General features: G+C 39.7%; 1 protein-coding gene across 1 annotated transcript; it reads right to left on the reverse strand.

Moving 5' to 3' along the window:
• Positions 1 to 4,279: 4,279 nt before the first annotated feature.
• On the reverse strand, positions 4,280 to 110,224 carry SPAG17 (sperm associated antigen 17). The gene is made up of 47 exons (XM_063352750.1): positions 110,128 to 110,224; positions 101,564 to 101,704; positions 101,110 to 101,169; positions 86,126 to 86,257; positions 82,225 to 82,423; positions 77,757 to 77,951; positions 71,641 to 71,822; positions 68,529 to 68,684; positions 67,728 to 67,809; positions 67,245 to 67,363; positions 66,188 to 66,325; positions 65,992 to 66,105; positions 64,386 to 64,536; positions 62,454 to 62,684; positions 60,036 to 60,124; positions 58,679 to 58,795; positions 57,050 to 57,204; positions 52,274 to 52,458; positions 50,526 to 50,620; positions 48,962 to 49,192; positions 47,605 to 47,716; positions 46,958 to 47,086; positions 44,878 to 44,991; positions 40,662 to 40,870; positions 36,959 to 37,079; positions 33,790 to 34,169; positions 32,051 to 32,180; positions 30,215 to 30,429; positions 29,751 to 29,895; positions 28,446 to 28,600; positions 27,323 to 27,499; positions 26,622 to 26,749; positions 25,516 to 25,646; positions 23,686 to 23,813; positions 23,104 to 23,286; positions 20,964 to 21,077; positions 18,740 to 18,785; positions 17,888 to 17,981; positions 17,384 to 17,437; positions 16,519 to 16,621; positions 15,643 to 15,739; positions 14,254 to 14,352; positions 12,137 to 12,288; positions 11,481 to 11,650; positions 8,194 to 8,254; positions 5,652 to 5,796; positions 4,280 to 4,449 (listed from the first exon to the last, which is right to left on the reverse strand). Exons 1-47 carry the CDS (start codon positions 110,221 to 110,223, stop codon positions 4,313 to 4,315), a joined length of 6,597 nt encoding a protein of 2,198 aa, XP_063208820.1. The 5' UTR covers position 110,224; the 3' UTR covers positions 4,280 to 4,312.
• Positions 110,225 to 144,179: the final 33,955 nt, after the last annotated feature.

A 144,179-nucleotide genomic window follows, 5' to 3' on the forward strand; every position in this document is an offset into this window, starting at 1 on the left:
GTGTGTTTTATTCCTTTACTCCTCCCAAAGGAGACCCTCATAAGAGGGACTACTGCAGTGGGAGGGAGAGGGGGCACTGTAGGATGATGAATGTAGGGAGATAAATGTTATGGAACCTACCTAATGAGCTGCTCTTTGATGCTCTGGGAGACCTGGGAGAAGAAAGAAACGTGGCTACAGGTGCACATGAACTCAGGGACTGATGACAAGGAGGTGGTATAGATGGTGGTATAGAAGAGTGACTTGTGATGCAGAGTTATCTATCTCATGATGATGACACGCATCTCCTTTGATCTAAGTTGGAGGAGTTTGAATTCCTTCACTTTTGTCTTTGCTGTCACTGGGATTTGGGAGGAATCCTTGGAAGAAAAGGTCTTTGAGGTGGTGGAAAATGGTTGTCCTCTCTGCTGACACAGGCTTCCCCATTGAACTTTCCCTCTGCTTCTCTGATTTGTAGCACTTGTGACCAGTCTGTACCAGCAACAGTGGCTGGCCTCCGTGCCCGGAATGCAATCCCAAGGGGACCGATGTAGGACTGTTGTCTGTGTCTGCAGAAAACTGAAAAAAACTGAAAAGTATCAGGGCAGAAATCAGCAGAGTCAGTAGCAAAATCACTGCTGTTGCAGAATCCTGGATCAAGTTTGACACTGCTTCTTGCGGTGTTTTCTCCTCTGTGGGTAGGCTTAAACAATGCCCCCGGGTGGGTGTCTGTTCTGGCACCCTCCTGAGCTGGCTTTCGGCTTTGGTTAATAGGTCAAATCTGACTCAGAGAGCTGACAGACAAATAGTCATGTCTGGTGGGGCAGTGGAAAACACCAATGGAGTACTCGGATGGCTACTGAGGGAGCTCAGCATATGTTTTAAATGGAAGAGGTCTGTCCTGTGCCAACAATCCACTGATATACTAGAATCGTGGTATCTTTGGGTACCTCAACTTGCCCTTTCTAAGGTGAAATCCCCGGGATTTACAAACCTGAGTGGGAAAGCACTTGCAAATAAAGGGATAACTTAAAATGTGTATTGTTACAATATGTGTCTCACTTAACAGTGAGAGGAGAGTCCAAAACTCGCATTCATATTTCATGCCGGTAAAAGCTCTTATTTAATCCCCAATCATGGGATTCTCAGTCATTGTAAAGTTCTGAGAGAACAAGTCATGTGCATGCATCAAGGAAAATTCCCCATCTCTCGGGATGTCACATGCTGGAAAAAGGATGAAACACAGGAAACAAGTCTTTGGAAATGAATTAATAAAAAGAAAGCTGAACTGCGCTTGGATATACAAATACGGCGTCTCACAAAGAGACTGAGATGTTTCTTTTAGTCACGACTGTGTAAATAGGAATAGAGAGGGGAAAAAGGCCATCTCCAAGTCGCTCAGTCTTCTACTATGAAGGGAGATGTGCAGACGAGCATTTGAAGATGATCGTGTCTGATAGTGAACGAGAGAGGATATAAGAGAATCCCTCTCTGTCCATTCTTCTCAGTCGAGTGTACCTTTGTGTACTCATAATCCCCGTCTGGTGTCTGCAGCTAATTAAAGGTAGGTGAACACGCAGAAAGTTAAGCCTATGATTGTGAAAGCAAACAGAAACTTAAGAACTTGAAGACCAGAGCAGATCAGCAGCTCTTTCTTGAAGAACCAGTTGACTTTAGTGAAACCTGCTGCATGCTCAGTACAAGATTTCAGGTGCCTCAGAACAGGTTATAGAAACCTAACCCCTTTTAAAAACAAAATAAACCTATTGGGAACCGTTTCTCACTCTTCTGAAGTACAGAGTATCAAAAGTTGGGGTTGAAATACAGTAATCTTTCCACTGTTTGCATTTCAGACGGCTGCGTCAGAAGGCTGTGCAACTTTTGGACCACCTTTCCCATTAATAGGGGACAGACAAAATATTTATTCATGTTAATCTGGTTAAATAAATGAAAAAGTCTAGGTTGGGATGTTTCCATAACGTTGGACTAAAATTCAGATATTTCAGTATTGTTGATCTTCTTGTTATTCTTCTAGGGCTCTGACCTGTAGTGAAAGAGGAGAGAAAATTAACATGAAAGGAAAGGGAAAAAAACCCAAACCCCAACTCTACCTTTGTACAGTGGCTGAAGCAAACCCAGTAATTATGTCCAGATTCTTTGCAAGTGTTGGGTGAGCGCTGGGATTGCTAGGGGCTGGCTTCAGTAGAACTCTTGCTGTTGGAAGGGAACAACATGAGAAAGGGTTCTCACATGGGCTTCAACTAGATCGTTTGCTTTTATTTATTTCACAAATCGAGTGGCTTAAAAATTATGACCAGGAGTTCAGGATGGGCAGTCTACTTAGGAATACTGAAGGCTTTCATGGGCAGCTTCCTATGCAGTATTTAAGTGTATTAAGAAAATCTTTGTGAAATGTTTTAAATATAAATGAGAAATAACTAAGAAAATACAAATGAGATATGACTAAGTTTCATCAGGTGATGCTTCATCAGTGATTTTCTGCTTTTTGGTCTCTACTAGGAAGTGTAGCAAATTTGTGATTAAGTCAGGGGATTATTTTTTCTGTGATTTGTGATTAAGTCAGGGGATTTTTTTTTTGTGATTTGTGATTGCAGGGAAGGTTTCTAGGTTTCAGTGAGAGAATCATTGGCTCTGGTGATAACCACCTGGAAAGGTGATACAAACTTAAAAAAGTTGTGACAGTGCCTCTGCAAAGACTTAACTATTTCTATTCTGGATAGTTGAACACGACTATTTAACCAAATACAGGAGTTAACGTAGGAGCGTCAGCGTTTCATGTTTTGTGAGACTAAACCAACCAGTCCAGAGTTCATTGGTGTGTTTGTGATGGATATGGTTTTGAGTCCAGGAGATTTTGTGGGGAGGAATGTTTGAAGAGGCATTTGGTACAGTTGCTTGGGTAGCATGGTGTAGCCATAGCCAGCTTCAGTAAGTGTTAGCAATTCACAAAAAGACTTTGTCAGAACAAAAGGCAGATCTGGCTATGGGGACAGCAACTATGATTAGCTGGATTAGCCACGTGGGAGGAGAATACCATGTAGTTAATTTCTCTCCCTTTGGAGCTTTTAATGGGAGATGGCACTGATCAGAATTTCTCTTGGGACTGTCGGAACAAGAGGGTGTCTCACTGAAATTTGAACTGACTGGGTGATTGCTTCTCTTCCATTTCAACATGAAGTGAGAGAAGTTTGTCTGAATTGCCCTCACTGGTGAGCTTCGCTTCCTAAGCTGGAAGGCATTAAATTTGCTGTTCTTCTAGACTATAATTGCACGTTACTCTCGGGGTAAAATTCCCCACTAGAAAAGGTAAGAAGATATTTAAACAGGGAAACCCCCGCTATGTTTGATGTACTCTGGGCAGTCCTAGAGCAGATGCAGCAGTCAGAGGTGCATGTGTCTCTAAGAAGTTTCTTTTGAGAACTGACTGATGTGGTCACTTTTCATTTTCTCCAGAGGAGAGGAAATGAGATACAGATGGGATTTCTTTATTGACTTATAAGATAACATGGCAGACTTACAGATGTTAAAGTTGAAAGAAAAAGATGATGTCAGTGTTACTTATATGAGGCAAATGGGGACTCTTGAGCTGAGGAGAGAAGAAACATCCATAGGGTTCCTGTTTATAAACTGTCACCATCGATTGTGTTGTTGAGTGCCTGAGCTGATACGGGTGAGATGAAACACCAGCCTAATGTTCAATATGTTGCCTGGTGGCTTGGGGAGAAGTTCCCAATAAGGCTTTCTTGTTGGCAGGGAAGACTCACCCATTCTCCATATAGTCTGATTCTCTAAGGCTACAGAAGTGTGCTGTATGGAACGATGTGTGCAGAGGGCTGTGTGTGCCTGAACTTGTTATGTTAAGGTTGCCCTGTCTGTCTGTAAGACTCCTGCCCCTTATTAGACTTGCCGTCAGTGTCAAAGGGTCAGCAGCAAGACACGGTTTTAAAAAGTGAAGAGTGTTAAAGAGAGGCTGATTTATTAGGGCTTAACTGCAATAAATCCAGCCTCCTGCTGCCAGGAGGCTCAATGATGTGTTTAATGTGGAGACAGTTCAGTGAAGGATTTGGGACAGGACTGGGGAGGCTCTGCTGTGCGCAGTTGTAATCTGTACATCTCTTGCAGTGAGTCCTTTGGTTAATGCCATCCGCAGCTTCCCTTTTCTTGTCTGAATTAGTCATGTCTGTGTGGTGTGTGCATGACAGCTTTGCTGTCAGTTGCATGAGGTTTGTTGATGATGTGGACCAGAAGCCAAGAGGAGGTAAAACAAACATATTTTAATTTACGGCTGGTATCACTGCATCCAGTACTTACATTAACTGGAAAGCTTTCGGGGTAGCGTAATCCGGAACCGCGGCTTGGAGCTTGTAGGAACTGCCCGGACTGTTGCTGCCATCCCACCCTGGGGGTATCCTTGTGGGCGGCACTCATAAGCGTCATTGGTTAACACAGGTGGAATATAATGTTAAGGATTGAACCATTCCTCCACATTTATGTAACTAAAATAATATGTGTGGAGGCTGGAATAAATTCTCGAAATAAATCTGTGAAATAACTTGCATCTGGACTACTGCCCTCAGCTCAAAGATTAAAGACCAGGTAAAATATTGGGGAAGGGCACGTATTTAGGAGGCTGGCCTGCAACTGCGTGCCTGAGGACTGCGTGAGTGGAAACAGAGCAGGGTCTGTTTCTGCTGCTGTGCCACCAGTCCTGTCTCACTCAGCTCCGCAGTAATGGTCATGAAAGACTTGTTTGGGTCACTATGAAGTAAATTTGGGGAGTTCCAATGACACTTCCAGAGCATCTTAGGCCTTGATGGAGTTGCTGTTAGGTAGCACTCTGGTGAGTCTCAGAGGACCTTGAAGTTCTCCTTTCTTTGGTAAAGGCGGCTATTACCAAGAGTGGAGTTTCTGGTGTGTTTGGATGCATCTTGCCTTGCTACTTCTTTTGTAGGTTTCCAGAAGACCTCTTCTCCCAGGCTTTTAAGTGCAAATTTGGTTAAAAGTCAAACAGAACTTCACACTTTCTTCTGAACTTGCCCTTAAAAATGAGCCTGTAATTTTATCTAAAAAATAATTATAGTTTCTGGAGCAAAAAGGAAAGAGAAATAGTAGGTTTTGACTTTGCTGTTTTCTTTTACTCCACCTCTATGCTCAATTAAAAGCCCACTGAACTGGGCTGATTTCTGATAGCATTCATGCACTTCTGTGCTTGCGCCTCCGCTGACACAGGGATTGTCTCATTTGTCTGTATAGTATCCAAGCTGATACATGGTTTTGTTGCCCGTGAGGCTGTACCACCAGATAGGTTCAAAAAATGTTATAGAGGATTTCCATTAGGGGTGGTGGGAAAAGAGTTACTATTATTTTCATTTATTTTTTTAAAAGCCACATCTTTCTGAGCTTACCATTCTTCCTTTCCCCACTTTTCAAAAACCTGTTACTCTGATGTAAATTGCTTTTAGTGTCATAATCTTAAATTGTTTGTTTGTTGTGCTTTTGAAAACACCCATTTATGCATTTCTGAAAAGGAGAGAAAAGCTTGCTACTTCAGCAGCCTGCACCGGCAATGATGCTTAAGGCTCCGGACAAGTGGACGGTCCCCAGGGTTGATGCTAGAAGGTGTGTGTGGGAAGTAAGGCAACAAAGGATATTTGCTCTCACAGGCAGGAGAAGAGTCTCAGTTTCTGTTAATATTTCAATATCATGGGAAATTTCTTCAAGGCCACCAGTATCTTTCCCTCCAATTACCATGGCAAAAATCTCTATCTCCAGTTCAACCTGCAAGCCTGCTGCCACCTAGGAGAGACAGAGGATTACTCGGAGGTAAGGTGCGTGTTTCGTACATAGTCCCCTCCAGCAGTCCGTGGAGCTGCTTCTTGACCTGAGTTGTCTGATGAAATTAAAGACTTAGTGCCCAGCACACATGATTGTGCTTGCCAGTTACCCCCTATCTGTTTCAGTAGAAAGGTCTGTATAAAACAATGTTTCTTTACGTTGCAGTTTGAAAGAAAACTGCCATGTGTTTGCATTTTTTCTCCTTAAATTTCCTTTTAGGTTCCAGAGGGAAAAGGGGAACTGGGACAGCTGGGAGAGAATCAAATGATGCCCCAAGCCTGTCGGTGGTTAAGAGGTGTTTGGACAATGCCCTTAATACCATGCTTTAACTTTTAGTCAGCCTTCAAGTTGTCAAGCAGTTGGACTAGATGATCATTATAGGTCCCTTCCAACTTGAATACAATATTTTATTTTATTCTATTCTAAAAAGAATATAGAGGTAGGGAGAAAAAGGAGATAGAAAAGGGATGGATGTGTGGAGAGGAAAAGAGAATGGAATTATTCCTGCCATCTGCCTGGACTTCTGTAAGGCCTTTGACACGGTTCCCCACAACATCTTTCTAAATTGGAGAGATATGGATTTGATGGGTGGACTGTTCAGTGGATGAGGAATTGGTAGTGGTCAATGGCTCAATGTCCAGATGTTGATGGGTGACAAGTGGTGTCCCTTCAGGGGTCTTTACTGGGACCAGTACTGTTCAATATCTTCATCAATGATATAGACAGTGGGATGAAGTGCACCCTCAGCAAGTCTGGTGATGATGCCAAGCTGAGTAGTATGGTGGACACACCTGAGGGACACGATGGCACCCAGCAGGACCTGGACAAGCTCAAGAAGTGGGCCAATGTAAACCTCCTGAGGTTCGATAAAGCCAAGTGCAGCGTCCTGCACCTGTGTTGGGGCAACCCCCAGTATCAATATGGCCAGGAATGAAGGGATTGACAGCATCCCTGCAGAGAAGGACTTGGGGGTTCTGGTGGACGAAAAGCTGGACATGAGCCAGCAACGTGTGCCAACGGTATCCTGGGCTGCATCAAAAGCAGCATGGCCAGCAGGTCAAGGCAGATGGTTCTGCCCCTCTACTCTGCTCTGGTGAGACCCCACCTGGAGTGCTGCATCCAGCTCTGGAGCCCTCAGTACAGGAAAGACACGGACCTGTTGGAGCGGGTCCAGATGAGGGCCACAAAAATATCAGAGGGCTGGAGCACCTCTCCTGTGAAGACAGGCTGAGGGAGTTGGGGTTGTTCAGGCTGGAGAAGAGAAGGCTCTGGGGAGACCTTATTGTAGCATTTCAGTACTTAAAGGGGGCTTATAAGAAAGATGGGGACAAACTTTTTAGCACGGCCTGTTGCGATAGGACATGGGGTAATGGTTTTAAACTAGAAGGTAGATTTAGACTAGATATAAGGAAGACTTTTTTTGTCAGAGTGGTGAAACACTGGAACAGGTTGCTCAGAGAGGTGGCAGATGCCCCATCCCTGGAAACATTCAAGGTCAGGTTGGACGGGGCTCTGAGCAACCTGATCTAGTTGAATATGTCCCTGCTCATTGCAGGGACTAGATGACCTTTAAGGGTCCCTTCCAACCCAAACTATTCTGTGATTCTATGATTTTAAGCACTGAGTTGTAGCTAGGGCTTTGGATAAGGAGATTTAACTTGCATTCTGGCACTGCCTCCTTGCACAAGTCATTCCTTCTTGATTCCATGCCTGGAAAAGCATTGGCTAGGATGTTGCCTGATATTATCTGGATGCTGCAGGGATAATGACCAGCACAATATTTATTCAGATACAACACACCGGTGAAGAGAGAGACTGAACAAAAGAAGAACGCATGAAAGCTTCCTACTTAATGGGAAAATTTCATATGCTGTGGTGCTTTGCTAGATAAAAGACTTAAAGTGGAGAACAGTTGCAAGCAGGGAAGAAACGGTTGAGGCAAGAGTTTACTAGGTTCAGCTCTTGAAGGTTATCAGGACAGAAGATAAAGTCTAGGCCTAAGATAGGACAGATATAACAAATACCCTAAACATAAGAAAACTCAGAGGTAGTGTTAGAGTGTCCTGTTTGCTTCAAAAAAGCTCCCTTTAACCTCAGTGCTTGATCTGCTGCTTTCCACTAAATTTAACATGTTTCTCCCTCTGCATTCTGGTGCAGGCTCTGAGACTTGGAGCACACAGGCAGCTTGCTTGAAGGCAGCAGAGGGACAGCGGAAGGCAGCATCACTTCCAGTGACTTTAAACAAATCATGTACCCTGCCATCTCTATTCTCAGACAGCTGTTATGAGAGGACACCCTCGATGGCCTAGCAGCCAGCTGAGTCTAGCAAAAACCCAAAAGATCTTATGTGTAACCTACAGGTCCTGGTGTGTACGTCACTCTCAGTCCTGTGTGCGGTGGTGGTTGCTTCACCCGAAACCTGTCGGAAACAGAAGAGAATCAGTTTGCCAGAAACTGTTTCAGGCAGGCAGAAGGCACTGCTGGGAAGCAGGCCATCTGCTCTTCCTCTGCTCGTGCAAACAGCAACAGACCTTGTCAGCTCATCCTTCCCATCACAATATACAACTTGGGCTACAATGATATTCCTGGTCTTCTTGCCAAGACTCAGGTTTCCAACAAAAAAAAACCCCAAAGGAACAGATTAATGGCCCAAAGTAAGTCTCCAAAGAGCTTGTTACACTGCTTGGTCCTTACAATAGAATGTGAAATATCAGCATTCTAAGCCTGCATACACAAAGGAAGCTAAAGTACAAATTAACATCTTCTTGTCAAACACCTGTGTGTTGTATACACAGAAGTCCTTAATGATCTTTATTTAACGTCCTTTGGTATGATTCTGTTGCAGAGGGCATGATACCGTTATAAATTTTGTGTGAATCTTCTTTAATTTCACAGTACCCGCTAAGGCAGTAGTTCCACTTCTTCATTTCTCACTGATTGTTTCACCTCTGTGCAGGCCTTCCGTGCACACGACTTCCACTGTTAGGATCTCTAAAGATCATTAGAGCAGATATGACCTCTACTTTTGCATGGCTCTAGACTTTATCCTGTAGATTTTTGTTTCCACCTGAAGAACATTTACCAGCATGCATTTGCACCAGAAGCTGTTAAAGGGAAGGCAGTAGAAGAGGCATTCCTAGGATATGGCTCCATCTTATGGAAAGCTCTGTCAGATTTATAAACTGGCTGTCAGAATTCCTGCACTTTCTCTGGAGTGCTGGCTATTATGAGAAACACAGGATGTCCCAACAAGTTCAGGCTACGGTATGGACAGTTTGGAAGTCACATAGTTAACTACCGACCCTGTAACTGAAAAGTTTTGGCTTCAGCACGAGGCAGATGTAGCTCTGAATTGCCCACCATTGGCCATACCCCTGCCCTCAGCATGTTCTGCTGTCATTCAGCAGCTAGTTAGTCACTTAGCTCTCTTCTCAAAGCATCAAGTAAAAGGCTTAAAAGATAAGATGGATTTCCTTGACTGCTTATATATAGTACCCTGTCACTTAAAAAAAAAAAAAAGAAAAAGTAACGTGCACAACTTGAGCTCTAGGATGTTAGTATGTGATGTGCTGATTTATCATGGCATGCACCATGATGCTTTAATGTGCATTAAAGGAAAAAATAGCTCTAACTAGGCTCATTTAAAAAAACCAAAACATCTCTGACATCCATCCTGATGGAAGAAGGTGTACAGTAGTCTCTCAGCTGGTCTTGAACAGATTTCTAAAGTGGCTAGTTGGCTGAGTAGTCACAAGAGATCATGATGATCCCAGCAGGATAAGTCTCCTGTGAGCTCCTCTTTTGATGATAATTAGCTACCCAAGGAGAAGGAACAACAAATGTCAGACATAAATGTTTATGTTTATTTCATTCCAGCACTGCAGTACCATAGTAAAGGGGTGCTGTGACTGATGAGATAGTGTCACTGTGACACCTCCCTCAATTCTCTTTTTCAAGAGCACATCAAACTGTAGGTCACCTACATCCAGAAAAGGGAAGTCTGGCAGGTGATTGCTCACGTGAAGAGTGCTCCAAAGAAAACGGCATCCGGAAGCTGCAGCACATCAGGGCCATGAGACTTGCACGCTCAAGCTCAACAACGTTTATTCACCTCATTAACTGTTTTCCTTATCCAGTGCTAATGTTGCAGGAAAGCCCAAGGACTATTTATCACCAGTGCTAAGAGGAAGCAGCTTTTGAATGACCTAGACCAACATGCCAGTACGACATATATTTCCACACTTTCAGTTAGTCTCCCTCTCCTTTTCTGCTAGATCTGGGGGTCTAGCAGAAAAAAGGCCCAGGAGTGGTCCAAGCCTGGCTTACTCTAAGTTTCTGAAAGGACAGTCTATAACTGTCCATTAGGACAAATGGATGAAGTTGGCCTAAATAGCAGCTTTCAGTTAACTGCTAAATAAACTAAGAACCTCTCCAGCTGCAGCAGGTAATTGAGGATAGGTGGGAGCGAGAGGAAAACTTTGGTGGGAATAGCTATCTTAGAACAAAGGCATTTAAAAAGCTTGGTTTTGGCTTTGGGGCTTTTGAGCCATCTGAAATTAAAGCTTCCCACTAAGTACTGCAATTCTTGAAACCATGGGGTGGGATTGTAGCCATTCAAATGAAGCTATTTTGAAGTGACAAACCATAGATAGAGCTCAGAAGCTGTAAGGATTTAGAGACCGTTATTGCAGGCTCTCCTTTAAGCTAAAAAGCAAAGTACATATAGCACAGCTGAGGCAAGTGCTGTTGAGCAAACGGAGTGGGAGAAATATGCTTTGCCCTCTTTTCTGTCACATGTATGGCCCCTGGGAGCACAGGGGTCACAATCATGCCTGTCTGAATACTGCTACAGTAAAACCACAGGAACTGTGCTGGTGCAGGAGTGACCGAATGAACATATGTGCAGACACTCAAGAGGGGAATTCTAGTACAGAAGGGCAATCACATGCATTTTCTTACTGTATTTATATATTCTTTAAATGGCAGCTGGGTAAATACAATAATTTCCTGTGATTTGTCATGCAGGGCGAGAGACAAGCTGCAGGACCGCTAACCTAGAAATGGACTTCACTTATGCTCACCTCACTGGAACACGGTGCGGTGCTATTTTGTCCCATACACTGACAGGGGTGACACTCAGTCAGGGAAATGTGTGCACAAATAAATGCTTTACTTCATCCTTGTCCTCTGCTTGTTCCCAGTGTCATCGCTGGAGCTGTTTCTCAATGTGGCTAAAGACACGTGTCTGCCTGAATATGCCTGTGCCCATTTAGATTGTCTGACTTGCAGCATCTAGCAACGTTTCCCAAAACCAAATGTAATATTGCTTACCATGAAAGACTTTGGTCCCTGAACCTGCGAACTTCACCAAGAACCAGTAAATCATCTGCGATGGGCCAGGACTATGCATACAGCACCTGCTGTTCCTTACTGCTTTCCGTCTTCATAATAACACTAATATGCAAATAATGCTGAAGTATTTCTAATATTATCGCCTCTCCTCTATCCGGTCAGTCATTATCAAATGATTACAAATATAAAAATACCATTTGTTATCTCATGTTAATCAGATCAAAAGGTTGACAATTAACAAGTAGTGCATATTTGGACAGTTAAAAACCAAGGTACTAAAAATTCAAAGTAACCTTGAGAAGTTCACACCAACATTCTTCAGGATCACAGTGGTTACATAGGTACAGCCTTCCTTTAGCACTCCAAACGTCACTCTGGGTGGAATGAGATGGAAGCCACTAAGATGCTGTCTTGTTGTTGCAAGAGAAGATGTGTTGACCTTTCCTGCGACAGGATCCTCTATCTTTGCGAACAGAATTAAAATATTAGACAATAGAGAAAGTTGGTGGCCATCAAGTTAGGTTCAGAGTTACCTAACCTGCATTTGACCTCTGTCCACTCATCCTGAAGAATTACAAAAAGACATCCTAATTAAAATAAAAACTGAAGAAGCACTTTGAGTATTGTCTGCAAATTTATACTGCTTCGAGTTTTCAGTCTAAGCCATTAAGATGTCTCAGGAGGAACGGGGGAAGCTCTGCTCTTTTGGAAATCAGAGCTGTCATGTGGGTGCCTGGTGCAGAACTGTGCTTTTGGCGTACGAGTTTGTCTTAATAGTTGAAAGGAAAGGTACTTTCAGAATTGCCAGTGAACTTACACATAAATTGCAACCACTATGTTTCAGTAAACAGATTCAAAATACCTTCCAGTATTGCTCCAGAGTGAAGACTTTATGCAAAAGAGATGACTGAGAGGATATTATTATTAACAAAAAAAGACGTTATTTTACCTTTTTATTTGGTATGGAATTTGGTTTTCTCCCCTGAAGGGATGATGGTAATTTCACTTTCTCTTTTCTTGGCTGTCCTGCAGCATTCACCAGTAGGCTCTGAACTTTATGTTGAAAGGGTGTCTCTTGTGATCTTGCAGCCTTGTTTAGGTCTGGAAAGGAAAGATTTCCAAAAGCACAAAAAACCTAAGCATCATATTCAGCCTAATCCTGAAGTTCTTGTTCAGATAAGATTTTTATTTTCTATGAAAGCATTTGATTAACACAAGGACAGAAGAACTGGTCTCACTTTTTAGTTAAGAAATCCTTAAGAAATCCCCTAATAGTAGCAAGAATTAAAATGTAACTAATAAGTTAATTTGTACAGTACTTATTAGAAAAAATTAGTCGGAAGCATCTCAGTGGCATCTCGCAATGAAGATAGAAACAGTTGTGAACATGATTAAAAACAGAAGAGGAGGTACAAACCCCCAAGCACTAAAATCAAAATTGAGAACATTACTATTCCCACGGCATGCCTGCACAGCACAATGATCAGTTGTGCAGAAACACCCAGGCTGGTCAAGTCAAATCTGTACGTCCATACAACAACAAATTCCAATCCGGGCCCCAAAGCAGTACAGCTCTGCCAGCACAACCAACTAGGAAGCGCTGTCTCTGGGCAGGATTTACTGTCTTGAATGCAACAGTTCATTCATACGGATGACCTGTATGATTCTGACTCTGGGGTTAAGGTGATCTTAGCTATCTTTTCATCCTTGAACTGTGCTCTACTGCCGAATGGAGATAGGCTGAGCATAGGGACGGCCAGAGCAACTTAGATCTAAATACAACCTCTTTTGCTTGACAGCCTAAGACTCATGTAGTTAATTGTAAAGTCTGATAACCTCTGAAGTGAAAACACAAGACAATTATGGTAGCTGTCTTCTCAACAGAGGTCAACCTCTAGATCAGTATTTTGTATGGAAGAGAATTGTTTTTCTCAGTTTGGACTGCAGGCATCACCTAGCTGGAATGATAAATCTGGTCAGTCATTGTGAGGAGGCAGAAATGTTATTTGAGAGTGGTGCTATTTGAGAGATTCCTCTCTTATTTCCAGACAACAGAACTGCAGGTGGTGTAGAGAGGGGCTTCCCATCTACACAGCAAATGGCCTAGAGCTCATAAAAAACAGCTAAGCATAGACATTAGGGAAAAAAACACTAGCATTGCTTGTTTTGCTTAAAAGTAAGCAACGTTTATGCTTTGACATTAGAAGTTAGTGTAGTTTTGGCATCTCTCTCTCCACACACACCCTCCCCTCCACCTCCCTCAAGCTGCTGTTCCTTTCATTACATACCCTGTGGCTCTGGAAGTACAGATTAGTACATCTACCCCAAGGTGTATGGCTTATGCATAAATAACAGAGGAAATTTAGGAAGTTTGAAGGCAACGGCTCTTTCAGAGCATTGAAGTTGAAGTTGAAGGCAATGGCGTCTTTCAGAGGTACTAAGAAAGGGTACCAGTATGCGTGGAAGGGAACGGAAGGGGAGAAGGGAAGCTAACTATGGGATGCAAGGATAGATTTTGCAAGTACGCACTGCCAAAGCTCAGCTGGTGTGGCATTATGTGAGAGCCAAAGGTTGGGGCTAATTAAAGCAGACTGATGGCTCTTCAGTGGTGATCATCCAAGGCTGATGATCGCCACAAGCAGATGCATAAGCAGAGCGAATAGCAGTAGACGTAGCAAGGAAAGCAAAACTGAACAGGGATGTTTAAATGGCAAAGACCATTTAACCACAGCAAACTCCGTTCAAGAGTCTTCTGTTACAGGCCTTAATGAACAGCAAAAATTGTCTTGTGCAACTTTTTTTAGTAGAGGAATTACTTCTTGGCTTTGTCTGCAATTCTACCATCCCCATTATCCCCATGTTGTTATAGCAGCCTCCTAGGATGGAGGAGAAAATCTCTTCCATTAGTTTTATACCTCCTTCGTTTTCTGACAGCCTTGCATTTAGATGTGTTCAGAATGCTGAACAGAGATAGGCATATTTAAATTTCTGTTGTAAATATTTTGTCAAAAGTTAAGACAATAGATATTAACCTGCTCCAGACTACATTCTGGAAGGCAGCTTTACCTGTTGTGCTGCTGGAACTTTCATTTTGTTTAGAATGAGCCTGCAGTGGAAGGCCAGGTGAAAGTGAGGAATCCCTCATGGTATTGAGACATTCAGATGCTAAAGGGAAAATAATGGAATACTGTGACAAGTGTTTTTCATTATCATCATAATTTTCATAAACACATGAAAAAAAAATCAGAAAGTCTTTGGCGCTTTAATTTAAACAACCTTTGAAAGCTCTATCTACATAACCGTGAAAGGCTAGGTAAATTCTGCATGTGACATTATGCACCACTGGGCAGCAGGGATCAAAAAGGCGTATCTTGCGATTGGTCATTTCTTGTTCTCTGGCTAACTGAGCCATAAAGGGCTAACGGACAATCCAGTACAGGTCTTCCGGTGACTGCAATATGGTGATTGCAAAATGAGGAAATATGGGAATTAGTGGGGGTCTGATAAAGCCCCATGGAGTACTGCTTTCCTGATAATGATTTGCTGCTGTGTATGACTTCTAATTTCACTGAGTGATTTCAGTAACTTGTCAGGGCTGCTTTTCAAACAACTGAAGTGTTCCTCTCAATGCTGTAAAGCTCAGACCTAAGATGACGGTTCAATCTTTCACTGCTTCCCGTCATCCAGTCACTGCTTTCTTGCTATATCCTCCAAACTATCCTTAGCCTGCATGTTTCCTATTCCATATCGCTTCTGCCCCAGTCCCCAAGCTGCCCCTCTTGCCACTGAGTTTCAGAATTCAATCTCCCATTTTTTTTTTTCCTACAGTCATACTAGTCTTTTTCTAAACTTGGCCTCCTCGGTTCTTGCTCATCCCCCCAGCTATTGTCTGTTCCATTAAGTTTTTCTTGAGCATTTTTCATCCATCCACCCCTCATTCATAGCACAATTCTTCAGCTTTGCATCCAAAGCCTATGGTGCTTCCACATTCAATGATGTCTGCCAAGGCTCTTTAACACACTAAATATAGAAGTCTCATAGACCACATTTATATTAGTGGATTAAACAGGAACATTCCCAGATACTGGAATATGTTAATCTACACTGTTAACTTGTTAGAACACTGGTATGATACCGACTGTGCCACTTAGCAGTCACGCCAGAAACACTCTTGTGTACACAAGCTTTGGCCAGGGAAAAGGCCATCTTCTTCTGGGACACTGAATTTGCACAGCCTACTCCATGCTGGTGGATCTCAATATCAGGGAGTGCTGCTGGGTATGTTTCATGTATCAGAATAGAGATAGCCATTGTGGTGCAAGTAGTTCATGTGTCAAAACGACTGGGAATACATGGGTTCAGATAATGCAATCTTAAATTTAATTGCAATGTGAAATGAGACAACTGGATAAAACAATGAAGAAGACACTAAAATGTTGCCAGACAGTAGATTACCTTTACTGGGTTTTTTGTTTTTCTCTAGAGGGAAATTACCACTTTGGGTTTTTTGAACTGGAGGAAGTTCCATAGACAGTGCTTCCACATCAGGAAACTAGAGAAAAGAAAGAAAGGGGGCTTAGGAATCCCAACTAAACACTTAGAAAAAAACCCTGCAGACACCCTTCATTCCCCCCTGCCACAAAAAAAAAAAAAAAAAAAAAAAAAAAAAAAAAAAAAAAAAGAAAAGGAGGAGCGGGGAAGGGAGTTACAAAGGAGTCAAATAAGCAGAACCAAGGCCAGGCTGGATGGGGCTTTCAGCAGCCTGGGCTAGTGGGAGGTGTCCCTGCCCATGGCAGCGGGGCTGGAACTAGATGATCTTTAAGGTCCCTTCCAACCTAAACCATTCTGTGATCCTATGGTAAGTATAAAAAAAGATATGCATAAGTATACCTCAGATTCCAAAGTACATTTTTGAGTATACTTTATGCACTTACAGCATTTATCTGGTGAGATTACATAAGGAACGTTCCCATGGCCACCCTTTAACCCAGGAGGGTTAGTCTTACTAATGTGCTTTCTAGTTAGCAGAGAGAGGTTTTTGAGACGTAAGTGAGAAGACTTGAGGTTCAGCTTCTGCTCTAAATCAGACTCTCTCCAAAGTCTATGTAAGGAATCTACAGAGTTTTTACTCAATAAACATATACTGTCTCCAAGATACGTTTCCTTTGACAAGGGCATATAATTTCCAGTACTGATTCTGTCACAACTGCCCTCTGTAATGGTTTCTTGAGATACATTGAGGCTGAGATGTAAACCCACAAGTGTCTTTGTAGGATTATGGCAAAAACTACCTGACCTAACACAAACTCATCCAGTTTTCAGCTACGTTACCTTTTTCAGGAAAAACTCCTTGCCGAATTCTGATTCAAAATATGGAGGAATTATTTTGTTTTTTATTGCCATTAAGAACTTCTTTTCTTCATCAAGTTCTTTCCTAAGTAAGTTTTAACATTGTTGGTAAGGAAAAGAAAGAAAAAAAGCATTATAACTGAGTTCACCCTCTTTTTCAGTGTTATATTTAAAACATTGAGGAATGGAATTGATAAAAGCACAGGTAAAGGCTGAGTGTTGTCAGCAGGTCCAGAGAGGCAGGGTAATGAACCTTCCCCTCTACTCAGCACTGGTGAAACCACATCTGGAGTACCGTGTCTGGTTCTCGGCTCCCTGATACATGAAAGACAGGGGCTTACAGAAGTAAGTCCAAAGAAGGGCCACAAAGATTATTAAGAGCTTAGAGCATCTTTCACATGAGGATAGGCTGAGAAAGCTGGGACTGTTTTGCCTTGAGAAGCTTTGAAGCTTCTCAAGCTTCAGAGACACATGTCTGGGTTTCTATTTGAAAAATCAGCTAGGATTTGTAGAATACCTGAATCTTAACCTAAAGCATCAGCATTTCAAAATAGTAACATAAATTATTTTCCACGCTGGTGGCAGAGTCAGAAAAAAGAACGCAAGATTTCAAACTTCGGCCTTGTTTTAAATAGTGCAAGTTACCAGCAATACTGCTAGGTTTTGAAAAAATGAGAGAGTGTTAAACCATCCATTCAGCATTTCTCTTGCAGAAAACACCCCATTATTTGCTAGCAAACCATTGGACCATTACCCAAGACCTGGTGAAATCGCTATCAATCTTTCCAAAACCAGGCTTAAGTTGGCTCTTAAAATCATTAACTTTCTGTCCTACTAATACCATTACCTGTGCTCTTCTAGTCTGCTCTGCCACTTGGACACTGGTGCTACTCCTTCTGGGCTGAATGATCAGGGAAGAAAAAAGTAGTTAAAATGAGAAAACTAGCATAATGTTTTATAAGCACAAAAATATTTACAAGATCACCCTGGAAAGAAAATTCTCTTTATGAGAGTATGTTATATTAATATCTCAGATGACTCCTGACTTGGATTTGTATGGTTTGCAGCAAAATTGTTCATTCATATCTGCATTTTTATCATATTATTCAATCACAGAAACCCTCAAAATAATTTTCCAACAATTTTTAAAGAATCTTTGAGATAAGGAATGAGAGGCACAGAGGGGAAAAATAATCATAGGAAAAGCCAGTAAAACACTGCTATATGTATCTAGAGATCTGGGTCCTGGTCCTTAATAACGGTCAGTAAAGTACGCTGCCTTGCCTGTGTGCTTGGTTCCATCCTTCGTGTTATTTAATAATTTCCATCAGTTCTCACTGGTCTGTCCTACCTGAACCTCTGCTCTTGGTCCTCTCTTTGGGTAGTGATTGTCTTCTCTGTGTGATGAGAAGCCACTGCCTGTTCGTACAACTCAGTTACACGAGCTGTAAGATAAAGAGTATTATCGAATGTGCATGTTCTGCTAAGCACTGCTAAATGTAATGAATAATAAACATAGAAGGAGGTATTTTTAATGGATCTTTCCGTCACTTGATGAAAAGCTACAGATTCTTTGTTAGTGTGAGAGAAGAGGAAGAGAGAACTTCATTCCAAAACCAAGTTCAGAACATGAACAGATAGGAAATTAATTCAATTTAAGGTAGAAAGAACCAGAAGAAGATAACATTTATACCCCTACCCTGTATTTCCTGAAATATATTTGTGTGCTTTCAAGATACAAATCAAATATCTGTGAATAGGAAAAGTTGCTGATATTCAGCCACTTTCGGACTGGGGAGCAACATTCCATGGCTCTGTCTCCAGCTGAAGAAAATAATGTGGGCTTTCAGGGACCTTTATTACTTTTAGCTTACTTGGGTTGTGCTTAATTGTGGCTGTGAAGGAGTCACAATCAACATTCTCATGGAAGGAACTACTAGTTCAATATGTATAATGGAAAAAAGCCAGTCTTTCCATATTTAAGATTGTCACCAGCGTTGGGGCTTTACTAAAGACTTGCACTGTCCTGACGATTTCTATAAAATGTGTTGTTTCCTTCATGCCTCGTACATAAACTGTGAGTCCAAAGAAATATCCTTGGTTGAAAAGAAATTTCTGTGGCAAAACTTAGGAGATTTGAGTATTTGAGAGTTACGATATTGACAATACAATATTTGAGAGACAGATATTCAATTTTTATTACCTCTATCACTGAGATCTTCAAATGAGTTGTCCCAGTTAGGGAAGGACTGCAATGAAGAAGAAATAACTGTGACCATGTGAGAAAGAGACCTCACAACAACAGCATCCTGCTCAAAGGATTCCTATCCTAAACAAGTGTTACCTTGTTACCTCAGAATGCGACTACAAGAATGGAGGTACTTCAGTGTGTCAGAAAACACAAGGTGGTGAAAAAGGAAATGAAGTACAATTTCCCTGGTCTAAACAGGTATTTGTTTCCTTCTTGATGACCTACTTCACAGATGGCTTTGTATTTTATACAGTTGCTGTTTATTAAAACAACTAATCCGGTTCATATTCAAACTCGAATCCTTCTGCAAAGGATTTGAACTAGATCTAAAACTCACAGTCACAACAAGAAGTCAAACAGTAAATGCATTGAGGAATTTGTAGGCTTCGTTACCAAGAAGCCCTCTTGTGGTTTGTTTACAGTAAAGTGTTTGAGGCGTAAGACACTATAAACTAAGCTCTTTCCTTTATTCTCATGCTGTCCCTGAAGCAGTTAAATGGAAACCAGAGCTCCTGTGACCAGGCAGTCTAGCCTGTAATAAAGCTGGGGAACAGCGGAGACTTGAGATGAGCGTGACACTGATTTCTGAGTCACAGCCGGTCCACAGTGAGACTCTACTGCTCAGAAAAGAGTTGTCCAACGTGAATCGTGTTAGCTGGGACAATCAACAATAATTAGTTACTAGGTAACTTCATTGGAACAGAGCGGCATGTGAGATTCAGTACCTGGATCTCATCACAGCAATTAAGTGTGTGCCTAAGGGATAGAGGCAGATGGAGTTACTGATAGCTCACTTCTCCGTGTTCCTCTTTCCAGAAGAGTTGTGAGCTCCTTCCTGTTTTCTTGCTAGATACCTCTTTTCTTTACTCTCATTAAGACTTGTATGTCACTTGAAAGTACCGAGCAAAAGATATATATATACAAAAGAATTAATATAAAAAAATAGGCTTTAGTTTCAGCAAATGAAAATGCTAACTTGGGTAAAAAGTTCAGAGACAAATTCTAGAATCACATGGGGTTTTTTTAAGCTTGTACGGGGTGGAGGGGAAGAAGTAAAGTTATAGATCTATCCAGAAAGCTAGGAAAACGAAATTAACAGCATTTAAAAATGGAAAGATCTCAATCCTAATGTTTTTGCATGTTGAGACAAGGTTTAAAAGGTAGACTCTAAGGCTAAGAAGATGTTTCTTTACTAGAATACACTCACTTTTGAAAGTTTGATAGAACATCTGGAAGTGAAAATTTACACTAACATGGATAGATCTTATTTTTCAAATGCCAGATTTTTTAATTCAGTATGTTTGAATTCATTATATATGTGTTATTTGATTAAATGGAAATAAAAGTATTTCCTAAATGAGGCTAAAAAAGAAAACAGTGTTTAATAACTACTAAAAATCTAGTGCATGAATTCACATCATGCAAGGTACCAGATTTAAAGGAAGCTGTGGGAAACAAATTATTTAAAGAACTGAAATAAAGCAAACTGATCACTCTTTATATAAGATGTAAGCAGTGTTTCTCTCATTCATCCTAATTCATTCAAGCCACTTCTGCTGCTTGAACTTTTCCAATTTTTTTTTACCATTCATCTCCCACTGACCTCACTGTTTCCTGACTAATACCCCAAGTCCCTCTTCCTCTTCCCCTGTTTACCCACCTTGCCCATTACCTATTCCCTCCCTTTTCATTTCATGCTCTAATTAACTGTTTAAATTAGCAGAGTACAAGTACATTTTTCCAGGAATAACAATATCCCTCCAGATTGTTTTTGGATTATCCCAAAAGCAGGGTTTAAACTCTCACTGTGGATGTGGCTGTGGTTGAAATACAAGTGTCCCGGCTGCAATGACAACAGACTGGAAACATTCTCGTCCTAATGTTGGTGGATATATGCATTTCAGTAATTTTGGCCTGTGCGTTTGGGAATATATCATTCTGTAGAGCGAAACTCTTGAACTGTTTTGAGCACTGCTTCCCCAAAATGGCAGTAGCACCACTCAGCTGAAGGCTGAGTGTGGCTCTGCTTTACCATTAAACTACAGCAGAGCTGGCACTGTGCTATCCTAACAATTGCTATTTTATTCACAGACAATGATGTGTTTAAAGGCTGACACTTTTAATGCAATGCAATGGCTTTGTTGGAAAAAGTAGTTAAAAACTGTATCTTTCTCACCATAACCAGTTCAGGAAGACTTGCAGCATTCTCCTGTTCCTCTTCTGTTCTTAGTTCTTTTACATTCATCTCTTCCAGCTCATTTTCCTGCTTTAAAATGTTGTCTATATATTCCTGGTAGAACAATGAAAAAGAACAAGAAAGATGCAGACGTTTTCTTTGCAGAGGTAGACTTAAGGGTCACATGTATAGAGAAAAGAGTCTGTACAAGTAATGGACTCAATATCATAAAGGCTCCTTCTGTGAATTTGTGTGAATGGGTTATATAGATATCTAAAGGTTCTGCATGGAGAAATAGTTTTTAAGAAACCCAACAGGTCAAAGAGAGGAGTACATGCTGAGAAGGTAGCAGGTGAAAGCTTAGCAAGGACTAATCAACTCTGAAGACTAGCAATACTGCCCAGTCTGCAAGAATTAACAGTCTAAGGACATCGACAGTCTGCTGAATCTCTACCAAGCCACTAGCACACATGAGCATCCACGATGAACTGTGTGACCTGGACCACATCCAACAGCTACCTAGATGTGCCGGTGCATCAGCGTGACTGCCTGCTTCCCAGTAGGCAGGTAGGTTTGGCCTCCCAACTGTTGCACCAGACAAGCAAGTACGAGTGAGTGTGCAAGTGTTTGAGTAAACTACATGACAGAATAAACGAATATGTTGAGTAAATAGCTGCTATTAATAATAATCAATTATATTATTAAGGTCAGCTTAATGAAGAAAAGGTGTTCTGACATGCATTGTTTGTGATCTGTATCTCCCTCCTATTTGATCTCCTATTAGGGAAAAGGAAATTTACAACATCATAATTGAAAAATTAGGTTCAGAAAAAAATCTGAAGCTCTGTTTTTAGACAGATGTTTAGTTTGCCAGAATCACACTAAGTGCTACAGAAAAGAACACTTCTCTATTCCCACACTTCTTTATTCTTTAGAAGATCAGCTGGATGTAAAAGAAGGGTCCTTAACAGAAGGTTGTCCTAACACACCACTGTGGTAGAAAGCTACATGCAGTACCAACCTTTATGAATAGACAGGGTTTGCAGAAGCAATCTCTTTGCAATACCAGTTCTTTTTCATTCCTTTATACCTCTTAAATCTTAAAGGAGATGGAGAAAGGAAGAATACCTTTTTGTTTAGATCTTGATTTAGTTCTGACAAAGTGAATATTTGTCTAAAGATTTAAGATACTTCTTTTCTGGAAAGATCCATTAATTAAATACTGATATATGAACAATGAGGACACTTACATTGCAAATTAATGCAATTATTACAAATGTTTTCTCAGCGCCAGTAATTGCAATTCTTCCTTCCTAATGTAACAAACAGCATTCTTTCTCTAAAAGCCAACAACAGATCTGGTCAATGGAGATACTTACACCTTGAGATTTTGGTGTAGAACTTTTATTTATGGCATTACCTTGAGAGACTGGTATGCAAATTAAAGAATCATTTATAGACTGTAAAAGGGTAAAATTTAATTCTGATAGACTGGCATGTCCCCAGCATGCCAGGGCTGAACAGCTGTCAGTGTATTGCAAGCATGCATTCTTTGAAATGTAATGATGTGAAAAAGAAAATAATCTAACTGGCTACAATATGCTACTACCTTCACAAATTTCACATGCTGTTAACTTTCAAATTCAGTCTGCAATACCCAGACTTGAACCTGGAAATGTTCTGTACTGATTTATGAACACAAATACATAACCAAAACAGAGTGTGTCTCAGTGACCTGGTCACCAAGTTAACTGCAGAATTATAGTGGGTTAGAAATTCATGTATAACTTTATAGATTTAAGTTTTTAAGGCTTTGTGAAGGAAAACAAACTCTCAACAAAGAAAAAGCAGAGTAATAGATAACCAATATTGACAGAAAGGAAACTATTTGTTAGTGTACTATCTGTGATGTTTACTGGACGTATTTGCCCAGAAAAGTAAGTTTCACAAGAGATGAGTGAAAACGGTTAAGCTGTTTCAGAAACACACTCTTCTTAGAGCACCTGTCTACATATGAAATGCTGATTGTTCTTCAAAACTAGCATAATTTTTGTCTCCGGCAAATATGGCAAATTCATGTCACGCAACTTTTCCATTCTCTATTGCTCACTGGAAGAATGAATAAATGTGACTGTACTACCTTAAGGGAAAGCTGCAGCTTTTCTCTTAGTTCATCACTGAGTGGCTCATACTGGAACAGCTGACGAACTTGCAGTTTTTTGGGACATTTTCGCACGGGTACTGGCAAGCACGTCTGCTCTTTGGATCCAATGCAGAGACCCCTCCAACTATGTGTTCTGACTGAGGGATCTGTGATCTTCCTCTGAACATGGATGAGAAAAAGAAAAAAGAGCAAGAGGCTACTTATATTACTGACTAAACGCAGATATCAGCAATGTGTGTCTCACATGAAAAGCACATGCTCTCCTTGTAGAGCCACAGATCAAGGCAATAAAGCCGGTATATTCTTTGGGCACAATTTATCTATTCTAAAACTTATTCTAAAACTCCCCTTAAAATTGGTATATCACCTTACTGAGAGTAGAAGAAGCCCAAGGTGACTACATTTTCGCTGACACAGCCTGCCCCTTGCTTTGCCTGCTTAATATACTGGACTATACTGGACTTAACAATGCCATATTGTTTAGAGCTCCATTTCCCACCCTACTGTGACAAACATCTATTGCTTAAGCAGCAAAGGACAATTTTGAAACAATTATACCTCGACAGGAGAAAACGTGTCCCAGGTACTTGACTGAAGATTTGGAGGAACAATACTCTCTGGTTCTTTCTTCATTACCCAAGGCGAGGCTTCCGCCAAAGGGCAGAGGACAGTAATACTTAAAACACCTGGTTCAAAGACACATTTTGCTAAGAATCAGTTCAACTCCAAAAATGACAGACAAGTGTCTCAAACCTCCAGAAAAATATACTTACCTAAGTATAAAAAAAATCTTACTGTCAAGTGGTAAAACTCCACGTGAAAATACAATACTCGTGGCTACAGATAATATCGGATCACTGAACTGATTATAGAATAGTTGGATGAGTTTGGATCACTGAAGTAATTATACAATAGTGTACAAATTCAGATTACTCACGTTACACGTTTAACTGACTGTCTATGCTACTTGCTTTGAGTCTTGGGTAACAGCTCGGTTGTATAGTGTATGGAGCATCCCAAACAAAGAAGAGCAGACCATTGACCCATATTTACCGAATACTAATCTCAGAAGTACATCATATTCAGAATCTGCATGATTCTGTATTTTTTACTTCACAATCTGATCACTGGATGGTTTCCATCAGAGATGATTCTTTATCTCTTTTTATTGTTCTGATTAATTCTAATGTTCTTAAAAATGTTTTTTCCAACCCAACCCGAAAATCTACTTAATCTACTATTATCTACCCGATAGGTGGCCTTCAAAACGGATACGATCACTGAGGCAGTTTGTCACAATGATACAAAATTGTAGAGCCTTGGTGTGAAGGCTAATTGAGCCAGTATTGAGCAAGGTAGAGTATGAAGTCTGGAAAAGCAGACGTGCTACTATTATGAATGACTGCTGGTTGTGAGCAGGTTTTCTTGAGTGGGATTTTCACTGGCTATGTATCTTCTCCATCTTCCTGATCTTTCCACCTTCCCTATCTTTCCATCTCCCTCAGTGCCCTTTCTCTTTTCCTTTTCCCATAGCAAAATCATTTCATTCAGTTCGTACAACAGGGAGCCGGTCATTACTGTGAACAGAAGCAGCATTTAAAAATGTGCAAAACCTGATAAACATACTAGGTAGGAAAGTTGTTTCCCATGCTTATGATATAAATCTTTGAGAAGAATGTCTTAGCACTTTACGACTTGAAGCAAACTACTGTTATTATCCCCCCCATATCCAGGCGAACCTGACGGAAAAAGATGTTCCTGTCTTTTTAAAGATATATTTATTTTCTTAGGATCCACTTGTTACACCACAGTGTATTTTATAGAAACACAGTATCTCCAACTAATGTTCCAATGATAACCAATCATTTCAGGATGTTACTTTTTTTATTGTTGCTATGAGGTGGTTGGTGCCATGCACTACTGGCATCCCCTATATTGGTCATATTTTTCCAGCTTCTTAATACCATCTCTTCATCCTTTCCAACAGCCAGACTAAGGGTCAATATCAGAGTATCATTGTCTTCATTGATAAATAGAGCTATATGATTAATGAAGACTGTGATACATGCAATGTTTTTTGACAGTAAATACACAGAGAATCTATGCATTTGGTAATTGCTTTTGTTTGCATGTCTGAGAGCGGATAAAGATATGCCAGTTGTTTGTTCACTCATCCCTTCACAGTGTCATTCAGTTAATTCTCTCTTCCCAAAGCTTTCCACAAGCTTCTTCTTCCCCATGCTTCACTGCCAGAAGTGTGGGCGCCTCTCTACATGGAGAAAAATATTTTCAAATTTCCTGTCCAAATAAGAGTTTTGAAACTCCTGACCCCACCTCTGTAATTATTTCTGTTATTAGTTTGTTGGAAAAGAAATAAAATTTTCCTACCTGGACGCTCTTGTACAGGATCCTGCAAGACAGCAGCAGTGGGATCACAACGGACTTCAGCAAGATACTCGTGTACATCCCTGCTCCGCAGGAGCTCGGTTCCAGAACCATCCGCGTAGATGATGAAGAACCTATGCAGCCAGCCGCACACATTGGATTGTATTGGCCATAGGAGGCATGGTGTTGGCAGTGGGGGTCTGCAGGGCGGTCTCCATGAGGAGAGGCCAGGGGCTGCCCTGTGCTGGACACAGACAGTCCCAGCCAGCTCCAAGAGACCCCCTGCAGGGCACAGCTGAGCCCCTCAGCCAAGGTGGTGGCACCTCAGGGAAAGCGCGTGTAAGAAAGGGCAAAATGCCATACAGGCAGTGGAGGGAGGGAAAAAGTATAAGGAACAGCCCTGCAGATGCTAAGGTCAGAGAAGGAGGAGGGGGAGGAGGCGTTCCTGGTGCAGGAGCTGAGATTCCCTTGCAGCCTGTGGAGGAGACCACGGTGGATGTTTCCTGAAGGAACTGCAGCTCATGGAGAGCCCATGCTGGAGCAGGTTTAACCAAAAGGACTGCAGCCAACAGAAAAGACCCACAGTAGAGCAGGGGAAAAGTGTGAGGAGGAAGGAGCAGCAGAGAGCCGCTGTTACAGACTGATCACAACCTCCCATCCTTGCAACCACCCCTGCACTGCTGGGATGAGGAGGAAGTAGAGGGGTCAGGAATGAGGCAGTGGTGTTGAGTCTGAGAAAAAGAGAGCACAGGGGAAGGTGTTTTAGTTTACATCTTTGTTTCTCACCATCCAACTCTGTTTTAATCGGCAATAAATTAAATTGATTTCCCCCAAGTTAAGTCTGTTTTGGCTGGGATGGCAATTGGAAAGTGATCTCCTCCTCTTCATCTTGACCCACGACCTTTTGCATCTTATATTTCCCCTTGTTCTGATGGGGAGGGAAAGTGAGAGAGTGGCTGGGAGGGCATTTGGCAGCTAGTCTAGGTCAACCCACCATAACGTGCAAAACCAGAGTACTGAACAAAGGAAGCTCAAATCTACAAATCCTGTACCCAAATACAGCATAGCGAAGAAAGAAAGTGTAAACCTATGAATCCTGTGCAGTTTACCTGGGGACATGCTCATCATAAGTGATAGGTTTGTTAACTTCGGGGAGTGCTGATGCTGAACTTCCGTCTTCCTTGTCATCAGAGCCAATGCTAGGAACACACACAGATGTGCTGCCATCAGCCATGACCTATAGTAGAAATTACATAAAATGATTTGAATTACATGATACATTTAAAACAGTAACTTGCTGCTGAACTGTAATATGACCTAGCCCAGTGAAACAGACAGATGATGTTTCCTGAACTCAAACTAAGTACTAATCTAGCTCAGAAATACCTCTTTGGTGTGAAAGGATCACAGCACAAACAGCATGACTTTAAAGACTGAATCATTCCTTTTCCAACAAATTTCCCTTATGTGTGTTTCTACAGACATTCTGAAAAGCCAATATCCTCTCTCATTTTTAATCCTCATTTGCAGAGATGATTTTTTGCTATAAGACAAGTCATGCTAATTAAGGTAACTTCAGAGGTGAGAAACTGTAGACCATGTGTTTTATTTCAGTCTGTCCAGAAAGGGGAAATACCAAAAAAAGAGACCCATCACATCCTCAAGAACATTTCAAAGATCTGATTCAGGAGCTGTTCCTTCTGGCTAGCTAGGCTACTTTAAGAATAAGTACTACAAGGCTTGTTTGAGAGATATTGATAAGAAAAAATTACTTAAAATGCAGAAACTCATTTCCTTCCATGTATTTTACCCTGAAAAGATTTCCTTTAGGATCCGTCATCTCACAAATAGTGCTGGAAGTGTGTTTCATAATGTATCTCCCTGCTTGTTTCTCTTCTTTCTTGTTGATGAAATCGTAAACTTCATGGGTATAAATTGCTGAGCAATCTTCATCAATGAAAAGAGAGCCTGTCTTGATGGGTAAAACCTGTCACAGTAAGAAGGGAAGAGGTTCGGTTCTGAAAGGCAAAATCTTCAGTTTAGAGGTACCATGAAAATGAAGAACAGATGCATATCAAGAGAAGAGTTCTCAGACCTTTACTACTGAATCACCCAGTTGTGAGGAACTACAGGGAGAGAAAAAAGGAAGATGAGATCCAGGAGTTAGGCTGATGTTAACCTCTCTACCCTCGAGGGAGTCCACAGCTCCTCTTAGTTTAGTATCATCATCAAACTTACTTAATGTGATTCCTGTGTTCAGATAATTTAAAAAAAACATTAAAGTATTAAAGAGCACTGGCCCTAAAATTGAGCCCTGCGCAATCCCACTGGTCATGGACTGCCAGCCTGATATAACCCCATTTACTATAACTCTTTGAGCCCGACACATCAGCCAATTGCTTACCCAGTGTATTATGGACTTGTCTAGCTGTGTGCTGGACATATTGTCCAGAAGGATACTGTGAGAGAGGGTACCAAAAGCTTTGCTAAAATAAAAAAACCCCACATCTACTGGCTTCCATTGGTCAACTAGATGGGTTACAATCTTATAAAAGAAAATTAGGTTAGTTAAGCAGGACTTTCCCCTCATGAACCCATGCTGCCTATGACCAATGACTGTGTTGTCACTCAAGTGTTTTCCAGTATCTCCCAGAATAATCATAATTTTACCACGCACTGAAGTGAGACTGACAGGCCTATAATTACTAGGGTCTTCCTTCTTACTCTTCTTGAAAAGTGGGAGATTTGCCAGCTTACAGTTGACTGGGACCTCTAATATCTAAATATTGGCAGAGTATAAAATAGATGGAATCATAGGATTTGTGAAGGCCATAGAGAAGGGAGCTAAAACAGTCAAGGTAAGAGACACTGATGGCAGGGAACTAGGAACATAAAGGTACATTTCACCGTCACAAACTAAAAATAATTCCCACCTGATATGTTCCCTGTGGCTTTGCTATAATAGATGTCCCATCTCCAAAGATAGCACAACAGGTACCGTCCTCACAATTTGTTATAACAGTAGCAAATTCCGGATTCTCTACTTGCACACATTTCACCTTCCTTGTGATGGCTTCTGAGGGTTTATCTAAGAATCAATACAGAACAACTAGACAGGAGCACATGAACCATGGAAAAGTCTTAAGACACAATTTGCATTTTCTCTTATAAGGCTGGACCTTTATCTCCTCAGTAAAAGACCCTCAGACTTCATAAGATCTTTTATCACATAATTTTATGTTAGGTAAACAATAAGCAATCTTCAAATGTTTGGACTGTGCACTGAATATAGGAAAACCCAACTGCAAAAAATGTCTGTCACCATCTGCGGACAATGCGGTTAGGAGAGTACTCCCTAATTTATCAAGTAGAGTACCAACTGTAATGATCTGGATATTTGTAACATACAAGTTGGACCACGGAAATTTTTTATGCCTGTGATACAAGCTCTAAGATGTGAAGAAATTCCTTTTCAGCATGAGAGAAAACAAATTAAACTGGTACATTAACCTGGCTATTGCATTCCCATTTAATAGACAGACTAGTTCAAGGTCATTGTTTTGATTTTTAAAATACCACAAGGAGGTGTTCCACAACCAGAACTTTCTACTGTGTTTGAACGGAACAGTCCTGACACTCACACAGTAAATATAAACTTCACGTTAATTACAGAATTATCCAGCAACTGAACTAAGTATATAGAACATACTGCCAGCCAGAAGAAACACAGATGACTATTAGCACCATTTATTTCAGGCGAATGGAGTTTCACTTCTACTAGGTGTGGCATTTTCCACTGCCATATTCAATCAAATTTTGAATCCCTCTGAGGCTGGTGAGTCCATGTGGGTGCGGAACACGAGGATACCCTCGTCCTTATACGCCTATTCAGTTAAGAATCAAATCAGCTTGCTTGTTGCATCAGGGTAGGTGCAGAGCAGGCAATGAACTCAGGCACTGTGCTCTCATGGTGAAGGTGGGTCATGCAAGTATATACATGGAAAGAAGAAAATTTGCTTGTTTGCTACAATGTAATTTTTGCACTGAATACTGACGAAAAAAAGACCAAGCAGACAAACCAAGCCTAGCCTGCACTTGTCGATTTGTTATCTAGGCTATTGGTCTGAGCCTTCTTTAATAATTTTGACAATTATCTGGTATGAACCTTCTGTGGTAATTTTGACAATTATCTGCTTCACAAGATATAGCAGAGATAAGTGCTGCTCTTTTGATTTTACCTGTTTCCTCACTACCCTCTGGTACAAAAACTTCTTCACAGTTTTGATAAAAAGTTGTGATCCTAGTACCATCAGCATGATCTACTACTCTGCTGCCATCCAGCTTCTCAACAATTATCACTTCATCATCTCGTACAGTCATAACCTGAAAGAATGAAGGAATACTCATTTATATTAGCTCTGTGATACTTGTAACAGCAACAACAGTAAAATAACGCATTATGTACTGAAACCCTGATGAAGCTAGACTACTGCAAGTCTGTCTACTTCAGAGACCGAGGACTCACATTTTCTTTAAAATGTAAAGCTTTTGTATTCGTAACGGTGTTATGTTACGTTATCCTACAGGTTATTACACAACCTGTAGGATATATGTTCAAAGAACAAATCCTACAACTTATATGATGGCAGCCCTGTCCCTTAGTTGAGTAGAAATTGCTTTAATAACACAAAAATGGTAATACCGTTCCCTCAGCTGGGTCAGTTGCCTGATACATTAAGAGCGGCTTCAGATCCATTCTCTTTGCTCCCTCTGTGCCCACTCGAATCCCTGATGGAGCTGTTGTTATCCAGGTTCCTGCCTGGTTCTCCTTCGGTTGCTCAGAATTAACCAGACCCTGCACAGTACTTTCAAAGAACTCATCCTTGTTTGGGTTTAACATGCCGTCACTGCCTCTTCCTTTTTTTGTTTCTGCATCAGGCTTGGTATTCTCTAAGGCAAAAGACAAAATCAATAAAGTGAAGAGCTTCTGCGAGTATTGGTTTTGACAGAATTGAAAGAACTATTTATCAGGCTGGAGGAAAATTACAAGCACTGTTATTCAAGTGTCTACCCTTGAACTAATCGTATTTAATGTTCATTAATGACACAGAAACAGTGAACAGCATGTTAATGACATCTGATTATGACATGACTTTGGAAGACACTATCAATGCAGAAGAAAATCTGAATGGATTACAGAAAAAAAAGCATCCATAACTGTCCCATGAGCTTGAATATTAAAGTAATAGGAATTCGATACAGCCTATTAGAATTAAATTTAATGCAAAAAGGAATAAAATAACTTACACTTCAGACAAGTTTTCAACAGTAGAAGAAAAGAAAGACCTGGAGGTATCATGCATACAGAATGACTACAAGTTATCAGTGTGAAAATACAGTGACAAAAAAGGCAAATACAATCCCATGGTGCACCAGAAGAAAAGGGAGGGAGATCACATTGTGAAAGCTAATGGAGACACCTTATTAAGAATGTGATAGAGAACTCTGGTCTCCCATATTCAAGAAAAGGAACTTGGACTAAGCATATGCAAATGCAAAAGACAATAGCATAGTCCAGAGGGGAGACTAAAAGGCTTACACCACATACATCCTAGCAAAAAAAAAAACCCAAACAAAAAAAAAACAAAGCCAAAAAGAAATTAAACTTCTCACTACAAATTTGTCAAGACTAAGCAGTGGAGAGGAAAGGTGGAGGGGAAAAAGTGTTCATAAATAAAGGATACGGAATAAAGGATATACACTAGCCACAAATACTGAGACTGAAAAATAGGTGGTTTGTCAGGTAAGTTCTCCAACATCCTTCCAGTTATCCTAAGGAATATCCTATGAACAAGGACTGGACTCGATGACTTGAAAGTCTCTTTTTGACAAACTTTTCTCTTTGGCAGCAATTTTTATTCCCATACTTCCAATAAATTATATGTTAATATGATGACAGTTCATAATTATTCTTTGCACTAAGGAGCACTGACTGATCTCAGACTACACTCTGAGGTATGAAGTAAATTTTTATTTGGTTCTTTCTCAGCCAAACAAAATAATGTAAGAATGGTTATATTGGGACCGACCGCAAGTCCATACAACCCATTAATAACGGCCAGTAGTAGGTGCCTTGGAATACATAAAATGATAAAGAAATATATAGTGAATCCTCTGTGACAGAAGTATTTCTCAATACTAAGACTAAAAACTGTGTAACCCATAACTAAGTATTTGACACCACTATAGTTGCAAGGATTTATTTTTTAATACTTTGTGTTGAATCACTCTGCTACCGATGTAATTCTTACATACCCTTTTACTTATTAGAGCCCTAGCATGTTAGAAGAAAAAGAAATCCGGAGTAAGAGAGAAATGATTTGATATGAAGGTAACAAATTAGCAGTGTGCAGCACCTGAGTACAGATAAAATTGCATTTTCACACTGGCAGAATTTTCAGACTAAAGAAATATGCCCTTTATTAAGTATCATCAGACCTGCTAACTTTAAATCTGTCCAAAACACTGCAAATGTTACCTTTCTTAGTGCTGGTCTCAGGTGAAGGCTCCAATTCTGGTATTAGTTGCATGTTATCTGAAATTGTAGGTGGTGGTAGGACAGGGCCAGAATCAGGGCTCCTACTCACTGTGCCATCAGCAAACAGAATCTACAGCAATCAAGGACACACCAGAGGTTATAATCACTTAAAACACCAATAGAAAGTCTCAAAAGAACAGTCACTAGAATATTGTGAGTGATGGAGGGAAAAAAAGTAAAAGACTCTCAGAATGAATACAAGAAATAAAGAAGCCATCTTGAAAGGACTCCTAATTGCTGCAGTTCACAAAAATAATTAATGGAGATTCTACTTAGTAATGAACAGGCATTATAAAAGTAAACAGTAAAGATTATTCTTTGACTTTTTAAGTGGTGAAAGGTTGTTGACTTTTTTCTTTTTTTGTAGCAATGGTAATGCATCTGTATCACCCTACTGATCTGTACTCAGGTATTCCACTTGTCTAGGATTGCTGCTAATTTTTTAGCCACCAAGACAGCTAACAAAAAGAAGTCATGGTTATTCATGTTATAGCTGGTTTCTGAGATCTATTGTGTATTACGCTCAACTCTTGATATGCATGTTCCCTATGTGATAGGGAACAATCATCCCTGAATTCATTTACAAATACAGTACAGATGTTCTAGGGAGAAGATGGTACAATATGCAAAACAAATGGAAAACATATAGAAACATCTCAAGAGCTAGAGTTACTGTAAGGTAATTAAATATTTCTTCTTTTTTGAATGCTTATCTATATGCAATATATTCTTGATGAGTCACAAACACTAAGTTAATATAAAGAAGGACACACTCATAATTTGCTTATACAAAGACTATGGTACGATCATGCTAGGCACATAAGATGTATGTTCTTCTACCAGGAGACAGTACGTTGAGAATATATAGACATACAGCAGCTAGTTCCATATTTCTGAGATGGGTATGTTTCTCAGAAATCCAAGCTAAACGGTTTAAGATCTAATGCAATGAATGGATATAAAGAACTTGTACTAGGAGTTGTGGTCTACTTAGACAGAAAAAAGCCTTGAGGAAATAAGGAATCTTTTTTACAGTTTCTGAGTCAAAACAGATGACTACTCTTTTTGTCTGTTTGCTAACTACACCTAGAACATTAGACTTTAGAAAGACAGTTATTTGTAGATTGATTACAGTATCAGCAAAGATGGTATCTAGCCTACAGCACCTAAAAGGAACCAGAATTCTGGGCAACCTTAATACATGTAAACAAAGAAGGCACTTAGTAATATAAAGTCTTTTTGATGAAAATTTAGGACACCCAAAAGTGTCTGCAGGACTGAAGAACAGTTCAGGTCTTTTCTGGAGCCCATATGACTGTTTAGATGACTGAAAAAATATATGGATACTTTTGTGTTGCAAAAAATACCCAAAGCCCAACTAATCCACACTTTAGATGTTTAACTCCAGAAATGTATTTTGTAAAACTATATTCAACTATTTCTTAATCCCAAAGTTGCCTAAAATCTTCACATGCCTAAAATTTTCATCATTAAAGCTCCCTATGTGCCTTAAGTTCTGATTCTGAACAAAGGCAAGAGCATTTTAGTCGTCACATGGCTGTGTAACTCAGTGGTAACTTAACTCCATCTACAAACTGGACATTTGTCTTGGTTGACAAGCACAAGTTCAAGGGTAATCACACACGCAGGCTGCTTTCAATGAATTCTGCTAAACGTACCTGGGTAGATCCATCAATCATGTACTTTATGACAGTTCCTTGACTGGTGATGACTCTTGACACCTCTTGTTCTGTTTGCCTTGCCACAGATGTATATAGATGAGAGTTCTTTACCTTTTGGGGATAACTCTGCCTTACAAGAATTTCCAGAGCAGGTTGCTTGGCCTGTTCTCTTTTGGTGTCTTCGTGCTTTATTTCACCTTCTGTAACTTCATGTTCCTTCTCTCCACTTTCCATAACCTCTTCGTTCTTTGCTTCATTTGCTTTGGCCTCACCTTTCTCAACCTCCTCTTCCTTGGCTTCATCTGCTTTGGCCTCACTTTTCTCTTTTTCAGCCACCTCTTTCTCAGCTTCAGCTGTCGTGGCTTCACCTTTCAAACCTACAAAGAAATTCTGAATTACTTAACACCATGTAGCACGCATTCAGCACACAAACAGTGCTAAACACCGAGTATCATGGTGTCTACACAAGGTATGCAACTTAAGATGAGTAAGACTAACCCTCCTTGGCTTCCTCTGTAATCCACAATGTAAGGGACAGACTATGTTTTTCAGAGAACAATTCAAAGCAGTGATCTATTTAGAAATTTTGCATCCCCCTATGGACCTGTCTGTCTTTCCGAATTAAAATAAGGGAAATTTGAAGATGGATTTATTATGGATGCTGAACTTTTGAACTTTTAGAAGACTGACATTAGCTGAGAGGAATTTCCTAACTGCCCCATAAAGGTGAAAAAAGTTACTGAGTTTCACCAAGTTTGAGTTTGTATAGAAACTGAAGTTAGATATTTTGTCTACTTGAACAAATAAAGTTTTTAGATTAAATTATGGAAATGTGTTGAGTGTGCTGATAAGTATAGGTATGGTAGTTGTGTTAGGAGACTATGTGCATGTGTCTGTTCACCTCAACTATTCAGCACTTCAACTTAAGCTCTTTGACAAACTACGTATTTGAAAACCCTCTGCACCCTCTTTACTTCACATCAGAGCACATTTACCCTAAACGGGCAAACTCTGCCAAGCTGGCTGCATCCACCAGGACATTATTAACAGAGACAGAGATGTGATCATCCCACTCTACTCAGCGCTTGTCAGGTTGCACTTGGAGTACTGTGTCCAGTTCTGGCCCCCACAATTCAAGAAAGACGCAGATTGACTGGAGAGGGTCCAAAGGAGGGCCACAGAGATGATCAAAGAGCTGGAGAACCTGTCCTATGAGGAAAGGCTGAAGGACTTAGGTCTCTTCTCCCTTGAGAAGGCTCAGGGGGCACCTCATCACAGTATTCCAGTACTTAAAGGGTGCCCACAAAGAGGACAGAGGCTCTCTCTCCACAAAGAGCCACAGGGAGAAGACAAGGGACAATGGGTTCAAGTTACAATAGAAGAGGTTTCATCTCAATATAAAAGAATTTTTTTACAGTGAGAACAATCATTCACTGGAACAACCTCCCCAGGGGCATGGTAGAGACCCCGTTGGTGGAGGTTTTCAATATGTGATTGGGCAGAGTGCTAGATAGCTCCCTTTCCCACAAAAGGCTGGACCAGACGATCTTTTGAGGTCCCTTCCAACCTGGGCTGTACAATGATTCTATGATTTTTATATAAAAAGGAAAGAGATGTCTGAGAAGAAAAATGAGGGAAGCTTTTGCTAGCAATTCAGGTCTATGTAGCCAAAAAAAATAAAAATTAATCGAGGCATTCCTCTCTCAAATTATTATAAGTTTGTGCTGGATCCTTGTGTACCATACTACACTTATTAATACTATTTAATAAAAAAATCCTTATTTTTTATTAATTTACACACACTTGGCTGGTTTCTAAGAGGTATGTTGTTCCATCAGTTGCCAGGAACAGAAATGATTCTCTTGGGTTTTATGCAGCAGCTCCCACATAGGATGTGCTGGAATTACTGCTAGCATGTATTTGGTGTGTGTGATAAATCTGGTTTATTCCTGGATACGGGCACCTCTGCAGTTGTGCTGATCTATTTTCACATACTCAATATCTCCAATATAGTCTGGGCTGGACAGATTGGTTGTACATAGGTATTAAATCACATGCCATAGATGGCTGTTTTTAAAATTGACCAGATGACAGCAAAAAAATTCACATTTGTTTGCTTCAAAACCTAACAGCGTGACTACAAACCCCTGATATTTATTACAGTTCACAGTATGCATAGATGAACCTCAAGCTGATTCTTAAAAACACTGGGAAACGGAATCATTGCAGAGGGATGTGTCAGGCACAGTCTTCCAAAGGAAATTCAACAATAAGGGTAAAAAGGCTTATTATGACAATCTTCTCTATATGTACTGGATGGCTTAAATCAAAGGACTTCTGTGAAATAATTTCTGTTTAAAACTGATCATATCTTCTAGAAAAGCAACAAAACCTGACTGTAAAATATCCAGTAGCAGAGAGTCCATTACAGCATGGCTTAGTTTTGTTAATCACTCTTACCATTAAAAAATGAGCACAACTTAAATCTAGCACAAAGTACTACTTTTCAGTTTCAAGCCCCTGAAATTTGTAATACCTCTGTATACTCTGTTTACAAGCTATCACCAAAAATTCTGTTTCCTTGTCCTTCCAGACTGGCACCAGTCACTCCTTTGACCTTTTCTTTGTTAATTAGAGTTCTCTGGTGACATGAGCTCACTGTAAGATACACCTTCCAATGCTTTAATCGTTTTTGTCACTCTTCGCTGAATCTTTCAAAATATGAACATTTTGTCTTGTGGACTTAAGAACAGTACATATGACTCCAAAGGAGGTGAAGATATAGGTAACATAACAATCTTCCTGTTAGCACTCAAGATTCCTCATTTATGAATTGAATTTATTAATTTTTCTTTAGTATTCCGATACACATGCACATTCAACTGATTATTCAACATGACTCCATGTGCTTTTTTGGGTTGCTGCTTCCCCGCCCCCAATCTGTTATGTCCAACAACTTGCAATTCTAGATTTTTTTACATTTGTTTGAATTAAACCACATTATTTATGTTGCAAATACTATTAAACAGACATTATGTCAAACTTAGAAATCTGAGACATTAAAAAATTAATAGCTATATCTAAATCAATCAAGGCAGAAATATTTTTCTTCTGTAATTTTAACTTCTTTTAAATTCCTTACTTTGCAGTGGCTCAGAAAACTAACCTCCAAAACTTTCACCAAGGAAAGTTAATACCAGTCCATTGGGACAGGAGACATTCAAACTTCGGAAAGCAAGAGCATTTGATGTCACTTGTGTTTGGGAAGCTGGTTCTTCCATTTCCATCTACAGAATGAAAAATGATTTAGTTTTATTCCACATTTTAAAACACTACAGAAAAAAACAGAGTACAGATTTCAGTTGTAACAAAACATTTAAAAAAACCAAAGTGCTTTCTACCACTCATTTTTAACATTTTGAGAGTTCATGGATTCTGAAGTGGAAACATTAGCTTATTTTCTTTGATTATGCTAGCTTCTTTCATTCCTCTTTATTAACCCTTGAAGAACAACCCTTCCCAACTTTATTAATTTTGCTGAGTCGTTATGGTATCTTGTGCACAGTGTCAATATGAAATGACAATAAATAGATAATGTGAAGCAGAAGAGCATGAAATAGTTCTTGAAGTTGCACATCAGTTACTTTGCCTATAATCGTTAAAAGGGCACAAAAGAGAAGCAGAGCAGTACTTCCAGTCTGCTGCAAATACAGCACTGACTTGAGACGGGGAAAGGAAGGAATATTTGGCAGTTAAAATGGGTAATCCTCTTTGCACTGCTCTGTAGTGGAAATTGTTCTGATGACTAGAAAAGATGAGGTTGACCTAAGGAATGTCTGAAGACCCTGGAACATTTGGAAAAAATACAATAATGGACCCTTTAATGTCATCCCCCCAAAAACCTATGTGATGATGAACTACACTATGTCAGTAGTCGTAAAATGAAAACAACTTTGGGTTGCAGACAAAGGTAACAGAGAGAACTTTTCCTGGTATTACCCTATAGTCTTGATTTTTAGGAATAGAAAATTGGCAGATATTTTGCTATCTGTTTTTCAGCATAAAGGATGGTGTACATTTTATGGTTACTTTACATAATATTACTGGGCAGTTAAGGCTACTCCCAATACCCTAAGACTGCAGTCACAGGATCACTGGGCACAAGTCACAGAACAGGGCAGAAGTAACCCTCAGGTGTAAGTAACAGAAGCAACCCTACTTCTCTTAGTCTAATGGTAAAAAAAAATAATAATCAAGTCTACCTATATCGCTAGAGAAAAATGTTAATGTAACCTATTCTAAAAATTTCCAGGGCTGGAGGTTTCCTGGCAATCTATTCCAGTGCTTTACCTTGCTTAACCTTATTGACATTTTCCTATCAGTTAGCCTGAATATCTCTTGCAAAAAATTAGTTTATTTCTGATTATTTCTTCTGATTATATGGGCTAGCATAAGAGATGATGGTGTCCCTTTAGCTCTTTACAGAAGGCTATTTTGTCTCTCAACTCTAGATCAAACAAACCCAAGCCAAGCCTTTTAATCTCTCCCCACTGGTGAAGTTTTCTAGATCTCTGATCTTTCTTGGTACTTTCCTTAAAACTCTCCAGTGTGACCCATATTTTTCTTGCAGTGCAGTATCCATAACTGGACCCAATACTTCAACTGAGGCTCTGCCAGCCCTGAATGGAAAATAACTTCACATATTTAGTAGACTGTACTCCTGTTTATTCACCTCAATGTGGTCTTTGCCCTTCTCACAGCAAGATGGCATTGTTGACTTATGTATAGCTTGTGATCCATTGCAACTCTCAGACCTTTTTTCTGTAGAATTGTAATTGATAGAACCGTTACACATTCTGTAAATACATATTGATTACGTATATGTAATTGTAGAACCTAGCACTTATTCTTACTGAATTACATCCTATTTTACAGACCACATCCATGTGAATTTGTCAAGTTTGCTCCAGATTCTAATCCTGTCCTCCAAAATACTTGCAGACTCACACAGCTGGGTGCTATATGCACTAACATGGATACTGCCTGTCCGAAGACATTCTAAACCAACTAGTAAAAAGTCTTTTGGAAAAGGAAGAACTTAGATGTCCTCCTGGCAGAATGTTAATGGTAGGGGTATTTGTTTGTACAGAGTTCGTTTGTATGTTGTGCTGTGTGTTATGCGGAGCACTGTTTGGCAACTCCCTATACCACTTTCCATGCTCATGCTCTTTAAATACCTAGCTAAACTTGTTGAAATTAGGTCAGCAGGACTTTTTGTGGATATGGACAGAATCCATGTTGAAACAAGAGCCACAGCATTACTTCATCCACTAGGCACCACGGAGGCAGCATAGGTACGTTGCGTTTAGAGAGTCTTCCAAAGCTATTCTTACAACTCTCAGTATGTGCTTATTGCTGTCTTTCTTAGTACTCTCTCCTCTCATTTGCTTCGTAATGGAAACTATCTCCTGTTTCTAATAAACCTGAACTGCATTTAACCCTTCATTTCCATATTGCCCATTCTACTTTGAACACTTCAGCCCAGGTCTGACAACAGAATTATGATCTCCATTCAACCTCCTTTGCAAAGGGAACTGAGAAGAGAACTTATAAGCCTCTGGTAAAGCCATAGCAAGAGAGAAGCGGCCAAAAGTAACCAGAGCAGACAAAAGACCAGTTTTGCAAGACAGAGTTCTGAAAAAGAAATTTTCAGATCTTTAGACCAGAAGGTGGTGAACCTTTTCAGGGCAGCGCCCTAGAAAACAGTAGCAAGAACTGAAGTAGAGTTTCATGAAATGCCTCTGGAATTGGAAGCCACCACAGTTGTATGAACTAGTGTTAATTTTCCATGGAGAAATTCTGAGGAACAGGACAAAAGAGAAAACAGAGCGGGAAAAGATGTCAGACCTGGTGCCTTTCATGTTTTTTACATATCATCCACCAGCCTATGGAAGAAGCAGAACACGAGAGGGAGAAATTACCGGGTCAATGGAAAATAATTGGTCATGAAAAATATTACATGCAGCAGATTGGACAGAAATTTGTCTCTGGGTGAGAATCGGGACATTTTATTAGCAGTTCTTTCTGCTTCATTTCAGCCATACTTGATTAAAGTTGGAACCAAGTAGAGGTAAAATGAAAACTCACTGCTATATGCTTTAAATATTTTTGCAGCTAGTCTGGAAAGATATTAAGAACCACATTTAACAAGCACATTATCTAGAAATGCTACTCTTTTGTAATGTGATCAGGTTAAAGGGGATAGCTTTTTATCATAACTATCATTAAAGGACTATCCCAGACAGTGTATTTTAGAACATTAGCGTTACATGAAACTGTTCATGGATCTCATTGCTTTGTGTTCTGATTATGCCTGTTTTCAGAAGACTGTCCTTTCCCTAGCTTATGATCAGCTGGAAAGACCAAATTGCAGAGCAAGCTTTTGCAAAACTGTCTCCACTAATTTACTATTTGGTTAGACTTTCCAATACAGGTTTTGGAAGGCACAGAACAGCTCTCCTACTTGGTTAAACTAAAAATTGATTTCTAGAGCAATTCTAGTCACCGAGATAATAAGGTAACAGGTGTAACTGTAAAGACAAAATTGACAAAAGTACGTGGACTGTGGAAGACAGACTGCCCTACACCGTGGAGTTGTAAAGGCTAGCTTCATTAACAGCTGCCAATACCTACATCTGAGAACAACTGGAAGACTAAACATATCCTTTGAAGCACCATCAGTTGTTAGGAATTTGTTAAAGCACAGCTCAAAGCCCTGCGAGAAGAACATATGATCCTGTTGTGTAACTTTAGGTATTTGAATGTTTTGTTTCTTTTCTGTGTTCATTGCATAATGCCTATTCTCCCACCTTTTCTTGTTCTTGCTTTACTGGGTCATCAGGTGGTGAAGGGCCTATTTTGCTGCGGCTTGTTTTTGCAGATGGCAGAGATTTTCCTGATTTTTGTTTGATGGACTTATCCTTTTTTTCTGAAGCTGATGTAACAGGAGAAATCATTGTTGGAATATGAACAGAAGGGATGTTCAAAATTCTTGCCAAGACAGGATCTATTTTATCATCTAAGGAAAGGAAAAGCAATATATTTAATGCAATTAAGTTTCATACGTGCAGATGGTGACATTTTATTTTTTAAACAAGAATTTGTACACTGAATCTTACCTTTGAAATAACAGCCTCGGTGAGGGAGTTTATTATTTCAGATAGAGGGACTGAATATATGAAATTATTTAGAAAATCTTTCCATAGACTGACTACTTGTCAGCCTAAAATACATCCTGAACCTATTGTTTCCTACAAGTCATCATCTGCCTTTCAAAAATAGAAAATACAATTTTAAAAACTCTCTTCTACCTCCAGAATACCTAGATAGGTAGAAACATTTTGAGTCTAGTATCTAGGAAACTATCACAGTTGCTATGCTTTATCATGGGCAGATCCAGCATGGACCAACTCTAGCAGTTTTGCACTACATAGCTCTATTTTGCTCTAATGATTCAGAAGGATACAGATGATCTAGACTTGCTAAGACTCTCCCAATTCTTAAAGGACAAGCATTAGGGCAGCCTGCTAAGCACGTTGACAGGATGAAGTCATGTTGCCTTCTTGAAAATACAATTAATACAAACTTAGATGTTCTGTAAAACATTTTTGTTTCAATGAACTGACACCTCTGCCTAATCAGAAAAACCCAGCCAGCTCTAACCATAACGCTTTTTGGAAAGATTTTTATAAAATCACCTACTCATGCTTGAAGGCACCTAAGTCCAAAACATACAACTCATGAAATACCACCTTGTTTCCCATGCAGACAATTTAAGTAATTGAATTCTTGTTTGTTTTGGAGAACTTGCTACCCAGATGGAGCAACTTCTTATCCACACCTTAACCACATCCATACAGATAAGAAATGAAAACACCAGTGATGATCTCAGAAACCATCTTTTGAAAACCTTTTTTAAATAAATAAAGCAAGTTTGATTTGCTTAGTAGTCTACAAAGTATGAAGTTTAACAAGTCAGCCATTTCAAGAATGTCTTTAGGAAGACTTACAAAAATCCTTTTTTATTTTTTTTGTTTTGGTAAAATTACATTGTAATTCTGCTTCTTCTAATGAACAACATCATTATCTAATGTGAAAACCGATAACATCAGGCAAAGAACAGTTAACTAACTCATTGACAAATTGCAAGCCAGATCACATTCAGACAAAGAAGGAAAGAAATGCATCCGGAAGCATGCTAATAGAACCATTCTGGTGTGAGATCGTAGCATTTTCTGTAACACAGATGAAGCGTTAGTATATTTTTGGCTGAAAAAGATAAAAGGTAGGCCTAAGTGCTACTATGTCCACTGTTTCCAGAAAGGTTTTGACACAGATGGTTTAATCTCTGCAGATAAGAAAATGTGGAGACCACCTTAAAAATAAAGTTCTAAACTACTAGAAAGGCTCCCTGCATGTTCATTTGCCTTATGGATGATTCTCGATTTATGGAAACTGCAAAGGTGACCCAAAATTTAAGAATCTAAGGCTAGAAGAAACTATTAGATCATCTGGTGATGGAATCCATGGATAACAAGCTTTCCGCCTCAGTTTTTAAGCCTTCAATCTCTGTTTTTGTCTTGGTGCCAGCATTAGTAAAATGCAGAGATATCTGAATATATCCGCGTCCTGAAAGGAAAATTTAGATCGCCACAAAGATTTTTGAAATCCCCATTTTCATTAGTTGATGCATGCCTGATGCATGAGAATCTGATGCTTTGTTATGTGGCTCTGCTTTCATGTACTGTAATTTACGCTGTGTGGCTTTTACAGCTTATTGGAAGGCTGAGGAAATGTGAACAGAACTGTGTTATCTGGAATATACTAGAGATAAATTCTCAGCTAATTATATAAAACAGAAAAGTATAAAATTCCCCATACCGTCCATTCTGATACACATTTAATAGACAGCACAGCCATGGAATAAACAAGTATTACTCATCTCCAGGTGGATGGTGAAAAGAAAACGCTGACTAAAACTTTGACAGAGCTACGCTCCACAGAGAAGTAGGATAGATGAAATGAAGGATTTTGAGGCAACTGTCCAATAAAATAATTGGTGAATGTAATCCGTCTTGTCAGGCAAGTATAAATATCCATGTGAACACTGCAAACTGCATATAAGCAAGTTCTTACATATAGTGAGGGGAGCTATCCTTCCCAGCTACTCATGCTGTGAAGTGGAGCATGCTCAGTTTCAGACAACACTACTTTCTGCTGATTTTAGAAATAGAAGTTCTTATAGGCTCTTGACCCCTTAAGAGATTTCACCTACTACTTCAATCTGGTTGATCTAAAAAATGAGAACACAGTGCCTGAGGGCAACAATGAAAAAGAGTGGATTGTTGAGACTGAGGGAAAGTGTCTTTAGAAATCTTGAGAGAGATGTGACATTCCAGAGGACTGTCAGATTAAGGAAGGTTTCCATCCTCCTGCACACACATACAGATCTCTAGCACTTGGAATTGGACTCTCATAATTTCATCAAGGCACAAAGAGCAAGTGCAAAGGACCTATAATACCCAGAGGCGAAAGCCTCGCAGGTGCTCAAGCAGTGCCAGATTCACAAAGTGAGGAGAAGCTTAATTCTAGGTGCTCTGAAATTAGATGCTCTGAAATTAGATTTTGGTCGTGCTGCAGAAAAAGAAAAACAATTCAAAACTTGAACAAATACTAACATTTAACCAAGAAATAAAAAAGACGCATAAAGCCAGCAAACAGCCTGAGGCCTTTTGTCACCTTAGCTTCCCTAAAAGGAATAGGGAAGAGACAAAATGAGAAAAACAGTAAGAAAAATGAGTATTAGAGAGGTTCCAGAAATTTTTTTCAGTAATGCAGAGAAAATGAATAGTTCACACCCAATCTAAACAATCTGTGCAGAGAAACTGTGGATTACATGGCATACCATTCTACACCAGGAATGGACGGCATATGAGAATAGTCTAAACCAGAATATTTCTGGTCAGAATTTTTCTGAGCTCTTACGATACAAACACCCACAAGGGAAATTAGCCACAAGCAAGTCATTGTAGAAAAACTGCAAACAATCAAAGAATGCCAGTCAGCAGTGCTGCACTAAAACTCAACATAGAATTATGCTAATGTAGAACAGGATGCTTATGGTACACGTGAAAATGTCACAGCTGACATATAGGTGTTTAATTAGACATGTCTCTCTTTTATGCCAAAATACATTTTTCACAGTCCACTACACCGTGGATGCTCTCTTGGCCCAAGTTTAAAAAGCCCTTTTTTAGTAATTAATTTTTATAATGTATTTGAATAACAAAAACTGAGTGTATAGTTGAATGGTTTACCACAGTCCACACAAAGATGCATTCAATTAAATGTTTTCATATTTTAGGAGCTGAAAAATGCTGGGATTATTTCCTGATCAGAGGAGGGTTTCACTTTTATCCGTATGATGGTTTCAGTGGCCTTTCAAATGTAACGGAAACAAAAAGCTCTTGGTAAAAGCAGACGCTATTTTCACTGTGGTTTTGTGAAGCAATTGCTTCCAGTTGGTGAATGTGTTTGTTGAAAGGCTGAGAGAAATCCCTCATTATGTCTGCACAACTGTAACCTAAAGTCCAACTCCTAACATAGAATGAAATAGTCCATAATCACCTATATAAATTTACAAAAATATTATTTCTTGGAAAGCCAAGAAGACTTCTCAGCAAATCACATTTTCTTTGGCTCAAATTAATTGGCTGATTTTGCTGGGCTACTTAATAACAATACTTGCAAGTTTCTCCTTGCACTGCTATGTTTTCACAGTAAGTAAAAAAACCATGGAGACCTCTCTCCATTTTGAAATTTAAATCATAGAATATTCTTGACAGCGTAATATCATCTTGAGCCTTGCTGAAAATTCCCCACCATGTAGTAACAGCTGCTGAGAAAGGCAGAATTGCATGCAACACATTATTGGGTTAAGGAGTTTATGAAGAAAAAAAAAAAAAAGAAAAAAAAACAAATTCCCCCTATGGTTCTCAAATATCCTCTTCTATTTGCTTACTTTACCTGCTGTCTTCCCTGTAGGTCCATAATAGCTCAGGGACAGCTGGATTCCATTTTCTAAGGTGGCTGAAAACGATCCAAACTTGCTCACAGCTTTCTTTTGATTTTTCAATTTTCCTTTAAAAAAATTAGAATGAATTTTAAAGATAGCAACACATACCAGAACCACCTGACCTGCAAACCAATGACTGGTGTGAACAGTGGCACATCAATGTGGATAACTAACCTGTAAAATAGATTAATATGGGACGGGGAAAACTTTATCATTCCATTCACAGGGTTGTATATCACATTCAGTTTTGTGTAACATAGCTGCGATTTTTCATCTAGAAATTGCATTCTAATTAGCTAGTTTTGTAAAAACAGGTTTAATAGCAACAACTAGTGAAAAGTCTTTGTGAATTTAAACAGCAAGAGAACCTAGTTCTGGAGTCAAGAATCCCTACTTCTGTTCCCTACTTGGCTTACTGCTCATTTCTATCACACGTAGCCTATGCACTAATAAAAGACACTGTCTGTCAGATATTGTCACAGGGACCGTACCTGAAGGAGAAAGTAAAAGAAAGGAGAAAAAGTTGAGAAATTAGATCCAAGGATGTGTCTGGCGTTTGTGAAAGTGGATCAAGAGACAAGCTCACTTAGAGGTGCAGGAGAAGATGTCACGTGATGAGCATGTCATCCTTGGAAACCACAAGAACTATGCAAGGTAACACCTTCGAGAAAGTGACACTGGAACCTACCTTGAGTCTAGTTCAACTCCTGCTGCCTTAAAGAAACGTTCTGCTGGTAAAAGGAAATCCTTGGGATTTCCAAAATGGGGAACAGCTTCTTAAAACTGTGAGGAGCAGCAGAGAAGACTACAAAAGAAGGCTAAGGCAGGCACCCAACTCCTAGCCATCTCCCAGTTCTTTCATCAACAAGGCACATTACTGAGACCTCGTCTGGTCCTATTTACTCTGTTATTGCAATGTTCATTGGTGACTACCACCTGCAGGATGCTCTTTTGACATTCTGACTGCAGTAAAAGCTTACCACTGTTACCATTCAGCCACTGCCAAGCATCAGAGTGGATTGATTCTTGTCTTCCCTACTGCCTTTCTATAAGGTATTCCTCTTTATACAGGAGGAAAGCCTCTCACTCATGCCAAGTGAATACAACTTGCCTCAGATGCTAGCATACTGGTGATTGAAAGTACCATTTGGCAGACCCCAGAATGATACAAGACTGCTTTCAGAAGGGCGGACAAGAAACATCTCATCTGCGGAAGGGATGAAATTTTCTATTCAGGCAACCTACAATTACATCACTGGTGGCACCTGAAGCCAAGGAGAGGAGCAAGAGCAGGATGCTTTCTAAGACCGGTGAAGACTAAAAGAGCTAACACACCTACCAGAAGTTATACTTTTCCAACACTCTTCAGTTCAGTGACAGCAATTCCACAGTGCTTTTGGCAAATATATACAGAAATTGTTACAGACTGGCTTTCATCTTGGGAACACTCTCACCTCAGTTCAGAAAGGATTTGGATTTAATGCTTTCTGAGTGTTAGCAACATGTCAACCAGCAGCAGAAGTTGCTGAACTGCAGAAATATCTGTTTCCACAGCAAAGGTCTTGAAGAGGCACTAATGCTATGGTCATCCAACCCACAAAAGGAGGCCCACTTGAAAGGGGAAAATATTCCCTTCTTGAGGGCAGGCATTTATCCTGGTCACAATGGATACGATTCAGTTTGCATCTTCTTAGGCTTTCCCAGGCCACATTAAGGTCTGAAGGAGTCGTCCACTGAGGAAGAAAATTATGTTCTTAAGGAATAGTGACTCTTTTAATTTATTTCCTTGCTTTGGAAAAGAGACTGGTTTACACCTGTTGTCCTGTACTGTGCTTCTACATCTTAGTAAGATCTCTCTACATGGTGCTTAAGTTGGATAACTGGATTTTTACTTCTATTTACAGAACACTGATCTTATTTACCGTCTGCCATTAGTAGGGAATTATTTTCTGATAGTTTATAAGGTTTGCATTAAATTACTAAATATGTCAAACTATTAATTCTTTATATCAGTGATGTCAATCCACTAACCTGATCTAATCTTCTGTTCTTCATTAATTTCTTGAACTTCGATTTCTTTTAAGTTTTCCTTGGGGTCTGTGATATGAATGAAGAAATTGTGGTTGTCTTTTATGACTTTCACCTTTACCAAAGTTAGACCTGCAAAGCAACAGAATACTATTATTGCTCCCACCAGGCTTCAGAACTGCCCCACATGCAAAAAAAACCCTGCACTTGCAACTATAAAGCACATAAAAAAGAAAATTCCTCTGAAGTAGACTGACTTGCTTAGTAGCAGACCAGGAAGGCAAAATTAAGGTTTGCTGAGTTTAGACTAAATATTCAAAAACTTCCTGAAAATTGTCCTGACTGGACAAATTACTGGAACACGCATTCTTGTAATATCATGCATTGGTTGCCATTGAACAGGTAAATATGAACTGATTTTTCTTCATTTCTAGTTTTCTGGTACTTCGTTTATTTATCAATTGTCAACATACTACAGTAAAATGTAAATATTAGTAGTGATAGAGGCTAATACAGAATTACATGGTACTCTCACAATGTCTTCAACTGCATTTCTACTATTAAGACATGAAAAAGCATTTATGGATTAAGAAACTATGCCATCAGTTAGTAACCGAGTCAAAGCAAAGTATAAAGAATTAAAGAATCACCTTTTACAAACTGTATCTTCTCTACATGAATCTGTCCTCCATCAGATGGGAAAAGATACTGATTGGTTCCTGATACTTGAATGAGATCCTCCCCTGTACTGTAGCCAAGAAACTGGAAAAACAAGTTTTAGATTATGTGTAAATGAGAAAGGCAGAAGCTATGAAAAAGGCAAATGAAGGACAGATTCTCAGGATCCCACTGTTCTGGTCAACATTTTTTGCTTAGATATTTAACTAATGTAATAAAAAGTTTAGCAAATACATAACATGTTATTCTCTTATCCAAATAATTTCTCAGTTACTAAGTGAAGTACACACAAGAGCAGAATCTGGTCATTCAGTGCTATGGACCCTCATGGAAACAGAAGAGTAGCAAGTAGACTGGTGGCTTAACACATAATGGCAAGGAAAGACAAATTCTGGACAAGCACAAAGAGACAAAGTACATTGTCATGTGATCAGATAAAGGGCAGATAAAGATTCAGTTTTCCACCCTCTAGATTTTGGAATTCAGACACTAAATCCGATTCTTACATTGCTGTGCCTTCCAAAGCACCAAAAACTGGCAAAAATTAGGTGAGCGAACTCAAGTTCATACTGGTGTTACTTTATCTCTGAGTTTGAAGTCTATATTCAAGCAAGGTTAGACTAGAATATATCGACCTACAAGTTTTGGATGCAAGGCTTAGACTCTGCAAATATAAACCAGTGCGAAATGCCTAAAAACTGTTTGGAGAAAACTAATAAGTTTTCTAATTGTTTTTCTTTTCTAAGTTTTCTTTTTGTTACTAATAAGTAACAAAAACTAATGAAGAATCCCCTCTGTAAGAAATCTCCCTCTGTTAATTTAACAGGCAGAATACCTTGTATTAGGGTACTCCATGAATTTTGAATCAGGAAATGGAAGAAACAGTGAACTCCTTTTACTTGATTTCCAATGTGGACAGGCAGAACTTCAACTAGGTCTAGCAGGCCCCAGATATAGGCTTTGGAACAGGTCTTTATGTTCCCCTTTCCTATTCTCTCCCATGAAAATCACGTTTTCAGGCAAAATTAATCCCATAATTATATTTTCCACGGGCACAAAACCATGATCAACTTACCTTTGTGTTCATGGCATATACACTAAAAACCATCCAAGTTAATTAAATACTTTTAGGTAGGATAATCTTAAACATCAGAAACTGCTTTCCAAAACTTTTAAGAAAGGATCTGCTGCTAAAATGATGGAGTTGAACAAGACTGACTTAGGCTTCATTTGCCCTGAACTCGAATTTCACAATGGATAATAGCTTTGCCTGTGTCTTGACCCTATATATAAATAGTTCGCACTTCCGTGCAATATATGATTCCTTACCTTGTAAACTTTCTCAGAATGTGGTTCTGGGATGCTGGGATCCTCAAGTTCAGCGGCTTTTGCTGGCTCATCTTTAAACTCCTCTTTGGAAGATTTCTTGTTGGAACCTTTACTTTCTTCATGTATTATCTCCTGTCCTTTCTTTTTACCTCCCAAATTTTCTTTTTTTCCTTTTTTTTCTTCCTTAAGTTGTTCTTCCTCTAGTAGTTGGTCCTGCTCCTCCTTCCAAGCCTACATTAAATGTTAGGAATTCAACTGACTGTGGTTCTCTCTTTGTATTATAAGGTATTTCGTATGTGCACACTGAAAAGAGTGCAACTAAACAAACTCAAAGGAACCAATGTTCTAAGTCACTCTAAGTCACCCCCATGTTTTCCAAACATGCCTACGGTTTTACAATATTACACACTACACTTTGCATAAAAATACTGACTCATCCAATCCACAGGATAAGTCATTCTTGGCCACAGAAGATGTATCAGATGATTATTTGTATCTTACACATTCAATCATAAAAGAATTATTTTGTTGTGCACTTTTCCACAACACTTATCACCAAATCAGAAAGCATCACTGGTATTAGCTTATTCCAAAAATGCAACCGTGAGATAAAATGATTTTATGCTTTTACAGAAAGAGGAATGAGGTATCGATGCCAGAATTAACACCTTGTATCAGACAACACGAGAGATGTGAGATTTTCCAGAGTATTTAGAGTTTTGTAGCATTTTATATTCTAAGCATACCAAAGCACCAGCATTTCTGTGAAAGAAATGGTAAAAATTCACAGTTACAAGTTGGGCATTAGCCTAACTTGAGCCACGCCAGCTCAAGTTAAGTGTCCAGGAATTGGTTAACACCATTTCATATCTACATTCCAATATCAGTACTTTAAGTGCAGAGTATTACACACTATAAGAAAGATGAGACATTCTGTAGTTGTGAGGAGTCCAAAAAAGCAGGGGAGTACAATATCAATTAAGCCAGATTTATGCAGAGTAACAGATACTGACAATGCTAGGACTCACATCTTATGTGTGCTTAACTCCTACCTCAGCCAGAAACTTACTGTGTCACGCTAGGCAAGTAATTTCATCTGTTGTGCATGACCATGGTCTACATCTATAAAATGGGAATCTCTGTCATAAGGAAACTCTGAGGTGCCATATTTATATTCCTTAATTTTAAAGAGATGTAGATAGTAAAAGTAGGAGTGGGGTACATAAGTACTTCCATGAATCTGGATCTTACGTTCTCATAGCTTTATAACCAGAAAACTTCAACAAGAAGTAGGATATTATCCATAACACTCATTTCCTACTACTGCAATTATGAATTGCTTTTGGAATGTCTAGTTTAACTCCAAATAGTCTTACCTTAAGAAAATAACATAACTGAAACAATATGGAGTAAATTAAAGAAAACATAAAATAAAGAATACAAAAAATAGCCAAGAGCTATAGCAAAGAGGATTGAGTCAAGTCTATGTAAGAATGAAGGCTTACCTTCCTGGGAAAGCAGTGTTATTTAGTTCATTTCAGAAACATACATATTTTTGCCTCACCTTTAGCGAACCTTCTCTGATAAAGGGACTTTTTTCATTGTTAGGTTGAGATTCTGGAATAGTCTCTGTTAGGCTCTCAGGTCCTGACATGCTACCTTTGAGAAATGAATTGGGAATAAATGAGGTTATAAATATATGAAAATGGAATAATTTTAAAAAATGGAAAAATGAATATCAAAGAAATGCAAGTAAATAAAAAAATTCATATTGTAAATAGTAAAAATACAAAAGTAGAATAATGAAAGTGTTAAATATTTTTGGAGATAAAATAGAAAGACTGTTCAAGTTAGAAGAACAACTAGTATTACTTGATTGTCATAACTGGGGACCAAATATGCTAAACAATGTACCAACGTATTTAAAGAATGACTCTCTGCTTCTTGTTATTGAAGGCTTTGCTCCTGCAACAAGTCTTTTTTATGCAGATGAGCAATGCTGAATAAACATCAAGCAGTATTTATTGTTTTTGCTACTACCGCTCTTCCAAAATTCAGATCCAGTGCTTTAACCAGCTCACCAAAAGCCAGAACAAGCTCAATACCAGAATCATAGATATTACAACCATTCAAGTCAAAAAAGTGAGTAAACGCCGCCTGACCCTTCAAGCCTTCACAAAAGAAACACCTACCATATCCCCTATTTATTATTAGGGCTTTATAGCACCTATGACTCATGAAAAGGATATCCCTCTAGGTGCGTGGGTTTATATCATGCTTGGATACCCAATATTTACCTGCTAGAAAAGATTACAGTACACTGTCAGAAACTTCTGGTTAAATTACTTTGTATTAAAAAGTAAAAATTGCAGTGTGGGTTACAGCAGTGCTAGTGAAACTAAAATCACCTAAAAAGACACTCTCGCCCATCTGCACGTCCCAGCTAGAGGTGATTATCTTCTTCCAGCCAGTGAACTTCTCTATGAATATCTGTCATGAGGCACTAGACGGGCAAGACTCAAATCTAAGCTCCCGTGACAGCTAGATAGGTACAGATTATGATTTAGAAGTTATAAGTGTCCTTTCGGTTTCCAAACTATAATCAGACGTGTTAATTGGGCTGAGGAATAACTTTCCTATTTTTGTAAATGCTAATTGCTACTATTAGTAGGTTTCAAAGTACATTCTCAAAGAAGGTGGGAAAAGCAAAAGCTAAATATCAACAAATCATTGTTAATGCCATCTAAATACACAAACAGACAAATTGGACAAAAGTTCTCTTTTGTCAAAGTGGATTTTCAGATTTTTCTGCCCGCTCAAGTGTTACTGTATTAACTGCTTACAATTTTCACTATCCAAAATGTTGCTTGTAATTAAAGTTTGCTCTGCAGTCTAGTCAATTCCAGTTTTAGCTTCTAGCCCATAGCTGCTGACTTCCAGCTTTTATCCTGCCCTTTTAAAAAGGAATTTTCCTGAACTGCGTCGCCAACTTTAACTACTGCTCACTCTTCATATGTTCAGTCATCTAAAGAGAGATTCATATTTGTATGTAATCCTTAAAGTAATTCCATTAAATAAACACAGCTATTGTAAACATAAATTGACATTAAAGGTCTCAGTTTTCAGAACAGAGGACAATGCAGAATATTTAAATGTGTATTTAATTAATTTCAAAACGTATTTATGTCTATACAGATGACAAAACAAGGTTACTGCATGAAAAAATAGATGCAATTCTCCTCTGAACAGCTTTGGGTCTCAGTACTCACCATGAAAAATGAATTTTCTAGGAAAAAACAAAAAGATACCCACTTTTGTCTTTCTTAGGGAGGCCAGGATTTTTGTCAGCACATGAAGACAGTGCAAAAGGTCCTTCTGTGATGGCTTTTTCCAGTTTAAGAGACTCTATTTCCTTAGCCATCTTCTCTTCTTGGTATTTGGCTTCTTCCTCTTTCACCCAGTCTTCAATTGAGTTGGCCACCAGCTCGAGATAGTTTCTGAAAAGCATGACAGTCCTCTATTTACCATAATAAAGTTTTCACTTATATGATTTCAGGTCAAACACGATCCCTTGGTTTCTCAGTTTCTTATACAAATATTATTTTATAACCTTTGAGAAAAGGCTTGTGTTTGACAGGGTTTCGCTCAGTTTTCAGAGGAGCTGGTATTTTTGTGTGGCTGGTATTTGCTTAATATATCTTACGTTTGGGATTTTGGTCTTCCTATCTGCAGAGATATTAGAAACTTGTCTTCCAAAAAATGCCTGCCCTCAAAGAAAATCCAGAAAGTCAGAAAACAGAGACGTTTATTTTAAGAAAGGTTGAGACTAATTCTCCTCCTCACTGTTTTACCACCAGGATAGCTTATTTTCTTGGTTGCTCTTGATTTATATTGTCTTTTAGAATACACTTCACTTGTTTGTTCAGCAACTGAGGAGGTGTTGCTCTATTTAATTCCTAGCTCTTCTTCATCCACATGACAAGAAAGGTGCTTGGAAATTGTCACTGAAATGCAGATTAGAGAATCAGTGCACCGTAGCCTGGCGTAACTTAAGAATATTCACAATGAGCAGTTGAAGTGAGCACTGAATGACAAACTGATCCAGAGTTTGCATCTGGTATTGGTAGTTGCATTGTCTCATCTTCCGAGGGTGTCTGAAATGACTGCTAAATGACTGCTACTTGATTGTGAACAACTGCTTCCAAAGTCGTCGGATGAACCCTTTAAGTCTTATAAGCAGTTGCCACTCAACTCCTTGTTTGGAGTGCTACGATAATTCTTTAAAGTATATTTTTTCATGTGTGCAAAACCAAAAGGGCCTTTTAAAGAATGCATGAGATTCAGTTGTTGTGTCTTCATAATGTTTTGCATTTATAAGTTCAAGATGATTCAATGGTATTCAAAACCTCTGTATGCATCACAGTTTTTGGTTGCGAACCTGTAGGTGGCACAACCAATTCTTGACCCCATGACAGTTTTAAAGTTCTTACTGTAGCATTACGTTGTATGTCCAAAAGAATTAATATGTAGGCTATTTACACAGACTGGAGATGTACAAAGTTCATGTACAGCTTAATGATATACAAGTCTCTCCCAGCTCCTGAAACGTTGGTAGAGCCTGCTTTGGGAAACTTGCATGGAGAAACTGTTGATCGTACACTCAGTAGGGACAAGGTGACTCTGCTTGTATCTGAAGAAAAGCGTAGAAGCTAAAAAAACAAAGGTGTTGAAAACAAAAGGCAAAACTAGGCTGGAACCTAGAGTTGCCAGTACTGGAATAACTTGAAGATGAATATACGTTATAAATAAAAAAGAGATTATTCGCGTGGAAAATATTTTAGGGCAATGAAACAGTCATTCAAAGTCAAAAATACACATTCTATTAATATGTATTCTGATGTCACTACTGCCAATGTCTGACTCAGAATCATTTCTCAGAAAGGATTATTCTTTTCCAGTAACTTGTGTAATGTGTTTACTATGAAACAGTAAACAAATGTCATTAAGATTAACTTTGAGCAAAAGAATAGATTTGATAAGATTTGAATTCACTTGGCTTCCTGACAGAGTGGCCACTTATCCTAACCAGAGTTGAAATGTTTTACACACACGTATCATTGCAGGTACGTGTGCCCATGCCTTTGGATCCCTTTAGTCAGTAGCATTCATTGGATTTCACATGCAGCCTCCTGCTGCCTACTCTTTGAACAGCACAATTCCTGAATTTTTGGATGTTCTACATGAACTATGGGACCTGATATCCATAGAGAAGAAGGAAGGGTAACTGGGATCTGCAGGAGCAAAAATGGCTGCAATGTAAGAAATTTAATTTCCCCCTTGCATGAGAATTTGCTGTACAATGACCCACTGTAACCAACCGATTAGCAGGTGACAGAAGCATATTCCAGACATGAAGTATGGATCAGCCCTACAAAGTGGGTCTGTGGTCTATAAGATATCACAATAAAGAAGTAACAAGTAAACACAGGTAGAGAACTCCCAACAGAGAAACAGTCAAGCACAACATCTGTTGTGTATTTGTAAGTCTCCTGTGGTGAAATTGTGGCTCTTAAATATATTCCCAAAATCAGAATGATAGTTAATTTTAATAAAAGGAAAATCAATATATTGTTACTAAACTCATCAGGAGCCAGTTATTTCATATAAAGGTAAAAACTAGTAATACTACTGCTTAATTAAGAAGTAGGGTTTGTGCCTGTTTCTGGCAACTAAGCAGGATCTGGAAGCTAATGCAGGCAACAGCTTCAAGCACTCCAGGTATTTAAAGGCTGTCTTCCACAGAAGTGTTATGTTGCTTGGAAACATACACTAGCAAATATTTATGATACTTTGTCTGGAAATTTAAATTATCTTTAGCAAAAAGGTTGAATAAGGTCAGAAAATGCGCTGATTATTTTGCAGAGAAAAGGCAGGCATTGATGCCACGTAACAGAAGCAAGTGAGAGCCTGTAGCTCTTCACAGATACTAAGCAGCATACATAGCAGTGACGTATTTCTATGAAAAAAGAGCAAAGCCAAACCTTATCGTTAGCTTTCATGCCAGTTTCTTTAGAGACTCCTTGCTGCTTTGAAACAGAAGCCTATGAAGTGTCACTGAACAAAGATGGCAAGCCCCAAGCAGAAGCTATCTTTAATGTCCAAGACTTGTTTCCAGTGTATGTGGAAGAGTAAGAAGGAGGAAGCATATAGCTATTCCATCCTAAACTGAACTATAATGGATCTACCAGAGAATCTGCTTCATTCATTTTTGGATGCAAAATTAGCAACTTTTGTTTTCCAGGTATCAAGGGCTCTTCCCATTTTTCAATTGGCCTTGAATTGACTATTTCAATGCCTTTCAAGGTGACCAGCCAAATTGGTTTAGGATTCCATAGATGAAGAGTTCTTCTTTCAAGAAGAAATGCTTCCCGAGAAGGTCTGGTTCCCCACTATCTGCTCCTACAGACAACAGAACAACAATATGCCACTGGCATGAGGTGCCAGTGTATGTAAACACCAAGTGACATGTTAGATGTACTAGGGTATGTGACCTGGTCTCCAGTATCTGTTCCCAAAGAGTATGGGTCTCCTATGGGTCTCATGTCACATGTGTCAGCCCTGTGCAGACATCTCAGATAACACCAGGCACCTAGACTGGCACCAGATGTTTAAGCAACTTGTACCAGGCCCTTAATGTCCAGTGCCCCAAAGAAGGGTAAGAATATCTGGGAAAGAAAATTGCTCTGGGCTCCAACAGACTTTTGTGTAACAGACTTTGAGACCACTGACCCCCTGCCTTGGTCTATCTGAATGCAAGACACAGGTTTACCTGAACACGCTATCTTTCACTATCTTTTGAGGAAGATTTCATCTGTTATATACATGCAAAAAAGTCGATTGACTAGACATTTAGTGGATTTGCCCAACAACCATATAACAGCCAGCATTTTCTCCAAGGAACTTTGTATTTCTGCTGATAAATCTCTTCTGGCTCTGGTCCCAGTCATTGCTAATCACACTGGCCTCTTTTCATGGCAAATAATTTAAGTCCAAGCACCTGGAAAGCTGAGATGGACTCACACAGAATTCCTTGACTGAGAGCAAAGATATGAAATACAATACAAAATAACGTCTTCAGGAAGGCACACTTTGCCTATATAGCATTCAAACCCTGTTCAAATATATAGATACCAAAAAAATTTGCTATTAACAGATTCCCGTGTTCTGATAAATGAGGCACTGTAATTAGAAAGCAATGCCTGCAGACAAATTGAGGGGTGTGGGGTGTTTGTCCATTGGATAATTTACTTGAAATTTTATTTGGTAAATCGAATCTTATTAATCTGGAAACCACCAAAATGACATGGTTAAAGATAGCTCAGCTGTATCTCCATGGCATTGTAGCTTCTTTACGTAACAATACATGGACACATATTCTATTTTCATACAATTATTTGGAATAGCACCTTGACAAACATCATTCATATTGCTGTTTCAGTGCAAAATTGTATTCCAAAATGAATAGGTACACTGGCAAAAGACGTAATAGTGGATAAATCCCCACTTGCATACCTCTAACTGGTAAGCACATAGTGACAAGAAATTAAGAAGAATATAGTATTCTGTGAAAAAATTATTCCAGTATTAATAAAGGGCTTCTAGCTTTTTCTAGAAAAACTTTCCCAGTGACACTTGCCCAATTTGTGTATACATAGTTGAAAAACCTGATAATTAAATTCTTAGACACAGTTTTCCTTTTTAACCTCCTTCACCTGAAGCGTCCTCAACATAATTTTCTTGACGTGGATATCCCTAATGTGACTTCGAGTCTATGTGTGCATTATATGTATTTTTATAGTTTGTGATAAGGAGTCACATACAGTTACTGCATGGTTCTCCTAATTCGGAAAAGCTTTGTCTCAATAGAATTCTTTTGATATAGCACTGTTTTCCACTGGTGCGACTTGCTTTCTCATAAATATGCTACATCATGGTATCTTTCAATTTCAAAGCTTTGCCTCAAGCATAGCCATGTGGGCTTTAATTGAAAATGACTGTGAATGAGACATGAAAGATAAAATCAGTTACCTGAATCCCACATTAGAGTGCAATGTAACATCCCAAGTCTCTTGGCACAAATGATACTGATTCATAGGATTGTGAAGAACCATTAGCAAAGAATTATCTTGGGTATGATAAAAGGAATCAATACATCTATATTCTTGGGATGCAGCATGAAGAACCTGAAAAGGAAAGAAAAAAGGTACATGTTCCCTGCAGACAGAAGCTTATGAACAGGTGCTACACAGTACAGCTTTTAGCAAAAGGTGCTTGGGAGCTTCACCCTCCTGCAAAGCATTTGGATTCCTGCAATCTGAAGTATTCAGGCAGCTGGAAATTGAAACTCCACCGCTATTCATATTGAGAAGAGGCAGTTACTATGCTCCCTCTTCTGAGACCAACCATGAATGAAAAAGTTTGGCTAAATAATAAACAAGTACATTTAAATACTAAACAAATACTTAAAGAAATTCAAATAGTAAAGTATTTAAATAAATAAATAGCAAATAAGAGCAGAACTATCATATACCAGGTAAAAAGAAAACAAATTTACTTTTAGCTCGTTAAGTTTACTTAGTATTCAATTTGCCATACTATAACCTGCACATCCCTGAGATTTAGTGTGTTCTACATTATTCCACCCTGTTCTGTACTGCCCCATCATTTTCAATGATTACATTGTCTGCAGGCTGAAATTTATTTTATAGTTATAGCTAGAAGAAAGCCTTCTTCTAAACTATTATTTTTACAGAACTATGCAACTGAAATAAAACTGAAATAATTCCTATCAACAAATATTCCCTTGAAACATGAAAACCTTAATATCAGCTGGTGTAAAAATTACGTTCAGATGTGATATGAAATATAAGGAAATATTTTTAGAAAATGTTATTTTCTGCTGCAGTTATTTTCTATCAGCATTCTTTGACCAGGTTCACTAATTATTGACAGTTTAGTTAGTATTAGCTATTTATGTTTCCAAAGAAGGAATTCCCGATGTACTGAAATGTATGACCATACTGAAGTGGTGCTGAAAAAGCCCAACCAGCCTTTCCTTCATCCACGTATAGCATGTGTCAGGAGGAAATAAGAATTGCAGCTCAAGGCAGCACAGGAACTAATAATCCACTCCTCCCAGGAGAAGGCCTACCAACTTAAGCCATCTACACTTGAACTTATCTTTCACATTTGTGGTTCTGTCTTTCTGCAAGATGAAAAGTTTTAGTCTTTAGCTTGCAAGACTTCTATAAATTAAGCTTGACAACAAAATTTTCTATTTGTCCATAAAACATCTACTGCATAGGTATTTCCAAAGTATGCTTTCACATACACCGCACTCATGAGTCACAAAACTGCCAGGGAAGATCACCCCTAAGGGTAAGATCATTTTGTCTCCATCACAGATTCAGCTAAAAGACTCACTACCAAAAAGGACAGCCGCATTTTGGCCAAACTAGGAAATAAAAACCCATTACAAACTATATTTCACACAAGAAACTGAAAAGCAGCGAAAGAACAATCAATTTCAGTAAAAATGTAAAAGGGATAAAACTGAATCAATCATCTAGCAAGGAAATACCCTGTACTCCCCTACTAATTCTTCGTACAGCATTCTGAGAGGTGACTGTATGTATAAGATTGTCAGTTCACAGATACCTGAAGAAGAACATGGGGTTGAAAATGCTCAGCAAAACTCCAGTCTGTCAAACAACGCCTCTGTGTCTTTTTAATTTCTTCTAAGTTTGGTCCTAGGCCATCATTTTCCAGACTCACCTCAAAATACACCAAAACAAAATAATGAATATCAACATTTCAGTGTCAGTTGTATTAAAGTAACTGTAATATTTTTGACTTAATAGACAGCATCCCATGTTGCATCACTGTTAATTGCATAATGCTGCACATGTGTAGATCCGTATGGCTCTATTTAACAAAAAACACAGTTACTCCCAAAGGTTTTTGGTCTTGGCTTTTTTATGGCAAACATAATCTAAATATTTTTATTATTCGGTTGTAAGTTTTTGAGTTCTGTAAGCAATTATGAATATTTAAACATGTCCTGTGAAGTAATTTTAAAATGGTTGTATTTATCCAGGGCTGTATAGCAGGCAGGTTTTTCTGACAATGCCAAACTACATAGTTTATAAGTGTGACACAGTTTGGCACTTTCTCTCAAACTCTCATGCTAGTATTTGACCCCTGGTATTCAGTGAAACCAGCAAAGAATTGTCATTAGTAGCTTCACCAAGACCCATCACCTTAGAATTCAAAGAAAGTGATTTCATAGCACTTAAAAGTTATGTCACTATTTGCCAAACCTCACAAAATTAACATTTGCATGCAACATTGCAAAGGAATCCCCAGTAACATGTCCTGGTATTGAACAGTATCTTCTGCTATCTCATGCATCCTGGGCTGTATCAAAAGCAGCAGGGACTGCAGGTCAAGGGAGGTGATTGTACTCCTGTACTCCACTCTGGTGAGACCCCACCTGGAGTAGCATGTCCAGCTTTGGAGTCCTCAACACAAGAAGGACGAGGACACAGGAGGGGCTCCAAAGGAGGGCCATGAAGATAAGCAGATGAAGACAGGCTGAGAGACTTGGAATTGTTCAGCCTGGATGAAAGAAGGCTCCAGGGAGATCTTATAGCAGCCTTCCAGTACTTAAAGGGGGCCTACAGAAAAGGTGGAGAGTGACTCCTTATTAGGCAGTGTAGCGATAGGACGAGGGGTAATAGTTTAAACTGAAAGAGCGTAGATTTAGATTAGATATTAGGAAGAAATTCTTTACTGTGAGGGTGGTGAGGCACTGGAACAGGCTGCCCAGAGAAGTTGTGGGTGCCTCATCACCGGAAGCGTTCAAGGCCAGGTTGGATGGAACCTGGCCTACTGGAAAGTGTCCCTGCCCATGGCAGGGGGGCTGAAATGAGATGATCTTTAAGGTCCCTTCCAACTCAAATCATTCTATGATTCTATGCTAGAGAGCACAGTTTATTCTGTTCCTTGCACTTGCCATATCAGAAATAAGAAGATCTGATTCTTTGTTCAAAACAGGATCAGTCAGACCATCTCTTCCATCTTTGCCATTTGTTTCTGTATATCCTGGAAATCGAAAGCAGAATTTTAAGAAGTGTACCAGAAATTTCGGCCCTAAACACCAAGGTTGGAGTGATGCAATTTCCTTAGCCTCCCTGATGAGATTGCCATCAAGTTGAAGTTTTCTTTTATGACACCAGTTCTGTAAATACATGATCAGCTCTGCTACGCTTCTTTCCTAAGAGAGCACTTCAAAATCCAGGGACAAGTGCCGCACAGTTAAATAAAAAAAAGGAAAACAACCCCAAACCAAAAACCACTTTATAAGACCCACTCAAATCACCCTTTTTATCTATGCTGGTCTTGCATGGTCAAAACCATTAAAAATACTCTAAGAAGTGTCCTCCAGATTCATACATGAAGAAACATTTTTCTGCGTACTATCTGGGAAACAATAATGAGCATTCCTTGGTACAGATGACATAAAAAAAGAAGGCACATCAATTGTTTTTATATTTTCACATATTTTTTTAAAAATGCAAATTTTAAACTTTAAATTCATTAGATTTATAGAGTTCTATAAGCTACAGACAGAATATTACTTCTGCTGAGGATCTGACCAGCCATTCCATTGTTACAATGGGCACCTGATATTAACAGGAACACATGTAGACTTTAACTTCTATATTCTCATAATTTTTTGAAATAATTTCCTTTTCACAGAATTCTTTACTCTCTGAGGTAGGGCAGATATCACTAATATTTGATCAAAATTCACACGTACAGGAAAAATGCTCTTCCTGGGAGAAAATACTCCAGAAAGTATTTGTTCATAAGTGGCTTATAACCAGCTCAGCTTCCAGAAACATATCTTTAGGCTTTGCTTCTCTAGGAAATTAGACCTGCTTACTGAGTGCCTTTAGAAGATTTAAGAAATCTGAAAGCAAACATTTTTTGTTCCTGGTATTTGCTTTTGTGCTGCAGAAGTGTTAAAATGTTGGCAGCTGTGTTTTGTAACTGCAATATTTAGTACTGTGACTAGTATAAAAGTAAAACAAAACAATGCTCAAAAAAGGTTCCCAAAATTCAGTAGAGAGGCAGATAAGCAGGATTCATTTTTGTCTGCTCCAGCCTTCTAAGGAAAGGATCCCATCTAAACTGGTTGCCTAGACATCTATAATCGGAAAGCATGGGAAACACTGCTTCACTACGTTGCTTACACTGACATCATTTCTACTTTTGTTGCGTCCCAGAAAAATAATCACTTGATTTTAATGTTACTTTTTGGCCAACGCTGCTCCTTTAATCAGCCCAACAACTTTTCCTTATGTTAGAATCTGCAGGAAAAAATGTAGAACTTACAGAAAATTCACTCTGCATTGTCTACAAGAGGTCCTCTCCATCTCTGTTCTTGTTCTCTAAAACTTTCCCATTCTAATATGAATGAGATAGTTATAATGGCTCAAATGCCACACAGTAACCTGCTAAAGATATACTAATTGCACAGACTGGAAATGAAGTAAGAGAAGCTGATGAAGTTGAAACATAGCTCAGACATTCTTTATGATTTTAACTTGAGAGTTTTCACATATTTCTGGCCAAATACAGAGAGAGTCGAATGTGACTATGAAAATTAGATGTTTAAACTTCTACCTTATGATATCAGTTCTACTATGTTAGCCTTATTCTGATTTCTTTTCATTGGTCTCAATTTCTTCAGCATCTAATAAATATGTTCCTCTTTCCCTGTTACTTCTGAATTTGCCCCAGAATTTTGAATGTCAAAACTCTACACTGGATTAAGCTGCATGTGAAAGAAGACGGAGGAGTGGAAGAAAAAATTTAAAAGGAAAAGGAATGCATGCATGTGTCATTACAACATACAGCACACCTTTTTTTAATTTTCAACGTTTTGTATCACCTTCTAGAGTCCTCATGTGTAAGTTGCATATTCTTTTCATTTCCTAATACTTAATCACTAGTAAACATCTAATTAACCTCATGCATCACTTTTGATTTCACCTTGTGGTTGCTCCTGACTTTGTAAAGACTTGGCTGCCATCATAACTCACAAGAGCCTGTATTCAGAAAGGTATTTAAGCATGCCTTCAATATTTTATGTCTATAAAACATATTTGATGTTATAAGCAATAATACAGTTTTCTAGTACATACTTTTCTACAGATATCATTTTAAAGAGTTGCTTAAATAAACTGTTACTGTCGTCATACAAAATAGCTAGGTTTTGTCTTTATCTAGTATTCCTACATAGATACTTGATGTACAGACTATACAATACTTGAAAATTTGGTGATTTGCACAATAACAAATCATATAGTGAAATAAACAGTGGATTCAAATTCTTCAGAAGTAATGTAAACAGAGAATTTTTTACCAGACCCTCTTGGAGATTTCCCGTTAAGCTTCTTTTTCATAAGGAAGACTTGTCTCAGCTGTCTTGCAAATCTGGCTGGATTATCCCAAGGGATATAAAACACTTCAGAATCACCTCCAACCACAGATCCAGAGCTCTCCAGGAGACCAGAGTCACTAAGCCCAGTCAGCCTCAGGCTTTCAAAAGTAAACACTCTAAAGGCTCTTTCTACTTCAGCCCGACTCAGAAGTTCTAGAAAAGAATTATAATCATGAACTGAAAATGTCCTTACAGCTCAGAAGAAGATAAATAGAGGACTATGTAAGTGTATTGTTCTTGGCAAAAGCCAACTGTGCAAAGCAACAATTGCAACTGTGCAAAAGCCAACAACAATTTCCTTAATGGTATTGGATCAAATTATGTGAGCTATGTTTTACACTGCATTCAAAGTTGGATGCTTCCAAATTGCAAAATGATATGCCTGACTATTAATCCATCTTAAATGAAGTGCTTCCTACATCTGAATACCTCCTGGCTCATTAACTTTATATAAATTATGTTGATTTTAAAATACTGAGTAGACTTTATCAAACCAGTTAACAACTAGTATTTTTCTGTTCATGAAAAGGCTTCCATTATCATAAACTTTTTTATTATCTTTAGCTTCTCAAACCAATTATCAAATTTGTTTTTTCTCTTCAGACTAAATTTTACACATAATTTACACACAAGTATGCAAGGTGCAAAGGCAATAATAAATCCTATTTATGGTTGTATGCATTGGTGTCCATATAATAATGTAATCACGAGAAGGACTGAATTTTAAGACAGGTAGTTCAGAGCCCAAATCATACAAACAGTATTTTTAGTTTGAAGTGTTTTCTCTTTACAGTAGCTAAACACCCAAGCACATCAGACAGCTTGAAAATATTGTATATCTCATTTCCTGTTCAAATCAATCACCTTCTTGACAAAAGGGAAGACATTGCTAGCTAAGTTAACAGTTGGGAGAGTTTGACAGTATAGTATGGTCCAGGGAAGGCCATCAAATTTGATACCCATCAGCTGGAACGCTACAGCAATACAGGATACCTTAATAGCTTAGTGTCCAAAATGAACATACCAATGACTAGAAACAATGCAGCGAGCGTAAATAAATCCAACACAAGGGATTACAAGACTGAATAGCTGGGAAAGTACCTTCAAATCCTGTGCTTTATATGATGGCATAAATGTAACCAAAGGGATTTGGATGTTTATATTTCTTAGTAGTCTAGCATAAACTTTCGAAACAACCTAAGGGTCTTTCTGTAGTCATTGGGACTGTTTCACAGTGTACGTCATGGTGGCACGCACACTCCAAGAAAAGGTAACTGCAGAAGTGATTATGGTTGAAGAACTGAATGTATTCTTGGTTTGACAAAGGGACTATTGTAGAAGCCATTTCATTATTAACACCAACAGCTTGCACAGAATACATTCTGAAAAACATTTATTGCCCAGTAAAAATCTTCTACCTAAGATACACATGCTCCTTCACCAAAAGCGTTTTGGTAGGTAAATAAACATACAGTTTACGTCAGTGTCTCCCAAAATGCATTCTATGTCCTAGGATCAAAATAGCAGTTTGTACAACTACTCTTTTTACGTCAGATTTAGTAAGTGCTTGTATGTTTCTGAATATAAATAAATGAGTTTTAACATACTTCCAGCTCTTAGTCACGCAGTATTTAATACTCATATAGCCTTTTCCATTAACCATGAAACCGAGGTCTAAAGTTAACCCTAACTTGTATAGTAGGCTAAGGTATAAGCCAGAATATGAAAATGGGAAATTCTGCAAAGGTTTTGGGCAGCTGAAAAAACTTGTTCCAAAATTCCTGCTATTTAATAGGATCATCAAGCAGAAGAAAAACATGGATGTTATATGAATGAAAAAGAAAATCACTTTACCACTGGTACAATAATGCATGAGCTCGTGAACTCTGGCCAAGCGTTTAGTGTTGTCTGCAGTTGAAGGAAGGGTGAAACGCGTCAGTTCTGTAAGAGGCAGTTTATCCATCATTTCACGTTCAACCTTTTCTGGATTTAAGTTCTCTTGGACCTGGAACAAAAACCAAAGTACCAGAGTTAAAGTAAACTTTCACACTAGTGGATTTCTAAAAATTATGTTTGAATAAAGAAGTCTTTTTATAGCAAAAGACATAAGCATGTGCTTAAGTCAGTTGGACATAAACTTAAATTTGAGCATGTGATCACAATGTGTTTTTGAGTCATGCTGTCAGATATTTTAGGCAGAAAAAATGACCCTCATGACCATGACCACGACCATCAGCACCACATCTACCTGTCTTTTTAATCCCTCCAGGGATGGTGACTCCACCACCTCCCTGGGCAGCCTGTTCCAATGTTTGACAACCCTTTCAGTGTAGAAAGTTTTCCTAATATCCAATCTAAACCTCCCCTTGTGATCATACAGCATATGGGCAGTAGGTACTTCCACGTATCTTTCAGCTGGTCTGTGCTGCTTCTCATAGTAATGAAGTCTGTAAACTCATTGATTAGTCTGTGACAGCAGCACCTCTATATATTTAAGGATTTATCTTTTGAGACTTACTGGTATCTTTCATCTTCGCTCTTTCTAGTATTATGCACTTACAGTACTTTTTTCTTTGACTGTATCTTCCAAATTTTTTTCCTCTATCCACTCCTTAAACATTGTGCTATATCCTGAATTCCATCTTCATCAAATACATCAAAGCACATGCCTGCTAAGAGCATCTCTCGGTGATTGCTCAGTCCTGCCATCTGCTTGAATACCTCCAATGTGTCAGGCTCGATTTGTTTCTGAATGGTGCTTTAATCAATGGTCGCCAAAGAACTGTATTATCACTTGTATTACCTTCAGAGTATTTACCATGTTCAACAGTAAAACTACATGTTGGCTTTGGAAAAATTTGAGAAATTCACAGTGTTTTTTTGGTTCAGAAACTCTAGGAACTGTTACTTTGCAATAATCCCAAACCTTGCATTTGCTGAACCTTTCTGCCTTAGAATTCATCAATGTCTTGGTTATATACTATGCTCCAAGTTCTTAGCCAACCTGAATACGCTTCTTATGTTCACTAACAACCTCTATATATTTTCTTATATATAGAACTCTTCTCTACATCTAAGTATTTAATCTAGTCTACAAGGTATATCACTGTTACCAAGTTAGTAACTCATTTTCCACAGTTTCATCAGTATTTGACTACAGTAAAACAACAGAGTTCTGTAATATCTCTCATCTATGCCAAAGGCTAAACGCTCTTATTAATAATGCAGAGATCACTGAAATAAAAATAATGCCCTATGTTTGTTATGTGTCCTCTGTTAGTAGCAGTAACTCACTGCTTCTTAAGCAGACTAAACAGGTGTTAGTGTGTCTCTCTCACTAGGAAAAGTCTAGGCTATACTGTTCTGCTTTGTAAAAACACCACTCCATCTTTTCTAGTGCAGTGAGTATTCTCTGCCTGTGGACTTTAGAACTGTTTATACGTGATAGGTAGCGCTATACCTTCAGCAGGTGCAACCGTTGAGCCATGGTATCATGGTAGTTAAATAAGAGAGGGTACTTGGGCGTGACAGTCTTTTTTTCACTGTATTTAGGAGAAAGGTATTCATATAGATTCTGTTAAAAAAGAAAGATGTATTAAACCCCAATAATCAGATCTATTTGTCATTTTAGGAAATGAACAAAAGACAACACAAACCTTTTTTTCACTCTCAGAAAGTGAAAGAGAAGGAAGGAGAGAGGCTATATGATCTGCAATGGTATGATGTAGCCCATCTGCCCGAGGCTCTGGTACCACCAGACTAGGTGGTGTAAGGTCTTCTTCACTTGCAATAACCTGGCAAACATGATATATATTAGCTTTCATTACAATATGACTGCTGCTTAACTTCATTAAAACTACCAAACAGATTCTGCTATAAGCTAAACACACCTTCATAAATTTTGTCAGAAAAGAAAACTGTCAATTTTTTTTCTACTAAGCAGCAAAAATGCAATTCTCCATGTTAGTTCCTGCCCAAAATGATTATTATGGAAAACAGAATTAAATGTTTTCTTCTATTATTCACTTTTGGAAGGATGAGAAGAAAAATATTTACAACTTGAAACATTAAGAACTGTTAATGAACAAAGATAATTAAAAACCAATTGTGTATCAGGTGTTGGACCTTATTTTGAATATTTTCGCCTGAGTCTATTTTCAGACTAAATTGCAAAGAAGTAAAAAAAAAAAGGAAAGGATTGTGCTGAAATTTTATTTCTAAAATAAGGATTTCCAAATCATACTGTGGGTCTCTGATAACTCATATATTATGCCTGAACTCAACAGGATTCAGATCTGCCTAGCACTAGCATCGATACATGCCACTTTTATGTTAGGCTTGCACTAAAACCTTCGTACTGAGTAAAACAGTGAAAGTTCAGTATCAGTAACATTGTTGCAGAACATGAAAACTGGTTATTGACTTAGCTAAGAAATTACACCTTTTTCCTCATTTGATCGCACTGAATCTGTAGTCTTGAAAACATTATTTTGGAATGACACTGTATATACAGGGTAAATGCACAATACAAAAGAAAACCAAAGATGTCACTTTTGAGTTGTGACTCCTTTGTATTGAACCTCGTTGGTCAGTGTCTCCAAGCACAGTCTCTTCTTTTAGGCTGAAACAGATGGATTTATTGATTTTTGACCAACTCAATATACCAAGTCTAAGTTGAACTAGCCACAGGAATTATAAAAAGAATATTCCTACCTGTTCCAACATGCAGTTCAGCAATAAGGGTACAGAAAGGCATTCCTCAGGAATCTGACTCAGCAAGTCATTGTAATACCTCATGTCCACAGAAGTATTAAAAAAAGAAGCTTCTTCCTCTGCTGTTATAAGAGATAAAACATTAAGATCAATTTCTTTAGAAATTACAATTTCTATTACCAAGCAGTTCAACCTTCTGACAATTTTTCTTAAAAAAGACTAATGAAGCCCATTACTGTAGAACTCTCAAATCCGACTGTGACTAGGAATAGACAGAAAAAGTGATTTTCTAAAGAGCTTAGTTATCACCACTGCAGTTTGCAGAGACTTTCACAATGTATTCACCAAGAAACTACTCTCACAACCCTGAACCACATCTTCAGCTTACTGTGCAAATAATTTCAAGGATTTGTGCTGTCAGATGAATGAACGGTATGACAGAATGAACAGCTACAGATGAGTGCTTTAATCGTTTAAACATACCCTGTGACAAATTTACCGTAGGCAGAATTTCTTCTGCTTGCCCTTTTTTCTTTGAAGGTGTAATCTGTGATGCTGATTGTACCTGAAGGAACAAAAATAAAGGTAAAAAACCTCAGAACCATTAGAACAAATTAGGATTGCACAAATAGGTGGGAGAAATTAATTGCATTTAGCTTTCGTTACTTATCCTAGACTAGATACTAAACTTTTAAATGGTTAGTATTAGGGGAGGGAAATCACACCTAACTCTGAATGGAACAAAATAGCAAGAATGTAGTTTTATGAATGCTTTAAATGAGCTACTGCAGCAGTACTGCTACAGATGGAGTAAACCCATTTGTTCCCTGCCACTAGTACATGTCCTAATAAGCTACTTTCTTCTGCCTACTTAAGTTTTGTCTACCATGAACAACATAAACTGATCTTGCATAGAACTAATAATCTTTTTTTGATAGTTCACAGATCTGCAACAAGACACAATAGCTCTGTGTAGCTCTGTGCAGGCATATTGATGTTTCATATGCAAGAAAGTGTCATCAGAAGCTATTTAAGGAATTTTAACACCTGTGATACCTTATGCCTGTATGATCCTTCAAATTTTCCTTTTCCTGTTTCCCCAGTGCTGGGTCATTTTTTTTTCTATTTTTGAGTTTTTAAATGATGAAGAGAAAAATTCCCATCTCATTCACAGAAAATTACCCATGGAATGATGGTCCAAGGTGAATTTTTGAGTGCAGAACTAAAGACAGGCAATTCTAGCCTATAACTAGTTATTCTCCTCAAGAAAAGAAGGATCCTTGCCTCAGTTACAGGTGGCTGTGTTGATTTTCTCTCTGATAATGCAGGCACATTGATAAACTTTGTGTTTTCCAAGTAGTTAGAATGCTGTCTTCTCCAGTCCAGGCAGTCATACATTAAACAAGCAATGCTTTCAAACAGCACGGTTCCAAATGCAAGCTATGACAGAAAAACATATACAAAAGATGAAGTCTGCATACAGAAGTGTCATGTAACTTAGCCACATAAGTCATTAGCTCTCTGACCAGCAGATCGACAAGGGACTTTTTTTCTCCACTAATACAAGATGTTTTATAGAGTTGCCCTAAGAAAACAAGGCCACCTTGTTTTTATTTGCCTAAACAGTGCCACAGTATGGACTGAGCATCGCCTAACTGCTTCAGTTATAAAGTCTAACTTGTCTTAACAGTAACCTTTCAAGGTCTGCTCTCTTGCAACTGGAATTTAGGTTAGTTTTTTGGATGAGAAGGAATGAGAGAAGTAACTTAACATAATTGTTTTACATCATATGTGTAGGTTTCTACTGGTGATGAACCTATAGCATATCTGCAAGGTCAACCATTCTCCTGCCCTAGAAGGATAAAAAATAAAAACGCAACCAAGTAATCAATGTCATCTCATATTATTTTCTATCTATTGCCCTTTTAAAACAAAGAAAGCCTCAAGAACTGAATTCTGAATTCCATAGCTGTGCAAGCAAAGGAACGTCAGCATACCGCCTAAATGTCCAAAGGGAGAGTGCTGTATCTGCAAAAGCCTGACAAGGAAAGAGTCAAGTTTCTTGAGGTGATGTACTGTGGTTTTCACCAAAGCTTGGGAGGAATAAAAGAAATAATAGCAACTGCTACTTTAAATGTGAAATGTTTTTGTACAAATACCAAAACCCTGTCTGAGACTGCATGCCACTCTCAAGGGTCAGTGGCTTTAATGGACATATTCTTACCCTGTACATCCTATACATTGTGGAAAAGATGAAATTATTATAATTTTTACACAATTTCTGTCAACAGTCCTTTTTTGAGTGATTCTGTCACTTTTGTGAAAGTAGGGGAAGCCTCTTGTATTAAGAAGTTTGCCTCTAAGAGGTGGCTATCAACATTGGATGTCTCAATTTTAAGTTTCCTAAAATAAAACATGAAGCACAACTATCATTAAGCACTAAATACATTAACTGACCCTAAAGGAGTATTAAGCATCTGCTTTCTTCAACTTGGACCCTCTTTATGGCACTTCAAAACAAGTACGCCAAATCACTGATCAGTTGTGGAATACTCATCTCAGTTTTCATAATATTTAAAGACTAGAGGAGATATTTGGGAGAGAATTTCTACTAGTGAAAACAGAATTTTCAGAGTTAATATTCTTGCACCTTTGTTTTTCCAGTTCAATACTCTTCTGAAGAATGGGTTAGTATAAAAACCTTCTTTTCATATATTACTTAAGAGAGAGCACAGGAAAATTTTAATTAAAATACTGGAGTGTTTTGAAACCTCAATCTTTTAAACAAAAGAAGATATTTCACAAAGTCACAACTAACAGAATCTGTCATTACTAAATGTGACACATGCAAAGTTTAGTATAATTACAATTTTGTGATTCAATTTCCTTGCTTCTCAGGACAGACACAAATGCTTGTCAAAAGTTTACAGCGTCTGACCATTAGTGACTCTTGAACAATGAAAAAGAATTTTGAAAGTATTTTCCTTTCTAAAGATCTGAAATCTGGAGACTACTTGCCGTATGTAATACTCTTATCATTTTTATATTGATGTCTAAAAATTTGTCACAATAGTTTTCCTTCTGCATATGTTGGACTTCAGAGTTGCAGCAAGCTAGGACTCGGAGACTCTCTAGCAAGTCCACCAGAACAGACTTACTCTATCCACCCATGATTTCACAAGTTATATTCTTCCCATCTGTTTCTTTAAAAACTTACAAACGTTCCTATTTCTTTAGGGCTCTGCTGAATTCTGAGATACACAAGAATATGCAATTACAACTAAAACCTGCTTAAACGCTTTCAGTGACATATAATTTTTCTTTTATTTCAGCTATAATATAGCTGCTCACAGGATATTCACAAGCAGCAACAGTCCCCTATAAAATGTGATTATGGAGAAGACACACAAGATAAAAAGCTTCTTTCCCAAAATAGGTTTTGTATTTTAAGATTCTATCAAGAGTACAATGATAAGTAATGTCATAAGTAGCAAGCCTACACATTTCCACTATTAAGGCATTTTTAGTGAATGCCTTGGAAACCACTGTGGATTTAGCCAAACTCAGTTCTGATCCCTTCAGGATCAAAGCTACTTCCTAGCTCACCAGATTGTCTACATACAGGATTTATTGTACTATAGATAAGTTTAGGAGGATGTAGTCTGTCCTTTAACCCCAATAATATAAGACCACAAATACAGTAGGTTAAATTATGCCATTTTGCTTTATTTTGCTTTAGTAGTTTGTATTTTTTACTGCTGCTATTGTGGATTGAAATATACTGGACCCTTCTACCTCACTATACATGAGTCTGGAAAAATTAATGGTTCACTTTCTCTTGTAGTGCCCGGTAATAGTCCTGACTCATCAGGCCACGACGAGTAATAAGCCAGAGCCATGTTTCAGGTTGGACGATAAGAAGCAATACTGTGTATGCTAAAACAACTATCAAAAAGCACTCTTGCATGCATTTTAATTTGTTCTCATGCGACCATTCTGAGATGCAGTAAGCAGACTTGCTGTTATGAGGACAAAAATATAACTTTTGTATTATTTCATACAGACATCTGATTCTCTAATGAAGTCCAAATTGGGTCTATGGAAAGATGCTGCATAAATTTAATACCTCAGATTGTTTTAAAACTCTGCTGTTGTGGCCTACAATATTAAGAAACTTCAAGTCAAGTATTTTTATTCAAAGGACTCCTTGTGAATACATGCTGAATAAACTTGTTGGATACATAGGAAATAATTTTTGTTCAAGATTACAAATATACTAACTACTCTGGTTCTGTTTCATAGAAGACAAAGCTAAAATCCCTGTCATTTCAAAATTGGTCTTAAATGTTACAAACCCCAAAGCATGCCATGCATTGTGAAAGCAGAATCTACTGACCAGCATTTCTCTGTCAGACCAATCAGGGGGAAAGGCACTCTCCTTAACTAGGTGATGAAGTCTGGCAATATCAAAGAGATTTGATCCATGCTTTCCACTGTTCAGAACTGGCTCCAGGTATTTCCAAAATGTTTCCAGGTCTTTGATAGCTTCATCTTTCTTTCTTTTCTCTGCTTCTACAACTAAAATGTGTAAACATTAGATAAATCATGGTACAATGTCTCCCTTTACACAAAACACAAATCATGTATTAGTCTTCCGTAAGTATTGTTGAAATATTCCCATCCTCAAAGTCCCAGCAAAAATCTGATGCCCAACTTTGGGATTAAAAAACTCCAGGAAGATAAAGTCTCAGTAAAACATGGTAGTTCTTTCAGAAAAAAAAGGGCTCTGCCCTTGACTGCTGCCTCCCCTCTTCATTCTTTTGCCTACAATCCTAAGACTTTTCTTTACTCAAGTCTATTTTCATCATGTAAATCCTCTCAGAATGAATTAAAGTTTTCATGAGTAACCCCCAAAGAAGGTGCAGGAGCTGGGAGAAACTGTCAATGCAGAAGATCTGGCACAACTCCACAGAGGAACTGAATTACTTTGAAGTTTTCAGTAACAGAAATGAGACAGTACCCAGCAGTACACTATGTGATTTTGAAAAAAAAAAAAAAAAAAAAACAAAACCAAAACCCACAAAAAAATCTGTTATTGTCATATAACAGCAGAAGAGAAGCATCTAGTATATACTAATACAATGTGTATCAATTTTGAACCATCACTGTCAAAACGGAAATCCTAGAATCACTAGGATGTGTCAGGTCACACGTTTCCAGCAGAAATGGAGAAAAATGAATTCCATTTTTTCAGGCTGAGAGATTGGTCTGAGTTCTCTTGTTAGCTCTCAGAAAAGCTGAATTAATAGTAGCATAGCTACTAGAGTGATTAGAGGAACACAAAACCAACCCTTTGAAAGGGTACTAACAGTGCTTGACTTGGTACTTCACAAAATGAAAGCCATGCAAACACCTCGGAAGGAAAAGAACATGAAAGCTGTGGTCTCTAATCCACAATTCATGTGCATTCATACTAAGAACAACAGAAACACTATAAAATAATTGCATTTGCAGGTTAATGTCTTCCCATCTTAAGGTTTCTCTGTACGTTATTGAAATGATCAACTACAACCTATTTCATAAGTCATTCAACTACAAAATACTTGAGTTAATGCCTGCTCCAAGGCACAATTAACTACACCTGCACCACTGCTGACAGAGGTTTGTCTTAATATAACCTTAAAAGACTCAAAGACTCAATAATATTCCTACATCAGTACTTCGCTAACCTCACCTTGTGGAAAGTTTCTTCCTGTTACACTGTATTTTCTCTACTGCAATTTAAACTCTTCATTTTCTGTCCTACTCTTTTACAAACTTGAAAACGTTTATAATTTCTCCACTACGTCACTCAGTCTTTTCTTCTTAAATTTAAGGATAACAATTCCAATTTCTTCCTCATAGGTAAAATTTTAGAGATCCCTAATAATTTTCTTTTCCATCATTTGGCATTTTTCTGATGGGCACACGTTTCTTACAGGGTCTTACCTCACTGTTGATTTGCATGATAAGATTACTTCGGGTATCTTTTTAGGACATATTCTAATTTATAATCTGGAGATGGTACTTGGTTTTTAGCGGCATAGTGATATTGCTGACTTATGTCCATTTGTGAAGCCAGCATAACAGCTTATCTTTCAAACCTGTCATGTAGCCATCTGTTTCCTAGCCTTTATTTGTACCTTTAATTATTCTTGTATAAGCATACTACATTGTCCATATTAAATGGAATAACTTTTTTCCAGATTATTATTCTCTATTCTGTCAAGAATATTTTGCATTTGAATCACAACCCTTATTCCAACCCCCTCAACAATATCAAATAATACGAGACCTAGCACAAATTCCCTTGAGTCCGTTCCATGCATTCTTCTATTTGATAGTAAACATTTAACAGTTACTCTACAGAGGCCAAGATTTTTGAATGAGACTGCACCCGCTATATATTTATTTTAATCTAGACCTACCTTGCTCACTGCGGATCATGTGAAATAGCCTTATTAAAATCCAAATATACAACACAAACTACTCTTCTGCTCAGAAGGCCAGTACTTCATTTTGTAAGGAAATTAAACTTGTCTGATATGATTTGTTCTTGAACGGCATACACTAGCTGTTACTCATCTCCCCATTTTTCTTTTAAGTGGTTATATATTATTTGTTCCAGTACTTTTCCAGAAACAGAAATTAAGCAGATTACAGTGCCTTGGCTATTTGTGTTCCTTTCCCTCTTCCTCACAGCGCTTTTTCCACTATCTCACTTGCTCTTTATGAGTTCTCAAATATAAATGAGAATGGCAGGCAATCTTTAAATAGAATACAGTTTAAGTTAATCGGAATATGACACCAAGTTGGGCAGCAGTGTTGATTGCTTGAGGGCAGGATGGCTCTCCAGAGGGATCTGGACAGGCTGGGTTGATGGGCCAAGACCAATGGTATGAGGTTCAACAAGGCCAAGTGCCAGGTCCTGCACTTGGGTCATGACAACCCCATGCAGTGCTATAGGCTTGAGGAAGAGTGGCTAGAGAGCTGCCCGGTGGAAAAGGACCTGGGGGTGTTGGTCAACAGACAGCTAAGTATGAGTAAAACAGGGTGCCCAAGTGGCCAAGGCGGCCAACAGCATCCTGGCTTGTATCAGAAACAGTGTGGTCAGCAGGACTAGAGAAGTGATCATTCCTCTGTACTCAGCACTGGTGAGGCTGCACCTCGAGTACTATATTCAGTTTTGGGCCCCTCACTACAAGAAAGACATCGAGGTGCTGGAGCGTGCCCAGAGAAGGGCAATGAAGCTGGCGAAGAGTCTAGAGCACAAGTCTTATGAGGAGCAGCTGAGGGAACTGGGATTGTTCAGCCTGGAGAAAAGGAGGCTGAGGGGAGACCTTATTGCTCGCTACAACTACCTGAAAGGAGGCTGTAGCAAGATGGGGGTCAGTTTCTTTTCCTAAGTAACAGGTGATAGGACAAGAGGAAATGGCCTCAAGTTGCACCAGGGGAGATTTACATTGGATGTTAGGAAAAATTTCTTCACTGAAAGGGTTGTCAAGCACTGGAAAAGGCTGCCCAGGGAAGTGGTTGAGTCAACATCCCTGGAAGTATTTAAGAGACATGTAGATGTAGTACTGAGCGACATGATTTAGTGGTAACTTGGCAGTGCTAGGTTGGACTTGATGATCTTAAAGGTGTCTTACAACCAAAATGATTCTATGATTCTATGAATCAGCTGATCTGAAAAGTTCTTTGCCTTACCTAAGTAGTACTCAGTTATTTTACCTGTTCCTCCGCAATTTGAAGCTGAATCTTGTGGTTAGTTATAACTATCTCCTGTCTGCAATGGTATTTGTAATGAAAACAGATTAACCCCCCCACAACACACATGCCAACAAAAAGTACAAAAAGCACCCCCAAACATTAACCACTGCCCGCCTTCTCAGGATTACCTCCTGTCAGTTCTTCCTCTCTGTTGAGCAGCAGATAAACATTTTCCTTGGTCCTTCTGCACTCCACCTTGTATCTTGGCATTTCTGATTTTATGTCAGTAGGCTCATAATAAACATATATTCTCCTTCCTAGTGACCTGGCCTATTTCTAATTCTATGTAAATAAAATTATATTAAACAAACCCATGCTTTCTGCTCTCTGCACTTCAACTATTTTCTAGTAAGACATTATCTTTAAAATTTACAAGTTATAACAAACCTATAAGAAGCTGGAAATTATGCTTGCCTTTCATTCTTTTCCCAGAGATAAGATAGCTCAACATACAAATTCAAACATGACATTACTTCTTTGAGACCACCAGTTGGTGCTGTGATTGCCTAAGTCTTAAAGGCTAAGTCATCCTCCTGTGTTTCAGTTTTTGCCATTGCCTCTTGTCCTATCACTGAACATCACTGAAAAGAGCTGGGCTTCCTCTTCTTTGCACCCTCCCATCAGGCATTTATACACATCGATGAGATCCTTCGGGGCTTTCTCTTCTCTAGGGTAAACATTCCCAGCTCTCAGCCTCTCCTCATATGAGAGATGTTCCAGTCCCTTAAACATCTTTGTGGTTATCTGATGGACTCTCTCCAGTAGTTCCATATCTCTCTTGTACTGGGGAGCCCAGAACAGGACACAGAACTCCAGGTGCAGCCTCATCAGTGCTGAGTAGAAAGGAAGGATCAACTCCCTTGACCTGACATGGCCTAGGATACCACTAGCCTTGTTTGCTACAAAGGCACGTTGCTGACTCACGTTCAACTTAGTGCCAGACTTCTAGGTCCTTTTCTGTCAAGCTGCTTTCCAGCCGGTCAGCCCCCAGCATATATTGGTGCGTGGGGTTATTCCTCCCCAGGTGCAGGACTTTGCCCTTGCCCTTGTTGAATTTTATGAGGTTCCTGTCAGCCCATTTCTCCAGCCTGCGAAGGTCGCTCTGAAGAGCAGCACAACTCGCTAATGTTTCAGCCACTCCTCCCAGTTTTGTATCATCAGATCACTTGCTGAGGGTATATTCTGCCCTACTATCTTGATCATTAATTGTTCCCATTGAGCAGAATTCATACCATTGATCACTACCCTCTGGGCTAGGCCAGTTTTCAATCCACCTCAGTGTTTGCTTATCCAGCCCATACTTCATCAGCTTCTTTATGAGGATTCAGTGACAAAGGCCTTACTGAAGTTGAAGCAGACAATATTCACTGCTCTCCCTCCATCTACCAAGCCAGTCATTTTATCATAGAAGGTTATCACATTGGTTAAGAAAGACTTCCTCTTGGTGAATCCATGCTGATTGATTGACCAACTTCTTGTCCTTTACGTGCTTGGAAATTGCTTCCAGGATTAGCTGTTTCATAATCTTCCTAGGGATCAAGGTGAGTCTGAGCAGCCTTTAGTTTCCTAAGTTCTTCTCACCACTTCTGAGGACAGGAGTGACACTTGATTTTCTCCAGTCCTCAGGCACCTTCTCCAACTGCCATGATAATTCAAAAGTTATTGACAGTGGCTTCACAGTAACATCACAGTCAGCTCCCTCAGTATTTGTGAGTGCATCCCGTCAGGTCCCATGGACTTACATATGTCCAGTTTCTTACGTATTCCCTGACCTGATCCTCTTCCACCAAGGGTATGTCTTCCTTGCTCCAGACTTTCCCCTCATCTCTGGGGCCTGGGATTTCTAAAGGCCGCTCGTGATCACAACCACTTTTTCTTCTTCCATATATCTCAATGACGAGTCTTGCTCTGTGTTCTTGGTAACTTTCTCAGAGATGTCAGAAGGATGCTACTAGGTGCCCTGTAAGCCTTCTCTTCTCCAGATCAAGCAAGCCAAGGTCCTTCAGCCACTCTTCATAGAGTGGCTGTCTGCTGGACTCAATCAAGTTTATTCGTATCTTTCTTGTACCGTAGAGCCCAGAACTCTGTTCTCATGAAAGCCAAGTAACAGGGAACAAGCACTTCCCTTGATCTACTGGCTATGTTTCTACAGCTCAGTATGGTCAGCTTTCATTGATGACTCATAATGTAGCTTATTGTTCACCAGGACCTCAGTTCAAGAGAGGTGTTACAGCCTCGGGACAGCTGAGTACAATTGTAGGGTGTTATTCTGTGGTATATTCTTCTCTGGCTGGGGCCACAGTCCCAAAGTGGCCAGCTGTGCACTGAAATTACCTTGAAATTACCAAATGAGCTAAGTTTGCTTAGCAACACACCTTTCTGGGTAATGATTCATAGAAGTACGCATTTGATAAAATGTTGTTCTTTGGCGGCTGCTGCAGAAAACTATGCCTGCAACCACTGCCTGCTTAGTCAGTCCCTCTTTCTACTGTCCAGCTCAGGCAAGTTTTTGCACTGGCAAATCATTTGGTTTGGCGACCAAACAATGGCAATACCATTTTTGCACTGGCAAACACAGCTGCTCACAGGTAGCATGCACAAACACAAGGCACAGAGACAGTGAAAAACACAGCAAGAGGAGTCTTTGCTTGGATATAAAACAGTCTCTTTCCTATACAAATTTTGTTCTTATGACCAGATTACCTGTGGGTGAAAGTAAAGATTCTCCTTGAAGTTTAGTTGCTTCAAAGTATGTCTGCAACGGCTTATAATTCTCAGAAGAAATTCTAATTACACTTGAAATGTTAATCCCAAGATCAGACATCACAGGCAACAGCTGAGGGTTGTGGAAATCCAAAATTATAAAGTAATGATGGGCACCATCATCTGGTTCATCATCTGTTCAAAACACAACAAAAACAGACTAGAGCAAGGACATTCAACAGCTAAACAAAATTCAGTTTTTTCTTGACTATATAGGGGTACTGCAAATTAAGGTCCTTTTATAACCTCATTGGGACAACTACATACGAGTTTCAAAATATTATGTGCATTAGACTGAAGTCTTCTGTAGCAAACCACCTAGAAGTCAGCAGGAAGAATACAAGTTAGAAGTAATAATTGTTTGGAGAAAAACTGATTATAACCAGAATGCTACCTGTAGCAGCATTTCTGTAATTGCTTCTCTTTAAGGAGTTTAGTGTCAGGACATATTCACATGCTCTAATGGTAGTTTAAGCTATCCTATTTCATCCTGCATAAAGCTGGCCAGGGAGCACACACAGAGTGAATTACTGTGTCTTAGATGAGAGATTACATTAGCTGTAATAATTCTGAAGGATTAGCTGCAGGTATGAGCTGACTCACTGCTGACTGCTCCCTGCCCAACAGGTTCATGTTTGCTTAGATGGACTCCCTGTCAAAATCCTCATCAGCCAGTAAGACCAGCTCACACTAGTCCTTTTAGTTGGCAAGGGGCATACCCAAATTCATCCTGAAGTGCAGATAAGAAGTTTCATTGAGCGCCTGCCCTGTTCGGGTTTATTAGTTCTGTAGAAATACACATAGCAACATTTCAGTACCAAAGCAAAATGTTAAGCATCCTGTAAATAAAAATGAGCCCTCTAGAAGCTTGACTCTAGCCTAAATTAATTGCATAGGTTCCCTTTACAGCCCATGGAGAAAGAAAGGTACCACAGACAGGTACCACATTATTTAATTCATCCAGCATGGTTATTTATCATGAGACAACTGAAACTGCCTGCTGAAGCTCCTGTATCTTTCATCAACTATGAAACACATATAATTAGTGCAGACTATCTTGCACTAACAACAAAACAAAGTTTTATTTTCAATTTAGAATTAAGATTCTTTCCTATGCCTACTAACGCAACACACTTAAAAGTCCTTTAGCCACTCCTCAGCACATGGGACTCATTCATCCAGCGGAGAAAGAAAGGTAGCCTGGCACTTTTTCCTGTATTTGGGCACATAGCCAGGGCTGTGCAGGTGCTGCTACCGCCTGGAGCAGCAGGCTGGCAACATGCTTGTCTCTCCTGTTCTTGTACCATTAGGTAAACATAAAAGAACTTAGGAATTTGGAGAAAGACTGACTAAGGAAGCAGCCACCATGGTCCAGTACACAAAATGCATAAAACAAAATCAAAACCAGAAGAAAACTAGTCCATTGTATCACTGCTAGTACTGAAAGCGAACCACATATTTTGATGCCTCAGTTACTGCAGGAAGAAAAAGCGCAAGTGCATACAATTACTGAGCATTAATGATTTCTAACAAAGACGACAGACATCTGCGCGGTGACTTACAGAGATCCAAAAATTACAATGCATACATGCTGGAGAAGACTGCCTGCCAGTCAACAGTTATGATTATGCTAATAATTGTGACAAGTTGATAACAATCAGTCAGTTCTAATAATCAGTGACTAGTTCATACTCCAATGGTGAAAGACATCAATGCAAGTAATCTCAAGATTACTCAAAAGCAGAAATATTCCATTTCAAAAAGGTGATAATGTACTAGGGATGAATGATAACACGGCTGTTAGCTACCAGAAACAGATACAGATTGACTATGAGTTCAAGACATATAAAATCAATAGCTCAGACTACTCTCGAGTAAAAATTGTGACATTTTTCTCTTTTGTTAGTTTGTTGGGTTTTTTTTTGGTTTGTTTGTTTGTTTTGTGGGTTTTTTTCCTTGATACAGCTATATTAAAACAAATATAAACAGTTCAGGTTCAGATTGGGTATTAGGAAAAACTTCTTCACTGAAAGGGTTGTCAAGCATTGGAACAGGCTGCCCAGGAAAGTGGTAGAGTCACCATCCCCTGGAAGTATTTAAGACATGTAGATGTGGTGCTTAGGGACATCATTTAGTGGTGGACTTGGCAGTTGATGATCTTAAAGGTCTTTTCCAACCTAAATGATTCTATTAGAGTGGCCAAGAGTGCTGAAAACTTTTTTCACTCTATCAACTTTAAGGATCATCCAAGGTTCTTTGTGTCTTCTGCTCAGACTACAAAATACTGAATACGCATGAAGATTTTTAAAGCAGTACACTCTGAGTAGAAAAGTTTCATAGATCTACGTGTTCTTGACAGTGAGAAACAGAGCTGGCACCATTTTGTCCCAAGGCACAAACAAAAGCTTCAGTGTGAAGTCCTTGAGAACCTTAATTGCCATATTCTTGAGGAAAGATAGAAAATCCTGACACAGTTGTTTCACCACACTTAATGTTCATTTAGAATGGTCTCCAGAAATGTTGTCAATACGTGACTTAATTTTCTCTTGGCATGGACTTCTAGGTGGAACTGTCAGGAAGAAGGAAGAAACAATTACCTCTCCGTAAAACAACAGTTATGTTTTTCCTGTAGCCTGTAGTGAAGGGTTTGAGGGGTGCTGTCCTTCTCAGGGCTAGAGGTTCCTCCTCACTGTCTTCCTCAGCATGACTAAAGGAAGTTGCAAGGTCAGATTACCTTTCCCATTGTTAGTTAGCTCCTTATTGCCTTCAGACTGGAAATCGATCCACTGAATACAATTTTTTTTGTATGAGCCAGAATCAATTTGTTTATTATTAAGCCCAACTGTGTGGATGCACAATGAATGTGGTGAGTTGTTCAGAATGGCTTCAGCTCAGTACAGTCATGACTGCAAAATTAAATACAGCACAAGTGACCAAGCAGAAAACACTTCAACAACTTCTCCTTTGAGGTAATCTGCAACTATTGCTATTTTGTAAATATCCTTGCGACTAATGAGACAAATCCTAGTCAATAAAAATAATAGTTTAACAGCAGCGTTAATAGTTCATAATATAGAACTACGAAGCATACTAAACAAGGATACCTTTCCTGGCTGTCAGTTTTTGAAGGCAATTTGTGTTTTCCTTACTTTGTCTTCTCATTAACTGTGTTTAACAAGGCAGCAGAGTATGGATATCTTACACAGGTACCTAATGTTTTCTGCCCATCCCTGAAGGCAGTAGGGAGCAAAAATGTTGGAGTTGGTAAAATTGTTTCTACGGGGCCTAGTGGAAGCACTTTACTACCCACTCAAAGCCACTCTGTACCAATTTTAGTAAGATGACATGAGTTCTCTACATCACTTCAGCTTGGATTCCTGAAGGCATGAATGTTCCTTTGAACACTTTTTTCAGGTCCTGAAAAACCTTAAAATCATCAAAAGAATTATGTTATAGCCAAGCTTTATCTGAAAAAATGCAGAGTTATGCACAGATAACTACTGTTCTGTTCTTGTGTACTTTTGTAAGCGTCACTAAGACTCAGACTTGCTCTAAACACCTGAACTGATGCTTTTTAAATGCTGCAAGAGTGCCATTGATCTTGAATGAGACGCAGACAGAGGTCTGATGAAAGAATGAGGAAAGCCTGCAGCAGTTCAACTAGGGAATAGCAGGTAGACATGATGCATCCAAAAAATCAGCAAGTGCTTCTCCATCAGGAAAGATCCTGTTTATGTTGATGTAGCTCAAACATATTATGGTCCAAATTAAATATAGCTGTGATCTAATGAGGAGAGCTATGCATATTCTCCAGTATTTTTTGTTCCAGTAAAATTTGTAACCATGGATGCCATGTATTAAGAATAAAGATTTTCTCAGCACTAGTTAGCATATTATTCTTTACCTCGTATATCTCATTCCTGGAGTAGATTTCTTCAGGTCTCAGTTCTATCAACATGTTTTGACAGCAAATGAAATCACATTGCCCTTTGTACAGAACCTGGCTTCATCCACAGACAATGGTAGAGAACTCTGCTATACTTCATAATACAAGGAGAAAGCCACCTTTGGATAGTGACACAAATGCATTTAGTTATTCTGAAATCTTTAGGTAAGAAAGGTTTTCTGTAGGCTTTGTTTAGCCACTTTCTTTAGTCTTAAAGATGCCAAAACATTTTGATGTTGACATGCTACATATACCTCATCCGTATTCTACTTCTTGAACTTCACGACCTATCCCAATTGGAGGAGAACACAGTGCCCTCTTCAAATGCAAAGTGGCAATGCTTTAATATTGCCAAATAGATCTTGATCTTTCAACATGGAACAAAACAAAGTACGCAGTTAGAAGCTACATTGCAAGATCTCTAGCAAGTTTATCAGGAGTATATTTGCATTTTTTACATACCAATGTATTTGTCTTCTTCTTCCACTTTTCCCCGTCTCTTCAATTGGGTGTCCTTTTCAACAGTGACTGGTGCTACTTCTGCCTTTTTTCCTTTCTTTTCTTTCTCAGCTGTCTTGGCACTGGGAACGTTCTCCTTCTTGCCAGGAGGTTTAGCTTTCTCTTTCCCTCCATCTTTTTCCTTTTGTTTCTCTTCTTCTGCCTGACAAGATGAATAAACTAAATTTTCATCGTAGCCTTTGTGCAGAACAAAGGGCAGACTGCTGTAAAATTTTAGTGTCTCAGTTTCTTTATTTGAATACTTTTCCCTCTCAGCCACTATAATGTGGTGAAGCTGTCTTGAACATTCTGCTTTATCCTTCTCAACATACCATTCAGTTTATTATATTCTTACTAAATCATAGTGTTAAGACTTCACATTAAAAAGGAACTGTGAGAGGTAGGTAGACATTATACCTACAAAATTAATCAAATGCATACTGGTAGAGAGATGAGTAAAGAATCACTGTGGTTATGTTACTGCCACTACAGCACTTGCATCAGCCACTAACCTTCCATGGACTGAAGGGAAGCAAGACAAAATTAAATTTCTGTTAAGTCTTTAGCATCTCTGTTAACACTCTTGAGTATGGTGTAAAATGGTACCAGCACTATTTTTCTTTGATGTAAATATCTGTCTACCATAAACTAGAACCAAGAGTCTTGTGCTCATTTCACACAGGATATTACTCAGCCATTCTCATTATTTTCAAACAAAACCACCTACACTAAGCTCTGCTCAGTAATTTAAGAGGAAAGAATGAAAAAAGATTTTTTAAGTATCCCAAAGCCTCACACTATAAATCCAGAAAGCTCAGAGTCAGTCTAAAATTAAAATAATCCATAATATATTAAGTTAAAGCAAGGTGCTGTAAGAGTAAGAAAGCCTCCATCTTATTTCTACCCAGCAGCAGTACTACGTACCTACTATGCAAGAATGACAAAATGATTGTAAAGCTAAATTAAATACAATAAACCGATATTAACTTAACTTACTGTTACCATTCTGCTGGTGATAATTTAAAGGCTATTAAAGCAATGAGAGAAGCTCTCCATGCAAATGAGATAGGGCAGTTGACTCTATACAGTTGCTTTCCCTAGATCCAGCTGGAAAAGCAGACTTTCCAGCTGTAGTAGTAGTTGTAGTAGTTCAAATTCAAAACCAAAGCAGAATTTTTTTTCCTGCTTTTCCCTTCTTCATGCATTCCGTTTCTGTAAAATTTAGAAATGTCTTCAAGAGATTCTTAAAACTATTAGTGCTGTGAAATGGAGGATTTGGATGCCTTCATTATTTTCTTTCAAATTTATTCCACTTTGGACATTTCAAACCAAAGAGTTTGATAGTACTGTTTTGAATTCTAAGCTGATGAACACATCAAAAGAGATAACACAATCATCACGCTGCACAGTTCGCAATTGGCTTTATCTATTGCACCTGCATCATTTTATGTAATTAAGTCTCAAAAAAGCAGAACTTGCCAAGATTTCAACAAAAAACAGTAGTTGACCTTAATACCTCAGGAAGTAACAGGTCTCCTTTCTAGGGCTCTTTCCTTTTCCTCTCAACGTCGTATTTCTCCTTCCCTACAGGGTGCAGCTTTTTGTGGAGCTTCTAATCTTCCATTAGCTTTACACCCTGTGATTTTGTTATTTTAAGCTTCATGTTACAGAATATTACTACCTCAAACAGTTTTCTAATTCAGAGATACTTCTCTTCTGCATATTAATTTAAATGCATACACCTGTCAATTTATGACAAGCTTCTGATCTTAATGCAATAATGGTTTATTTTTGTTTATATTAGTGTCTATTCTAAAAAACAATGGACATTTATGTTGGCTTTCTGAGAACTGATCTGCTACTAAAATCCTCTTTTCAACCCCTGAGTTGTTGGCAATGGAACTTGTACTGTACAAGCTAGTTGGAAAGGGTTAAAAATTTTAAGGCAGACAATTTAGAGTTAGAATTCTAAATTAAAAGCCAGCTTCTGCTCATTCTGTACTGCAGAGCATCGTCACGGCCAAGAGCCTTCCCAATTCTTGACGCTGTCTTTGTCCTTCAGCTGCTGCTCTCATGTTTGCCTGTCACGCTTTGTTACAGATATAACCTGGAAGAGGTGACAACTTTCCCAGATTGCTTGGCTAAAAGAGGGAAGAAATGGTACGTTCCAGAGATTCTTCAACTTTCAATATCACCTATCCTCCAATTCTCTAGGGAAATAAAATTATAGTTACAAAAATAATCTTGAAAAATCAAATCCAAGGGCACCATCTTAATATTGAAGTGCCTAATCTTTAAACTTCAAATTTTTGTTTTACAGTTTAGCTATCAGTCAATGCTGATAAGAAAGGGAAAAGCCAATTTTTCTCCCTTCACTATAAAAAAATCTGCTCTATAGGTTCAGCCTCTCAACTTCTCTTCAGATTGAAAACACATTTCTTTTTCTCAGATTCTTCATATATTTCTGTGGCTTACATTATAATTTGCTAATCAGTTTTGCAACTGACTTCTATGGGAACAGGACACAACTTTAATTTATTACCTACCATTTAATGTTCTTGTACTTGTGTGCTATACTTCAACCACCAATTATTCCCACAAATAGAATTATTGATAAAGAAATTTAGAGACTTTTCAGCTACACAAAAACCATGAAACCATTTTCTTTGTGCATCTCTTACATGCATAGACTGCTTAGGTCTCCATGCCATCAGATTCTACATTATTGATCAATTAACAGGGTAAACTATTACAGTAATTATATGAATTTCTGATAATGGTCTTCAGATGCATAAATGTTTCCTAGAAAAGGACTATAGCAAAGACCATCTGTTCAGTAAGTTGTGGGGTTTTTTTAATTACAGATGTTAGAAAGCAAGTAGAGATCTGGTCTGATTGTGACCCTGTGGAAGCTTGGTGAAATTCCTCCTCAAACACATAAGCAATCTGACTGAGGCAATCTTGGAGCTAGCAGTGACAACCTCGGAGAATATGCAGAAGCAAGTTTTGGGAACACTGGAAAATGTGGTACCCAGTTCTGAGAAGCAGACTTCAAGATATGAACTATCTGGAGAAAGTTCAGAGGAGAGGAATAAGCACAATCAAAAACTAGAAATCATGACATATATTTGGATCTCTTTAGCTAAATATGTAATAGATCTCTGCAGAATCGAGGGCAAGGACTGTTGTCCCCATATACAGTGAGAAGCGAAGCAGTAAATGGATTTAAATTAGAGGAGGGCTGATAAGGTTAGAAACCTTTTCCAAATGGCTACGTTGCAGAGATTGTTGAGTAGTAATACTGATTGACATAGAAAAATGAAAGCACAGCAGTGGAAGGTTTTAAGAAGAGGTTCGACAAACATCTGCCAGGAATAGTTTATGTAAATTTTATCCTGCCTTAGTGCTGGAGGATGGAATAGATAACTTCTCCGAATTTCCTCCAGAGAGGCGATTCACGGTAATAACTTCTTCATAGTGCTGCTCTGCATCTATCCTTGTTAACTCTCATGTAATAACCTCTCCTACCTTTACTTCAGCAAAGATATATTTAGTGGAGGACGGTTTCTAGCTCTATTTTCTATTGGTCTTAAGACTCAGCTAAGACGTAGTTTTTACTCTAGCAAAGAGTTCTCGCACAATATTCCCCCCCAACCCCACTGCCCCCCGCCGTCTTATCTGCATTTGAGTAATTAAGAGCTTTTTCCCCAAATTCCAATTAACTTAAAAGATAAATTTCTATTCCCACTTCTCTTCACTTACAGATTTAGGAGGTTAAGCATGAGGAGAAAACTGAATTTATGGAAACTGCAAAAGAATATAAGTATCTTCCTACAGTTAATTGAGCATCCTCCCTAAGGCATACCTTCTTTTCAGCTTCTCTTCTCTGAAGGTCCTTCTGTTTGAGACAAAGCAGTTGAAATTTCAACAGCTTTCCAATTAGTGTTATAGGAATTTCTTCACCCCTATCCAGAATAGCTTTGGCTACTTCTATCACCTGCAGAGAAAAAAAACCACAACAAAATAACTTTACCTATATAGTTTTAATATTGCATTTGATACATATTTTGCATGCTGAAATGAGGAAGTGCTGTCTCACATTGTACAATGCATGGGTCAAAATGGTCACGCATTCAGAAAAACAACATCTCAGTAGACTCATAGCTATTCTTCGGTTCCTAAGACCTCAGATGAAGTTATATCTGCTAGAGTATGAGATAAAACTAGAATGGAGAAAAACTTCTATGATTTATGTAAAGGTCAACAGACACACAGTTCTCACAGCAAAATGTCATTTTTTTAGGTTTTGAACAAAGAAGCAACATTAAGAAACTACTTACTATAAAGTAATAAATTAAAAAGCATTTAACAGATAGCAAATCAAGGGGAACAGTTTGGAGTACTGTTTACAAAGTGACTAGTGTCTGAGGCACTAGCCCTGAATGAAAGATAAAAACTTCTTGAAGGGAATTTGAGAGGGTCTGTCTTGGTGAAAATACACCCCCTCGCTGTGTAATTCTGATTCTGTTGGTATGCAGACTAATTGGGGTGAAATAAGGCTATTGAGTTTTCTTAGGGCGATGACAGCAGCGGGAACATACAGCTGCATTGTCCAGATGTGTGGCATTGACAGGCTGTTTTATGACTATGTTTTTTACAGCTTGTTTCCACTAAATTTCATACAACTCACTAACATCTGGGCCGTTTTCCTTGGAGCCTCATAACCACTTTATTTACTGCGAAAAAAATAAAATAACATAAAAATACCATAAAAAGTTGTTATATGTTTCTTTTCACTCGTGTTGTCTCTGTAATAAAGTCCACCTATGTAGGAAGCGCTGTTGAGGAATAATATAACCATAATATTTTCCTACTTTTGTTTTTAAGCAACCATCAGCTTTATTTATAACCATGAGCTGAATTAGGTGTTACTCAAATGTTCTGACATGTTTCTCTTTTCCCCTCTTGGAGCAATTACAGTTGGGCACATATGGTGTCAATTTTGCTTGCTAGCATTCAGACAATGAAGGTGCACACTGCATCTCACTGAACTGTGTCTTGTCTAATGCAAACACCACCATTAGCTTTGAGCTTTCATAGCTTCTTACCCAGCTTAAAAATTTCCACTTCTCGAGTAAAACCTAGGTAAGCAAACGTAGCCACTAAAAATGCTTCTCTGAATAAAACAAAGCCAAAATGGAATGCAGGCTATTATATACCGAATTATTGTTTCATACAAATGAAAGCAAGGTACAGAAAAAGAAATCTCTTCACATTCAGACTTTTTCCGAATTGCATACAGAGAGACAAAAAACCCAAGATCTTTGCATTTATAAACCCTCCCAAAGCAATCCTGCCCCTCCAACACAAATAAATCTGATGATCTCCTTAACATAAACAAAGGAAAAGACATCATAGTTCAGATCAGTTCTGCTTTACATCTTTCATATTCAGAGTAAGACTACTTACTGGTCACTATCTCAACAAGTCAACCATAGAACGCTTCTGGAAAGACTCCCTTTGACTTCAGAGTCACAGCAGAAAACCAAGGATATTTTAAGAACTGACTTAAAAACACACACAGACTGTAGGCACAGTAGAAACTACTAGCTATTCCAAGAAAAAACAGTCACCCAGAGCTAGCTGCACAAATCTGTGCTCTGAAAGAAAGAGACTTTGGTAGAAATATCATCATATTATCCCTTAGAGAGAAAAATTCTCATATAGCTTTTTTTGCAGAAGTCGTGTTAACAGCCTTTGGAAAGGGATGCTTCCCAATTGCCTAATCTAGATGAGTTGCACATTTCTTGAAAAACACAATAGAGGGGAAACAGAGGGATTCTGGAAGGATTCCTGAAAAGTGTATATATAGTAACCTGGCTCAATGGCAGTTCCTGATTTATTGTTCATGGAAGAAGGAAGGAACGCTTCGACTCTTTTACAGCCCATTCTTCCTGAGAAGTTCAAAGCATTTTACCAGTCAAAAGCAATGCATCATGACTATTCCTATTTCGTAGATAGAGAATGCAGAAATGAAGAGACTTCTCCAAGGTGTGTAGTGAGCTGGACAACTCTGAGTGGGTGGGAAGAACAAATTTTCTTATGTGAAGCATTAGAGAAGTATAAACCAAACTATTTAAGAGGAGTACAGTACATGACTGTGGAGAGAAGTCAGACAAATAAGACAAAGATAAAATGAGCACACTACATTTGGCAATACAAAGGAAGCAAAGAGTTTTTCATACAGCAATGTAAAATCTGCTGTATGCATAAGTAAATAAAAACCATTCCTTCATCACTGCTAGTTTAAAGACAGAACATAGATCAATCTGTGCACAGTAAATAAATTAAATTAAATCTATTACACTTAAGCATGTTTACTTCATCTGTTGTCCTGTGAATTATGCAGGCACCTGGCATAAACAGTTAAGAATCCACAGAGCCACAATTTAAAAAAACCAAAACAAACACTGAAGACAAAGACTTGGTAGGAGTACAGAAGAAATTTTTTGGGATACTATGAAGTGGATTCATTTCAGATTGGCTATACTTCAGCCAGCCAGTGATGACCTTTTTCTTATGTGAGAAACCATGGAAACTTGGATGGACAAACTTGGTTAGGTAGGGCCTCTTTTCGTTTAAAAGAAGAGGAAACTTAGCATTCCTCACACAGCAGGGGTCTCATTTGCGAAGTGCAGAAAGGCTTCAGTGATGCAGTATTTGATCTCATATGGTGGCAGTATGAACCATGCAGAGATTTAGCTGCCTGGTGCAAAGGGCATGTATTTCAAGCTATTCAAACACTGCACGAGTGCTTGTAAGTGACACTATACTATTGCCAGTGCCATTGAGAGAGGAGACACGCCTTAAACATTTAAAGCCAGAGTCTTTATGGTATCTTTCTTTGAAAGGCCTCCTTTTCAATATACAGAACCATTGTGGCTGCTAAATCATAATCAGAAAAGCTTTTGAAGTGATTAATTGCATTATCAGCTTTCACAGCTTTATCACTGCTTGGAAGCAGTAGCATCACTTGCTATGAACAGTGGACAGCCCATTTCATAGTGTAGTTCTCCCATATCCAGGGTGAGCTTTCTAAAGCCTGTTTTCCCTCTTGTTCTTGAAACTGTAAGAAATCCAAGCCACCACATATACCTCAGACTCACATAACACTTCCTAAGAGAAACATAATAGTTTGCAGGAGAACTCCTCAGTTAATTCAAATCCCTTAGTAGCTGACACAGTTCAAGCCAATTTGAAGCAGGAGAGTCATCAGTCAAGAGGCTATATGGATGACATGTACCAACCAAGTTATTATTTACTGTTCAAATGTATCTTCCTGAGCAAGCTAATAACCCCCCCCCCAAAAAAAGTGATCTTCACTTATTACAATCTGCCATTCAGTATCACAATCCCCTCACAAGCAGCTTTCAAGACAGACTAGAGAAGGAAAACTGTATGTGTCATACTGATAAATTTCTTGTGTCCAAAGACGACTTCTTTACACATACTATTTCTGAATCTGCTGATGTCATTTCATTGACTATAGCATACTACAATCAATCATTTCGAAAGAATGCTAGGAAGGCACTGAGGTAACTGAAACAACTTCTTTCAGATCACACCTGCAGCGTGCTGAAAGGCAATTTAGTCTCTACTATCAGACCATTCACCTAATTTCATTTTTCCTCTCAGAACCTCTTCCCAACTATGATGTCAAAAGATCAGTTGCTTAATCATTATCCTTCATTGGTGAATTAATGACTCACAATTCAAACTGAGCTTAAGGACTCATGTAAATCAGTAAAATCAACTGCATATCTGAACAGAGCTCCATATAGAAGTTGTTATCCACAAGGTAGACCGTAAAACTTAAGCTAAGCCAATTAATCATCTTTGTTAATCAATGAAGACTGTACCAACACATATTGCAGACAATTATTAAAGTGGATTTGATGACTCCTTCTGCCCCTCAGATTCCTTTTCAAACCAACCTACTAAAATAAAAATAGGACACTTTCATTAGTGAGCAATACTGAACAAATACAAATGCTGTTCATGTACTAAATATCTGCCTTTCTATTGTGAGAACATTTCTCAAAGCAGCAGCAATGGCTCCTTATGCCCTAGAAAAATATGTTGTCACTCATATGAGTGAGCCCGGTTTTTGCCACATCAGCTTGATCTGGTTAGCAGAAATCTAGTTAGAAATATCCATCGCAAGAAGGTCTGTTCTTTAAACCTCTTTCTACAGAAAATGTGCAATCTGAGGGCATACCTTAACTGGTTTAATCTCATCAATGCAGAATGAGAACTTTCTAAGACATGTGTACAGTGTATGTGTCTTAGTGTTACAAGTACTCAAATAGTAGAAATAGAAACAGGTGAATAATCTAACTTAAGTAAAAACAAGAAAACACATAAAAATTAGGATGACTTTTCACCTTGGCTAACCTTATCGCTCTCTACAAAAGGAGAAAGGAGGCTGTAGAGAGATGGGGATTGGACTCTACTCCCAAGTAACAGGTGACAGGACAAGAGGAAATGGCCTCAAGTTGCGCCAGGGGAGGTTTAGACTGGATATTAGGAAAAATTTTTACACTGAAAGGGAAGTGGTTGAGGCACCATCCCTGGAGGTATTTAAAAGACGTGTAGACATAGCGCTTAGAAATATGGTTTAGATTAGTGATGGGTTTTGTCAGAGTTAGGTTGATGGTTGGACTAGATGATCTGAAAGGTCCCTTCCAACCTGGGCAATTCTATGATTCTATGATTCTATTAAAGAGGTCATACAAAAGCTCTCACCATCTATGACATGTACTTCCTATGGCTCCCTGACCACCTAACTGCTACAAACCAAACTGCTTTAAAGGAAGAAAAAAATACAATATAAATATCCAGTGATTCCAAAGATCAGTTAGTAGCATTGCTATCTCAGGAAGAAGGAGTTTTATGGATAGGGAAGGTTTTCTTACGTGACCCTTCAGATACCAGTTTCCTTTTAACACTCTGACTTGGGGGAGATAGTTAAAATAGCATTTAAGTGATTTCTAAAGAACTCCTACAAAACCTAGGCCTTTTTAAAAAGAGAGGACAGGCCAGCCTGCTGTGATCTGTGCTCAGAAGAGATATATTGCTATGATCAAATATTGAAGTGTTTACATTTCAGTGGTATGAATCTGCCCAGCAAGTCCTTCCATTATGGAGTAGAATATTTTATGCTTCTGAGAAGTAAATTTTCTCCAGTCATTTCAGCCAACTGGATCAACACAATGAACGTTGCAAAGCTAAATGATTTTGTCACGCTTCTCTAACATTGCATCTGGCTAGGAAGAGAACCCAGAAGTTGAACAAAAAGATTTAAGAAACAAAGTTGTCTCATCAACCCTTGTGCTGGCAGAATCCATCTAGCTACATGCCAGAGCCTCCTAAGCCGCCTCAGAATTCATGGGCCAGGAAGTCCCAATGGCCTTGTAGGCTTGGCACCACAAAAATCCTAGGCAGAACCCTTCCACCTTGGTCTGGCTTTGCGAAAGCGCTCTGGGCATATTTTTTTTTTTGGCAACAAAGGATTTTGGAATTAGTTGCTCTACTTGAGAAAAATGCCTTACACTCTATTTCCTTAATTAACCAATTATAGTCACAGCGTTTCCCTTGGCTACTCCAGAGGGTCCCTCTACCAATTTAAGGATGACATTTTTACAGACATAATTGCTGCTTACTCTAGTTACACAGAGATTTCAACAAAACCTGCACAGAAAAAGCAGTACATTTTATACCAAGTTGTATGCATGCAGGAAACCTTGTAATCTAGAAAGTCTCAGCAGTGTTCTAAAGCAGGTTTTAAATAGATAGATGAATTTCAAAAGGTATCAAGTTTCTTTCCTAGAAAATAAATGTTCAGTAGTTTCAGGCCAAATGTTCAGGCCAAATAATTACAACTAACAGTAGTAAAATAATAATACATGTAGATGGTATTGCTTCTAGAATCCTAGAATTAGGATTATGAAGAAGAATTGCTATTCTGAAACAGAAAGAAAAGATGAACACATTCAATTGTCTCATGTAAATAATAGAATCTGACCTCTCAGATTATTAGAAAACAGAAAATTAGAAGACACAGATTGTTTTCCTGCAGGAGCTCAGAATTTTTTGCCACAGTTTCAGCATTTAGAAATCCTGGTACTTCTTAACATGACACAAAGTCCTTAAAGGGGTCTGTAGGAAGGGATACTGAACTGGAGAGACTTTAGAAATTGATTGCAAACAACTGCAATTTCTAGGACTGACTGGTTCATAGCAAGAACAGTTCAGTCTCATGGAATAAATAAATCCCAAATGGAAGGCATATGATTTGATAACTCAAAGGACTACACAGGTCACTATTGATCATGCAGTGGCATCAGACGCTCTGACAATGGCAAAGGCTGATGCAGAGACATGGTGGTATGTCTTTACTCTGGGTAATATTTTATTCTTTTTAGGTGGCATGGGTTTCCTATATTTAAAATGAAAATCTCTCTGCTGTTATCCGAGGCTTAGAATTATCTACCTGATCACACACACTTCTCATGCTACTAGGATAACTCAGGTCATTAAGACATCCATATTGGACTGGCATATAGAACACAGAACTAGTGAGATCTTCATGTTTGGAAAGGCAGCCGAACCCAGGCGAATGCCTTTTCTTTTGTCAGGACATTTTCTTTTGTTTCTATTTGGCCAAGTTATAAGAAGGCATTTGACAATGATATTCTACTGTCTTGGATACTGGTGCTAGCAAGGCCATTGTCTGTCTAAGCAATTTAGCAAGCACTAAGAAGTCCACCAGTGAAAGGCATTATGAAGTAAGAATTAAGGCAAGCAGGACAGGTAGAAGCCCGTGTGGCTTTTTCTCAGTGAGTTCTAGTAAAATCTTCAAGATTTAGGAAATCTTGAAATACTTTAATATTATCAAGGAGGAATGTGGAAAATCCAAGTTTGCAGTTCATCTGAAAATGCCAAAGACTTGTGGCCTGGGGTGTGATAGTGCCTGTTTGGAATAGTTTGGCACAGCCATAAATTGCCCCTATTGAGTTGGCAGCAGAGCAAGCAAACAGAATTGCTTGTAAAGGTCTCCTGTGTGATCAAAAGGGGGGTAAATCTAACCTCAGCTAACACATAGACACTGATAGTCTTCCATTAGGCTCATTCATATTCGCAAATTGCTGAATACCAATGGGAGCTGTGAAACTTGTTATGGAAAAAATTTGTTAACTTCGGTTTATCATCTTTTAAAGTAAACTGCCAGGAGGCAGAGTAGTTAAACTCTCCTTAGGAACAAGACAATAAATATCTCGGGTAAATGTACCACCTCGTCCAGTGGGATCATTTACAAAACATACTATATTCTGTACTACAATACACCTGGTAGGACCTTGGTAACAAAAGAGAGCTGAAAACAGACGAGCAGAGAGTGCTCACTGCAGGATTTAAAGTCCCTTACGCTTCCCTTGAGCCAGTACCTCCCTAAAAGGCATCTTCATTTAAAGACAATTCCCAACTGTTTCTTGAGCATTAATCCTCTGCATAGCCATACAGCGTAAGGGCCAAGTCCTTCTGCAACAAAATTCTCTTAACTTGCATCCACACAACAGAACTTGAGAAAGGCTGACTGTTCCATTTTATTACGACATTTAAGACTGCAGTATTTGTTTTGCTCTGCACTGGAATGAAAAATAAAATTAAATCTTCCTATCATTCTGACCATTCAGCGCGGCTGCCAAAGTTGTTTTTACTGTCAAACCCTCTCATCAAAACAATGACACCAGACAAGTTTTGGCTCCTGTGCTGTTCCATTTTACAACAACTTTTAGAATTAATTTTGTTCTACAATGGAATGAAAACAAAATCTTTCTAACATTTATTACAAAATAAAATTCTATTGACATACATTTTTAGACTGAGAAGTTTGGGTTTTAATACGGCTGTGTCTACTTTTGAGAAAGCCTATTCTTGATGCCTACCTTTCTGATAGTGTTTTTTCAAAAACTATACACTTCCATAAAAATATGTCACATTTGATTATATGTTTCCACAAGAAACCAAAAGGCTTCCTTAAATATACTCCTGACTAGCATTATTTCTGAACTTTTTTTCTTCAGTGACACATATCCAGGCTACTAATGAGTCTTTGGTCTCCTCCAGATGCCACACAACTCACAACAACTCGTACTTTTTGGGTGAAAATATTCCTTGCCGTAAATGTTATGTCTGTGACATTAAGAGTTTTGTTTTCACATCAAGCTAAAACCAAAACTTTTTATTTTTCTACCCTAGGAGTTCACTATACCATCCTAAAAGGGACATAAGACAATAGAAAGGTTTAAGATAAGAGAAAGGTATGAGGTATTTAACACCTACTGAAGAGAGGACATAAAAGTTATTTAGAAAGAGAACAGCTATTCTTAACTGGTTTCTTGAATGAAATTCACATCACTGGGGTGAGTAATAGAAGGTACTTTTGAATAATTATGCACAGGCACACATATTTTTTAATATATATTTAAAATATATCTATTAGATAACTATACGATATAATTATACATCATATAATCACATCTATAACACAATATATACATATATGTATAAAATTTCACAATGTAGTAAGAGCCCCTATAGCAGGAACTACATGCTTAGTTCCAATCTAAAGCAGACCACCTCTTTACACAATGATGTGACCAGCACTTCAAATAGTCTTACCAGCAGCAACCCTTACTTCATAAGTCTATGTTCTACACACTGCTAGCAAAGCATTAATTCATAGAAATGCTTATAAACTGCTTTAGATCAACTGCTTCCTGGCTAAATTAATTCCATTTTTTCCACTTCAGCTTGTTCATTGTTATGTTTTACTATCCTACAGAAGGTCTTAGTATCTTGGTTCATGTATTTTGCGTTGGAAGTGACAGGAGAGGAATCTGTTTCAGTTACACCTAGAAAACCCAAAGACCCTTCTATCTTTGCTACAGCCTATTGCCTTTTAAGGCAAGAAGTACTGTGAACATTACACAATTTCCTAAGGATTCTGACAGTATAATCTCAGTGAAAAAAAAACAAACCAAAAAACCAAAACAAAACAAAGAAAAAAGCCCATGTACCATATAAATAATTTTAAAACAATGCAAGATTCTATTTCTAACCAATAACCTTTTAGTTCTCAAAATGAGCTGTACAAAGCATGAACTAATTAAGCAAGCACTCAACTGAACTGGATTTTAATGGCAAAACTGTGAATATTACGCTTGGCAGTAGAAAGATGTAATTTGGGTGTCTCTCTGGTTTGTTTGTTGAAACTGCACAATTAGGCTGGTATCTCAGTATGCCTGGTGATACCCGTTCACTGTTACGTATCTTGACACAGACAGTAAAACTGGCACTTCTCCTGCTTTTATCAGTCCAGAAAATTTGAAGTATCACAGTTGATACTACTTCCCTGTTAGCAAGGAGGTAAAATAAGGCAAGGTTTTGTATGAGAACCATTTGCCATGCAGATCTGGAAGCAAGTCAAGAGGAGCATCAAACAGGTCCTGCGTTCAGCCAGTGATGACAACAAGCAGAACAATTTGTAATCAGAATTCTATATTCTCTTCTGTTTAAATATTAATAGTTCCAGCATGTGATATGCAAGCTACTGTTTGCTTTCTTCTCACATGCAAGAATCAGAGATAATTTAGTGCAATCAGATGGGTAACAAGATCCTGGATAGCCTGATTTAAAAGTCCTCACTATTTCAGATTTAAGGAAAAAAAGCAAGAAAAATAAGAGAAAGACAGAGCAGAGATAAAGTCAATAACAGATTATTATCTTTTTTTAAACTGTATCAGGAAAAAATATCACTAACATGGCATTGGTCTAGTATTAAATGGAAACAGAAGAAGAGTCAATAAAGATGCAGGAAATGGAGGGCTAATCAGTGATTATTCTGCTCTATATGTGGAAAAACAACAGACAATATGGTTGTATCCCTTCATTAATAAGCAGTTATTTCCAACTGTATCAATAGGAAGTTGCAAAAAGGCAGCTTTTAAAGCTAGGCATACCAAAAAACAGTAGAACTGGACATTGTAATCGAAGAATTTTTAAAAACAGGTCGCTGAAGAACTCTTTGGATGATGAATATATTTTGTTGTTTTTGAAAAAAAAAAAAAAAAAAAGAAGGTAGCTCTCTCTGGTAAGACTGCAATTCTGGTTGAAATAAATAATATGGTATAGCGAAAAGCAGAATTCCCTAAGTATTCTTTGACTATTGATTTAGAAAGCAGTGACAAAGATTAAAGCTCATTAACTGACAGATCTAAAAATGCAATTACAAACAAAGAGTCACCATCAAACAGCTGAATTTCTTGTGGGGTCTGAAGCACACAACATATTGAGACTACTCTATTTAAAAGTATGTCAGTGATCTAGGAAAATACACAAAGTCTTCAATCCTAAGATCTCCAGAAGACACAATAACCATGAGAGATATAAAGAATATAGTGGAAAACTCATTCATACAAATACATTCGGTTAATGTAGTTAGCATAGTACAAGAAAGCAATATGATTTCATTTTGTTAAATTACAAGACTTAATCTCAGAACAAAGAAGCCAGGTCAAATTTACAGCATGGAAAACCTGTAAAGTGGAAACTTCGGGAAGGACTCATGGGTCAAGGATAAACCAATGAATCCAAAATTAGCTCTCAGTGCAAGGCAGCAGCCAAGATAACTTACACAATCTTCAGATTTCTATACAATGAGCTATCAAATAGGAGCACGTGAATTATGTTATGCTTGTATTTGACACGTATTTAACAAAAACACTAAGTCCATTCAGTGTCCACCATGAAATAAAATAGTGAATTCTAAATGTCTGTTAGAGAAGATTCACAGAAATTGTTAAAGAATTGAAAAAAAAAAAAACCAAAAACATGAAGGAATTTATTACACATTGCTAAATAAAGAGAAAAATTAAGGGACAATTTGAACACAATCTCAAAGTTTCTACACAGAGAAGATTAAATAAAATCTTACAGTTAATTTAGTAAATATGTCTGTAAGCCATACATTGAAACATACATTTACATTGAAACTAGAAGTAACTTTCATCAGGAAAGGTCCTCCCCAGAAACAAATTAAGTTGTAGTAGATACTCAAGTGTATCACTGAATATTGATTTAAAAAATTTCAACACGTAGATTATTTTTGAAAGATAACACCATGACTTGTGCTACAGGTCACAATAGTCTCTTCTGCCATTCAAATCTATCTACTAATTTCACAGAACATAAAACAAACTGGTGATAGCAACACTGGTAAGAAATCCAACTCTTGGCCTACAGTGTTTAGAAATTTTCTTGACAGCAGCCTTTCTCACCAAAAAAAGAAGAATCAAAACTATTTAATGATCTTACTTCATGCATATTTATTTATTTATTTATGTAGCATTCACTATGGTGTCTTGGGAAATCAGATCACATTTACACTTGGAAAACAAGTCTGAAGTTTTCACACCTGACCAGAAAAATTAGCTCTCAGAGAAGCAACGTAACTCCCATTTAAATCCTTTTGTAAACCAGAACAGCATAAACCATAACAACGTAAGCTAAAATACTAGGAATTTACCAAGCCCTCCCTAGCCTAGACTGAGAACACAGAGAGCACTGGGTCAGTTTACTAGAGATGAAGGGAGAAGGAAAACTTCTTTTCAAAGCTCTGTCTCTCGCAGGGGAAGGAAAGATGAAGAAGAGGAAAAAAGGCATCTTTGAAGACAGGTTGCAGGATTAAAAAAAAAAAAAAAAGAAAAAAGAAATCACTTACAGGAAACTTTCTTTTCATCTACACCAACTACTTCTGCTACATGTGGAGTAGTGGAAGTACATTACCTCTTCCTTTACAGGTTCTTCAGGTGGTTCCAGGTGGTTCTCCAGCCACCTCCTCCCACCCCTTGGCAAGTTGTGGGAATTTCTGCTATCACAGACTTTACTCCACTTGTGTAATGGCCTCTTACCCTGAGTTGTGTCCATTTTTTCTACTTAAAGCATACTTTCACTCTTCCACAGCATACAATACAAGTCTGGCAGAAGATTAACTTACTCCTTAGGTTTGGTTTTGGGTTGGTTTTTTTATCTCTCTCTATATAACTATGCCATGCCTAGGAGCTGTTGTAATTTGTATTCACCTATACCTGTCCTCAAGAAATCATAAGTCTAGTGAGGATTTCTGGAGTGCAGTGCACACTGCTCATGCTGCCTCCCATCCTCAAAATGTAGGAGGTGCCAGTAGAATTAGTTGGCTATCTACTCAATGATTAACAGCTGGGAAATACTTATTTACAACTGATTTATTCTGCTCCAGTATCACAAAATTCCAGGATGAGAATGGGCCATAATTTGGATTTGACAACTGATTTGATTATATTAAGTTTGACAACTATAAGTAGGAGCCTTGCTATGACAAACCAGAATTAATATATTAATTCTTGACTCATAGTGGAATAAAGATTAATATTTTTAATTGCAAGTAAGCCTTTTTGGCTACACAGAATGACTGTCCTGGAGATAAGTCAGAGCAGTATGAAAGGACTTCAGTTTTGTTGACTTCACAAGCACAAGGACACATTTTGAAGGCAGTGTTCTGGGATCCACATCCAAACAAAACTGCTCTCCTCTCTGCTACTTGTGCCTTTTTCATCTTCCCACGATCCTTTATCCCAAGCATCTCAACTTATCTGACAGAACCACAATATGGTTGCATATCTCTCTCCCTTCCATCCCTCTCTCTCTCCTGGCCGTGTCTCTTGTTCAACTGTCCATTTCCAGGAACACCATCTATCTACTTCCAGTCTTCTCACATGAAGGGGCCACATGAGGCTCCAGCGTCTTTCCTAATTTTTTCTCACCATGTACCACTCCCCAGCTCCAGCTTGTTCCCTTATGAGTATGGGACAAGACTCCGTCTCAAAATTTCCTGGGTAACAGAAAGGCAACTTTCCTGACCCTGTCCCATTGAGTCCAACAAAACTGGAAAACAACTCTTACAGAGCAAAAAAGAATACTTCCATCCATACAACCCCTGAACTCAATCTCACCAGAATTTTCAATTAAAAAAAAAATTTAAAAAATCAACCTCATGAACAAATCTAGTATGGAAAATTTAGGCTTGAATACATTTTCAAAATTCAAACTTTGGAAACTAAAACACTAAAATATTTAGTAGTGGTAAAGCACGTTAATTACACACGACATTACCAACCTTAATAGAAAGCTGACAAAACAACATAAAAAATACGTTTGCTTATAAAATGCATATATTTTATTCAAACATACTGTAGTTTTAGGTGGTGTCTGTTGGAAAAACTGTACAATTAATCTGATTCATTATGAAATCTGTTGGTATTTTACAGGAAGCATAACATTTTCTCTTCCATATACAAAGAAAAAAAAATAATTTCCACAGCATCGTTATGAGAGACTCAGCCTAACATCATTTTATTAAGTGCTGGAATTAGCACAAAATTACCAACCAGGACTCCTACTCCCATCAGGTCACTTCAGCGACAGAAAAGGTGTTAGACACCTAATTCTCCAGGAAACTGCACAAACTGCACATGGACTTTAAGTGAATGCTCAGGAGCAAATTCTGCCTAGAGAGGCGGGATCTTGATGCTTGTGGCAACATGATCAATCTTTTAATTTGCTACAGCCAGAACGGAAACTGAGTCCAAGCAAAAGGTCAGAACAGGCATTTTATATTCTCTGTTAAAGGAGGGGAGGAAAAAAATGTCTTTGAGGAGTAAAGTAAGCAGCTAATGAGACACAGCACTGACAGCTGGAATTTAATAAGTATCCACTTCACAAGGAAAATTGCTCTTAGTAATTAAATACAGGTATCATACAAAGCTTCTGCTTAGAGCTAGACTTCAAAATTCTTCTGTTAGTAGGACTGAAGAGGTTTTACATACCAGGTAATGTAACGGTGAGTTTGCCTGGGAGGCTAGTCCTAAACGAAGAGGGTTAATTGCATAAATTTCACAGTCATGTCAGTGGTAAATAATTCCAATGGGACTTGTTCAGATAGTAGTCTGGCATTACTGAAAAACAGACTGCAACTAAAAAGACCTGTTATAAAGTCCACTGAAAGCTGAGACATATAAAAAGTTTATTAGTCATTGCAGAACTAAAACACAAACAAGATCTTTTTAGAGGGATCCAAAATTCTTTATGCTTCAGGTCTGTAGGGCCATAAAACTCTACCTGAGAAAATTTTAAACAATCTTCTAATTAATCACAGGATTTTATAACCTTTCACAAGCTGTAAGTAAAACATTAACAAGGTAGGAGGAAGTACTCTTTGTACTAAGCATGATTCCTAACCCCACCGATATACCCCACTAGACAAACCAGGTTAGAATTTAACGCCAAACTGAGATTACAATGGATACACACAGAAATAGTGCTTCATTTATGGGCCTGCATTCCCATGAATGAAGGTATAAATCTCTAAATTACTGAGAGCATCTGAGAGAGCAGAGTCTAATTTTCTTCTGTAATTTGTGACACCACCATAAAAATATGACCACTTAACACATTCTTAACATAATAAAACTCATATCCCTAAAAAGACATCTCGACCCTCACTTAATTAGCAGTTGAACAGAACACCGTTGGTATCCCAAAAAGAAAGCAGTTTAAGTATCTAGATGGTTGTGTTTTTACCAGCTACATCCAATAGATTTGCATTTATTCAGGTATGCATAACACAATCACACAGCTGTATTTACTTCAGTGTAAAGGAGCACTGACTCTGCAATATATGTTTTAACCTACCTCATAGTACATCGGCACATCCTTAACCTTTTTTCCCTTTCGATTCCCAGATTCTCTGATCTGCAAGGAAATAAAGCATTCTCCTGTGAGAAGATTTTAAGTTGACACAAATTATTTTACTTGTTATTCCCTTTTGCAAACACTACACTGACACTCTGAAACAGTGAGGAATCATCTTATGGTACTCCTGTACCTTAGGGAGGAAGCTTTTCCCATCAGCACCTTGAAGAAAAGTCTGCAACAACACCTCACTATTTACAGGGAGCAGACCAGATTATGCAGTAAGGTTTTCTTTTTCCATTTTTAACCCCTATGAATTAGTGTAATTTTTAAAACTTGCACAGAGTAATGTAATTGAATATGAAATTTCTAGCTACAACAGATCAAAGAAATTAATATCTAGAAGCGAGATCTAGAGTTTGGTTTGTTATTAAAAGTTCCCTTCTTGGAATACCTGTCTGAAAATGTCTTCATGCGTTATCACACTGAAGAGCTTCCGCTGTGGCACCTGCACAGCAAGAGACAGGGCCTTGGTGTGGATTTCATCCTCAATTTTGGTCCCAACAACGAAAGCAATGCTAGGCTTCCAGTCATCCTACTTTCCAAAATAAAACATTTAAGGTATTAAAACCCAAGCAAACAAAAGTGCTTCTCTGCAGTTTCAAGGAGTAATCCTGTAGAGATAGTTACCCTATTTAAGACATATTAAACATTACTGTATGAATCACACTGGAACGAAACGTATACAATCACAAAAAGCACATACTACCTTGTCCCAATTCTTTCTGCCATCAGGTGGCAGCATTATGCTATGGAAAACACAAATGCCTACTAAAAACTCTTACAAGCCTCCCCGCAGGCAAACGCTGCATTAGCATCACACAAAGATAAAGTAACTTTTAAATTACATTTGCAGATTTGACAGTTCAGTAAGCAAACAAGAAATGCATTTTGAATATCGGCATTGCTGTCATTGAATATATGCATTATTGTGATTATTTGCTGTAGAAAAAAATAAACAAATCTCAGCTCCCTTATCCTGGGAATCAGAGTATGCCCAGATACCGTTTTCTGAAAATTGTAGCATTATTTGTACGCTATTTTATGAGGGTATATTTATGCATACTGTGGTTCTTACACGGTTTCACTAAGTATTCTGAACTACAACAAATTTCTTATCAATGTCAAGTTATATTTCACTACAACGTTGACAAATGAAAAACACTGGCATTTTCAAACATTTGCAGTAAAATACACATATTTTTATGAAAAAAAAATCCGATTTCAGCATTAAAGAAATGCAGAACAAGAGAAGACTGGAACATGTTATTTAGTGATATACATCCCCCAAAAGCTTCAAAATGGTGTAATTTAAGTAACTTTTGCTGGTTACCCTTCTTTCCCATTTCTTCTACTTTAACCTACTGGAATCCCTTTCACAAAGTGAGTGGCTACCTCCAGCAAATTTACATCTCACTCCAGAGTATTCTCTATCAGCATCAGTGGTGCCTGAACCATAAGCACTTCCAACGGTTGTGCTATACGCTCTTCAGGAATCACCAAATCATTTCTTTCATTGCAAATCTGCATGCGTAAACTGCAAGGATATCAATAAAGCTGCATAAAGGTAAATATGGAAAGAGATTCAGTGAGATCAAGGTAGTCACAAGACATTGTCACGCTATCAGGACCAGGCTAAGCAGAGCCACATACCAGTCCAGCGTGCATCATAGCATGTAAAGACTCTGAAGGCAAATTTAAGAAAGGGTAGTAACTTTAGGATTTTTATGGAAATATTTTCATACGTGTATATTACATACAAAGTCCTTGTGGAAAAGAGGAACAAAATCTGAATTCATGGTAGTGGGAAAGGACCGTTCAAAAAAAAAAAGTTAGATGTAAATGGTAAAAGAAGTTTCTTTTTCCAGTTTTACTGTACTCTTCTTCATTTGTTCCTTCTCTTAGCTGAAAAAAAGCCTACCTAAATGTTTACAATTTGAGTAACTGATGACTTGGGATGGGAGAAAGCAACAGTTGACCTTCTGAAACTGCAAGTAGCTACAGAGCAGATACCTAATCCAAAAGGGCCTCTACAATTCCACGTGTCATAAACTTCCTTGATGTTTCATAGCAGCACAAAATAAACCTTACGTTTTTAAAATTACAAAATACAGGAAAGTGCAAGCGTATCAATGATGCTCTAGGAGCATGCAAACATGATGGAATTTATGAAAGGAGAACGTCCAGCTGAGCTGGGGCAGAAGGCACTGCTCAATGGCCTGTGCGGGGACTGCACCAAGTACACTGAATTTCTTTTTCCTCTTTCTAGTTGGGGGGGGTAGGACAGGGGACAATACCTCCTCCTGCCTAAAGTTGCCAAGATAGCTACCAGTGCAAAGCACTATGAAAGAGCTAGGTATTCCAATATTATCATCAAAACACGTGCACAGGAGTTGCAGTTGATCTGAATTCAAGTTAAAGTTGTCATTGTGTAGCTGCCAAGAATCAGACACAAAAACTTTACCATTCCTTGAAGAGTGTGTGCAAATGCATAATTTTCTAGGCTTTCAGAATTGAGACTGAAATGCTGTCATGTGGCAGTATCCTGGTGTTCCCAGGGCTTGCCAGCAGAGACGGAGCCTTTAGAACAACCATCCACACGCAACGTGATGGAGCTACTGAAGCTAATGGAGCAACTGATATCACTACAGTGTCCACTTCAGTGAGGACCACCAAAAGAGGGGAACAAGGCCCTGTTAAGTCTCACAGACAGATGCTGACAGCTCAAGAAGAGCAAAACTCATGAATGTCAGGTTCTACTCTAGATGCTAGGGGAAGCATGGTCCAGCAGCAATAGAGAGCCAGCTCTCACAGCTTCTGCAGTTCGTCAGATATGCAAAGAAATCTCCATCAGACAGTTCTAAAACCTCTGCCTTATGCCTTCTTCAGTTGCTCCTTAAAACATGATGGTATCTTGGTGCCCACAAATTAAACCTGCTTAGCACTGATTAACATCATCCTGCAAAAGCGATGTCTGTGAAACCCATCTTCCTTATAGTCCTGTCTCTTCTTGATCTTTCCACTCCTTGGTCACAACTGTCTCTAGCTCATTTCTCCTTCCATTTCCACTCTCTCTTCCTCATCTGAGTTCCGCCACTTCTCCTAACACTTCCCACATCTGTTACTTGCTCACCTAGCTCTCATCCTCAGTCTCCTTGCCCAGATAGTCCCTAGTTTCATTATCTGATCCCACTTCCAGTTTTCTCCATCCTGATTCCTTCTCCAAATTCCTTATTCTCTACCCTCTCTAGTATTTCCCAGGCACTTTCAGAGTTATGTTTGAGCAATGAGACTCTCCTTCACAATAATTATGCATTCCTTGGAAGGCATTAGAAGCAACGGAGAGAGAATTTTCCTAATTTCCGCTGTGGTGCCCACCTTCACAGCAGCAGTAACAAGCACCAAAGGGTAAGCCCCGCTCATGAAAAATTAATTTTTCAAGAAGTTAGGATTTATCCAAACACAAACATTCTCAGAAAAATGTATGCCCTCAGCAAAAGGTACGCCCTTGACATCAGCGTGCCACGTTTTCTTCCCCCCCCAAATTCTCTTCTTCAAAGAAACAAGCTGCTAAAGCTTCTCCACCGAACAGCTATGAGAATATTTATAGCATAGGCAAGACACTGGCTAATATATTAAAAATAAAATACATGGAATCAGCCTCTACAAGATAACTGGTAGTGAAAATTTATAACCCCACCTAACTTAATTCGACATAAGTATATGCAACTCAATACAAGGTCCTTTGCATAAAAATTTAAACAGTATTAGAGATAGTCCACACCTCCTTAGCTTTAAAATGAAGAAAAAAATATTCCTTTTGCAATAAAAGGTGCAATACCTGAGAACTGGAGATAGATAAATACCAGAAATAGCTACACACGCTTTAACAGGGAATAATCATCCAGAATTCCCAGAGTAATTAAAAGCATGTCACCTATTTCTAGTCTGACCAGTCTTGAAGCCCTCGAGGATCATTTTTCAGAAAAGCTGAATATTGAGAACAGCCCCTGAAGTCAAAAAGGACAGCACATGTGCAGCATTAGTATATGGTTTAAGGTGTTTAATTGACTATGCTCTTTTCTGACCTTAAAAATCTATTCTTTTTGCAATATTGCCCTTATATTATCAATACCATAACAGCATTCTTAATGTTCAAGGCAGTGGAAGGATAGAGAAGAAACAGACCCTGCTTCTACAGCTCACCACCTAAAATCACAACATCAAAATGAGACGGAAAAGTAGTAAAATGTATATGGTTACTTTAAAAATATTTTCTCCCTCAATGTACAACTGCTCCTCTACTTAGTTTAATTCTTTCAAATGTTATTGTAGAAGCAAGACCTGAGAAAGAATCTGAAAGAGGATAGATTAGTGACCCTAAGGCTACCTCAAATGAGGTTCCCAGCTTAAAGAACAGGATAGAGAAAACCATAAAAATAACTACTGGAAAAGCATTGAAACAGTCTAGGGGGGCTGCCATTGAGAGTACAACGCAAGCATTATGTACTGTGAACAAAGATGACCAAGATGCAGGGAGTAGACAGCCCACAGGATCAACGATGCTGATTCAAACATGAATGAAAAAAAATAAAAATTGAAGCTGGAAATGTGGCATTGGTAACTGAATACTCCTTAAATATTCTGAAACAAGTTCCAATTAAAGGGAGGCCAGACCACTCTCACTGGAAAACATAACGGTGACAATCATTGTCACAAATGACACTGTCCCCCCTGTTTAAAACTCTTGGCCATGTGAAGAGTTGAAACGCAACAAACTCTCTCTCAGTGTTAGAATAACCGTCTACGCAGTAAGCTTGAATGTCCCTCAAGTGAAGAGATCCCACCTAACGCCAAAAGCTCCACATAAGCAGCTAGCAGGTTTCCAAAATCCTTGTTTTCAGAAAACACAGGTGTCCCATCTTCTCCTGATTTTGTTCTCTCTGTTAAAAAATAGTACACATAGGCTACATATCTTATTTCTCATAGTAGTATTGGAACAGCATAGGTATGTTAAAAAAATCTCTCACTTCAATTCACATTGACGAAAAAAGCAGATGTAGGTCACAAAATTTTGTTTGCTTTTAAACATATCTTGTTTTTTCTGCTTCATTTTCTAGATGCAGAAGGGTAGCTGTTGTAGAAAAGACATCTGAACAAGTCAGGTATACTGTTTATTTTTGCAGTACCAGTTTCTCTTTGACCAGGAAAAGCACCAAGCAGCCATCTCACCCCACCTCCATCTCCAGGCAATCTAAGCATCTTGTCATTTTGCATCATCACTTATTCTTGTGGTATTTAATGGGGGTTTTTTGGGGTTTTTTTGGTGGTTGTTTTTTGTTTGGTTGATTGGGTTTTGGTGGCGGTTCTTTTTTGCAGGTTTGGTTTTTTTTTCTTAAGGCCACAACTAGTAGATTCATTTCATTACAGCACCATTTCGAATTTAACTGTAATGGCTGAAGAGAAACATTTGAAAACTTGAACTCCAAACATCTGAGCATCAGACAGCAAGAGTTCTTTAATCTCCTGATTTCTAAGTAATGCCTCAGAAATAGTGAGATTTATTAGTGATTTATGAACACTCAGAGCGATATTACCTCTCACACTCTCTGCTTTCAACAATGAGGGAGCTTGTAAATCAGTAAACACAGCTGGCATTACTGGGAAAGGTTGCTCATCAGCAATTTTCTTGCCCTAACGTAGTGACTGTGTGGGGCACTACTGCCAAGAAATCTTCAAGCCCGCTTTCATTATCTGCTGCCTGACACACACGTGTATTACTAACAGATTCTGTTTTTAAGAGCCTGAGCTTTTGCTGTATAATCTGGGCAGGTCAGAGATGTTCAAAGCTCAATTGAATGTCAATTCCTCTCCGAAGGGGAAGCAGTATGAATAGTAATCAAAAGTGGAACCATCCTATTCAGAACATTTTTAACGGTTTTACAAGGTTTAATTTCAGTTCAATTTTCAGGCCCTAAAATGCCAGTAAAATGAGAGAAAGCATACAGATGGAAAGTCAGAGCAGAACGTGGCTTCCAGTTGCTATGCTTAGTTATACTAGCTAATAAGAACACATAATAGATAACAGTTATTTCAATTAAGGGCTGTACTTGCCCAGAATTCCCCTTTCACTTAGCAAATATCGCCCTTTAACTACTTCAAGCAGGCAAAGTTTAAAACTACCTAAGAATCTTAATTTATATTTTGTAATTTAATACTGCAGTGAACCCAATCAAAATATCTTCACAAATATCTGAAGACAAATACAACTTGCAGCTCCATGTTCTTCTGCGTAGCACATTAGAAACAAAAAAAAGATATATATAAACCATAATGTGAGGCTCTGCAAAATCCATATTTCCTCTGTATGTGTTTTTAAGTTGTGTGTTTGCCAGTTTTCACAGTGCGTTTAGTAAAAGCAATTATTTGGTTAGTAAATACCATTTAAATCATATTTTAGTTAGCATACCCGTCCATAAAATCTTAACACCACTGGTAAAATGACTCCTTTTCATAGATCAGGCTAATAAAACATTGTAAGCCATAAACACACATTAAAATGTGAAATTTCATTGCTCAGTCTATCTGGTACAATTTAAAACTAGTTCTAGTAAATTCCCTTTGACTCCACTAAAGGGAAAGAATACTCTCTAAATTGATACAAGTAAAAGATTTAAAAATTCTTTATACATTAATTACAAGGACAGAAATCTAATTAATAGGAATTCCTGTCATCTCCCAAATAATTTCAGATTCACACAGTATATCACATACAATATTGAGGAGGAGTAAGAAATAATTTTGTGCACTGTGTCTCATGACACCTACAATTAAAGTTGATCAACACTCTCTTTTACAGGCTGCTTTTGGTTCCCAACCTTTACATATTCAAGTTTAAATCTTGTATACTATAGGATTACTGAGGGGGGGGGAGGGGGATGGAATAGTGTGGTTAGATTATTTGCAGAATAACGTTTCATTTTAAAAAATCGTGTTTATCCTTTAATAAAAAACCCTATGTGATTAAGTAATTAAGATATTCAATTCCCTCCGTGTTCAAGAGGAAGGAAATACATTCGGCAGCACAGCCGTGCTTGTGTCAGAGATGTGCTTTTACAGAGCGTGTTTATTTACATTAAGTATACCAACATTTGGCCATACTTGATGAATCTTGATTCACACATGCTCAGAAGAGATTTGTTGGCATTTGACACTTTTGCACTGAGTACGCTCCTGCCCATGACTATAAAAGCTGAATAAGAACCTTCCTGCAATAAGAAATTCCAGCAGCTGCCCAGCATCACAGAAGCCTGAGTTCAAGCTGACCACAGCAGGGAGACGGTTTTTCCCCATGTTCCCGAGGCTCTGCCGGCTAATAGCAAGACAGAAAACTTAACTGGAAAACAGTTGGGCAATACCAAAATTAAGGAACCAAGAAATCTTAATTCAGCCTCCAACTGCCTATACGGAATAGGCATTACCATAACCTTTAATTAGGCAATCTCATATTTTTTCCTACAGAATTTTTGCCCCATTCAGTGAACAAATTCAACATTTCTTTCCATCTGCCTCAATGTGTGGTCCTGAATAATCCTAATTCTGGCATTTCCTAAGTTTTGAGCATTTTATTTCCTACCTTTTAAAATACTTCAATATAATGGTTTGCCTTTAACAAATGTAATAAATTACATGTAGAAGCAGCAAACAAAGCACTTTGTTCAGTGAATTCACTGGACAATATCCACAACCACAATAAACAGCACTATGAAAAAAAAAATTAAAAAAATAAATAAATCACTAATTGGCATCTTGCTAGTAAGCACGGGAGAAAGGTCAGGAACTGAGTAGGTGATGGAGATTGAACCTCCACCCCCTTCTCATGCTTCAGGGAGGTTCTCCGACAGTACGGGTGAGATTCACAACCAAGAAAGGGCTCAAGCGCCTTTGAACCCTACTGAAAAATCTACGTTCTAGGGAAAAATGGGTAACAACAGCCTTAGCTGAGCACCTTCAAAAAATTATTTTGTTTGGCTAATCTTGTACCATATGGTTACTACCATAAAAAAGCAAAAGCAAGTAAGTATTTAAAAGATTTCTGGACATCTGCATCATCTTCAGGAAAACTGATCAGTTTAAAAGCCTTCTCCTGAATTCAAAAGTCCTCATGCCTAACCAGAACTGCTGGCATGTTAAAAAAACCAAACCAAAAACACAGCAACAATAACAAAAACCACCCTGTTTTTTTTAATAGGGCACAACAGGAACCCACCAAACAAGGAAGCCACGGAAGTCATTTGTCTCACTTGCAGAAGCAGCTCTAGATAAACACATGCTAGATAAATATTATTGTTTGCTAAACTACTACCCTGTTTTGAAACCAAATTCTCTCTTTGGAAGTCAAGATTTATTAGAATTACATTGCTTACACAGAACCTGGAAACCTAAATATGCCTTTAGATCCTCACACTCTGTAAAAAAAAAAAAAAAAAAAAAAGGAAAAAAAAAAGAAAATGAAAAAGAAGAAAAGTGCCTTTTAGCTGCACACACTCGGGCAGGAAAATTACAGCCTCGCATTTTCAACGCTACAGTTAATGCTGTGTCAGCACCTCCATCAAACCTCGTTGTTCAGCAGTTTATAAAAAGCTCGCTCCCAGCCAAAACTTGGTACCCAGCGCCCCAGAAAGAAAAGCGCCGAGGAGGAAAAGCAAGAAACCCGCCGGGCCGCTGCTGAGGGCCGGGGCGGGGGGCAACGGAGGGGCAGCTCCACCGCCCGTCGGGACGATCCGCCTCCCTCCCCCGGGGCCACCCTGGCGACCCCGCGGAGCCCCCAGCAGCGACACCACCACAACCAGGCCGGAGGAGCGACGAGGGCCGCCTCAGGCCCGGTTCCCCCCACCCACCCCCGACATTCGGGCCCGGGGCTTGGCGGCCCCTGCCCTGCCCCTCGGCTGCCTTCACCTCCTCGAGGTGGGCGGACACCAGCGCAGCCTCCCAGCTCTTGGCCGCGGCCCCCGCCGAGGCGACCCCGCCGGTTTTGGGCCGCTTCGGGCCCATGGCGGTGCTGGGCGGCGGGCAGGCAGACCGGCCCCACGCGTCGCCGTGGCGACCGGCTGCCGCGGGGCGACGCCTTCCGGCCGCGCCTTCACCGCCCCAACCGGCGGGGCGGTTCGTGTCGTACCGTGCCTCCCGCCCGCGGGGCCCTCCGCCGGGTGAGCCCTGTGACCGCCCCGGGGGAGCCTCCGTGCTCGGTGGTCCCGGGTATGCGTGCCCTGGCCGCCCGCCTCCTGCGCCGACGGCGGCCATCTCGCCTAGCCGCTGCCGAAGCGCCCTAGCGGGGCTTGCGGTAGGTCGGCAGGGGCCTTGCTGCCCTTGGGCCACCCAGAGCCGCCTCCAGCGCGGCTGCCCGAAGGAGAGGCCTCGCCGAAGCTGGGCGGGAAGGGCCCGGGCCTCGCACAGCCATCGAAGGAAACGCCGCGGCCCAAGGGCTGCTCAAAACCGGCGAGCCCGGGCGAAGGAGCGGGCCCTGAGCCGCGGCCGCCTGCGGAGCAGCGAGGCGGGGGAGCGCGCAGGTGTGGGGCGGCGAGGCCGGCCGGCTCCCGGGCCGACATGGCTCTGCAAATACTACCATATGTTACGGCCCTGGGACCAGGAGGGGAGAGGGAGGCACCGTTGGGAGAAAGCAGGAGAGCTGCCAAGATAAAGAATTCATTACAGAGGAGTCATGTCGTGATCTCACACTGGAGACGAGTGAAATATTCTGTGTGATTTAACATTTGGTGAAAATATCCCAAACCACATGCTGCCCTTCCCCCAACCCCCCCTTGTACCGACTGGGGTTGCTCAGAGCCTCCAAATCTTTTATTTTAATTTTGTTCAGAGCCTTAAAGCCCTGCTGTGCAGAGCGTTATTGCTTTAGTCAGAATTTCATTCTGCGATGATAACGACCTAGCTGAATACAACACTTTAATTTCACAGTTTTAATGGAGAAGTAGGAATTTAGGTTCATAGGGGATGTAACAGGCAAGTCTCATACCATCTTAGATTGCAGACGGGTATCTTCCCCGGGTTTGCAGACAGTGATGTAGTTTATAACATGGGAAAGCTGCACAGTAGATTTGCCAACATCCATAAACATTTTCCCCCACCCTGTTTCTTGGCTGGTGTCCATTTTTCTCTTTTTGAGGTTTTCTTTTGTTGTCCAGAAAAAAAATCAACTTCAATTGTTCACAGAAACAGGCAGTGTGACATTCTCACCATACCCTTGTTCTTCATTAAAATCTTGGATATGCAGCTTGTGCCTGCTGAGGAGCACTGAGAGAGCATGTGAAGGAGGAGCAGGGCAGGCTCGCCAGTCGGTGCAGCAGAACAGGACAGAGGTATGGGGCAGAATGCACAGGTAATGGTGCCAAATAACCTTACTATGAATCACCCTTCTTTTTTTTCATGGCTGGGTTTTCAGGGCTTAGGAAGATCAACAGGAGAGGGTTGTGCACCCAGATCCTGATGGTATGGCTGGAAACATGCACTACTGTGATGTCTGTGGGAGATGACAACTGCTTCATTATGCCCACGCCTGTATGTATACACTCAGGATCATTAGGAAGGTTAAAAACCAGCAACACTAACATCAGCCTACAAACAACTCAGAAAACATGAACAGTACCTGAGAGAACCATGAACTGGCCTGTTTGTATTTATTGTGTGTTTGCTGGGATGAATAACAATTATTTCAAGGAAATTATTTTGCAGTTTACCGTCTTAATAAATGCATCTAGATAACTTGCTGTTTATTGTTGTTGGATGCTGTAGCAAATAGTGAGTCAAGCTGAAGTAGGACAGCCGATCACTGGGAGCTTATACCAGTTCATTTAAAATGACCTCCACTACTCTCCCGAACAAAGGGGAGAAGAAATTCTATTTACTTCCTATTACAAAGGGCCCTACAGCCCTGAAATAGGTTCTACAGTAGTGAAGTCAGTTAAAGACGTCTCCTGTTTGGCTGCTTGTCCTTGTCCATTTGGTCATGCTGCCAAAGATGCTTGTAGGCCAAGCTGTAAAGCAGATCACTGAAATGCTCTTGGTTAAATCCTCCGACAGACAAAGGAGACAAATCAAAAATATTGGGAAACTACATCTTTTGTTTCCTCCAAATGGTCTGGACAATAAAACACCCAGTCTCCGAGCCATCTGAAAACCACCAGCTTCCTTCAGAGAACTAAAAGATGAAGTTGCTGCAATCTTAAAACTCGTATTAACAAAACTGAATGCAATTCAACTATACTGATACACCTCAGATGAGAAGAATAGGCAAATTAAGGCTCCAGAGAGACAATGCACAGTTTGGGGTACCTTCTGCACAAAAACCGGATGTACACATGTAAGCCTGACATTTCCATGTAGCGAAATTTGGTCTACCATTAGTGCAAGAGTTAACGGGCAAATCTGTGATGACTTTGTGTATGACAAGAATATTTATAGTGAGACTTTCAGGGAGAGTGGCAACCTAAAAATCATAAAGTCAGCCTTTTATTTTCTGTCTTATCAGAAAACAGCGTGTGAATACATGAACAAATGAGAGTGGAGTAATCAAAGCTGTGAATTTACAATACACTTGCAATTCTGAATAATAGTGTAAATAGAAGGTAGCTTGCTTTTCACTGGGAGAGGGTTTAATGACCCTGTGGATTCTCAATTTACACAGCAGGGTAAAGTGTGCACGGCTAATACTGCAGAGTAGCTAGACACAATAACATGTTCCTATGCCCACACTTTTAATAATAATATAAAAGGAATATTTAAAAATTAGGTATACTCTTTACCTCCTTCAGGAAGAAGAAACACTAGTTGCCTTTTATTTTAGGATGACTTAAAGAACATTTACACTTACCTGTTCTCCAGTAAAGTGTGGGGAGTGGAAAGGCATAACTAGTTGTAAAAGTCATGTCTTCTCTAGTTGATTTCCTGAAGGACTACAGTTGACTAAAGAACTAGTAAAAGTTTTGGATCTTAAATAATTAAAGCCTAATTGACTGAGAGGGGAATTAATTTCAATCATGCTTGCTTTTCTTTTAAGTGCTTATTTTAAATGCTTGACAAATATTTGGAAAAAATGATCTTTTCAGTAAGAACCATCAACTTCTCGCCTTCAGTTGAGAAGTGAGTAAAGAGTCCTCTTTGCTTGAGTCCTTAAGAACACACTTAATTGCTTTATATTGCTTTCATAAGATTTAAATGTTTCTTAAGCGGGGAGACTTCCTGAATTATGGCTTCAGAAACCTGTTTCCTTTTTAGAAAACTTTCCAGAAGGTTGTCCAGAACAGCTAACATGGCCTTCAGCGCTGCTAAGGAAAACAGTCCTTCATATTCCTTATATTTCTAAAAGAAGGAGAAAGGTATTAAAAAGAAATAATGTACACTTTTTTTTTTCTTTTAAGAGAACACCGTTCAGTCCTTTTTCCCTCAAAAAGGAAGAAGGGGAAGGACATAAAACTCATTTTGCTTTCTTTTCCAGTTTCATAGCACTGCAGCATCTGGGCTGGGAACAGCTTTTGCTTGAAGTTTGCAACCCCCCAGGACACAACTGTCTCACAAGTTACACAGATTTGGCAGCTATGGCATGTGTTTCCACAGCCTCCCTGAACTCTCACATACCAAGTTGGACGTAGGAGGTCTTTGCCTACAGTTGCTGCTCTGGCCACCAAATGATTCCTTATAATTTATTTCTCAGTCTCTAAATTAATTTATATAATTTGCATAAAGCTTCCCACATGGACTGCATTGGCCTTGTGGATGCAGACCAAATATCTGTCTTAGCTTTAGGATCTAGAAAGCTTATTTCTAAGAGTAAATTTAAATGCACGTGCCCTGAAAGGGACAAAAGTTAAGCTGAGTGTAAATACATTAATGCACTCCACTTCTGAATGTGGCCTGGTGCGCTTATATTTTTTCTAGCGCCAAAGGTCAGTAATTTCTTAATTAGACTAAGTGCTAACCATAATGAACCAATAAAATAAACTCTCCTCCTCAGATTGTAATGGGCCTTCCTAATAAGATAAGGGTTGCTAGATGCTTTCTGAACTGTGAGAACATGCAGGGATGGTCAGAGAGAAAGGGCAGAGCTAAACTCTAAAGACAACACAATTCAGTCAAGTCCATCTGCCACATGGCAAGGCCTGCCCTCTGATGCTGGGCCACTATGTGCACAAAATTAATAGAACTAACCTATTTAAGCCTGCCCGTCTCATAACGTGGCTAAAATCAAAGCAAGTTGTAGATATTCCCTTCTCCCTCCTGCTCTGGCATTTAGTGTCAGCCTGGCCAGTCATTTCTTTTCTTCACTCAAATATTTCCCTTCAAGCCGAGTTACAAATGTATGTAGCCTCTGTTGTTTATCACAAGCATAACATGCAGAACAGATCAAACTTGCTTTATACATACAAATAAATTTACATTTAAGAGGTTCCACCAACTTTGTTTTACTGGGGGAAAAAAGACTTACAAGGCCCTGCATTTAATTTTGGAAAAGATGCTTTCGTAGTCTGTGCTTTCCTACGTGTACATATGTGCGAGGAGAATGCTTTTTCTTCTCCATAGCCAATGGTATAAGGATTCCTGGCAAAGCTCGAAATGAAATCCATTATCATCTGTCAGTAAAATGACTTCCAAATTCCAGCTGGATGCTGTGCAACAGTCTCTTTAAAGAAAGACTCCCTCTGCATTTGGTATTGTAGTTCTACTGTCTCTAGGTAACTGAATTTTGGAAGCAGTTCAGTGCTGCCAGTCAGCAAAATAGTCCAATTTCAGATATCTCAGTCTTTATTCCTGCCCCTTCCAAAAGAGATCACAAGGTTTTATTCTTTTCCCTAATGAAATAAATCGACAGAAAACATTTTCCCACCCTTGCAGAAAGCTTAACTCCCCACCCCCGCCCCATTCCCCTGCACTTTCAAATCCTGTATCGTTGCTTTCTTCTGGCACAAAAGGAGTAGTTTCTGTAAGGCTAGAGGGTCCTCTATGGTGATCTGCTTCTGTAGCACTCCTCGCTCCTACCACTGTCAAGAAAGGGAGTCTCACACAGTAGTGCTGAGCACTAACCACTAGCCTTTCTCAACAGCCAAACAAAGCAAAGGCTAAATAAGTGGAATCTGAAACATTATACCATTACTGGTGCAAAAATAAAAATGTTTCTAATCCATTAAAACCAAACACTAACACCGTGGAGGGTAGCCAGACCTGAAATGTATGCCAGAGTTTGCACTGAAAATGATGGTAAGTGGTTGAAGGACATGGTGTGTTTGTTTATTTTTTAAAGGGGAAGAGATTGTTTATAAAAATACATACAATCTGAACTGGAACTGGAGTAATTAAATGGCTAGAACCACAATTCTTTGACCTTGATATTCTAATTCTGTGAACTCATATTTGAATGATTTTTAACTGAATTTTCTGAGCGTAATGTCAAATTGTAGAATAGCTACATTGCAGCAATATATATAATTATGAAACTGTCGCTTCAACTTTAATTCACTCTCCTTTCTTTCCAGTCTATTTTCCTGACCACATACACTCCCCGGTAGATCTAGTTCAATGAGTAAGTTTTGGCAAGTACATGAAGTAATGACCATTTCCTACCCTATTTTGGCACCTGTCTCTCTCAGTCCTACTTGTTCCTAAAATCTGCTTTATAGAACAGCCATGGTTAAACTTCCCAGTCCTAGGACTGTATCTCAAAACACCGTCATGCCTTACCTTATCATCCACTAAATCCTTTACTCTTCCATAAACCTGACGTCTAACTATCATCTCCTTACCTCAGACCAGAACAGCATCCTGTGCTTCTCTCTTCTCCACCTGCGTCATTCCTACTTCACAAGCTTTTCTTCTGCATCTCCAAAATTCAAGCTGGACCTCAGTCCCCTGAAATACTTTGCCCTGGCCAGCACATAGCCCTGCCCGTGTTAGCAGACTGTAGCACCACAAAGACTCAAAGCCAGCATCTCCCAGCAGGAGCAGGTCTTTCACATTAGAAGGACCGGCACCATTCTCCTGCTGGTCCTTGCTTCTGGATGCAGCTGGTCCATGTGGTCTGTTACGCACTTGCCAAGCACCCCAGCCTGCAAGCTCCAGACACAGTGCTCCAACAAAAGTATTTATGCAGATGTGGTCCTCTTCCTCATCAGCTGTGCTGGAGTGCCTCCTCCCTCGCACTTCATTGAGCACACCACTACCACCATGTCCCAGATGACAGAAGAAATAAAAGAATATGGGAAGGCTAGGTACTGTGATAGCTAATGAGTTGAGTTCACAACCTAAAATTTGGCCAGCCATCCTATAGAAACTCCTGTAGATAATTTGGGAATTTTTTTATTCCAGAGGGCATCGGGATCTAGCCCTGAACCTATATAGTGCCCCCTGCAAGTGCTGTAGCCCCAGCTATTATCAGGAAAAGCACAGTGAGAACCAGGTGATGGGGACAAGCGGGCTATGAGCAGTCTCTGCCTGCCAGGACCTCGTCTTGCACCCTCCTACCAAGGTAAGTGAGCAATGGAAAGTATTATGAAACGTTGCTTACCTTTGTGGAATTACCTCTAATGGAGTATTATTCTTCAGCTTCTTTGGATGGACACTATGCAAAAGTAACCAGAAAAAAAGTTTCCTGCCCCCCGAAGTCTGCATAGTTATCCTGTGTGCAAGATTTTAGTGAGTCTTAACAATACGGGAAGTTGAAAGAATTTGTGCTGTCTTTCTTTCTGCAAATAACAGCAAAAACAAGGCTCTGTCATATTTTCCGCATTTCTTAAATTAGCTATTTGAAGAAGAGCAGATTTAATTTAAAATTCTTGGAAAACTAATTCCTTATTTAAAGAGCAAATGAAATAATTTTTGGGAAGGTAAACAATATTTTCATCCCTATCAGATGCTAACACCTGCTTTAATGTAAAAGCTCTACTTCCTACTGACAGATGTTTTGTAATAAATAAAAGTTGCAAAGAAGAATCGGTAATACCTTACCATCAACTTCGTACAGCTTCTGTCATGACCAGCCATTCCTATGGATTCAGTAAGCTTTAAGCAAAGAAAATGCAGCAAGTGTTTACATTATATCATTACAGAGATCGAGTTTAAAAGGATTTCTAATTAGCACTTTTCTTAGTTAACAAACTGTGTTAGCACTAATTCCCATCAGCCGAATACTTTAATTCGCATTGACAGCAATCAGAATGAAAAATCACGCCTTTTTCCCCTCTCTCTCCATCTCATTACTTCAGACAAAGCAAAACATTTACTGTGGCAGGGCTGCAAAATGCTGAGGGCCGTTAATAGAAAAGGTACACTAGTTAGCTAAAATCTGGCCATGCTCCCAGTGTATTGACCTGCCTGTGCCGGTGTTTTCAGATCATTCCATCCTTAATGCTTATTTCGTATCTAGTGATTTTTAAGAGAGGTACGAGTCAGTGTCTGAAAATAATGTGGAGAGATTTGAGATAAATTGCTGAGCTCGGCAGTTCGGCCCAATGTACCGGCTGTGGTGTCTAAACCCAATTCTGTTCTACATGGATATATTCTGAGTACACGAACATCATAAAGTCATTGTGACTGCCTGTCATCAGGTATGACAAAGTAAGACTGTAAGCAAAAAGAAAGAATGCAGAATTTCTTAGCTTTTTTTAAGATACGTTAAATGCCAACAGAAAGCTTTTTTTTGAACATGTTGTCTTCCATTTGCCTTGAATGATCTTTGCTTTTCCTCATCATCCCACAAAATCCTGTGATGTCTAAGCAATAACAAGTTAAAGAAAGCACTGATGAATTAGTTATTTTTAATTGCAAACTACCGTCAGTAAACTTTGAGTGCCATTACTACCAGTGTGGATCAATGAAGTGCAACTTGTCTGCTTTCGTCTTATACAAAAGTCTGACATTTGCAAGATTTTTTTGAACTTTTTTTGGATTCTGCAACACCAACTATTGCTTTCCAGGACAGAAAATTAATGAACTGAAATTGAAAGGCTGTCTTCTGGTCTAATGATGTTTTGACAACGCTGGAAAGACAGAGCTATGCCACCAAGAAGTGTGAGAGTTTGGGTGTAATAAAGGGTTACTCTGAAACTGAATCACTCCTAGGGTAGTTTTTATTTCAGAGGTGGTGGAATTTTATTTCAGAGATCATAACGTAGCTTTTGCACAAAAGGTTCAATCAGCACTTTATGGTCTTTTTTAGAGCTTAGTACTTGGGATTCCAAGCTGGTGCAAATATATCACTGTTATTTTGGGGCAGTAAGCTAGCTGTGGGAAAAGATGATCAGTTCTGAAGCAAGGAAAATATTGACTACTAAAGCTCAACACTTACCTCATTCAGACCTTGCCATCAGAGTTTGAGTAATTCTAGATGCTTCCAACAACAGGCTGAGGCCCAGATCTGTAGGCAGTTAGCTCCCCAGAGACCTTGAATGGTCGGAGCTTATGTACCTGGCTCACACACCTTCGGCCACACATCCTGGATCACTGGAGGTATACTCACATCTAATTAGAGGGCTGTCTAATAGGGCAAAACAGGGCAAACTGAGCTGGCTTACTCTTCTTTTCTGCCTAGAATGAGTGGAGTAGCAACACGTAGTAGATATGATTGGCAGCACTTCTCATCCCGTGGTTCTAATAGATTTTAATGAAACATTAGTCAGTTGATCCACTAAACGTAGTAGGGTGGTGTTCAAATCAGAGACTTGGAGATCTTTACTGCCAAGCAGAGTGGAGTTCCCTGCAGAAAGTGCTGTCCTTTTTGCTTTTCAGAAGTATGGCAAAATGATGGAAAGCTTTACAGTGCCGTAAACCAAATTCTTTGCCCGTGAGTGTTCATGAGAAAGGACTATTGATGATGCAGCTTGGCCTTTGGGAGGCATTCCTCAAGGCTGCATTTATGCCATCATCGATTATTTCGTCAACTAGCCAGGAACAGCGTGGTTTTCTGAAAGAATGAGTACATTCCTGTTCTTCATTTTATCTATGGAGGGGATGTGAAGGCCTGGAGAGAACAAAGCAGGGACAGAGCTCAGAACCCTGGGGCACACTGCATCACTGCTGCTACACACAAACAAGCAGTCCGTGCAGCTGGAAGTGTGATGAAGGGTGAGAAGGCACTGAAAGGCAGGCGTTTGAAGCTGGGAGAAAATAATTCCCGTTCTTCCCATGCAAATACACTGCTGGTGGGGCATGGTACTGGTGGGGCATGGCAATATTACCATTAGGGACTGCGCTATGTGTTTAATGTCTTTTTAAACTGAGATACCTTGACCTGCCTTAACCTATTTGTCTGCCCATCCTCCCATGCTGAGCTCTAGACCTCCACTTATATATTTGGAATTTAAAGAATTGTTAAAGAAAGGAAACATTATGCGCAGACTTTTATCCATTTGTTATCCTCAAGTCAGTGGGGAAATAGAATGTTTTAATCGAGTTTTGAAAGGCTGCTGACCTAGACGGGAAGCCCTGGAAATCATTTGCATTAGACTTTTTAAAAGAACAGCTTATCAGTCTGATAAAGATCAAGCTGGGGATGTCTTGCCCAGCTGCTTTCTAGGATATTTATGAGGATTTGATGATGGGTGTTTCAAAAAGCCTGTGGGTTTTTTTGGTTTTTTTGATTTTTTCAAAGAACATAAGACACTTCTGTACAGTAGTATGCCTAAAACATAATTCGAAGAAAGAAAAATAGAATAAGACAATACAAAACTAGTTGTAATGTTAAATATCCATATTTTCAGTGTGGTTCTGTATGCATTCGTAAAGCTGGAGCTGCAAAACTCAGGCTCGATTCTTGATGACAGTTGTCTTCTACACAGTGAAAGAGCCAGACTGTTCTCCTCTAAGCTAACAGATGCTCAGTATTTTTTATCTATGAGAAGTACTAGCATAGAAATGCAAACATCGTCAGTGTGGGAGACTGCAGCCTTTCCTAGGTAGACTAGATAACTAGGCTCCTTCATGGAAGAGAATGTATGTGTTACGGAGTTAGCCCCTGTGGTATCCTTCCAACTGCACTTCAGATGAAGGCTACCCACCTGGACCAGAAACAGTGGGATGACACTGTACATGCTGAACCATGAAACTGTAATATGTGATCATTTGGTTGTTTCAAACATATACTTACGATCTAGAGCTCTGGAAAACACTCATAATTATTATAATATTCTGCCAAATCTGGTGAAAGGCAGGCTTGTTACGTGAGATGGAGCTTGTGGTAGCTACCTCAATTATTGGCTAGGTGGCAGTAGAGGTTATTTATGTATTAATACACATGTGCATTGTTCACTATACCAGTTTGAAATTCATCTCACTGTACTGGTGAAAAAGTTCCTGTTATCACAAAGCTGCTCATCCCTATGCTACTGCTGCTGCGTGCTCTCTTACATCCAGCAAAAATCAGTTTTCATGAGGATGGCTCACTATTTGTCTACATGCTTCTTTCACATTCGGCAAATGCAAAACCAAACACCATTTGCATGGCCCTTTTCAAGAATAAAGTTCAATTAACATTACACAAATCAACCACATGCCTACTGCTCCAGGACAGTGAAAGCCAGTATTCTCTCAGCTCCCCATCAGATTCACAATTTATGTATTTCCAGTGGTCACTCTGCTGTCTTTCTACAGTAGTGGGTTTGGGCAGGATGTGGGCTGCGGTTTGCTGGCATAGTGATGTGGGCTCATGCCATGATAATTAATCCTCTTCAGGGTGACACCGGTGAGCAGGCAATAATGCTGGGAGCAAGAGTAGCTGTACCAGCACCACGACTCTTAGGTCCACTCAGGGAATGTCATTCAAGACGATGGTTTAAGTCCTTCAGCAGAAGAAGGCCTCCTGTCAGCACGGGAGTCTCCCTGTGGACAGTCACACTGGCAGAGTGGCTGTAATTAGGAGGAGATCTGCAGTTTAGACAAGGGAGCCCATAGAGGAAGCTCTGGAAGCTGATCCACATGATTCCCAAGAATGCCAAGGAAATGGCAGTTGTTTGGAGGCCACTTGAAGTACACTGTGGCAGGACCACTGGAGACTGAGCTTGTATGAGCCCTGTGATGCAGCACCAGTCTCCAGCCTGCCAGATGCCAATAGGGTGGGGGTAACACAGCCCAGCCTGGGCCAAACATCTCTCAGAGAATCAGGCAATGTGCCGATCCCACCATTGAGTCAGAGACCACCAGGGTGATTTGGGTTTGGACCTCTAAATAGGAATCAATGCAGCTTAATGAGAGTATGCAACTCCTGTCTTCTTCAGAGAAGAAAACTGCCCTGCAGGGATCTCTTCGTGGTGACCTTGGTCTCACTCCATAGCAGGTTGGGACAGCAGGCTTCCTGGGACCTCAGGGAATGAACACACTGATGTTTAGGCTTGGATCTGGGGAACCTGGGGCCCAGAAGAGTTGATTTATATCCTCCGGCTCCTCTTCCTTGGTCCGGTGTTCGCAGTGCCCTGTGGAGCCCTCTGCCATAGCTGGAGCTGATGCCCCTCTGCAGCGGCAGCTGCCTTCAAGCCCCGCTGCTTTGCCTTATCACCTGTTGGTAGATGCACTCTCACACGCAGCCTCAAGCCCAGGGAGATTAGACCCATTCATATCTGAAATGACTGGGGGGTGTGTGTGAACTGTTAAAATGGCTCAGCCCCCTCGGTGCTGCTCCCCCACGGACCCCTGCCCACCCTGAGCAGCTGCCCCCCCACCCCTGAAGCCCCTTGTAGCAGCTGCTGTCCGTCTGGCTGCCCTGGCCTCCTTGTCAGCTGTTTGATGTCACCCATCAATCTTCCATCTTTCCTGCAAATCTCTGATGATCGAGTTTCACATTTCCAGGACTCTGGCCGTAAAGCCCCTTTCACTGGTATAATTAGTAATTAGAGGAAAAATGTTAGCCAACTCCTCTTGGCATAAACAGACACTCAATCCCCATCTGTCAGGTCAGGAAATTCACATTAGGGCAAAGGCCCAATACAGATTTTTCTATCATCTGAGGTGAGTGACCGCACACGCTCTGCGCTACTTAATTAAGCTGGCCACATGACAATGAGCGAGAGCTATTTATAATTGATCACTTCGATTATAAACAATTTCCAGTGTTTTGAAAGTCATGGTGTCTTTCCCACTAGGAGTCCCCATGGGCTTTAGAAGAAATGGGCTCTCTGAGCGATGCTCTGCAACCCTTGATACGGAGACGGGGCGGTCTTCCGTGGTTGGTGTTCAAGTCCATGGTCTTTCATGGTGCTGCACTGCTGAGGTGACACCATTCAGTGGAGTCCTCCTATCATTCAAGCATGACATTTAAGGCAGACTAAGGACTGGACCTCTTCAGTACAGTGAACAAAAGCATGATGATATGCAGGGGGTGAAGCTGAAGACAGGCTGGTTCAGACTGGAAACAAGGCCCCACATATTTAATGTGGATCACAGCTAATGGCTGGGGACAATTAGCAAGCCTTGTGATGAACACCCTTCTCTGGAAAGCTTCCAGGCAAGATTGGATGTTTTTCCCTCCTGTAACAGATGCTATAGCTTGGAGATAAGATAACTTAGGAAAGTCCTATGCCTCGTGTTATGCGGGAGGCTGGATCAGATGATCACAATGGCTTCTTCTGGCTTTATCATCTGTAATGAAAGCAAATGATGCTGGCCAGGCCCTGCCTAAGCCATAAGTTGGGCTCCAGGCATTGTTGTTTCCTACAGCACATCCTCTGGTCTTGTTTGGCTCCTCTTAAGAACTATTTTTTTCCCTTCTGCAGAGAAGAAAATTCATATATGACTGAGGATCAACCCTCTGGTCCTTCCATAATTATCTGAGGGAAAGACAGAGGTTGTACAGCTGGGCAAAAGCTCAGAAGCGGTTAAGCTCAGAAACCCTTTTGTGGGGTTTCTGTTTCATTTATAGGTGTTGGTGCAACAAAAACAAAGATAAACAAGCCAAGTCTGTGGCTGCATTCCATGCCTGGAGTTGGGCAGACTATAAATACAAAACCCCAGCACCACAACCAAGGCAATTCTTACGTGCCCGAAGTTTCATGTTGCTTTGTAACCCAGTCCTGCCTGGCCTCTCCAGAAGGAAAGCAATCTCTCTCCAGGTTTCTGACGAAAATTAGACATAGCAGCACATGGTTGTTTCACATATGGGCGGAGAAGGTGGGCTTCTTTGAGCCACGCTCAGATAAGGAGTCATTATTAAATGGGAACTGGAAAATATGATCCGATTCTTCAAGCAGTATTTAAAGTACCCAGGCCACTGTATAGCTTAAAAGGACCTACCTCTAGGAGCCTGAGAGGTATAGGGTGAACCACAGCTGCTGGAGTGGGAAAGGAGATGTTTCTAGAGAAGGAGAGAACCCCTGAAAGCTATATGAGATATTTCTTGTCATAAGCATTTTCTTTGCGGGATGTGTAGCTGAAGAAGGACACAGACAATTATTTTTTTGTTGGAACCATTTCCAGATATGCTGAGCACTGTGTCTCATTGTACTAAAAATCAAACTGGACATTGAGCTCACTGTTAGATAAAAATTCAAAATTAATACAGCATCATAGGAGAAACTGTAAGAACAACAGAGTTAAATTCTTACAGTAGCATAACCTCATACTTTTGACCTCACAATGCCTCACAATGCTGACCTTATTTTAAACAACCTAAAAGCCCTTGACCTTAACAGCCTAATAGTATTCTCTTAAAATATTTTTCTGAGTTTAAGTTCCTAGGCTTCAAAAAGGAAAGGTGGACTTGAGGAAAAATAAACCAGTCATGTAGGATCACACTGACATCCTTAACTCCATCACTGATAATTTAGGATCACTTTCAGCAGCCCCTGTCACTTGAGCTAACTGGAGTAACTGGTAACAGCAGAGGTTTGCTGTTTGGTAGGTGAATGAGCATTAAAAAGAGATGAGGTCATACAATTCGTATTACCACATTTCAGAGAGACTTCATGGCAGGGGAGGAGTGGTGAGATGTGGACTCTATTCCAATGGGGACTGTGATCAAAGGGGATCCCCTCTGCCAGCTCCAAACAAGCTGTGATCCTTGTGCCCCATCTCTGTTCCCTGGTCCTTGCTGCAGTTCTGTCTTTTCCCCATCCTTAGATACATGTTGTAGTTCTATCCCTTCTCCCCATCCCTGCCCCAGTTTCTTGGCTCAGCTTGTTCCTGACTCCCTTCTATGATTTGTGTCACCAGCATCAACTAGTTCCCTGATCAATGTTTCTCTGCCTCTCTAAGTTTACAAATAATTTCTCCCTACCTGCATTTCTTGCAATCTCTGTTGCTTTGTACCATTCCAGCTTCTCAGACTCTTCATGCACCCTTGGCGTTCACCCTCTTTCCTGCCTTCGGTACTCTGCACCCTCTCCAGCCTCTGGGTTGATCTAGACCAACTCCTTTACCTTGAACACAAGGCCTACTAGAACTGATATCTCTACTGCCACACCTCATCATCTGACAGGTTTCCAATATAGCTTGTGGCTCCAGCCTTCTCCTCAAGCTGTGTCTTTCCTCCTCAGATTCCTCCTCCTATTTTCTTCTGCGTGTAGCCTTTGCTTTTCCTCAGATCCCTGCCCTGAGCATTATCCAAACAACTCCTGTTTGTAATTTCTATGCTTCAGACAATTTCCTGCTCTGTATCAATTGGATTTTTATTCCTTCCCTCTCCCCTCCACATCCGCTTCCATTCAGTAGGCCCTGTTTTCTGAGTGCCATCTGCAGATCATTGCAATCCTGAGGGAGTCTGTCCTACCACTACTAACTTTAGAAGCAGTGTCTATAAGAAGCAACCTACTTGACTTCTGATGTATGCAGAGCATGCACAAAATCCCTGGTGACTTCACCTGCACAGCTCTGACCTGCGCATATCAAAATGTGACCTTTTCAACTTGGCCAAGCTTTGATAGTTTTCACAAGGAGAGAAAGAGGAACACTCCTGACTCAAAAGCCATTCCTTCTGACAGGACCACGTTTTGCTTTTGAACTTTAGTACCACTACAGCTTCTAAAATAAACAAATTTATCAGAACATGTTCAATATGAGCAAAAAAAAAGTCCATAATTTCATTTTTCAGTTTTTTAAGTTGATTTTTCCATTTAAGTGTCTTATCATGAGTATGACAATGACTGGGGCAGGCTAGGGACAGAGAGGGAGAGGAGAAGCCAAAGTGAGTGGAGACTTGAAAAGGAAGGAATCTATGCCAAAGGTGTCTATGGCTTCCTTCCTTTATCAGCGGTTGCAGTAGGTCTTTAACAACATATGGTTGCTATGGTACTCTCTTTACCCCTCTGCTTGTCTTGTCTCCTCCTACTTCATTCAATCCCTTCTCTAATTCCTTGTCCCCAACATTTTTATTCTTCAGTTCTGTACCGGTTTCATCTCCTCCTCTGTCTCCTTATACTCCCTTTGCACTTTATTTTTTTTTCTTTCCTGCTTTACCTCTTAATTATCTCCTAAATCTCTTCTCTTGGCTCCTCTTCCCCCATGTCATAATTTTCTTCCCCCCTTAATCTGCTCCATGGAATAACTCTGGCTATGAAAAAAACAGAAGAGCCAAGAACAATAGCTATAAGGCCAGATGTCTGGACATCAGCGTTCATTTGTGCACTTATTTTTCGTCATATACAAAATGTGCCCAGCTGTTGCACTAAGCCCTTTAAGCAATCAACAAATCCCTGCTCTGCCTACCCTGAATATATTCATGCATAGAACCCCATCTGGAATTGCTCATCTCTTCTCAGGTCCTCTTAAACTACCTTATACTTCTGGGTCTGATTGAAGAAAGGATTTTATAAAGAATATTTTGAGAAAATAGAAGCAAATCCCATCATCTTAGTTGGAAATCTCTTCAATTGACACCATGTTTTCCACTGTGAAAGCAGGGTGTGTTTCCCCTTCATTGTTCTCTGCCCTCTCTATCTGTCCCTCCCTTGCTTCGTCTTCATGCATCCATGTATTACTGCTGTGCTGCAAATTTGCTGGAGAATGTGTCTGGTTTGTCTATGTTTGAAAGCCCCAAGCTGCTTAGTGATAACACCTGTCCGACTAGTTAGAGAGGGTGCAGATCTAATGGGGACTGTGAAGGGAGGCAGAGGCAACTCTCTCCATTCAGCATGACACTGAGGGTTAATAGAAGGAAAATATTGATGTTTTATTAAATTACTCCTATAGGTCGGATCATATAACATGCCCAAGATCTAAACAATGATCCTGTTCTGGAGGAATGTGAGGTTCAGACTGATGAGATAAACCGTTTGCTGGAATATCTCTCTGAGTTCACTAAATTGCTTCCCTTATTTAATTACAAATTAATTGAAAACACTCCTTGCCCAGCGGAACAATACTTAAAACCTGATTTGTTGATAGTATCCTAATCCTTCTTAATATTCCCGTAGACTCTCCCACGATTATGTCATCAATTTTACACTTTTTGAGACTTTGGCAAAACCTTTTATGCAGGACTCATTAACATAAATAAGAGAAATAGCTGCAGCCCTGGGATACACAATGACTTATTAATCCCAGCAGGATGATGCTGACATAAATAACAAAGTGGCACACTTGCAACTGATGCAAATTTGTTAGCAGAGACAATAGCAGTGCTCTGAATGGAAGCAGAGTTGTTAGCGGAAATAGGAGATGAGCATTTGGACAGGAAGCAAATGAAATCTATGCAGAAGAGGCTGAGTTATGGAATTAGTTGAATTTAAAGCATCTAGAGGGTCACGTGTCCTCTGCCTGTTACATTTCTAGTCTTCAACCAGTACAAGATTACTCACCTTGCTGCACTTTTCAGTGCTTAGCGTGATATTTTTCTTGATATTCCAAAGGAGGCAGAGTTTGCCTGAAGCAGACAGCTCCACTGTGTGGTAGAAAAACCTGGCCAACAAAGAGAAAAATAAGAATTTACTTTCAGTCCCCAAGAAGCAAGTTGCTTGTTTTTCAGATGTGCCATTGGCCTCTCAGTTTGGGATGATGTCTGTTTGCCTTACTGCTTTCTAAAAACAATAGAAATGCAAATACATCAGTGATAAAGTACTTAGCAATATCAAATTCTTACAAAACATCTGACAGCCCAACACTATAAATTCGAACCCCTGTCCACTTTCCTTCATCCTGATAAAAGCTCCTTCTTTCCCTTCTATCCTATATCTGACCCTTTTCCTGAAACACTAATCGTGTAAAGGATTTATATGGTGTACCAAAAAGGTTGACAGATCTGGGCAATTTAGGACACCATGATGGAGGAAAGATAAATTAAGATCTGGAGATTCTGAGTATGGATTTGTCAGAGCACCTTCTCTAGCTTCAGTGGGGACAGGATGCAGGGAAGAGGGGATGCTTTATGCAGGTTTGTCCTGTCTGTTTTCAGTCAAAAGGAAAAAGTTGAAGTCTACTAGGCATGTGGTACAAATCCCAGGGACCTGGGGACATGTGGTTTCAGGAAGATGCTTCTTGAGAGGGCAACTTCACACTCCCATCTCTGCAGATCATTTTTTTTCAAGTATAGCCCTCTCCCTAGTACATAACAATGATCTGCTTCTGAAGTAATGAAATTATGAATTGTAATGGCACAGTGGCTAGGTCCCTGCAAAAGTTACTACCACCATATGAATGCCAAACAGCTACAGAAGACATTTAGTTAGCTCACAGATGGGCATAGTTCAGAGGCTTCTCTGAATTATGCTCATCTGTGTTGCAGATCTGGAAGGCTGAGACTGCATGTGCTGAGTTTTCCAGATAACGGGGGCTCTTACCATAGAGGAACTAGAAGGTATTGCCAAGCTCTGCATTTGGTTGGGCTATTTAGCCAGGTTCCTGGGAAAATAAGATGGTCAATATAGCCTGGGGTGCTATATAAGCAATCAGCTCCACTTTTAGTGAACTAGAGCTTATTTCAAACTGTCAGTATCCATCCTAGATATAGTCGAGTGTTCTGGTAGTGGGTCCAGGACCCACCACCACCAGGTCCACACTGATGTGGACATGTGAGTCGTCACCAGCCCAAGAGAGTGAAAGGCTGGAGCAACTCATCAGAAGCGACCATCAAATGAGTTAAAAAAAAAGGAACAGGGTTACTGCTAGTTCTGCCCTGCCAAGGGAATGGGGAGACCTGCTTCGTCGCTGATGGCGGGGGGTGGGGGGTCAGGATGTGCACTCCCTGTGTGGTGGGCACTCTCAGTTACCTCCTCTATAATTCCAACTAGTCAATGTCCCCATGCACTAACAGCGTCACACCCTTTGCACTTGCCCCCATCAGCCAGAGAGCTTTTAATAGTGCTTTTTCCTGAAGAAGATTGCTGAGTGCAACTAAATTCAGTTCAGCTCCCCAAAAACGCCCTGAAATAAAAATCACTGTGGGCTATGTACCCAAGAAATAGGGACCATGAGTGGTGGATTGCAAAAAATGCCCAGGTATGTTTGGATAATCAAGTAACAGAAGAATTAATAGTGATAGTTAGGATATAGTGAATAAAAAGCTGTATCAATGAATATAGCTAATGGTCTCCAAGATTTCAGGATGATAGTGATACAGTTTTGTGTGTTTGCAGTGTCCCTGGGGTTTTCAAGATAAGGAAAACCCAGCAGAGGTTCAAACCAGTGGCTATGGATGAATGGAAGAAGTACAGTGATAAATGACCGAGGACTTTTAAAGATCATCCAAACATGTAATGGCTAGATACCTGTATCACCACCTATGTTTTTCTAAAAGTTAATTTACAACTTTCCTAAGTTCACTCTTCCTAGGGCTAAAGTAGTCCCTTTCTTACCATTTTGACATGGTTGGAGTCACTCTAACAAAAATCAGGAAGATTAATTTCTCTTTAATTACGGTGAGAAGTGGGGATGGAAGGGAGCAGGAGACCCAAAAGTCATAAATTAGTTAGAGCAGGGAGGGAGGAAAATGTTCACAAACTGCTGACAAGATTAATATGCAGTTGATGGGAAGTGCTTTCACACCAGGGTGCCAACAAATAAACACAATTCAAAAATATCATCCCCACTGCAGTGGATAAGGGTGGATTCCCAGTGACAGAGAGGGAGGGAGGGAGGGAGGGGGAGACATTTAGAGAGGGCGGGAGACCTGTTTGCCTTGTGAAGCTTCGTGCCCAGAATTCCTCTGGTGGAATCTGATAGCGGGGGGGCTAGCTGGGCCAGAGGGTTACTGCTTTCCGCATTAAAAAAAAAAAAAAAAAAACCAACAGGGGAAGGAGGCTTGGGCAGGGGAGGTTGAGGACTGTGTGTGAAAACCTGAAGATCAAGGCTGTGCGCAGCTGCTGCGGGGCTGGGAGCTTCCACCTGCTGCGTGTACTGAGCGAACTTCAGTGCTGCAGGATTTGCAGAACCCAGAGACGAACAAAAGGGTAGAGTCCTCTCCCTGCGCAGCACGCAGTGGGAGGTTGTTCCCGATATAAGTAACGCAAAAAATGTCTTGCTAATGCAGGTTGCCTCAAAAAAACCAAACAAACCAAACAAAACTTGAGGGGAGAGGTAAGTTAGAGGAGCAAGAGGGGAGGCACTTCTACAAGCTGAACGATGGGCTGCCAGATTAACAGTTTACTATCAGTTTACAAAAAAAAATGGAGAACCTGTTTATTTTCCCTTTCCTTTCATCTTTTCTGCCTTTGTTCTCTGCTTCCTCTGTCTCTCTGTAGTGCTCATCTCCCTTCCACACTGCCATATTCTAGTATTGAGGTAAATGCTGCCATTCCACTGTCAATCACCCGTTTTGAAATGCAATTTAGATAATATTTCAGCTAAGCTGGGATGTAATTGCCAGGCCTGGCAAATGAACAGCACTGGATTATATGCCTATATATATCATCAGAGGAGGTTTAATGAAATTGTTTGCTAATGAAATCTTAGCCTTAAGACTTCACATCCCTTCAGAGAAATGTGACATTAAGAGCCTCTGCCTCTGTTATGAACGAGAAGTTGTTACTGTGACTGCACTGTAAACAAAATGATAAAAAAAAAATATTGCTGAAGTCAATGGCAACGCCAGCAGTTACTTCAAAAAGGAGTTTTTAATCCCTGTGTTCATCTTCTTATGGTTGAAAGCACAAACATCTTAGTCCTGTCCTGCAGCTCTTCACTCTTGCAGTCCTACAACTTCTGTTCCATGCTGCTTGTTTTCCCCTAGCTGTGCCTGCCCTGGGGTGCCCCCCTCCAAATCTACTTCCCACCTCCTTCCAGCCTTCAGCCGTTCAGTGTCTAGCGCAGGCTTTGCACACAGCAAAAACCACAATGTTTTTGTGATGCGCATAAATGGGGACTATGAAGGACTATAACCGGAGTCCCTTTCCTTGCCTTTTTGAACAGGAGTGTTTAAATCTAGGTTTCCAAGGGGAAAAGGCGCTGGAGTAAACTCCGTCACGCTGCATTTCACCTGCGCCTCTAAGCCACTATTGGATAGGGAGGGACGGTTTTACTTCTTGGGCTGATCCAATTGGTCTTGTAACCTTTCGGTTCCCACAGGAGCATGACAGCTCTGTCTGTGTAACAGCTAATGCCTCGCAGTTGACCTCCAGGGTCAAGGACATTGTGCTGATCTGGGGATGACAGTAATAGTTCTGTTGACAGATGCATTTCACCAGCTGTACAGCCGCTTGGTGGGACTGGAAGTTAACCCTTCCTGTGCCACCTGACACCGATGGCTCAAATGTAACTTGCATGAGACAGATCATCTACAGCCCCTTTGCCCTCCACAAAGTATAAATCTCTCCAAAATAAATTGCCTCATCATTTCAAGGAAGAAATATGCAGGTTGTAAATACCATGCTCTCCCTACACCTTCTGCTTCTCCTCAAGGTATTCTGTCCAGCTTTATGCCTCTTACCTCTTCCCTCCATTTGCTTCCTCTCAAATCCCTGCTTGATAATTAAAATGATCATTTAGACCTTGCGATCTCTCTTTGGTCCTGCTCCCTGTCACCGGGACCAAGTCCTCTCCTGATGACAAAGACTGACTCAACTTCTGCACTGAGGATCCTGGTTGGTTGTTGTTGATGAACCTCCTCCTTGCTCCTTTTCCAGTTTGTCTCTTTCTCTGAATTTTCATCTGTCCACCTCGTTCTCCCTCACCCTATGGTGCCCAGTCCTTATGTTAAATGACTTCACTGTTTGCATCAGTGATGTTTTGATCTGAGCGTAGATTTCTTTTTGCTTTCATCCTCTTCAGCACTGGCCCAATGCACTTATTCACTCGCTCAGCTGCTCTTACGGCACATTTTCTGTGAAGCACTGCCTTCTTATAGTTCTCTCTCTAAGTTTCTTTCTCTTTATTTCCATTTCTTCCTCACTTGCCTCTCAGCCCTTTTAGGATCTCGACGGGGTCTTCTTCCCTAACAGCCTCCCTAGCATCTGTGCTCACGCCTACTCTGCTTTGTTTACCTTTGACACTTTTTTGCCTGCTTTTCCTGTTGACTCCGTTGCCCCACATAACTGTCTCTCCAACCTTGTTCTTCCTGTAGGACTCAAGCATGTCCTTCGTGTTTCAAGACTGGCCTATAAAAATCAAAATAGATGGTAATTCTGCATCTGGAAAAAAAAAGTCTGGTGCCTTCTGGCATCTCTCACTCCTAGACCCTTTTCCTTTTCCCTCCCTCTTCCATATTTTAACGACTGAATATTCTGATAGAATTGAAAGCTCCTCCTTGGATAACAAAAGTGCTGTTGGAATCCACTCCTGTGTAGCAAGATATAAAGAGGTGAAAAAAATACACAACTGAGGAAAGAGAAAGAAAGGTAAAATGCGTAAGATTTTGTGTTTTAAGAACTCTTGCAATGCATACAGAATCAGGTCAAAATGCTCTTTTTTTACTTCTGCTTTTAACATTTTGATTCCATTTTAGACACACGTTTTCGTTTTTATTGGTTTCTGTTTCTGAACCCTTTCTCCTTACACTGAATTTTCCACTGACTTTACTGAACTACTTTGACTACTCAGGAGTTTTTATGGTGTGAACTGGCACATCTTTGTCCAGATCCTAACAAATATATATTGGCCATGTGCCTAAAATCACCAATGCAGCCTCCATCAGCACGCACCACTCTTCCTGTCCTAATCGAAAGAACAATCCACAACTTAATTTCCCACAGAGACTGCAACATTGCTTAACACCCATTTTGATAGAGGATTTGTGAGGGGCTTGAACTACCAGAATGATATGGATCAGTACAGGCACCCTCCTCCCCCTGCCCCTCAACTTTATTAGATTAAGGAAAATCGATCTATCTCCAAATCTGCTCTCTAGGCTTATTATTGCATATGACCTTCCCCTGCTCCAGATTTAAAGAAATAGTGCACATCTCTCCATTTTCCTCTCTTAGTCACAGTCGATTTGTCAAGTTTAAAAAAAGTAGTCAAAAAGAGATGAGAAATTTTGAGAGGCTTGTATTCATGTGTGTTTCGCATATGCAGAATATACATTCTTAGTGGACAACAGTGAAGTGTTAAGTTCCTTCTGAACCTAAATATGATGTTCCAGTATAAATTTGCTAATAACCGTGATGCTTGTATGTTCCTGGTTATCATGACTATAGTAAGTAAGTGATAAAAATCATTTATCCTCTTCCTTTGCTATGAGGAAACGCTAAGTTTGGCTTGGTTTTCTAAATGAATGCATCACAAAGAGTATTATTACAAAAAAAAAAAAAAAAGCCAAACACTTCCAAACAGTTGGGTTTTGCATTTAATTCTGAAAGTGGCAAGACTGAACGTTCACATTTGTTTCACCAGACAGTAAAATTCTGCAGCCTGGCCCCGGTCATAGCCGGGCTCCTGTTTCCCATGGTCAGAAGCCTCCCTCTGTCGACTGACAGTTTCACTGTTCAAGAGAAGGAAGCTTTGGTTCGAAGCAAGAGCAGGAGCTGATCTGACAGGTATTTGGGACCTCTTGCAAAAGAACTTTGAATCTGCAATCAAAATCAAACAATTTAATAAATGTATCTGCATAGTTTTGAATTGTTTCTACATTAACTTATTTTTTTTTTAATTAAATATACACTTGATGCTATGGAAGGAGTTGTTTCAGTGGGGCTAGGAACTGAAATTCTGTTTGTTTTTAAGGAATAAACTATCTTCCTGCCATTGTGTCTTTGTTTCTAACCATAGTGAAAAAATGAATTACTTTGGCCTACATGTTTCTCAACTGAAGGGCCTTCAAGCAAGAGCTCTGGAGAACTGAATCAGTCAGGTCTAGCATTCAGGGATGACTGCACAGTCTTGGCTGTACAAACATGGTTGTCATTGAGAGTCTCTCAGAAGAACTGGGAGAAATTCGCTGACATGTTATTTTATAGTTATTTGGGAGAAGCACTCAGTATACACTGATATGTAGAGATAGCCATTTTGATGGCTCCGCTAATAAAAGGAAAAAAATATTAAATTCAATAAATACATCCTCTGTATTTTTTATCAAACAAGGTTATCAGGGGAGATCATAAATTTGCAGGATTGTACTTATTTAAAAAATCCAGTGTGCTAGACAACAGAGAAGCAAACTCAGGCAGGCAACTAAGCAGGACCGATTCTCAAATGTGCATTGACCTGAGTCATTGCGATGATGGAGCAGATCCTCACGCAGTGTAAATCAACACGGTGCCATTAACTTCAGTGGAGCGTTGATGAAGTACAACTGGATGTGTAACTTGTCTGGGAGAAACCCTCGATGTTCTGGGCTTTGTCATGTGCACGGACATGCTGATTTATTATTAAAACTTAGGGGTGCGCAGGAGAACTGGACAAGGTATGCTGCGTTGCTATTTTGAGTTGCTTAGGAAGGCTGCAATGTGCACCCAGAGACTTATTTTAACAGGGTTGCTCAGAAAGTGCAACTGGGGAGCGTGAATTAAGAAAATGTAGAGAGTGAGCAAGTGGAGAGAAAGAGGCGAGTTTGAACATATTTCTAGACTTGCAAGACTACAGCTGTGGGAATAATTAAAACAGCACACTTTTTTTTGATAATTTATTTTTGAAACTCTGCAAAATTTGTCAAATCGTTTATTTGATGAGCATTATTTGACCAGCTGTACAGGGAGCCACACTGGAGTGCTGTAATGAGTGCTTTGGAATGCGACCAGCCTTAATGTGCCTGTGATAGTTGGATAATTCTTTTACCCTGCTCATTTCTGTGGTTTGCCTGTAACTATGGCCCCGCTTGATTGCTGTTATGATGTGAGCTTTGAATTCTCTCTCTCCTTTGGCCTTTTACTTTTGGCAGTTCCCGCAGAGCTGAGCCCTGATTAGAACCACAGCAGGTCATTCGATCTTCAGATGGCTATAAAAGGTCTGTGCAAGTGACCATCTCGCTTCTGTCCCAAATGGATGATCATGCATAGCGCACATTGCCATACTCCTGGCATGACTTCAGCAAAACTGGCAAGTTCTCCTTCTAGAGCTAAAGCATAACAGAAGGTACAAGGAGCAATTCCATTAAATGCCCCTTTAAACTGTCAAATTTAGCAGGAACTTTAAAACAGAGCACACTTTAAAGCAATGAGGGAGAAGTACCGTTCCCCTGCTTGAAATTGCAGCTGGGTTTGTTACCATCAGGTGTGATATGAAGTCAGCATTTTCCTTGATGACTTTTTCCTTTGCCATTGTTGCAATCTGGCACTGCAGATCGGAGCCTCATTCCAGGTTTTTAAAGGGAACTGTTACTTTCTTGAAGGATTTTATTCCTTGTCTCCTTCTAAATGGATTTTGTTATTTTGTAATTTCTCAAAAATAGGTGAATTTGATAAAATCCAGAGATTTGGAACCGAGATGGAGGGTTCAGATAATAACAGTTTTACTGCAGAAAAAACAGAGGTTTAAATACTCATGCTATTAAGTAAGGTCTGCAGTCATGTGCTGGCCTCTTTCATTCATGGGGTTCTTCAGAATAGTGATGCCCTTTTTTTTCAGGCACTTGCTCTGTTCAGGTGCTGGTGGCATTTGCATGTGAGACAGAGACAGCTGGGCAAGGCCGGTTAGCTTCCCAGCTTGGTGGGAAGCACCCACAGTAGGGATCTCCATATCTCGGTGCCTGCACGTACCTTGCTTTGTTCACAAGAGACATGCTCTGGGAACAGAGGCTGTCAAGTGCTGGACACATAATTGTTTCTTCAGGAATCTCAGCCCCTTACACAGTTCACAAAAGACAATGTTTCTAGAATTCACTCTGATCAGAGATCGAGGCAGAGAGTGGATTTTTCTGCTGCTTGCACAGCTGCTGCTTTCAGACGCTGATGCTATCAAGGGCTGAAATTCGTAATGCAGAAAATCTTCATATAATTAAACGTCTCCCTTTTTTGCTAAGTGCAAGTATCATCTGGGGATGCCTGGCACACGAACAGTACTATTTATTGCTCCGTTATTTGTGTTCATTATTTTAATAGTGTTTGAATGGCAGATTTCAAGCCAAAAGCCTGAAGTTTCATTCCCAGCTCTAAGATCAGCTCATTGAGAACACTTTGGACTCAATCGGTTTGTGGTTAAGTGTCCCAGTGGGAAAGAAATATTACTTCACTGTTCTGTCATACTGTCCTTTAAGATATCTCAGTACACTCTACATTAACTCTCATAAGTCTGATCTCAAATTGGAAAATGTTAATAGCAAATGGCTTATGAGTTTGAAGTAGCTCATTTTAGGTTTTTTCCCCAAAAGTTATTTTTGTGAATACTTTTTAAATGAACATTCTTTAAAAATATAATGGAATCAAATGATAAAATATGCAGCTTCTTGGGACATATAATCTCATTTTTGGTTTTGGTAGTTTTGATTGATCAGCTGAGGTGTGAGTATTCTTCAAATCAAGATTTTTCCACTTTCTTTGTAAAAAATCACAGTAAAATTTGTTGAGAAGAATGATCAGCTAGGGAAAAAAAATGTAGTTCACAACATGCCGCACAGAGAAGTGATTCAACACTGATGTAAACTCTGACTGTTCAGTTAATTTTATATGCAGATAATAATCATTATCATTAACACTTCAGCGTTAGCTTTAGCTTACAGATATCAAGAGGCCATGCTTACTGTCAGTGAATGAACTGGAATTTTTCAGGTATATTGTATTTTTTATACTGGAAGCACCCTACCTCAGCTCAGTCCAAGCATTTGTGCAGAAATTAAAAGCTAAGTACTGGAATGTCCACACAAACCCAAACCCACATTCCTCTTTTATTAGTGTTCAATCGCATTTATATTACACAAAGTCATATCACAGAGTTCCTCCAGATGTCAGGGAACAAAAAGGCAGACACTGCCAGGTGAGCAGAGGGCTGTCATGTGTGTTGCAAAGCCAAAGGCCAACCACAGAAATATCTTGGCAATAGCCTTCACCTGAGGGAATCAGATGTCTCTCCTGGAATGCAAGTCCAGCAGTACAGCGAGCACAAGGGCTTCATTTGACGAAGTGCACTGAATGTCTGCTGAGATGGCCAAAGATACTACGTTTCTCTGGCATTTCTGCCTTCGTCCTTTTCTGGAGACACAACCTTTTTAAGCAGAAGTGGAAGGACAGGAAACATCTCTATTCCCAGATGCTGCAGTTCACAGACTGGCTTTTCAGTTTGGCCCAAATGCTTCATGCCAGGTTGTGATGAGCAGTAGGAACAGACATAATGACTGTTGTTCCACTTCCGAAAAATTCAGTGGAGCTCTTCAATTGGTTGCTAGCAACCATTTTGCATCAGAAGGAACTGCAACTGGACCCGTTATCTACGTTGCATGAAATTCTGGGAGATCCTAATATTTCAACATTCATTTTTGTTCCAAAATCAAACCACAGATGTGCAACCAGCAAAACTTCTCCTGTAAAAAAAAAAAAAAAAGTGAATCAGAAATAGTGAATATTTCCTTATTTTTTTAATATCTTGCCCAAGCAAAACCCTTGATGCATGCCTTCAAATTGATGAGATTGGTTTGTTGAACTGTCAACTGACATGGTTTGTTCTGTGAAACATCAACCCATGTTACACTGAATTATTCCCACAAAAGTACATGTGTGGGGAGTTGCTTGGCTGATGCCCTTCCCTCACAGCTCTGAGTGCAGCTCAGTGGCTGGGTTGCAGCTGCCAACCTGAACCCATGAGGATCGATTTTTGGTCAGAAGGGAAATGGTGTGACATGAAGAGGAAGGTAATGCAGGGAACTTGATTGACGGGACAGACACTTGTAAGTTCAAAGAAGCAATGGTCTAATAGGGAAATGCAGTTCAAAAATTTACTGTACTGAGGTGGCAAAAGTTACAGATAACAAGGCCCCAAAGGAATGATCATCCTTACATTGCTATTTGCTAAAGTAGCAGCTCCCAAACTTCTCCCATTGCTTGTCCTGGGACATGCAAAACAATGGGACTGGCACAATTGATTTCACTCAATATATATCTCTATTGTCATTGTACTTATTACCTCAGAGGCCTCTGTGATGGGACGAAGATCAAGCTATGCTAAACGTCATACAAAGAACTCAAAATAGTCCCCTTCCAGGTAAAATGATGATGGAGACAAGAAGCTGGAGGGAGGGGAAGGGTCTTATCTGATGCAAAGACTTGGTACCTGGAAGTTATATGTGCTTAGGCTTCTCTCCTAATCCTCATATCCTGCTATGTAAGATTCGTTCCGAATGAATTGTCAAATATATAAACTTTCCTATCTGTGCTCTAGTTATGTTAAGTTTGAGACCATCACATGATCTGAGGACAGATGAGGTATTTCAGGAGTGGATTTACTGATGTGGATTCCGCCTTATTAGCATCAGCCATACCACTTACTGCTTATGCAGCTCCTTGCGCCTTGTTCAGACAGGACCTATAACTCTTTTCTTGCACAGAAGGGGTGGGAATCCAAGGAGGCATGCCGTAGACAGTACCAGAGGTGGGTCAGAGAATGCATGGGCAAAGGAAGTATTCCAGAACAGTGGAGAGAGGAGTGGAAGAAGGGAAAAGGTTGCTTCTTAGGGAGAAACATGTTTATTGTAATTTTTATTTATTTTAAAAAGTTAGAAGAACATACTAGTTATGTCTTTATGTTAGAGAAGACTATATATAAAGCATGACAGGTATGTGGAGCAGCAGATGGTAAAGAAGGTATCGATCCTAATTTCCTATATCCTGATTCTGATTTTGCATGCCTTTACAGTACACACCCACAGCACAAGGGAATCAGAAATCATGTCTCACAAATCTGTACAGATGAAATGATAGCCTGCTCCCCTCTGAACGTAGCTGGAATTTCTTATGGGCTAAAGGCTTCTTTCCAAAGTTTAGGACATTGCTAAAGCTTAGCCACATGATGACAAAGACATGGCCAAGGCATTCTCTGCTAGGACGCCCTTTCAGCTGCCCGTCAGTAGGAGAAAGTATCACTTGAAGGTGTTTTTGGAGGTGGCTGTGGAGGGAGTGTGTTGCTGGATTAATTTTTCTGTTAGTTTCTTCTTTGCTATCCTCTTTTCTAAAATCCCCGCAGCCTTTCCTTCCATCAAGTGATAAGGAGTGAGCTGGTCACATGGCTGAATGTTATTCCCCATTATGTGACCTCATGTGTGCCCCTCACATGATGTGGAATGCTGGCATTTTTGGCATGTGGTGGCCGTGCATCTGATCATATGACAGGAAAAGAGGAAAGGGAGAGCAGTTCTCCCATATGAGGCTATGTAGCTGATCCCACGCTTCCCCTATTTAAAACTTCACCTTGGTTATCTGATAGGGAATGAAGAGGGGAATTTTGTGAAGCAGGGTAGCAAGGAAGGCTCCTGGAGAAGATACTGTAGAGAAACATCCTCTAGAAGGAGACGTCAAGAGGCTGCTTATTTATTCAGACTTTGAAAACCTGTTTATCCAATGCTGAAGAACCCAATGTACAGAAAGCACAAACTGAACCCAAGTCAACTTTTCTCATTTCTTCTGTATTTCTTATCAAAAATAGGCTCTTGGTTTTCTCAGAACATGCATGAGAGAGCTGGCATTCCTTGTATCAGAACTTGACAGCAACACCAACCCCCACGGTACTTTCAGTGTTCTCACTATGAACAGAAAATCTGCTTGATACAGTAGGCCTTACTAAAAGTGTTTCAACGTCAGTTTATGTGAGGCATCATTTTACCAGTCTGCTGTCTAAAGAAAGGAACAGTCTTCAGCTCACAAAGACACTAGCACATCAGATTTCTATTTTGATTACTCGTGTCACAGGGTCTGATTTACTGCTGGACAGAGGCTTGATGGAGATCAGCACAGATCAGTTTAGCTTCATCCTGGTGAACTCCCTCCCCCCACCCTTACGCAACCCTTTCGGACAAGTGTGACCTGCTTAGCATGACAGTGAGTCATCAGGTTGGCTCAAATTGTCTCCCCATACCTTTGAGATGGATGATTAAGATCCAATTGCAGGCCAGTTGAAAACTTAACTAACTTCAGCAGGGCCAGTAAAGCAACTTGGTTAAAGCTGAAATGAATTAATCAGTGAAGCATCCAAAGACTCTATCGGGGATCATACACAAGTGTTCACTGCTGTATCAGTTTTCTACGCAGACACATTTATTTAAGTTGTGACTACCTGTCAGAAGGAAATAGTAGCAACATTTCCTAAGGCATCCTCTGGTAAGGTTCTGATTATTCTGAAATAATGTGCCTTTCTTCACAGAAGAGCCAGAAACGGAACTATATGCCACCTTGTTTTTGTAGAAGATCACATACCAGGAGTACGATACTAATGAAAAGGCATTAGCATCCAATGTTCAGAACGAGGAGATTCAGAACTAATAAGGCTACTGGGCATTTATGCTTTTCTCCGAGCCAGTGTGAAGGACTTGCAAGAAAACTATGCTCCTGACTTTACTTTATGAAAGAGGGACAAATGCCTCCTTATTATGTATTTGTTATGTATTTTCCTGTTAGTCCCCACCCTGCCACTGCTCCCTGAGATGATGGATGTCCTACTACAATCCTCCCCTTCAGCATGCTCACAAAATAATTCTGATTTCACTTGTGCCACTGTGTATCATAAATATGAAAGTACTGACTCGATCCGCTTCACAGAAATGCCAGAATTTCTCACTTGAGGTCAACTTACAGCATGGCATTAGAATTAATAGCATTATTTGCTTTAATAATAATAATAATAATAATAATAATAATAATAATAATAAAAAAGATAGGACTCTCTCCCACTATATCTGATGGGAACAGAAATATGAAGGAATCATATGGCAGAAGATGAAAAGGTAGTCGAATGGAATGATCTTAAGAAAACATAGAGCTGTTATTCAGGGAGAAAATCTCTGTCTCTCCATTGGAAGCTTGGTCATAAGGTGAGAAAAAAAATCTGACATTTTACAGGGCAAATTCCTCAAATTACTTTCATATAGCTTACAGTTTCATGTAATCTGCAGTACCAACAGGGAGTTCAAGTATATGTTATTTGAATAGAAATGTGCAAACCTGAACAATTTTCATTTACTTATTGTGAACACTACTTACACAAGTAAGAGATAGCTCTAGGACTGGCCTCTGGCCTATATAACTGTGAGTATCCAGATAAAGCGCAGCTTGGCAATGGCAGGCCAAGCAGGCTGCATATGTCTGGCAGCTTCCTCAGAATTTAAATAAATCTAAAGTTAACGTTGCAACACAGTGAAGCTATTCCTCAAACTTCCTGTGAGGTGAGGGATTTAGACCTGTTATTGAATCACCAAACTGACTTTGTGGGTCCAAGAACATCTTGGAAAAGAAAGAAAGACCAGAACCCCGAGAAAGCTCCTGCAGCTGGATAGTGAAACTTGTTTAAATTGCTCTGTGGTATAATGGGGAAGTTTTCTTTGGCCATCACTGATGCTTCAGGAGTTTCTTGAAGGGCTTCTTTATAGGAACATCTGGGTTGACTGTAGCAATTTCATCATCGGCTCTCTAGCAATATTTGCAAAGCTGGTTGTCTCCATGGTTCCAGAATGAGTCATGTAAAAGAGTGCTGAGCTTGTCCTGTGTCAGAGCCTCCCATGTGTGACTGATCCCCTTCTGCTAGCTCACACACCAGACCCCATTTCATGGCTTTTCCTCATCTTTCATGGTTTAGTCACATCACAATATTCCTTTACTTGCATGGCAAAAATAACATCTGCAGGAGCTTTCCAACGTCCTGTGATTGAAAATAAGATACAGCAGGGATTCTGTGTGGGTCTAACATGCATGTGAGGATAACACAAAAGAGTGCCTTCTCACAGCTTTCACAGCAGGTCATTTTGATTGACATATTTGTAGAGCCTACAGGGTGGATTGTAGATTCAGCTGGTATGTCAAACCAGATGGGAGAATTCCACCAAGTACACAATGAAATGAGGAGTGCAATTCTATGGCTTTCTCTGCTTCTAACAGATGGATGGGAAAGTAAAATATCTCTCCATAATCCCCTTTCCTTTCTGAGTGCCACCCTTATTCCTCTCATCACCTTCCTCCCCTCTTCTCCATCCCCTGTATTTTCCTTCTCAATTTGTGTATCACTTCAGCTCTCCCGTCTTCTGTCTTTTCCACTTAACCATCCTTTTCTCCGTCTTTCCCTCCTTTGGGTCTTCTTCATTGCTCTTACTATTCTGTGACCATAGGTGTTCCCAGTATGGAAAGAGTAGACAATACATGACAAGACGTGCAGCTCCAGAAGGGCCTAGTGAAATTTTCTATCCCAGTGTGGAATGAAAAACATAAGATCAGGTCAGGGAATAAGTGAACTTTGTGGCATTAGAGGTTTGGCAGAGTTCTCTTGCTATTTTGGGAGCTTGTTGAACTAGACAGAGTTGATAAGCCTTTTTTCCTTGTAATTTTATTCCTTTTTTTCTTTTCTTTTGGTGATTCAAATAAGTAACCTGAAGATGTTTTCCTAGCTCAAAGGAAGCTTTTGTAAGTGTCAGAGACAAAAGAAGTCCCCCATATGCTGGGCTGGTACAAATAGTTACCCTATATTATAGCTTTCAAAACAGCAAAACCTATCATTAAGGTTATGTTTGGACTTTTATTATAATCTCCCATTTCAGTGCATGGTCTCAGCTCCAGAGGTAAAATTTTTTAGAAAGCTTGACCACAATCCCATTGTAAGTTCCTTAGTTATGCAAGGGAAAAAAGTTTCCAGTTATGTGATATGTTTAGATGCTTTTTGCTCAAGGAATACTAAAAAAAAAAAAAAAAAAAGAAATAAAATAGGGGAATTTTGAAGTGTGACATTAATCCTAAATAATACTAAAATAATTCTCTACAGCAAAAGCAAAAGCTGTTAGTGTCGCCAGCACATTTCGCTTTCAAGCTCAGATGTCCCAAAATGCAGTATTGCAGTCCTTCGAGTCATGCTTCAGAGTTTGACACTGGACCCGTAGAAGGGAGGCTGTGCATAAATACAGGAGAACACATCATCTACAAGCAGTTAAATGCAGCAGAAGCGAAAGGAAAGGAAAGAAGAGAAAAAAAAAAAAAAGGTGTGTTCAAAAAACCCTGAACATCAGGGCCAGAGTTGTTCAAAATATACAGAGATTTTCTTGGCTACAGACTAAACAGAAAGACCTTGTTTACGTTATTTTTGGCAGGGTGGCAGGTGTATGGCAGAGCTGACTGCAGATCTTCTGGGAGAAATAAAATGCACAAAGGCCTCCTTTGCCTCTGGGAAGACTAAATGGCCAGTCTCGGATCAGGAAGGAGTTAAAGAAGCTGGCTCCTTTGGGCTGCCAACATGCACTTGCTACCGGTCTTGAACTCCCCTCAAATGCATCCCCCCAGCTGTACCGAGCACCCCTGGGGGCTTCCCACCCTCACGTCCTGCCTTGTTTTGAGCCCTGGCAATCTCAAGGGTTTCTCCCCTCAGCCGCTATCCTGGATGGCTTTTTGTAGCCATACCATGTTTCTTCTCAAATACTGATCGAGGCTGTGACAGGGGAGAAACCGATGGCAGAGTCTGCTCAGCCACGGGTGATGTGTTTGCGCCCCTGCTCGCTGGCAGCCTTGTCCTTTGCCCAGCAGGGACGTGAGCTGATTCACCTGGAGCCCCTCCAGGCTGCCCTGTGCCCCTCAGCGCCTCATGCCATGGAGGCAGCAGTCCCTTTGCAGTGGTAGAGGAAGGGCAGTGCAGGTGGGACAGGCGACCTGAGGAGGGTCACTTGCGCTCCAGGGAGCTGAAGACTGTGTCCTTCCCTGGATGAGGGAAGGAGGCTGAGCAGGGGCAGCAAGGAGGTGGCATCCTCCTCTCCTCCGGCTGCCCTCAAGAGTGTCCCTGTGCCCTGCGACAGCCCTCAGGCTGCCAGGGCAACATGGCAGCAGGTGGTAGTATGGCTGAGGCAGGAGGAGCAGCAGGAGCCACAGTGGGCAGAGGCAAGGCCCAGGTCTGGGGCCACCACAGGGGCTGCCAAGGCCTGCCAGGTGGGGATGGTCAGGCAGTGGCGGCTCCTCCAGCCCTGGAGCTCTCTGCAGCCTGGGGTGAGGCAGAGGGAGAGCAGCCATAGTGGCCTCCACGTGCTGGCCGGGCCCACTGGCCCTCACTCGGTGGCCTCTGCCATGGGGCAGGAGTGGAGCCCACCTGAAGGGATGCCTGTCAACACCAGCACCAGGGGAGAGGTATGGAGCAGCGCCTGGTTTCTGGAGGGGGACTTCGGTGTGAAGTGGGTACTGAGCTGGGCTGGCTGTGCCGGAGCAGGGTCCGCACACACGTGGAAATAACTGAGAAACTTTGTTAAAACCTGAGCTGCCTCTGGAGCTCAGACTTCATCTGCCAGACCCCCAGTTTTCATTCACACAGTCTTTCACAGGTGCCCTCTTTGCTCTTTATCCCTTTTGACTGGAAGAAGGTCTTCGTGAAGGCCCAAGCAGTCATCAGAAGCATGAACATGGGGCAGGAGTTCCCCAGAAGCCCACAAATGCCCTCAGCAGCCCCCCTCAGCCCTGCACCTCCCATGACATATGGTGGCAGACGGCATCGCAGCCATCGTTATTTGTTCTGAAAATGGCTTAGCGATGCACAGTCACCTCGCTGTAGCTGCCCACTGATGTAGGGAG

This window comes from Chroicocephalus ridibundus, chromosome 1, assembly GCF_963924245.1.
Source record: "Chroicocephalus ridibundus chromosome 1, bChrRid1.1, whole genome shotgun sequence".
NCBI classification, from domain to species: Eukaryota; Metazoa; Chordata; class Aves; order Charadriiformes; family Laridae; genus Chroicocephalus; species Chroicocephalus ridibundus.

What these genes read in the sequence shown, in the direction of transcription:
- SPAG17 (XM_063352750.1), bottom strand. Translation starts at nt 110,223, where the DNA reads ATGGGCCCGAAGCGGCCCAAAACCGGCGGGGTCGCCTCGGCGGGGGCC. An exon ending in GAAATCTCCAAGAGGGTCTG is followed by an intron (nt 60,125 to 62,453) that starts GTAAAAAATTCT and finishes TTCGATTTCCAG; the next exon opens with GATATACAGAAACAAATGGC. An exon ending in TAAAGCAAGAACAAGAAAAG is followed by an intron (nt 37,080 to 40,661) that starts GTGGGAGAATAG and finishes TTCATTCTGTAG; the next exon opens with ATGGAAATGGAAGAACCAGC.